At 39.6% G+C, this 144179-nt stretch overlaps 3 protein-coding genes across 5 annotated transcripts in view; all 3 read left to right on the plus strand.

Annotated features, from left to right (window-relative positions):
- The first annotated feature begins 13264 nt into the window (after window positions 1-13264).
- On the plus strand, window positions 13265-13831 carry LOC127622388 (transmembrane protein 250-like). Its single transcript, XM_052096488.1, has one exon. The coding sequence runs from the start codon at window positions 13411-13413 to the stop codon at window positions 13828-13830; it is 420 nt and encodes a 139-aa protein (XP_051952448.1). The 5' UTR covers window positions 13265-13410; the 3' UTR covers window position 13831.
- Window positions 13832-34236: 20405 nt separating this feature from the next.
- On the plus strand, window positions 34237-86224 carry LOC127622251 (nucleus accumbens-associated protein 2-like). Of its 2 annotated transcripts, none has more exons than XM_052096296.1 (6): window positions 34237-34375; window positions 75113-75982; window positions 81041-81208; window positions 82962-83067; window positions 84642-84739; window positions 85732-86224. In XM_052096296.1, the coding sequence occupies exons 2-6, from the start codon at window positions 75163-75165 to the stop codon at window positions 86217-86219; spliced, it is 1680 nt and encodes a 559-aa protein (XP_051952256.1). In that variant the 5' UTR covers window positions 34237-34375; window positions 75113-75162; the 3' UTR covers window positions 86220-86224. The 2 variants fall into 2 exon arrangements, with proteins under 2 accessions (XP_051952256.1, XP_051952249.1); XM_052096289.1 differs by lacking the exon at window positions 34237-34375 and adding an exon at window positions 70456-71787.
- An 8272-nt stretch (window positions 86225-94496) lies between these two features.
- Window positions 94497-144179, plus strand: part of LOC127622192 (nuclear pore complex protein Nup214-like) — a 73299-nt gene continuing 23616 nt past the window's right edge. The window contains exons 1-29 of one of the 2 annotated variants that reach the window (XM_052096195.1): window positions 94497-94674; window positions 95429-95624; window positions 95729-95880; window positions 96091-96289; window positions 100654-100724; window positions 100814-100877; window positions 100966-101069; window positions 101232-101338; window positions 101847-101913; window positions 102009-102135; window positions 102276-102434; window positions 103923-104523; window positions 104648-104799; window positions 107791-107867; window positions 107950-108030; window positions 108127-108276; window positions 110537-110695; window positions 113359-113465; window positions 113546-113731; window positions 115830-115915; window positions 116036-116119; window positions 116207-116473; window positions 123025-123186; window positions 125655-125757; window positions 138036-138102; window positions 139221-139287; window positions 139415-139490; window positions 142445-142503; window positions 142969-144179. The exon at window positions 142969-144179 is cut by the window's right edge and continues 370 nt beyond it. In XM_052096195.1, the coding sequence (XP_051952155.1) occupies window positions 94633-94674; window positions 95429-95624; window positions 95729-95880; window positions 96091-96289; window positions 100654-100724; window positions 100814-100877; window positions 100966-101069; window positions 101232-101338; window positions 101847-101913; window positions 102009-102135; window positions 102276-102434; window positions 103923-104523; window positions 104648-104799; window positions 107791-107867; window positions 107950-108030; window positions 108127-108276; window positions 110537-110695; window positions 113359-113465; window positions 113546-113731; window positions 115830-115915; window positions 116036-116119; window positions 116207-116473; window positions 123025-123186; window positions 125655-125757; window positions 138036-138102; window positions 139221-139287; window positions 139415-139490; window positions 142445-142503; window positions 142969-144179 (4983 nt within the window). In that variant the 5' untranslated portion in view covers window positions 94497-94632. The remainder of the gene's footprint in view (window positions 94675-95428; window positions 95625-95728; window positions 95881-96090; window positions 96290-100653; window positions 100725-100813; window positions 100878-100965; window positions 101070-101231; window positions 101339-101846; window positions 101914-102008; window positions 102136-102275; window positions 102435-103922; window positions 104524-104647; window positions 104800-107790; window positions 107868-107949; window positions 108031-108126; window positions 108277-110536; window positions 110696-113358; window positions 113466-113545; window positions 113732-115829; window positions 115916-116035; window positions 116120-116206; window positions 116474-123024; window positions 123187-125654; window positions 125758-138035; window positions 138103-139220; window positions 139288-139414; window positions 139491-142444; window positions 142504-142968) is intronic. The other variant, XM_052096204.1, reaches the window with a different exon arrangement.

Consider the following 144179-nt stretch of genomic DNA (forward strand, 5'->3'; position numbering starts at 1 on the left):
ATGTTAGTCAGAGGGGAACTGGCCCCCACAGTGAGTCTGGTTTCTCCCAAGGTTATTTTTCTCCATTAATCAACATCTTATGGAGTTTTGTGTTCCTTGCCACAGTCACTTTCAGCTTGCTCACTGGGGTTATTAATACAATTATTATTTAATTACTTATTTTTAAACACGATTGACAATCATATTTTATAAAACTACACAATGATGACTCTAAGACATTATAGATATTACAGTTTTATCTTCTGTTAATGCATGATCTTCTGTAAAGCTGCTTTTAAAGGATGTGTGTTGTGAAAGGTGTTATACAAATAAAGTATATTTCAGAAGAACAAAAATGAAGAATTTTAGAAGAGGATAGAGCTCTGTCAGGACACTTAAAATGGAATCACGTGGGTGCCATCACCAAATGTTGATTTAGCTTTTTTATGTTTACTGGTCTTTGTATGACATTAATTGATTAATGAAAACTATTTATGGCTTTATTTTTGAAGACATCCTCACCATGCAACATTTTATACAAGTGCCTAAAACTTTTGGCACCATAACATGTGGGGAATTTACAAGACAATTTTGAATAAAATATTACACATTTGAGTCTTGGAGATTCCTGTATTGTAGTACCCAAAATAGACTACAAAAAGTACAAAAATGAATGTTGCACTGATAACACCAGGGCTTATGCCAGGTCTTAATTTATGTGAAGCAATGTAGAAAGAACAATAAAACGCATTTGGGAGAGATATGCCTTGAGTATATGCATACATTTTATCTAATTTCTCTGTCAAAGTTTGTAAAGCTAGGAAAATGTATTGGAGTTAAATAATATTCTGATTACTATGATTATTTTTTTTTATTATTATTTTTTACAAAAATTATGCTTTGTAGCATAATGTATTTGTAACATAATTGACCAGGGCCAATCTTTAAGACTGTTTTGAGAGCAAAGCCAGCAGGTTTTCTGCCAGTCATGAACACAATTCACAACTGACAATCCAAGGACATCCATATTAAATGAACCTAATAAAACCATAGGGCTCCAAATACTATTAACACAAGCGACATCAGAGTCAAGGACAATGAGGACAATGAAAAAATAATCTTCAAAGTCTCTGAGAGAAATAACATTCAAAAAAGATTATCTATGTAATTTATTCATTATAATCATATCGTTGGTCAGAGATGAAAAAGATGAGCCTACGCCTTTAAGTTGTCCGGCTGTTGTCGTGGTAACCAGCCGGCAACTGTGTTTTGCGACAGACCGTGTTCCGCGCTGCAGTACATCACATCAATGTAGCTTTAACGTGCATGTGAGTCAAATATATTAAAATATAAAAGAATCATCAAACACACATTTACAGCGTGGCGTGTGTGTTGACAGGTGAGTGATCGTGTGTGTGTGTGTGTGTGTGTGTGTGTGTGTGTGTGTGTGTGTGTGTGTGTGTGTGTGTGTGTGTGTGTGTGTGTGTGTGTGTGTGTGTGTGTGTGTGTGTGTTTAAATGTGGCGTTGTGTTTCATAGAGCACTATATGAATATTTTTGTAAGTTTAAAATGATTTCTCTCACAGCAAATTCACTTCATTTAAGAAAATGGCTTATTCTTTAAACAACAAATACTAACAAAAGAGTACCATGGTATTGGTGGACATCTGTCATAGTAATTCCATGGCATACTTTGAAGTACCATGTAAGCGAAGTACCATACAGGATATGGAGATCATTCAGTATCAAAATATATATTTAAAGTATCATGGTATTACCATGTTTTTTGGACACTGTAGTATCGTTATTTTCTTTCAAGTACATTAGAGTACAAGGTAAATACCATAGTATTTGTTATGGTAATAGTTCAGTAACATAGGATTGGCTATATTAAAGTACCATGATTGTACCGTTTGATACTATCAGTGTACCAAGGTACTAGCACAGTACTTTTTGTAAATTATAAACTAAAATAATAATAATAATATTAAATGCATACTCTATCTGCTGGTAAATTGTGCATGTTTTTAACATCAGAATTTTTTGTTATTACATAATTGACTGAGTTATTAATCACTGATATAATATCTAAAGAGCACGGTGGACCATATAATGCTGATATGTGACCTGCTTCATGATTATAAGTCATTTTGACCTAGAAACGTATTTAAAGTATTATGCTCTAAAGTAAAAAAGAGAAATCTCTGCTTTCTTTTAAATTAAAAAAATCTATTATAAAATTAATATGTTTCTTTATAATAATTTAAATGTTGCCAACTATATTACATTTTTCTATGGTATATAAAAAGTATATAAAACTGAAAATGTGTTTCTGGGTCAAAGTGACTCAGATTGATGGAGCAGCAATAAATAAATACAGTACATTCAGAAAGTATTCAGACCCCTTCATATTTTTTTTCACATTTTGTTATTGGGCTGCACAATTAATCGAAAAACTAATCGTGATTATGTAATAGTAAAAACTAATGATTACAGCATTCAATTTAAGTCTACTCTTGTTGAGTCAGTGGTTTCTATTTACAACATGTTTTTGCAGCGGTTGCGTATTCTTACCAATCACTAGCATGTGCGTTGAGCAATGAAACAGCAAAAGCCAGTCAGAGCCTCTTAGATTATCCTCCGTCCTGTCTGTAAAGACAACTGATCCTAATGTGCAAGTTTTAAACCATCTGAATGCCCAGATGCTTGCTTTATGTTCTAGCCCTTTTCACGTGGCACACGAAAATGAATACTGAATCATCTGACACTTGAAAATAAACTGTAGATCAAGAGCGAAAAGCACTTTGGAATTATTTTGGATTCATTGCATATAGCATCGCTCACTTTGAACGTAAATGCTGAATACACTGTCAGTAGCTGGATTTTCAAGACACTGAACCCCAGGTTGCTCCCAATGGCAGGCTAGCACCTTGCATGTAGTTCTGCCATCATTGGTGTGTGACTGGTTGAATGAGTCACATTGTAAAGAGCTTTGAATACTGCTAAAAAAAAGCACTATATAAGTGCAGACCATTTACCATTACACTGCAAATTATCAACACGACAAAATAAAAAAAAACTCTCATTCTAATCAAGGCACAGACGCTGTGCAAATAAATGATTTATTATGCTGATTAGACATTAGACATTTGTCATTTTTTTTAATGAGACCATTCGCAAGAGTGCTGAACATTTGTATGGAGCGTCACTGCGCTCGTGTCGAAATGCTCATCTTAAACAGTGTAAACCTGCAGTGAGTGACAGCAGTCATTGTAATGGGAGAGTTTGTCGCATTGATTGATTTCTGTGTGCAGTTTATTAAAAATGTAATAAAAGTTGTGTTTTGTCATGTTAATAAGTAGGCCAATGTGAATTTGATTTGTACACACTAGCAATAAAGTAATTGAGCTGAACTGTTCTAAGTGTGTTTTGGAAGTGTAGTCAACATAAAGAATATGGCATGAATAGCATATTTCAGGAATCGCCGTCATTGTTATCGTGTCTGTTCTAGTAAGACCCATTTGCCACACAGCTGGTATTGGTAGATTTAACATTTTCACAAATCGCACAAACTGCGATAGAAAATTAATGTTTTTAATTTCCAAAGTGCAACAACTGAAGCCAAAAATTATCTAACGATGATCTTACATGAACAAGATCTCCATTGAAGATCTAACAGGATGAATGGTCCCCTGTCCCGCCACCAAAGGGCTTACTGAACAGAGTAACTTGGTCGATTTAAATCAGCTGTTAATAAGTTTGAATATTGAATATGCCATAATATTTACTGTACGTGGTCTAATAATTTAAGCAGTAATTTAGCAATAATGTAATTTATTCTATACCATAGACATCAATTTAAAATAATTTTTATTTGCCTTTTAAAAGTTTAAAAGAAACTGGAGCTCAGCTCGTATCCACCATTAAAATCTGCTACTCTGAACCACACGGTTGCTTACTTTGTGACATCATGGTTATTACATTTTTTAATCGACATTAATAAGCGCGATTATAATATCAAGGGCAAAAATCGACAATTGTGATTTGTTATAATCGTGCAGCCTTCTTTTGTTATGTTGCAAGCCTTACGCTTTAAATAATGTTTTTTCACATCAGTCTACACTTCATACCCCATAATGACAAAGCAAAAACCATATTTTTGATGACTTTCAAATTTATTAAAAAGAACAAACTGAATTATCACATTAACTTAAGTATTCAGACCCTTTGCTATGACACTCGAAATTTAGCTCAGGTGCATTCCATTTCTCTTGATCATCTTTGAGATGTTTCTACACTTAGATTGGACATGATTTGGAAAGGCACACACCTGTCTATATAAGGCCTCACAGCTGAAAATGCATATCAGAGCAAAAACCAAGCCATGAGGTCAAAGGAACTCCCTGCAGTGCTCAGAGACAGGATCGTCTCAAATCTGGGAAAGGATACAAAAACATTACGGCTGCACTGAAGTTTCCAAAGAGCACAGTGGCCTCCATCATTTTTAAATGAAAGAAGTTTGGAACAACCAGGACTCTTCCTAGAGCTGGCTACCCAGCCAAACTGAGCAATCAGGGAGAAGGTTCATGGTAAGAACCAAGAACTCAATGGTCACTCTGGTTGAGCTCCAGAGATCATGTGTGGTCATAGTAGAATCTTGCAAAAGGACAACCATCACTGCAACACTCCACCAATCTGGGCTTTATGGCAGAGTGGCCAGATGGAAGACTCTCCTCAGAACAAGACACATGAAAAAGCACCTAAAGGACTCTCAGACTGTGAGAAACATGGTATTTGGCCTAGTGCTGTCACGGTACAAAAATTTCAGTAGTCAGTACCAATACCATTGAAATGTCACGGTACTCTATACCATTTTCGGTACCAAAGCAAAAACAGGTTACTAAACAACACTCTTTTATTAACAAAGTTAACAAAACATTAGCAGCAGAACTAAGAACAGAAATATGCCATTGAGCAACACTTTAATTTAAATATATTATTTTTGAATTCTAACAATATAATGCTTTTGCAACTTTTACTTTAATTTTTACCAAGTACTAAAAAAAAAACGAAATAAACAAGCATAGCCTACAATAGAATGAATAAAAAACTATTTCCAAACTAATGTGCAAAGTGCTCTCATATTAATAAAGCTGCATTTTGCCATTTTTCTTCATGATAAGAAATGCATATGGACATATATATATATATATAGATAGATATTGTGATTAAATAATCTAATCTAGATGCATTAAGCGTTCGCGCTCGAGGGATGAGCGTCCCCGAGGCACAGTCTCTCTCAGCCGGGTGCAGTTTCAATCTCTCCCCCTTAGATCAGGACATTCGCGCAACTCATTGAAGAGGCGCTTACCACACAGAGAAATGCCAGTATCTGAGTTTAAAGTTATTAACGTGACCTGCTTCTGTATTATTTGAACTTTAATAAAGCTATAACACATTAAATATAACTGCATTTGTAACGCCGGGATGTTTACTTTAAAGAGCTCTGGCTCCGCTTGTTCCAAAATGAGACTGCTTCTGAATGTACTTTTTTTTTTTTTTAATTCCCTAATACTTTGGGATCTACATAAGAAGAAGCTGTGAATGTTTAGAGTGCATCTGGACTGTGATCTGTGTAATTATTCCTCTCCTCCGTCAAGCTGAGAGTTGAGACTCTCTATCATTGAGACTCCGCAGCAGCTTTGCTTGTCCCCATCTTTTGCTTGTTGTGAGCTTTCAAAAGTTCCCGACTCTGCATGGGTACCGGGTAGACCCGGTATTCGGTACTCCGGTACCTTCAGAAATTCCGGAGTACCGGTATTTTTGACAACACTAGTTTGGCCTCAATTCCAAGCATCATGTCTGGAGGAAACCAGGTACCGCTGCTCATCACCTGCACAATACCATCCCAACGGTGAAGCACGGTGGTGGTAACGTCATGGTGTGGGGGTGTTTTTCGGTGGCAGGGACTGGGGGACTGGTCAGGGTTGATGGAAAGCTGAACGCAGCAAAATGCAGAGATATCCTGGTCCAGAGCGCTCAGGACCTCAGACTGTGCTGAAGGTTCACCTTCCAACAGGACAATGACCATAAGCACAGAGCCAAGACAACTCAAGAGTTTCTTAGGGACAACTCTGTGAATGTCCTTCAGTGGCCCAGCCAGAGCCAGACTTGAACCCAAACGAACATCTGTGGAAAGAACTGAGAATGGCTGTCCACCAACAGTACCCATCTAACCTGACAGAGCTTAAGAGTATCTGCATAGAAGAATGACAAAAAAATATCCAAATCCTGGTGTGCAAAGCTTGTTACATCATACCCAAAAAGACTTGAGGCTGTAATCGCTGCCAAAGTTGCTTCAATGAGATAACATAATGAGATTTGCAAAGTTTTCACAAATCTGTTTTTTTTTTTGCTTTGTCCTTATGGAGTATGAAAACTATGTATGGAGTGTAGATTGATGTAAAAAAAATAAAGAATTTAAAGCATTTTAGAATAAGGCTGCACCATAACAAAATGTGAAAAAATTAAGGGGTCTGAATACGTTCTGAATGCACTGTAAATCTTATATTCATTCATATTTATGTATTTAAGAGACTATAATATAACAAACTAGAATTTTACTTATTTTCAATTACAATTTTGGCTTCCAACAATTATGAAAACAAGATAATCAAGATAATTGATTACAATGACTATTGTGCAACATTACGTTTCGCAATGAAACACCCCGGCGTTATATCTTGAAAGCATCCTTTTTTTTAAAGTTCAAATATTAAGGAAGCGGGTTATGAAAATAAACTCTGAAACTGGGATTTCTCTGAGCGTGATGTGTCCAGGGAAGAGATTGAATCTTCTCCCGGCTGATGCACACTCTGTCGTGGGGATGCTCATGCACGTTTGCTACAGCTAGATTATAACGTGATGACTCATGACGTAGTGAATCATAATATGTGTGTCATGTTCACTGTGTGTGTCTTATGAAGAAAATCGTCATTATGCAGCTTTATTAAGAAGAGAAAGTTTGTTTTTTGTGAGTTAAAGATGGATCAAAGTGAACATATTGGTGAGAGAGTGTAGTCTTTATACACTAGAACAAAATATGTTTTTGATCGGTCTTTTTTGTCTTGTTTTCCAAAATAATATCTAAAACTCCTTTAAAACAATGTACATTTATTTTAGGAGCTATACTGCATAAGTAAAAATTGTTATCGTAGAATGTTGAATACAATATTTAATCAGGGCTCGATATTATTGCTTGTCAGCTTGTCCGGGACAAGTGGATTTTTGAAGGGGCAAGCGAAAGAGATTTTTACTTGCCCGGTCGGTCAAGCAGACTGATTAAAATGTCAATAATAGAAAAATAACCGGCTATATTGATAGCCTAGGCATGTGTCACTTATTAGAATGTTTTTATTCTGCTGTTGAAAGAAATCTAGAGCATATTATTTTATGATTCACTAGAAATCTGTTAACAGCTGTGCTCTGTTTCATTGACAGGCGGCATATGTGTGTGCTGAACATTCGTGTGTGTGTTCAGAAAATACTTAAGCTAATGCGCACCTGAACGGTCAAATACATTTCAAAATTCCGGCAAAATGCCCGTCTTGGTGAGGTATTCATGTAAACACAGTGAGTGATGTCTAAAGTTAATGTAAACAGCGGAGAGAAAAGCGGATTTGTATTCAAATGTGGGACTTGTGAGTATAAATGTAAGCTAATAGACCTGCTGCTGTCTAGAGTGTCATTATAATAATCAAACAACCAGAACAAGAAAACACACACTGCTCTTGACTGAGTAACTTTAAAAAGTATTAAAGAGGCCCTATTATGCTTTTTGGGATTTTACCTTTCCCTTAGTGTGTAACATTGCTGTTTGTGCATGTAAACAAAAGCACAAAGTCCAGGCAAAAGGGAGTTATACTCTCCCTCAGACAACACTGCTCAAGAACTACAAGAAACGTCTGGATTGTAGTCAAGACATTTCTTCCTTTTAGTATCTATGTCACTATGTAATACATTTGCATAATGCCCGCCTAAGGGCTACTTTGGCCCACCCGGATGAGTTGGATTAGTGTTGTCGCCATGTTGTGAAGATGCTGTTTTCTTCACTGCGAAAGCAAAACCTATTTGTTTGTTCTTCCAAAGGCAGATGAATGGAAGAATCGTTAGTTAAAATGTATTTTAATTATTTAGCAGGACAACCACAACCAATGGCGGAATTTCAAGACGGTTGCTCCTGAAAGATTGTGCCGTTCCCAGTTTGTTGGGACAATCTGGCGCTTCAGGATCACAACCTGTAACTATGTTTGATTATTTGTGGATTTATCTGCTATGGAGATTTGAAATGCAGAGTTTTGTGTTGTAGCTTTGCACAGCTGTAGACTCACTTTGGGGGTCAGTTCCCCTCTGACTAACATCATGAATATAATGTAAATATTACTTATGTATAGAGCAAGTCATGGTTTAAAATGATTAAACTAAGTAAGTGTTAAGGGACAGTGTTGAAACAAAGATTTTATTTGAACTGTAAGATTAATGACTAATGTCTTTGAAGTCCATCCTGGATTAATTGTAGGAGTTCAAATACGTAGATGCATTGTCTTTGTTAATTTGGATCATTAAGTGTTTTGTTGGCAATTAAATGATAGTCGATGTATTCCATTTCAAGAGTGTAGTCCATTAGACCGAGGTGATGCTGGCAGATATCAGTTAGGTGCATCGCAATTCAACCTGGCCGGCAATTTCGGTGAGGTCTGTCCTAAGTCCAAGGTGCAGACAATGGCATATGAAGTATCCCATGTCTTATGGTTGGAGCTGGCATCAGTTCATCCTCTGAAGTCCATCATAATAGACTGAAGTGATGTTTGGCTGGCACCGGCTGCATTTAGTCATCATCACACAGCGACACGTAGCAGTGGAGTGAAGCAGGAATGGAGCTGCATCCAGCCGGTTCTGGTGACCTCAGAATAGGAGTCCTGAGTTTGAGACAGGGTAACAAATAAAATAATATAAGCATAGATGCCATTCAAGTTTTTGCAGAGTTATAGATCATGATCACTGTTTCTGGTTCCGGCAGACATAACTAAAGCAGCCTAATTGTGAGTTGATGGATAAATTAGTTGTATGTCTGGATAAATAGAGGAGTCTTTAGTCTAGACTTAAACTGAGGGAGTGTGTCTGAGTCCCGAACAGCGTTAGGGAGACCATTCCATAGTTTAGGGTTAGACAAATATGAAAAGGATCTACCTCCTTTTGTGGATTTTGATATTCTAGAAACTATTAACAGGTCAGAATTTTGCGATCGTAATGAACGTGATGGAATATAGCGTGACAGAAGATCACTTAAGTACTGCGGAGCTAGACCATTCAAAACTTTGTATGTAGTTAACAGAATTTTAAAATTAATATGAAATTTAACAGGTAGCCAATGTAACGATGATAAAATGGGGCTAATATGATCATATTTCTTGGTTCTCGTCAGCACTCTGGCTGCTGCATTTTGAACCAATTGATGTTCATTGATCTTGCTGGACATCCTCCCAGTAATGCATTACAATAATCTAGTCTTGAGGTCATGAATGCATGAATTAGTTTGCTAGAATGCTGTTCTACAAACATTGGTAATTTGATTTTCAAAGGACAGATTGAAGTTGCATGTGAGGAAAATTATTAGACACTGTTTTCTGAGGTGCTATGATTTTCTGAGATGATTACATAATTCCAATTTTATTTCTGATTATTTCAATTTTATCTGTTAAGAAATTCATGAAGTCATTACTCTTGTGCTGCGATGGAATATCTGGTTCTGTTGAGGCTTTATTCCTAACCAATTTAGCCACAGTACTGAATAAACACCTAGGATTGTTGTGGTTATTTTCTATGAGTTTACTAAAATATGCTGACCTGGCAGCTTTTAGTGCCTGTCTGTAGCTACAGACACTATCCTTCCATGCTCCACGAAAAACTTCTAATTTTGTATTTTTCCACATGCGCTCCATTTTCCGAGCTGCTCTCTTGAGAGCATGAGTGTGATCATTGTACTATGGTGCAGGGTTTATTTCTTTAATTTTCTTTAATTTCTATGTTATCAACATCAACTCCATATGACAGAATTAAATCTAGTGTATGATTATGGCGATGAGTTGGTCCTGTCACATTTTGTCTGACTCCCAAGAGAGTTGGGAATATCGATAAATGCTAATCCTAATGTGTCATTTTCATCATCTATGTGAATGTTGAAGTCACCAACAATTAAAGCTGTATCTACATTAACTGTAAGATCTGATAAAAAAAAAAATATGCGAATTCACCAAGGAAATCAGAATAAGGTCCTGGTGATCTATATACTGTAGCAAGTGTAAAGGACGACATCGTTTTTTATTTATATATATCTGACAGTGTCACATTAAGCATTATTAGTTCAAAAGACTTTTCCTATCATCTGAGTAACACCAAAAACTTCTTCTCGACCCTTCAGACGAGGCTCATGATTATAACAATAACCTGGGGGAGTAGATTTATTTAAACTAATATATTCATCCGGTTTAAGCCAGTTTCAGTCAAACAGAGCGCATCCAATCTATGATCTGTAATCATTTCATTTACAATTAGTGCTTTGGTAGAAAGAGATCTAATGTTTAGTAGCCTTATCTTTATATGATGTTTAACTTTAATTTGTTTGTTTTGTTCAAGTTTGACCTTAATCAAAAATTTTCTTAATGATGTAGTGAGGGTTTTGTTTTTGGTAGTTCGGGGAACAGACATATGATATCTGGGTGATACAGTCTTTATGTATTGTAGTTTATATGACCTGAGTGACATCTCAAGGCAGCTAGCAGACGAACGATTAACCAGTTTTTCTGCTTCTTGACCTGGGCCCCAGTTAGTCAAATACTATCATTATTAAGACTATGAGCTAAATTACTAGAGAGGAGGGTGGCACTTTCCTTGGAGGGATGGTCTAACCTAAAAACTCTTCCAATTGTCTATAAATCATATTCTATTCACCAGACACCACTCAGACATCCAGCCATCTCAGACATTTTTTTATTTGTATTTTCTGTTCTATTATTTTTAATATATTTCTACTATTCATTGCTGTTTTTTATTGTTATTTTATTACTGACTGTTTTTTTTCTCCCCAATTTGGAATGCCCAATTCCCAGTGTGCTCTAGGTCCTCCTGGTGGCATAGTGACTTGCCTCATTCCTGGTGGCGGAGGACAAATATCAGTTGCCTTCATGTCTGAGACAGTCAATCTTATCACTTGGCTTGTTGAGCGCATTACCACGGAGACCTAGCACATGTGGAGGCTCAAGCTATTCTCTGCGGCATCCACGTACATCTCACCACATGCCCCACCAAGATCGAACCACATTATAGTGACTACGAGGAGGTTACCCCATGTGACACTACCCTCCTTAGCAACTGGGCCAATTGGTTGCTTAGGAAGTCTGACTGGTGTCACTCAGCACGCCCTGGATTGGAACTTGCAACTCCAGGTGTGATAGTCAGCGTCTTTACTCGCTCAGCTACCCAGGCCCCAATAGTCTTGTATAATTACTTAAGAACTTGAAATCATTCTTCCATAATTAACATGCTAGTTAGTGTTATTATTTGTTTTGGTTTTGAAGCCGGAATTGAGAATCATAACATTTCATTACCGACTAATTAAATTTGGTATTGTGATTATGTATAGCCTTTATTGTACATGGTAGATCTTTTTGCAATAACATGATGAAAAATGTAATCTCATTATAGAAGTGTGAGCATCCCTGCTGTAAATGGTGGCAATTTGCATTATTTGACTACCATACGTAACATAATATACAATAGCCTCCTCCCCTACCCAGTGCAGTTTACATTTCAAGTTCAAGGAAATCCACTGCTAAAAAAAATTCAAAATAAATAAAAGTTCAATAAATGCATGATGTTTCCAAAGTCAATGTGTATTCGTGTTAAATAATCGTGATCTCAGTATTGACAAAAAAAATCGTGATTAAGATTTTTGCCATAATCGAGCAGAATTCTATCAAACAAACTCAATTTAAGAATATTGATACATGAATTTAGCTTTTATGCATATGAAATTTACTAAATAAAATCATAGCTTTTAAAATACAATTCACAGAGTCAAAATAAGCAACATCATATTTCTTCAACTCACAACTACAATATAACCAGAGGACTTTGAATAATAAAATTTCATTTTGATAAATATTTTGATGTGTATTAGTGCTGTCAGTCAAATCAAATTTTAATTGTGATTAATCACATAATTTTTTGTAGTTAATCACGATTAATCACAGATTGTGAAAGTGATGAAATTTGACACTATATATACTTCTTGTATTTATTTCCAACTTAGGAAGAAAAGAAAACAATATGTAGCAATATAATGGTTTATTAACATTTTCCAAACAAAGCCTTCCACGATATAAACATAGAAATGCTGTAAAATAGCACCAATTCAAGTCACATCAAATGTTTCCCAAAGTCTAAGTGGAAGTTTTACCTTATTGAAAGAACTAGTCCCAACATAGGTTTCATATTCATTGCAATGGGCATTACATCTCTTAAACTTCATCCTCCACTATATTAATCTGCCAGTAGACTGTGGCTATCCACTTTGTTACAGCAATCATGAAGCTGCATTGATGATTCGCGTCAAAGCCAGCATCGAGCCTCACTTTGAACTCACCATGCACCTTACACAGGCTGAACAATACTTGATTTCTAAAGTCCCATCTGGGCTTATTTTGTACTTCAAATAGCGCGTGGAGCTCCTTTCTCCATCATTTTATCACTGAGCTGTCAGAGATTCTTTTATTTAATTAGATAACAACCTCCACGGCTCTATCATAAGAGAGAGCATAACAGTCAACTTTAGTGTGTTAAGACAGTACTGTCCATAGAATGTCTGTGATACCACCACTTATGCTGTTTTATTCTAAGCTTGTAGGCTCTACTTGGTAGAAGGGCTCTGGCACTGTGGAGTGTGCATCAGTGTAATGACTCCGGGTGGACACATAACAAAGTTTCCACCCTTCACATCAGTGTTAATGCTGTATTAACGATAAATGCTTTAATCACATTTAAACACATTAAACATTTTTAATTAATCACACGTGTTAGCATGTTAATTCTGACAGCTAACATTTTTTGCAAAGGGAAAGTGTCAGCTTTCAAATGGTATAATCACAGATAAGTGGTTTATCGCTATGTTCGCTTTATATTTTTTTATGTTTCTTTCCCCAGAGTTGCACTGCTATATAGATGTCCACTGTGTGAGCGGCCATTCTCTGCTCTATAGGAACATCCCATTTGTGTCTGTCCACTTGTTAATTAACAGCAAGTGACCTTGCTATGCAACATGCTCCACCAGAGTTCCTGGAAGCTTCCAGCCAGCGGGCCTTCTTGAAGACCACCCATGCCCGTCATTCCCATCCCGCGGCGGGTCCGCTCCTTCCACGGCCCTCACACCACCTGTATGCATTCTGCCTGCGGGCCATTATGCACCGCTCAGCTCGTGCGCACCAAGTACAATAACTTGGACCTGTACCTGAAGTCCCGATGGATGTATAGTTTTGTCCGCTTCCTTCTCTACTTTGGCTGCAGTCTTTTCACCTCAGCCCTGTGGGTGGCGCTGTCCGCTGTCTTCTGCGTGCAGTATGTCAGTGTGCGCGTTTTCCTTCGCCTTGAGTACAAACTGTCCGTCATTCTCCTGCTGCTCGGCCACAGACAACTGGACTTTGGCATTGTCAATGATCTCTTCATATACAGCATGCACGTGACCATGTTTCTGATTGGTGGACTGGGCTGGTGTTTCATGGTCTTTGTAGATATGTAAAGTTCTGACTGGTTGAATGACAATTAACACTGTGCACACTCTATATGTTATCAAATGCCCTTTGATTTGCTGTATAAGGATGAAGATCTTGGCAGATCTTAATGATGGGCACATTTGTTGTGACACTCAATTTAAAGGTGCTGTGAGTGATATCAGCCATTTTGCAAACTTAACCACTGAATTAGACCACCTCCATTGCTCCAACTGCCCCATCCCCTCTCCAAAACCATGACCTTCAAAGAGATGTTAGCAAACCCCAACACATTAAATGCAAAGAGGCAGAAGCTATAATTGGAATGGTATAGTACTATGCTATTCTCCACATTCGTATGGTTTCTATCACGCACTCCCAGGATAACGCGCGAGCACCTGATCGTTTAACATACAAATCACAATGATGGTGAAAACTAAAAACAACATATCAAGTATAAAATGAGTTCTGATTAATCACAAAAAGACAAATAACTGAAAGTTACATCAACTAAAATAACAGCAGTGTATCTAAAACTGGCAAGAATAAAGCTAAGCAGTACACACTAATCTGCATAATTTATTCATAACACAAAGCATTGCTGGGAATTACAGTGCAGATAACAGTATTATTGGACACACATCTTGCTGAATAATGTGCACACCTGACAGAAACGCAGGAAATAAGTTATGAAAAATATTTATTTGAGTCTTTGAGGCTTATTTTGTGTAAAGGATAGCAGAAACAGCACTTGTCAAATCATTAGGGCTTTTCACGTTTTCTAAAGAATATTCTGCTGGGGAATTCAGACACTGTCGATATAAAGACGTAAAAAACTCACATAGAGTGAAAATATGAGCAATTAATCTGCAAAATAACCAAACCATCCTATCTGCAAAGATCTCTCTAAGAGGTATGTGTTTATTCTTTAAGTTTGTTTACAAAAATATATATTTCGAGGTGCTGTGATTATAGGCCCTATTTAAAATGTCATTTTATTTATAATTGTACATATACTAGTCAATTTTTAACATTACAAATGTTATAAGTTAACATTAGTTAATACAATACGAACTAACATGAACAAACAATAAACAATTGTATTTTTATACATTTACATTAATAAATGCCTCATGTTAATTCAGGCATTAGTTTATTTGTACTTCTAGAAAAAGGTATATTCAAAATAAGGCAATAAAATGGTGACTTGATACAGCATCTAAAATACACATATTCCCTTATGCACACATGTATATTTTAATTTAGGAAAAAAAGCTATTGGACATCTTATGCATCATCTACAGAGCTATACAGTATAGTGCTTCTTTTTTAGTGCTTTCTACTAAAAAGTCACGTTTGCTGAGGTTCTAGGATATTTTGCCTAGGGCCCTACAAACCCACGGGCCGACCCTGCTATTCTTATTATTAAGTGCAATACATCGATTGTATACTGTGTAGAGGTCAACCAATATTGGATTTTTCAGATAACAATAACTAAGGTGTTGGATTAAAGCCAATAACAGATCAATAAGTTGATTGTTTTTAAAAATGATATATTGAATATTTTTGTGTATCTGAAATACAAAGAATAACCAGAAGATAAGATTTGGTGCAGGACTTTTAAATATAAACAAGCCTGAAATACACAGAGGACTCTTATTTTGAAATGTTTTCATCAAAATGATCATGGATTTAAGATTCAATTAAGTATATAGAAATAAACGTTCAGTAATGTCTATGCTTTATATGTATCTTTTTAAACACACCCCTTATTAATAATTGTGTACATTTAGCTCACATAGCTTATTTATTCACCAGATTTTTGCTAGTAAAAGCAACTACCAGTGCCGATTAATTTGCAAAAATTATAAATTGATTGAACTCTCATACTGTGCAGAGAATACAAATGATATATATGCATTTAATTAACAGACAAACTTCTACATTTGCCAAAATGTACAGAATACAACCAGAACACACTAACTGCTGGATATACTGTGTAATATCTGCCACCATCTGTGTTTTGCTTACTTTTTTGGTTTGGTGTTACGACATGGTTTATACAAAATCATTTTTAAAATACATTTTATTTCCAGATGATAACTAGACACCACTCATATGTAATGTTGAGGACGAGGTCATATGCCAACTAAAGGTAGACAGATATATCTGAACCGATAGTTGCTTTTTGGAAGTATAGGTTATCTGCAAAAAATCTATGCCGATAGTTGCCGATAGCTTTTATTTTTTATTCTTCCAATATAACAGCAGCCTCTAGAAGTGAAATTAAAACGATTGCTGACACTTTTTGTGATTTGTTTTGTGATATCTAATCTTTCATCATTGATAATATTCATCCATATTTGTATCCTTGCTTCAATGCATATTTAGAAGTTATTTTGATTAGATAAATGCCAAAAAAAAAAAAGAGACTATATAGAAACAATACACCCGGTTATATATAAAATCCTCAATCTGGTGAATATAGTCTATAAAATCTTAATTTGGTAAATACTTACAGTGAGGAAAATAAGTATTTGAACACCCTGCTATTTTGCAAGTTCTCCCACTTGGAAATCATGGAGGGGTCTGAAATTGTCATCGTAGGTGCATGTCCACTGTGAGAGACATAATCTAAAAAAAAAAATCCAGAAATCACAATATATGATTTTTTTACTATTTATTTGTATGATACAGCTGCAAATAAGTATTTGAACACCTGTCTATCAGCTAGAATTCTGACCCTCAAAGACCTGTTAGTCTGCCTTTAAAATGTCCACCTCCACTCCATTTATTATCCTAAATTAGATGCACCTGTTTGAGGTCGTTAGCTGCATAAAGACACCTGTCCACCCCATACAATCAGTAAGAATCCAACTACTAACATGGCCAAGACCAAAGAGCTGTCCAAAGACACTAGAGACAAAATTGTACACCTCCACAAGGCTGGAAAGGGCTACGGGAAATTGCCAAGCAGCTTGGTGAAAAAAGGTCCACTGTTGGAGCAATCATTAGAAAATGGAAGAAGCAAAACATGACTGTCAATCTCCCTCGGAATGGGGCCCCATGCAAGATCTCACCTCGTGGGGTCTCAATGATCCTAAGAAAGGTGAGAAATCAGCCCAGAACTACACGGGAGGAGCTGGTCAATGACCTGAAAAGAGCTGGGACCACCGCTTCCAAGGTTACTGTTGGTAATACACTAAGACGCCATGGTTTGAAATCATGCATGGCACGGAAGGTTCCCCTGCTTAAACCAGCACATGTCAAGGCCCGTCTTAAGTTTGCCAATGACCATTTGGATGATCCAGAGGAGTCATGGGTGAAAGTCATGTGGTCAGATGAGACAAAAATAGAACTTTTTGGTCATAATTCCACTAACCGTGTTTGGAGGAAGAAGAATGATGAGTACCATCCCAAGAACACCATCCCTACTGTGAAGCATGGGGGTGGTAGCATCATGCTTTGGGGGTGTTTTTCTGCACATGGGACAGGGCTGACTGCACTGTATTAAGGAGAGGATGACCGGGGCCATGTATTGCGAGATTTTGGGGAACAACCTCCTTCCCTCAGTTAGAGCATTGTAGATGGGTCGAGGCTGGGTCTTCCAACATGACAATGACCCGAAGCACACAGCCAGGATAACCAAGGAGTGGCTCTGTAAGAAGCATATCAAGGTTCTGGCGTGGCCTAGCCAGTCTCCAGACCTAAACCCAATAGAGAATCTTTGGAGGGTGCTCAAACTCCGTGATTTCTCAGCGACAGCCCAGAAACCTGACTGATCTAGAGAAGATCTGTGTGGAGGAGTGGGCCAAAATCCCTCCTGCAGTGTGTGCAAACCTGGTGAAAAACTACAGGAAACGTTTGACCTCTGTAATTGCAAACAAAGGCTACTGTACCAAATATTAACACTGATCTTCTCAGGTGTTCAAATACTTATTTGCAGCTGTATCATACAAATAAATAGTTAAAAAATCATATATTGTGATTTCTGGATTTTGTTTTTTAGATTATGTCTCTCACAGTGGACATGCACCTACGATGACAATTTCAGACCCCTCCATGATTTCCAAGTGGGAGAACTTGCAAAATAGCAGGGTGTTCAAATACTTATTTTCCTCACTGTAAATATAGAGCATTCAACTCAAAACTTTCAAAATAAGAATCCTGAAATAAGTGTGTATTCCGGGCTTGTTTATAGTTAAAAGTCATTATTTTTTTCTGGCTATTATTGGGAGTTGGTTGCACAATAGACTGAATCTGGAATTTTGTTCAGTTTGGACTCTTGTAGCCTCTGTCTGTTTCCGTTATAGTATGGAAAGACAAAGATATTTTTTAACATTCTATAAATCCATTTGAAAAACTATAGACTGAATAATCGGTTATCGGCCTATTCGACCTCCTTAGTTATCGGTATCGGCAAAATCCACTGTCAGTCGACCTCAAAGGCCAACTATTGTTACGTCCACACTAATACGTTTTCGTTTGAAAACGAATCGGTTACTAACGTAACCTCGGTTCTCTCTAGATGAGGGAACAAGTATTGCGTAAGCTAGCTTACGCTACGGGAAAGATTCATCTTTTCTGAGATATTGAAGCCAAAAAATTATCCTTAATTTTGTATCCATTGTCAACGCAGTGCGGCAGCCGCAGACCTTGTGCGGGCTAGCTAGCGAGCTCATAGGTTGCTCTGCGGCAACTGCTGCAGCCTATAGACGAGCTTGGGCTAACTCGCGATCCAATGAGAGGCGTCCAGCGCTCACTGCATCAAAGCCCGCCAAAATGGGCGTGACTAGAGTGCATATAAGCGTAGTTCGTAGGCTGGAACCCTGGTTTTCATTGAATGAAGCGAAAAATCGCCGTGGCGGAAGCACGGCCGGTTACGCAATACTCATTCCCTCATCTAGAGAGAACCGAGGTTACGTTAGTAACCGATTCGTTCTCTTACGAGAGGTTCTCTCAGATATGCGTAAGCTAGCTTACGCTACGGGAACCCTTTGTCAACGCCGTGCGCGTCAAGCATCCACTGCATGAGCCCCAGGGAATTAAGGGGGACCCGGGGGAGCCCTTGTGAGTGGGGAATTAATATTTGGCCGGCAAGAGTGCGGGCCAGTGTGTGTAGTACATAAGCACATAGACAGAGCGGCGGTGCCGGTCTGTGTGGAATGTGTCCCATTAATGCAGCTCACCAGGGGAGCTGTAGCGTATTAAACCGCTAGCAATTTAGCCTGCAGAGCGGGTACTTCCAGATTGTAAAATCTGACAAAGGTGGAGGGGGAAGCCCAGCCCGCTGCCACACATATTTCGTGAATGGAAATCCCGCTGGACCATGCCCATGAGGAGGCCATGCCTCTAGTGAAGTGAGCCCTAATGCCTAGCGGGCATGGTATGTCTTTTGACGCGTACGCGGCAGCAATAGCGTCCACTATCCATCTGGACAGTGTCTGTTTCGAGGCGGCGAGACCTTTGGTGCGCCCCTCCAAACGAAACGAAAAGCTGCTCAGAGCATCTGAAAGATGCGGAGCGCGCAGTATACAGTCTCAGTGCTCTGACTGGGCAAAGGAGATTGCCGTTGCGTTCGCTATCAGATGCTGGTAGCGCCGACAAGGAAATGATCTGTGCTCTGAAAGGAGTACCGATCACCTTGGGGACATAGCCGTGTCTAGGCTTTAAAATGACCTTGGAGTCACTTGGTCCAAACTCAAGACACGCAGCGCTAACAGACAGCGCGTGAAGATCTCCCACCCGTTTAACTGATGATAGGGCAGTTAGAAAAACGGTTTTAAGTGAGAGGTGTTTCACATCCACGGATTGAAGCGGTTCGAAGGGAGGGGCTTTCACAGCTTCGAGAACTATAGAAAGATCCCAGATAGGAACCGATGGGGGGTGCGGAGGGTTCATCCTTCTAGCTCCCCTGAGGAAGCGGATGACCAGCTCGTTTTTACCCTGTGACTGGCCATGCAGGGGTTCAGCGAACGCCGCGACGGCCGCCACGTACACTTTGAGCGTGGATGGGGATCTGCCCTTATCCAGCAGCTCTTGTAAAAACACGAGCAGCGGCGATACCCCACATGTCCGTGAGTCCAGGTCTCTGTCGGTGCACCATTTTGAAAACACAGACCATTATGACGCATAGTCTTCTCGTGGAGGGGGCTCTAGCGTGTATGATGGTGTTTATTACTCCTTCTGGCAAAGCGACGGGTAGTCGTTGATCACCCACGCGTGTAGCGCCCAGCGCTCTGGGTGGGGATGCCAGATCGTGCCGCAAGCTTGCGAGAGGAGATCTGCTCTCACTGGGATGGGCCACGGGGCTGTCAGTGACAGCTGCGTAAGCTCCGGGAACCATGTTTGATTCTCCCAGCGTGGGGCTATGAGGAGCACCGAGTGGCACATTTCCCTGATCCTCTGCATTACCTGTGGCAATAGCGAGACGGGAGGGAAGGCGTAAAGCGGGCGGTTGGGCCAGTCCTGGGCCAGTGCGTCCTCGCTTTTCGAGAAAAATATTGGGCAGTGAGAGTTCTCTTCTGACGCAAAGAGGTCTATCTCTGCTCTGCCGAATTTGCGCCATAACGTCTGGACTGTTTGAGCGTGCAGGGACCATTCCCCTGGGGGAATATTGTCTCTGGACAGTCTGTCTGGGCCGTCGTTCAGGTGGCCTGGCACGTGCGTCGCCCTCAGGTGGCACTGGGACCAACTCAGTATGCGTTTTCGGCGAGATACAGCTCCCATCGTCACTCCCCGCTGGTACCATTCGGCCACTGTCCAGGGCTGCAGAGCTGAGATACAGGTCTGAGTCACTCTGATCGGCTGGCGGCCTGTGGCCCAAGCCCAGCGAGATGCACGCGGTGTTTAGCCAATGCTGATGCGGGCGCATGCACAGTAAACCCAGCTGAAGTACTGCTGCGGCTGAGGCCATGTAACCTAGCACTCTCTGAAATTTTTTCAGAGGCGTGAGGCTGTTCATCTGAAAGGACGCGTCTAGTCGCTGAACACGGCGCGCACGCTGTGTAGATAAGCGAGCCATCATGGCCACTGAGTCTAGTTCTATTCCAAGGAAGGAAATTGCCTGACTGGGCTGTAGTGAGCTCTTGGTCCAATTGACTGCAAGGCCCAAACTGTTCAGATGACTGAGGAGAACTGTCCTGTGAGACAGGAGCTCCGTATGTGATTGTGCCAAAATCAGCCAATCATCCAAATAGTTCAGAATTCGCAAACCCTGACTCCACAGGGGTGCGAGCGCCGCGTCCATGCACTTCGTATGGTCTTCGTATGGTACTCGAAAGTACGGGGTGCTAAGGACAGGCCGAACGGAAGGACGGTGTATTGATAAACCTGGCCGTCGAAGGCGAATCTCAAGAATGGCCTGTGACAGGGATTTATCTGAATCTGAAAGTATGCATCTTTCAGATCGAGAGAAATAAACCAGTCCCCCTGGCGCACATGCGCGAGGAGTTTGCTGGTTGTAAGCATTTTGAACGGTCTTTTTGCAAGCGCTTTGTTCAAAACCCTGAGATCTAATATTGGTCTGAGGCCGCCGTCTTTCTTGGGGACAAGAAAATAACGGCTGTAAAACCCCGACTCGCTCAGAGGCGGTGGCACTCTCTCTATGGCCCTTTTGCACAGAAGGTTTGCTATTTCTGAACGAAGCATGCATGCTGCTTCCGTGTTCACAGTAGTTTCGAGCCACGCTCTGAAGCGAGGAGGACGGCGATCGAACTGTAGCAAATAGCCCTGTTTTATTGTGCTTAACACCCATTCGGATATCCCTGGAATATCTTCCCACGCTTTGAAGCGTAATGTTAGAGGGTGAATGGCCAAATCGCCCTGATTGCCGCGACAGCAGCTGAACAGAATGTGTGAGCGTGCTTAGTGTGTTTATGCATGACTGCTCGCAGACAGCAGAGACAGGCTGTTCTGTGAGTGACTTCCCGATTGGGGTAAATGGGGAAAGAGTCACATCTGATAAGTGATGTGCGAGCATAGTCACAGGCACGGGACTTACATGCGGAGAGGTGTTTGCTGGCCGTGTGACAGAGCGGGCAGAGGAGGGACGCGCGACGGGCTCGTGGGCGCGTTATTAACTCTAACACTCGAGCGGTTCGTAACCGCTTTATGTGAGTGTGCTCTGATAGGGACACGGGATGTGTAATGCTTGTGTGTAGGGGCGAACACTGGGTTGTGGGCACATTTTCTACACATAGGTCATGTTTGCTCTTTACAAGATTTCTTTGGGTCGCCGTGAAAACAGCGTTTGAGCGCAGGCAAGCGGGTGTTAACACCAGCTTGTTGGCTGCTGAATCTACCACTGTAGTAGCCTGAGAGAAGGGGAATGACAGGGGGCGAAGCTTTGACGGTGGTCCGGCCGCGGCGGGACTGATCCGTCGTTTTGTCAACAAAGCTAGGAGGACTTCGGTTGTTCAGGTTTCAGCGCGATTCTAGGCCGAGGCCCGTGGGGCGGCTGTCTGAGCGCAATCGAGGGCGGCCGCCCTGTCGACGCTGAGAAGTCTGGCTTTGCTGAGCTGGGCGTTGTGAAGAGGCTCGTGCAGGAGGCTCACGTGGGCGGCCTGCAGAGGAGTTAGCGCGACGAGGCAGAAAGAGATTCATGGCTTGTGTGGCTTTTTGGACCTCTGAAAACCGGTCAATGATACCACTCACCGCGGAGCCGAAGAGACCAGATGGAGAGAGCGGTGCGTTGAGGAACATAGAGCGCTCTGCTTCTCCCATGTCGGCTAGCGTTAGCCACAGATGTCTCTTGGTCACAGTCAGCGCAGCCATGCACTTCCCTATAGCTTGGGCTGCAGCTTTGGTAGCGCGGAGGGCGAGGTCCGTCGCACATGTCTGCAACCGCCTCTGGATGCCTGCTTTCCTCATCCCACTCCCGTAGAAGGTCCGCTTGGAGGATCTGTAAAACGGCCATAGAGTGCAGAGCAGATGCAGCTTGGCCGGCGGCGGAATAAGCGCGGCCAACACAGGCGGAAGTTGTTCTGCAGGCCTTAGACGGGAGCACTGGTTTAGACCGCCATCTCGCGGAGGGCGGGCAAAGGTGTGCTGCTACCGCATCCTCGACCGGAGGGATGGAAGCGTAGCCCTTCTCGGTGGCGCCGTCCACCGAAGCAAGAGAGGTGGAGACGTGGGATCGGACCCTGGCCGAGAAAGGCGCGTTCCAAGATTTTGAAAGCTCGGCGTGGAGTTCCGGCAGGAAGGGAGCGGCCCGGGTAGCGGGTGCTGCACGGCGGCGGCTCTGAAGAAAGCAGCCGTCGAGTCTGTTGGGTGCCTGCTAAGGGGGCGGTGACCACTCGAGCCCGAGGCGGTCGACGGCCTGTGTGAGGAGGCGTGTTAGTTCCCCTTCGACTCCGGCGCGGGTCCTGCTGGATTCCTGGGCCGAGGAGGAGGCGTGTGAGCCTGACCACTCCTCGTTATCTGAAGCCATGATGGAACACGCTTCTTCGTCCGAGATGGCAGCAGAGCAGCCGCTCAGCGGCAACTGCGTGTCCCGGGTGGGCGGGGAGGGTGAAGGCGATGCTCGAGGGATGGGCTCCGGCGAGGCAATCGCTTCTACCACTGGTTCCACAGCCTTTGAGAGCGCCGCTTTTTTCTGCGCGGCTGAATAGAAGGCGGCGCGGCGGCTTCGGTCCTGAGCGCTTTCGAGTCGAGCCCGCAGGGTCGACATCGGCAGCTCCTCGCAGAGATCGCATCCGCCTTCAGCGAGGGCGAGCTCTGCATGCCCCAGTCCCAGGCAGAGAGCGCAGATGATGTGGCGGTCTCCGGTGCTGAGAGGGGCGCGGCATGAGGCGCAAGTGGAGCGAGGCATCTTTAAAAAGACGCTTGTACTCTTTTGTGAAGTTCTTAAGAACTAGCTTGCTTTAAAAAGGATACGTCGCCGGATGGCGTAGCTCGCAGGACGGCTGAAGGTGGCGAAGACGGCCGGCTTCTTCGAGCACTGTCCACGCTTGCTTGATGCTCCTCGAACGGTGACGCGGCTTCTGGTTCAGAGATGCGAAGAGCTTCGCTGAAGAGATGAAAATCAGGGTTCCAGCCTACGAACTACGCTTATATGCACTCTAGTCACGCCCATTTTGGCGGGCTTTGATGCAGTGAGCGCGCGGACGCCTCTCATTGGATGCGAGTTCGCCCAAGCTCGTTATAGGCTGCAGCAGTTGCCGCAGAGCAACCTATGAGCTCGCTAGCTAGCCCGCTCAAGGTCTGCGGCTGTCGCACTGCGTTGACAATGGATACAAAATTAAGGATAATTTTTTGGCTTCAATATCTCAGAAAAGATGAATCTTTCCCGTAGCGTAAGCTAGCTTACGCAATACGAGAGAACCTCTCGTAAGAGAACTCATGTTTTTCTCGACTTTTTGGCCTTCCGTCTACATTGAGACAGCGTTTCTGACAGCGAGAGCTGAGATATCTGAAAACGATGATGTATTTGTTGTCAGGTGACACAGACATGTGATCCATTCAACCCAAAACAATCAAGCTGGCGGCCCTTGTTTTAGCGGTCTGATAATCACTTTGATAGCGTTGTTAAAGATTAATGTTACTGTTACGATCCCTTGTTGTCTGTCCCGTGTTTTCCGTTTCACTTATCACGTTCCATGTCACCATCCCTTGTTGTCTGTCCCGTGTTTTCTGTTTCACTCATCACCGCCGTCTCTGTGTTATTGTCCGCACCTGTTTGTTATTTTGTTATCACCATGTCTGTCTATTTAAACCCGCTTGTTTTCCCTTTCCTTTGTCGTTCAGTGACGTTACATGTTCTCTGCTAACCTCTCTCCCTGCTGTTCACAGTTTATGTTCGCTGTCTGCGTGTTCGTCCGAGGATTTCCCTGCTGTTCGTGTTTCCCGCTGTTAACCCGTTCGAGGATCTCCCTGCCTTTCGTGGTTGTTTCGTTACCTGCACCCCGTCTGTGTTTAGTCTAGTATTTTGGTTTCCTTTTCCCATCGTGGACCTTTTATTTGCTCCTGTGTTTGTAATATTATCATTTGCTTGTGAATAAAGACGCGCATTTGGATCCTTGGTCTGTCTTCTCCTGACTCCCCACATCATAACAGTTACTTTGTACAACTTTCACATTACATTCCTTCAGGAAATTTACTCAGAATTGCGGTCAACATGAGAACAAGTATGTTTCAGACCGTACATGGAATGGCGTTTTTTTGCATGCGCAGTCAGGGGATTTAAGAGTTTTCATATGTTTCATTGTGGATGAGAAACTTTTGGGAAACACTTGAAAACTGCAGTGTGGACAGAGAGCATTTAGAAAATGAAAACACCATTTTCAGATGTATCCGGATTAATGTGGATGTAGCCTATGTAGCATTGAAACTAGGGCTGTCAATCAATTAGTGTTTAATTGAATTAATTACATGTCGATCAATTAAATTATTCGTAATTATTCACATATATCAATATTTGCATTATTGTGGCAGATGAGTAAAACATTAATTAGACAACACAAAAAAGTGGCTTTGGAAGTCGATATTTTGATTTTGTTCCTATATAATTGAACCAGTCTAGTCGATAGCGTTCGTCGATCTGTCCTCTTTTCACAGGATGCATTCAAAGTCCCTTTCAAGGCAAGTCAGTCCATTCGACAGCCATCTTGGGAATGCTCACGGGCAGCTATTTTCTATTGATTCAATGGACATAACAGTACAGCTCCTATCTACTTGAATTAGTAAAGACAAAAATCTCAAGATTGCGATCAAACAACATATTTCAAATCAGCAGTAAAATCTGATAACAGTCGTATCATAAATTGTGCTTCTTTAGCTTAGATTGTGTTAAAAACGATATTATTCAGGCTGGTCCAGCTAATGCACATTCTCGAGTGAACTGGCAGGTGATGTCTGTATCTAATGCGATTGGCTCTTTGACCTGTAAGGCGGGACTTTATTTGCTACACCCACCATATTGGGTGTTCCGATGTCTCCCATTCATTTTAATAATAAGTGGTTTGTCTCGGGCTAAATAGTCTCTAACACGTTTTTGCATTATGTCTGCGCTATTTTTAATCATATTAAGTATACATATTTAGTCTGTCTATGTACATATGATGGATGCTTTTGGAGCATCTCACTAATTTTCAGCATCTTAAATGTTGTGTTTTGGGACACTTTGTCAAGTTAAAAGTAATTGAGTCCCGAGATCCTTGCATTCTGTTCTGATTCGTCCAGTTATCAAAAATGCATCCTGTGTGTGCGGCTGCACTGATTGTGTGGTTTGTTGAGGCACACTGACTGCCCCCTGATGACACAGCTCGTAAAAAATATAATTACATGTATTTTAAATTTGAATTGCTCTGATGGTAGGACAATGCATTACATCGGCAACACTAATTGAAGTGTTTTTTTGTGGAATAATACCTACTGTTTCACTTTCTAATTGTTAAAAAACGAGTTTGGATTGTATTCCTTTCCTGAACACCATCTGACTGGCTATGTTTTCTAATTGGCTTAAAATGTCACAGAGACAGGTGTGATTTCTCATGTCATGTATTTCACTGATATTTGACAGGTGGCAGTGGCATTTTACGCATGCCATTCCAAAAAAGAAATGCTTGGAGCACCTTTCAAAAGAGCTGAAAGGCATCTTGCATTTTGCATATTTTAGATGAATAAAATGTGTTGTGTTGTATTAACACTGGACAGTATGATTTACTTTAGTTTTTTTTATGTCAGTACACTGTTTCATACTTGTATTTTGTATCTGCACGTCTTCTAGATTAAACACTCATGTTTGGATTTCAGAAGGTAATTTAATCATGCTTTCTCTTCCTTCCATTTTCATACAAAAATATCCTTCACTAATGGCCTGTTTCAGCATACTTGCGGCAATCACATGAGATTATTTGTGTGGTGCCAATCAGAGCATGAGTCTGATGCCGCATGTTGCATTAGTGTGGTGGTATTGGCGCCAGGCTGGCATGAAACACAAGTGAGTTAGTACAATCTGCTATTGTTTGAGGATCAAGACATCATATGCCTCATACTTGGCCAAGCACGCTCTTTTGTTCTGAAACTGAAGGGACACCAGTGACATTTGGGACAAGCCATTGTACAGCTCAAGCCAGCGGGTCAGTGCACTGATGAACTGACATGTACAAGTGCCCAATGAAAATACACATCTACTACTGCACACGTTAAAACGGTTTATGTGGCCTAACACAGTTCAATAACCTCTCAGGAACAGCTTCTTAACCCAATGAATAAAAAAACTATGTAAGTCTCACTGGTGTGTGCAATTATTGTGCAATAGAATTGTCTTAATTTGTGTACTTGGACATATCATATTCTTTAGTTAGATGAGAAGTTTGCAAAATGGCATCAGACTTAAATATTGATGTCCAATCAAAGACCCAAAGTTTCAGTTCACCGAGTGAAAGAGTGCATCTGTTTTCTCCATTGATGTTTTTTACATTTTCCGATCAGTGATGACTAGAATTGTAGTTTAACTTTTTCATGGTGGTCGCTCATGAAATGCCAAATGAGTCCAAGGCCACTTGAGAACAGGTAGTGATTCCAAAAGATCTGCTGGTCTCTGTGAAATGTTATCTTGTGAATTTTACACCTGAAGGGCATTGTTAGGCATCCTTTTTTCAACTGTTAAAAATGTCTCTCCAGACACCCGTGTTCTGCTCTATTTGTTGAGCTGTCTAATTTTTTTAGGTCACATTAAGTGTAAACGGCTCATTTGTCTGTCTTCAATCCAGCATCTTTTGGGGATTGTGTACAGATGTTACATCCAGAGGCAGATGAGGCAATGTCTATCAACACAGAATCGGATTGGCCATAGGGATGGGTGGGAATTGTGCCGGTGGGCCGCTAGCAGTCCGATGCACATTACGACATTAAACATATTTAGAAAAATTGATTAAAAATAGCCAATTAAATGAATAATTCCCCTTTAAAATATCATATTATTATATCATATTATCATACTATTGTACAGTATATTTAATTTTGAAAATAAAACATGGCCCCTGTAATGCTTCATTCCTGATTGTTTCACACCAAACTTTGTCATCTCTTAAAGATGTTGGATTGAAGATATGAATGAATGTTGCATTCATATAGCGCTTTTCAGACTCTACACTTAAAGTGCTTTACACAGTGAACAGGGGACACTCCTCAACCACCACCAGTGTGCAGCATCCACCTGAATGATGTGACGTAGAGTTATAGAGACAATATATGGATGGGTATTATTTGGAGGCAATGATTGATAAGGCCAATAGGGGGGAATATAGCCAGAACACTGGGGTTACATCCCTACTCTTTATTAGAAGTGCTCCAGGATTTTTTTTTTGGTGACCACAGAGAGTCAGGACCTCGGTCTCATCAGAAGGACGGCACCTTTTACAGTATAGTGTCCATCACTATATTGGGGCATTAGGACCTACACAGTCCACAGGGTGAGCACCCCCTGCTGGACTCCCTAATACCTCTTCCAGCAGCAACCTTATTTTTTCCCCAGGAGGTCTCCCATCCAGGTACTATGGAAGAAAAATCCTTTATGATTAAGATGATACTAATATTGACATATATCGTTCATTTATTAAATATATCTCTTGTATTTTCTTTCATGTCTTAAATGTGTTAATGTTGAAGTGTATGTTCAAACAAGGTCACCTCAAGTGAAAAGTTGCTGATGTGTGTGAAAGAGTCTCTTGCACTGATGTTTTTAATTTGACGTGTGCTTACCATGAACTAGGACATGTGTCCAGAATGTGTGAAGTCACCAGCTGTATGTTTGATGTATGTTCTTTCATGTATGATGTATGTTTTTTAAAAATAGAGAGATGGGGAATTTTCCAACAATATTTACCTAAAAAGAGAACTAAAACATATTGGTGGCGAGGGAAAGGGACAAGGGTAAATATCCCATTGGACAGAGATAACAGGTAAAAGGAGGATAGAGGCAGGACAGACAGCTGGCTGAACTCATGTTTGTTGGTCTTCAATAAACTACAACTTTGCCATCTGGAACTCAAGACTCTGAGAGTTTTCTTCAACTTAGAGAGATTCACCGCGATATTCCACGACAGTACTCACCAGGCTCAACCCTGTTTAGCTTCAGTGGGCAACCGGTCTTGAGTTACAGGGTGATGTGGCTGCTGGATAAAGATAGAAAAATGGACTTTTTACACTGAATGTGTCCTTGCACTAAAAAATCTAGATGCAGTACCATGAAAAGAGCAGAACACCGTTGTCTCAAGGTGCATTTTTAACAGTTGAAAAAAGGGTCAACTTTTGAATGGTACATTTACGTGAAAAGTCTGTAGCACGCAATTTGAATACAACAGAGTAACAAACATCACGTGAGAGTTAGGTCATTTCACACAGTTTCCTAGCTCTGGCAAGAAGTAACGATTTATAGTTTAAAATAAATTTACACAAACCTATCGATTTGCTTCTGAAGACATTCAATGATCCATTGGAGTCGTATGGATTACTTTTATGCTGCCTAAATGTGCCTTTTGGACCGTCAAACAGCAATGGCACACATACACTTTCATTGTATGGACAAACAGAGGTGAAATGTGCTTATAAATATCTACATTTCGGTTCTGCTGAAGAAGGAAAGACATACACATCTGGGATGGCTTAAAGGTGAGTCAATCATGATAGGATTTTCATTTTTGGGTGAACTAATCCTTTAAGCCCATGTTCACCATCTCCATTACTTTGTGGTCCAGTGTCGTGGCCACACACGTGCTCAACATATGAATTCAGATTTTAGTCGTTTATTAGGACTGCGTGCACTACAAGATTTCCTCTGTAGTCCAAGATATCAAATATTTTTATATCCTCCAACTAAATGGAATCAAACATTTTTGACTCCAGATTAACTGAATCATCTCATTATATGTCAGCACATTCTAACCTTGTACGTGCTTAAACTCTAATCTTAAACTCTGTTTACACATTGCATTCTCATTCAGGGAAATAGCCAGTGCAAAATGTATCTGAAAATGTAAAATGATATTTTCAAACGGGGCATGTTCACATATGACCACAAACAATTGCAAGTCATTTTCTGGAAAAGGTGGTATGTGTGAAAGCTACTATTTATGTGGCCATTTGTAAATTGAATTTTATTTAATTTACATTGAATTATGTTATCTTGTTATTTGATGTCAGATTTACCTGGATAGTGATTGCAACCCTGATAAAACCATCTTTCTCCTTTAACAATCATTCAAAAGTTGCCATGTATTCTGACTAAATTAATAGATGCTGCAAAGAGTTATATCAGTATCAGTATATCAGTAACATGGAATTTATAAAAAAAATTCCAGAAACGTTTCCGCAGTCAAGTCTGAAGTCTTTAACGCTAGAGTCCGAGTCATGTCTGAAGTCTTTAATGCTGGAGTCTGAGTCAAGTCTGAAGTCTTTAACGCTAGAGTCCGAGTCATGTCTGAAGTCTTTAAGGCTGAAGTCCGAGTCAAGTCTGAAGTCTTTAAGGCTGGAGTCCGAGTCAAGTCTGAAGTCTTTAAGGCTGGAGTCCGAGTCAAGTCTGAAGTCTTTAAGGCTGGAGTCCGAGTCAAGTCTGAAGTCTTTAATGTTGGAGTCTGAGTCAAGTCTGAAGTCTTTAAGGCTGGAGTCCGAGTCAAGTCTGAAGTCTTTAAGGCTGGAGTCCGAGTCAAGTCTGAAGTCTTTAAGGCTGGAGTCCGAGTCAAGTCTGAAGTCTTTAAGGCTGGAGTCCGAGTCAAGTCTGAAGTCTTTAAGGCTGGAGTCCGAGTCAAGTCTGAAGTCTTTAATGTTGGAGTCTGAGTCAAGTCTGAAGTCTTTAAGGCTGGAGTCCGAGTCAAGTCTGAAGTCTTTAAGGCTGGAGTCCGAGTCAAGTCTGAAGTCTTTAATGTTGGAGTCTGAGTCAAGTCTGAAGTCTTTAACGCTAGAGTCCGAGTCAAGTCTGAAATCTTTAACGCTAGAGTCCGAGTCAAGTCTGAAGTCTTTAAGGCTGGAGTCCGAGTCAAGTCTGAAGTCTTTAATGTTGGAGTCTGAGTCAAGTCTCGAGTCTTTTGTCATGAGTTGAGGCTCAAGTCACCAAACATTACCTCTTCAATAAATAAAATGCTCTACTTAAAGATTATATTTACAAAATTACATTATATAGTCAAAATGTATGATCTTTGGAAATTATCTTCTGGGATACTAATAGGAATCTACCTGAACTTTTATTTATAAAAAAAAAAATTTCACAGACTTAATTAACTTAACCTGTACTGTTTTTTTATTTTTAATTAAGGTGCTACAGTTTTTCTCATGGTCAATTCAACAAGGCTCAGAATGAGCACACAAGCAATGCAATATGTCATATGCAATGCAATGTAATGCCATATCATTAGGTATAATTTTGACAAACATTTGCCAGCTGTTTTACGTCTACAAAAGAAGATGCTAAAATATGGGACAAATTTATGTGTTAAAATCTCTCTCTCTTTCTGACACACACACACATACAGAGAGAGAGAGAAAGAGAAAGAGATGCAGCTTATATACTCTGTATGTTAAGTAATGCGACTAACCTTTTCAGAAATTTCTGCTTCTGATGATGACACTACGTTGATAAAAACAAATGTGAGAACATATGGCACGGCAGGTGCCGCTATGTTTCACAGGACTCTTATAAAATGTTGAGGTTTATGTGGAAATACATCATTGAATTCTGTTTTAAGGGTCAGTTCGATCATGACACATGGGAAAATATGTGATGCAGATGTAGAGCTTGACATTAACTTTTTGGCTCACTAGCCACTGTGGCTAGTGGTATAGTGAAATCACAAGCCACTCAGCATTTTTACCAGCCAAAATCCCCTACCCAACAAAAAGTGATAAAGGTGACTGGAGAATGTAACTACAGGCATTTGTTTGGACATTTTTGTTATTTCAGTTCAGTTTTTTTTTCAGTTCAGCAGGACTCAGGCCTAAATGATTACAATCACCTTTAGAATATCTGAAGGCAAATATGACCAGTTAGAACAGGAGTGTAACAGAACAAAATGGACAGAAATTGAATAATGTGTCCCTGAACAAAGGGGGGATCAAAATCAAAAGTAACAGTCAGTATCTGGTGTGGCACCAGCTGCATTAAGTTCTGCAGAGCATCTCCTCCTCATGGACTGCACCAGGTTTACCAGTTCTTCCTCAAAGCCACTTGCAATTTCCTAGACATTTCTGGGGGGAATGGCCCTAGCCCTCACCCTCTGATCCAACAGGTCTCAGACGTGCTCAATGGGATTGAGATCCGGGCTCTTCTCTGGCCAGACGCTGACATTCTTGTCTTGCAGGAAATCACACACAGAACGAGCAGTATGGCTGGTGGCATTGTCATGCTGGAGGGTCATGTCAGGATGAGACTGAAGGAAGAGTACCACATGAGGGAGGAGGACGTCTTTCCTGTAATGCACAGTGTTGAGATGGTCTGCAATGACAACAGGCTCAGTCCGATGATGCTGTGACACACCATGATGGACCCTCCACATCCAAATCCATCCCGCTCCAGAGTACAGGCCTCAGTGTAATGCTCACTCCTTCGATGATAAACGCGAGTCTGACCATCAGCCCTGGGGAGACAAAACCGTGACTTGTCAGTGAAGAGCAGTTTTTGCCAGTCCTGTCTGGTCCAGCGAAGGTGGGTGTGTGCCCATAGGTGACATTGTTGCAGGTGATGTCTGTTAAGGACCTGCCTTAAAACAGGCGTACAAGCCCTCAGTCCAGCCTCTCTCAACCTTTTACAGACAGTCTGAGCACTGATTGTGCATTCCTGGTGTAACTCGGGCAGTTGTTGTTGCCATCCTGTACCTGTCCTGCAGGTGTGATATTCGGATGTAAAGATCTTGTGCAGGTGTTGTTACGAATGGTCTGTCACTGTGAGGACGATCAGCGGTCCTTCCTGTCTCCCTGTATCGCTATCTCAGGCGTCTCACAGTACAGACATTGCAATTTATTGCCCTGGCCACATCTGCAGTCCTCATGCCTCCCATGCAGCATTCCTAAGACACGTTCACGCAGATGAGCAGGACCCTGGGCATCTTTCTTTTGGTGTTTTTCAGTAGAGTCAGTAGAAAGGTCTCTTTAGTGTCCTAAGTTTTTATAACTGTGACATTAATTGCCTCCCGTCTGTAAGCTGTTACTGTCTTAACAACCGTTCCACAGGTGCATGTTCATTAATTGTTTATGGTTCATTGAACAAGCATGGAAAACTTTGTTTAAACCCTTTAAAATAAAGATCTGCAAAGTTATTTGGATTTTTACAAAATTATCTTTAAATACATTGTCCTGAAAAAGAGACATTTCTTTGTTTTGTTTTTTTTTGCTGTGTTTCGTATGTACAAATCTGTTATATACAGTGGAATGTAATGCAGAAGAGGTAGGATGTGTTAAATAATATAATTGACTAGGCTGTGTATTGCATGTAATTATAGTATAGTTTTTAACATTGCTCAATGAAGCAATTTCAACTGTTCATGAGATGGATAGCCTGAGGGAAAAAAACTGTTCCTGTGTCTGATGGTTCTGGTGCTCAGAGCTCTGAAGCGTCGGCCAGAAGGCAACAGTTCAAAAAGTTTGTGGGCAGGGTGAGTGGGGTCTAGAGTGATTTTACCAGTACCTGTACAGCCCTTGAAGGGAGGGCAGGGGGCAACCAGTAATCCACTCAGCAGTCCAAACTGTCCTTTGTATTCTTCTGAAACCAGACAGTTATTGAAGTGCAGAGGACAGACTCAATGACGGCTGAGTAGAACTAGATTAGCAGTTAATTTAGCAGATCATTTAACCATTCTAAATTGTACTTGACTTGGGGCTGGGCGTTCTTTTCCGATTTATTCGAATTGGTGTTTTGACGCGGTTTTTATAATTTTTTTAAACTGTGAAATCGAGATTATTTCATATTGCTGTGGTGCTGTGACTGTGGCAGTTTACGCAAAAGCACGATTCATTCGCCCCGCACAGATGCATGTGTAAGTTATGAGAGTCATATTTAGTGCTTATAAGGTGCTGAATGCGAAATGAAGATTTTGTAAGTCAAGTCAAGTCTGAAGTAATTTCAGGTTGAGTCCGATTCACTAACTTGAGGGTCTCTGGATGTCAGTGTAAGTCCAGACAACGTCAACAAAAACGTTATTAGTGCACCTTTAAAATTTTCTTAAACTTAAAATATTTTCTAGTAAGTTTAGAATCTATTCTATTTAAGTTGCATGTACTTTTTAAATCATATAAAGTAGCAACATTCCATTGTATTCCTAAACTTTAGAGAAATACGTGTTTAAACGGCTTGCCACAATGCATTCATCACCATTCGATCTATATGGGGAGTCTGCATAGGCCATTCGATAGGAACTGTACGGGACGGTCCGACTGTGTCTTTAAAAAACTCCTGAAAGCGTTTGAGAATGATGTCAGACTGAACGCAAAATCACTTCCTGAACAGAGAGAGAGAGAGAGAGCGCGCGCTGGCGTTCTAGCTCGAGATCAGTCGAGGTGAAGGGGGTCTGTGTGAATCAAGACCCTTGAAACTTTCATCCATAAAGAAGCGTCGCTCACTTATATGGAGGAGACACTCAGCGGGTAAATATATCCCACGCATTATCACTGAGTGTGTATGGCATGACTGAATGACGCATATGGGGCCATGTTTTATTTCCTACTTCATTTATTTACATTAATAGTGTACAGAAGCATTGATGGAGGTGCGCAGAGATCGGATTTCAGTGCAGCGGTTAATGTCAAATCGGGGGGAAACTTACAGTTTGTTTTCATTTTGAGATCATGTCTAAAGTTAAAAAATAAATAAAATAAAAACCACATAGAAATACGGCAGTGAAGGAATGCAGGTTGATTCTTTGGAATGTTTTATTGGGAGCAGAAAGAGAGCATATTAAGTGTGTGTGTGTGTGTGTGTGTGTGTGTGTGTGTTCATGATTGTCTAAATGTTGTTTTAATGCAGAATAATGACCATCAAATTACAATAGTAAGAACCCTGTAATATTTTATGTCAATATAATAACTCATTTAATGGAGCACAGTTATCATGAACGCTTACAAAAGTGTGCCTATAAGTACAATGGTAGTATAGGCTTGGTATTACCATAGTAGTGCTTTGATATTCTTTCAAGTACCGTGGAGCACTTTATTAAAAGGTTTAAGTTATTGAGGCCAGAAAAACGAAAAAGACTTTTAACTGACCACGTAGAATACAGTATATCGATAGTAAATCCACTAGTTGGCCAACAGTTTTGGATGTAATCTGAAGTAATTAGTTACTGTAATCAAATTACTTGTAGTGAAATTATAACCATTTAAATTCTTGTTATGCAAGTACATAGCCCAAAGTATATTTTGTTTTTGACGCCAACACTAAGCGTCTGCTGAATGCGAGCCTTTTAAATTATACTTCATTTGAATGTGCGAACATACAAGGCGATTGATGCGTGATACGACTACTATGAGAAAGCAGATTATTTCTCTTCTGGAGTTTTGACCCAAATGTTGTTGTCCTTCAGACTGGAGTTATGCAAATCCAGGTATCTCCTGAACTGAATTTGTGCAAATAATTTCAGCTGCATGCGCATACTGCTCATTCAGTGGTTAGAAAAATAAAGCTGTACGCATTTAATGCTCGCGCACTCTACTGATGACGGAATTTAGAAAACGTAGCGTTCATGTCTAACCGAAGTATACTTTTTATAATTAAGTTTATTACTTTTGCGTACATTACTTGAGTTACACATATTTTAATAATTATACAATATATTTAAAACATGAAGTATGTTTATGTACTCAGTAATATTTTCAATATGTAATTTTGGACTTCCACTGACACCTAGTGCACTTGATGCATCATCATGCAAAAGCTATGGTTTTTAGTTACAGATGCATTGTAGAAATTCACTATTCACACTCAGCCAGGATGATATTTAATTCCTGAATAGTCGCGATCATTAAATAACCGTCTGATTGTAGTTAATTGATATAACCGTGATTATTGTGCACTTTAAATTCCAATCACATTTTAATGCCCAAATGAGGACATTTTAAGTGAATATTAATTATAAATGTCATGAACAGCACGGCGCGTTTGTGTGTCATTTTTTCCTCCCCAATTTGGAATGGCCAATTCCCAATGTGCTGTAAGTCCTTGTGGTGGCGTAGTGACTCGCCTCAATCCGGGTGGCGGAGGACAAACCTCAGTTGAGACCGTCAATCTGCACATCTTATCACGTGGCTTTTTGAGCATGTTACCGCGGAAACGTGGAGGCTTGGAGGCTTCACACTATTCACGCTATTCTCCATGGAGGCTTCGCGCTATTCTCCGTGGCATCAACGCACAACTCACCACACTCCCCACTGAGAGCCCGAGGAGGTTACCCCATGTGACTCTACCCTCCCTAGCAACCGGGCCAATTTGGATGAATAGGAGACCTGACTGGAGTCACTCACCACACCCTGGATTCAAACTTGTGACTCCAGGAGTGGTAGTCAGCATCAATACTCGCTGAGATACCCAGACCCCTGCGTTTATGTGTCACTGAGCTGCACCACGGATGTCAACCGAAAGAGCAGCTCATGTCTGGAAGAGTACGTGAAACTTTCAGCATTCTGAAGCGCACGCCATCTGCAGAGGCTCGTGCCAAACTCCTACGAAAGTATAACAGACCAATATAAACTTTGATAGTTAATGCAAAGTGCTCCGGTTTCACTTTAATTTAACAATTGTGTGATGGAACATGTTCCTGGACATATAGGCACAAAGTGTGCATGTTCATTCACAAATATCATAATCCACGCATATAGACATGCCATATAAGGAAAGCTTCAGACTCACTAGTAAACGAGAATAGGAAGCTTTTAACATCTATGCGAATAGCAATAAAAGTTATTTATACATTTTTTTCAAATGGAATGCATTCACATTGTAAAATATTGATTTAGAAAACACTCGCATGTTCGTTTTAAAAAGAAAGTGAGGAACTTGCAGTCATCGCATAGTTTTGCCATCATCGGAGGTACTTTTGGCAATACAAATTGTTTGAAATGAAGCCCATTATTTATCAATTTAGCATTATTAAACCATTGACCATACGTTATCAACCGAACGTGATTTACCGATGCTGAGCTCATATCAAATATTACAAAATAACCAGTCACATTAGAGGGCACGAATGTAGTTTTTCCGAGAAAATCAAACATAAAAATGCGTCTTTCCATGAACGTCCAGAACTTGTGCTGGGAAAACGATGAAAATATAAAAACAAGCAGCAAAGAAACATTTCTAAATGAAAGTTTTTTTATTTCATGTTATTTTTTAAGGTTAATTTCACTAATGTAATTATTAGTTATTCTTTCATTACTTATTTCATTTTAGTTCTATCAAAATGTAGTCATGGCAATATGTCTGAAAGAACACAACACGTACGGCTGTCTTACACACGATTTACACGTGGTCGGGAACAGGTGTAAAATTTCAGATTTGAAAAACTTTTATGAATTCGAAAATGTAAATCACAGCGGCTTTAATAATGATTTACATAAAAATGTATTGTGCTCGTGTTTCATGAATGAGGCCCATTGTTAATGACACAGAGTGACAGAGGAGGTGACGCACGCTTACTCTCTATCTGTGAAGTGATAAAATGATGAAACAAAGTCTCAAAGGTTTTGCTTCATGAGAAATAAAGCATTAAAGAGCATTCAAATAATGTGTGAAAATGAAGAAGTTAGGAGAGAAATAGTTTTCTATTGCATTTACATTTATGCATTTGGCAGACGCTTTTATCCAAAGCGAGTTACAGTGCAATTATTACAGGGACAATCCCCCTGGAGCAACCTGGAGTTAAGTGCCTTGCTCAAGGACACAATGTTGGCGGCCGTGGGGTTCAAACCAGCAACCTTCTAATTACCAGTTTACCAGTTATGTGGTTTAGACCACTACACCACCACCACTCCATTGCATATGTATTTGGATGAAATAATCTATTTTATTTTTTGATTTATATATTTGAAGTTAAATATGTAAAAATTACTTCTTAAGAAATATGACTATTTAAATGGCAATTAACCGTGAAAGCCCTAAAACAGACAATTAATCGTCAACCAAATTTCATAATCGTGACAGCCCTATCCCTGAGTAAAAGCATCCAATTACAGGGCACTTGTTGAGATTAAGCGAGTAGTATTCGGCTGGTCATGTGATCATAACATGGTGCACCCATGAGTGGACCTTCTACATGTAGATTAAAACACCGTTTATGTAAGGTTACTGATATGACTGGATTCTTCATCTCATGTGATTGCTGATGATTTTATACATGTGTTTCAAAATGACTATTCATTTATTGTGTGCAGTTTTTTCATATTTGGTTTCCACCAAACCTGAATGTGTGGTTACAGCCTTGGTAAAATCATGAATTTCATTATTCCTTTGCTTTTACATACACTTTAATTATTTAGTGTAATTTACTTTTTAAAGTTTTCCAAGTGTTATATTAAATCACTTCAAATAATTCGATTCTGTAACAGCATATATTTATGATCAGCAGTTCAATGTAGCGTGAATCCTCAGTTTGATTTGTTCATTGAAACCGGATGACATTTATAACTCTAAATACCACAAAACAACCACACACTCGCTCAGACCAACTAAATATTGGTTTGAGACGTATTGAATCAGATATGATCGGGTCCTGCAGTTTCTTGAGTTCATATGTCTTCAAACAGGTCCAGCTCTCTGCCACTGAACTTTAGTTTGGTCTCATCGGGTGTTTGTTGCTTTAAGATTATTGAAACGATGACTAAATTGGAGAAAGGAAGTTTGGTCAGAGGAGAAAGTATATTGCTGCATAGAGCGTGCGCGTGTGTGTGTGTGTGTGTGTGTGATGACTGTTGCATGCTGCTCTCTGGTTTCCAAGACATGTGACTGTGCACAATGCCCTCTTTCCTATGCAACTAAAATGTGCTCCATGGTATTTCCTGCACATGCTCCCCGTCCCTCTCTCTCTCTCTCTCTCTCTCTCTCTCTCTCTCTCTCTCTCTCTCTCTCTCTCTCTCTCTCTCTCTCTCTCTCTCTCTCACACTCTCTCTCTCTCTCTCTCTCTCTCTCTCACACTCTCTCTCTCTCTCTCTCTCTCTCTCTCTCTCACACTCTCACTCTCTCTCTAAATTGATAAATCATATAGTTGATGTGTGCAGTGAGTTAACAGACCAGTGTGCAATTACCCCTTAGTAGTTTTATATTTATTTAAAGTCAAGCATTGTTGCCATACCACATGTACCAGTACTTTTGTTATGGTTCTTGGTCAGGACAACGCTTGAGGTAGTTTCTCCACTTCTGTGGTCTGATACAGGTCTTTAAAGTCACAGGACTTCATTTCACGGGTACACTGCTCTAAAATACACACCAGCTGTTACTGCGAACAACCACAATATGAATCATCAAAGTTTCTGTGCACATATGGTGTTTGTAATGACTGATTCTTAAACTATTATCTCCAATTTAAAGTACATATTTACAGCGTTACCAAAGTTACTTCAACTGCATCATTGTAAGTTTGGAATTCAGTCAGTTTCTAGCTTTGCTGCAGATTTTACATTAATCATCAAGTGGCAAATTAACTATGTTTGCCAAAGTTGTTCAATATATTGTACAATAGTTAACAAAATTTCCTAAAATGTAAACACTAAATTATATTAATACTGTGTTACGTATATAGGCCCAAAATTTACAACATGGGCGGATAGGAAAATTGGCAGTTCTGGTTTCTAAATGAGGGTTTCTAGAATCTTAATGGTTCCATGCTCTCAATAGCCAATCATTTACTGCACAAAACACATGGTGATTGACTCAAGCTATATTTATTCTTGTTGTAGGTGGACCCATAATCGATGTAGTCTGGGTTGTATTTTCTTTGACCTTGTGTAGATTTGTTGATGGTTTATGAGGATGAGGGCATGTCACACAACCTGTCCATGTTGACCTCTTATTTGGCTAGATTCTACCGTGAGACAGATGAATTTGCACAAAAATACAGTAGAGTTTGATTGGTTGCATCAATGACAATATATATGGGAAGTGTTTTCCCCTCCCTTTTAAAAGTTAATGTGCCAATTTATTTAGCTATTTAGGTTTTATGGTTAGTTGCATTTTGTTTTGTTTTTCCCTGCTGTCCGTGACTCTGTCAGAATAGGCCTGCAACCCACCACTAGAGGTGGGGAAAACAATCTTTCAGTGATGCATCTCGTTTCATACTCATTTATTCGTGAAAACATGCCAACAAACAACATGAAAGATGAGCTCACACCCATTATTGCACTGATTTGCACACAACGGGGGAAAACACGGAAGAATATAACGATGAGGCAGCGGTTCGGGAGATGTTGGCGAAGTTTTCATTTAACCTTTACTCTTGCGTGCTCTCCATTTCATTGGCTTTTGCTATTGCCGGTCACTCGTTTGTCAGGACAGTGCGCACACCTGATGATAAAGGTTTCAAATCCATCGTAGCTTTTGCGACAGGGTCGCGCAGTCTTCTACTCGCAGAACAAACAGATAGTACAGTGCATACAGGACGCTTCATACATTTCTGAAGCAACAACTGCGCTATTTAAAGCGTTTTACTATCACCTGTGCTGGTGAGAATCTGACAGCTGCACTCTCATTGAAGCAGATATATCTCTCATCCTTAAGAGAATTTTTATAAGGTAAAAAACTGAGATACTCTTTTATATATATATACTCTATTTATTCAATCTTGTGGATGTTCCATGTTTTGTTCACAGCTCATACTGAATGTAAAAGGCCAGTTTATATAATGTGACTCGTTCTGATTTTTAAAACAGCTGTTAAATAAAAAGCTGAAAGGGAAAAAATAGAAAGGAAAAATAAATATTTTGAAGAAACTGAAAAAAGAAAGATTTTGAAGGACAAGATGCATCGTTTAATAATCGAATCGTTACCCTTTGAATCGTAATGGAATCATTAGGCCAGTGAAGATTCACACCTCTACCCTGCACTGTTGTATGGTATTTCATGCTTGAAGTTATATGATTATACATGCAATGTGATGTGAAACGGTTATAAAAGGGAGTAAATTAGGTCATGAGGCAGATTGACTCCTTTCTGCAGCGATCGCTTCATCGGTGCAGCGTGCATTCTTACACAATATGCAAGGCCATGTGTTTGAGCCTCAATACATGCCTGTAACAGTGTTGTTTTTGGTTTGGCCAGTCGCCACGTCTCTGATGACACGCAACAGCTGTATTTTTGCACCGTGTCCTGAGTTGGCTTCCCGAGGCCTCGCTCTACCAAACATTCCACATGGGGCTGAGGGGCACTCGGGGTTTGTTTGGTTTGCCTGACACTCTCTGCCCCTTGCTGGGCTGAACCCTTGACAGGCCCCTGAATTAAACAAGCTTGCACATCAGTAATTACATCTCAGGGACTCTACTGTACTATAATGATTCTATAGTTTGTTCACTGATTTCAGTGTGTGATGTGTCCTCTCATTATACATTTTCTCATTTAACTGAGACTTTTATCCAAAGCAGCTTGCAATGGAAAATAATACAAGCCCAAGTCATTCTAATTCACGGGAGAACACAAGAAGCATTGCTGTCATACCAAATTGTAATGGAGGACCAAAATCTTCAGTGTTTCTCTTTCATTTTTTTATAATGTTTCTGATGTTTTGATGAAGATTGAGTTCATTCTATCACAGAGGGAATGATATCGATAATAGACAGACATTGTTGTGTAGATTACTTCTGGAAGCAAGTACAGATTATAAATTAACAGGTTACTCAAAAGTAATTCACTACAAATGACTAATGAATTCTCTACAATTGTTATCAGATAACTGTCTTTGCGGATTTTTTGTTGAAAAAGTAATCACATTACTCAATACTTTTAAGTTACTTAAAAAACTATTTCAAAATGTCTAAATTTCCTCCTTATTCATTGACCCATAGGGGGCGCACACCTCTCAGCTCTCACAAACACAAACAGATGTACTTATTAACAAAACTCATGTTTCAAATTTATCCTGCATATATATAATACTATTTATTAAAAACACGTGTAACTCAAGAAAATAATTAAAAGTTAAGAACTTATTTTAAATCCACTGTTACTGTAATCTGATTACAAGAACTGAAAATGTAATGTGCAGCACTACTTTTTGTACTAAAATGTAATTAGATTACAATAATTCATTTGAAATTAATTACTATAGATTAAATAGATTAACTATAACTGTTATCAGCACCATCATATTTTAAATGACGTATTTTAGGTAATCCAATCTGATTACTTTTGGATTACTTATTGATTGCTTTTTGCATGTTACACTAAAAAAAGTATTTTTCTGCTCGTTCAATATACTTAAAGTTAACTTAAGTAACAATTCTAAAAACATTTTTGCATTCTCTCGATTTAAATGTATAAAGTGGAAATTGACTTAACCCATTTGAGTTGGGTCTACATGAATACTTTTTGTGGTGTTAATGTAGCATTGATAAAAGTGGGCAGGGGATTTCCATTTCACAGCTTGCTTTGCATGGGACTCAATTGTGTTATAAGTGAGAGATAATATTTGTATGATTAAATATATTTAAAATTTGTTTTTTGTAAAACATTAATATGACAGTAATTTAAGTGCCACCTCTATAAAAAAATATAAAGCCAGACGTAAATTTGTAAAACTGCATGCTAGCATTCACTTTCACTAGTTAGTACATAATGAGAGATTTATTTGAGTTTCATTGATTAAACTAGGTTCTTTCGACACAGTGTTTTTGTTGAGATTACATAGTCATTTTATGAAAACTAATTTCAATCACATGGAAACGCTGTCCACGATTAAATCAAGTTCGGCTAAAGAGATGAAAAATCGAATCATCAATAGATGTATTAAATAAACATTAGTTAACATGAAATCAAACTATTTGTCAGTCGCTGAGTAAAACCAAGGTTCTTAAAGGGCCTTGAAAAACTAACACTATGTTACTCAAGATGGAAGACAATGATAATATTTCAGACCTCTTTTCATTTTGGAGCATAATCAGTTAATTCTGGGGGGCGTTCCATGATGACTCCTTGATTGCACGCGTTTTGATGAGCTCTGCATTCCCAAATACTTCAATCGACTTAACGTTGTTGCAAAGAAGACTTTGAAAGATAGCTTACTCTATTAACACAGTGATTCGTTGAAGACAGCGATGGGTAGATCTGAAAAAAGGAAAAGTGCTGGAAAGATGGCTGGAAATTCCAACCAAAGAATAAATGTTAACACTGCTAGCAAAACTAGCAGCAACACGCAGGCGGCTGAAACTTTTATTATAGTCCCTTCCATTGATCTGATTACAGACAACTTGCATGACTATCTCAAACAAGACGCTGATCTGAACGCATTTATGCTGGCGGAGAAAGAACTTCCATCTCTCCATGAAACTCTGTGTAAGTCTTCAGCCCCCAAGCAACATAGAACTGTAGATAGAGACACAACACACCGGTCATCCTCTCACAGATCTCAGAACTTTCTCGGCTGGTGCAGAACAGATCAGATGCACTAGAGAAGCTGGTGGAATGAAACTCGAGCATAAATAATGAAATTAAAGAGGAAGTCAATGCAAACACGAAACGCCGGACTAAAGGAAACAATTGAGTTTATTTGCACAGACATCAGTGCCTTGAAAGATAAAGTTACTCACGCCGAATCTCAACTGAAACAAGCTGACAGGTGTGTTAAGGAGCAAGAGAGACGTCTAACCTTGTTGGAAGGCTATTCGCACAGATGGAATTTGAGAATTCATGGGCTTCAAGAGAAAGAGGAGAGGATGTTCGTCACGAGGTCATCAAAGTTTGCCAATGTCTTCTACCGCAATATAAAGACAAACTACCTGATATCGTGGACGTGGCGCACCGACTTGATCGTAATAATTCAGGAACAACACACCTAGAGGAATAATCTTCCAGTTCACTTCACAATTCTAAAGGGATGCTGTCTGGCGAGCTGCCAAAGATGCGGATTTTTGGAAGAACATCCACCTGAGGATCACTGAGGATGTCTCTGGCTGACAGAGAGAGAAGGTTGAAATTGTGGCCCGCTGTTGAAAAAGCACATAAAGAATATAAGAGAGCTTTTTTATCGGTGGTCGTGCTTTTGTAGACGGTGTTGAGATCTCGCCATGCACTTAAGATGTGATGGATTCTTTCACCTTCGGTGACTGGAGCTGGTGACGGATGCTCATGTACTACAGTCTTGTTCCATGCAGAGCTATTTGTTTTTGTTGTTTGAATTAAGGACTTAAGGATCTTGTTTTAGGAGAAGCTAAAATGTTTCTTGATTGTTACATGTGTATAAAAGAAACAATACCATTTTAGGCAAAACGTCCGTCTTATTATCTAAAAAAATAGAGGAAATGTCAGAATTGGACATAGCAGAGCTTATTTGAATTAGAGGCAATTTACAATAGAAAGGCTGAAGGAGCCTTAATAACATAAGAAGAAAATGGCTTGAAGAGTAATGCCTATTTTATTAGACTTGAGAGACAACAAGCAAAAAATAATTATATTGAACAATTCAACATTAATGGTGATATTGCAGAGGATGGCAAAATAATTGCACATTTTTGTTCTGAGTTTTATAGTAATCTAGACACCTCTATTTTGCCAACAATCTACTACTGCTTTTTTGAGTCCTTGCCCAACCTAAAGCAGCTTAGCATCGATGATTCTAATGTATGCAAAGCCCCTCTTAGATTACAAGAATTTGATGATGCCATAAATTATTTGAAAAATAATAAGTCTCCAGGAACGGATGGTTTAACTACTGAATTTTATAAAGCATTTAGTAAGACCTTAGCTCCTATTAGCTTTTTATGGAGTGTCTTGAAAAAGCTTTGCTTCCTCCAACCCTGTGTCAAGGACTTATCACCCTAATTTCAAAACCAAATAAAGATCCCCTTTTAATCGATAGTTGGCGGCCAATTACATTGCTAAATAATGATTATAAAATAATTTGGTTTTATCGAAAAGACTGAAATGTGTTTTAAACCATCTGATTGATGAATGTCAATCTGGCTTTTTACAAAAAAGGAACATCTTCAATAATATACGTTTGGTTCTGGATATTTTAGATTACTCCGACTTTATCTGTAATGATTGTTTTATCCTCTTCTTGGACTATTATAAAGCTTTCGATTCCTTAGAACATGAGCTTTTATTTCAGACCCTTCGTAAAATGGGATTTGGTGAGTTTTTTTGAAGATCTATCAAAATGCTTTACACCAATGGCAACAGCTCTATTATATTCATCAGCGGCACCTCTCCTAGATCTGCTCTGAATCGCGGAGTCAGACAGGGATGCCAAAATATCTCTGTATTTGTTCCTGATAGTTACAGAGCTTCTAAATTTACACAATAGAGAAAGCCCTTTAAAAGGAATCACCATTAATTATACTGAAGTGATAATAAGTCAGTTAGCCGACGACACCGCCTTGTTTCTAAATGATGTGTCTCAAGTAGCTGTAGCATTAGAAACTCTTCAGCCCTTCTCCAAAGCCTCAGGTGTTTATCTTAATATCAATAAATGTGAGCTGCTTCCAGCTGGCAACTGCGTGGAGTCCTCAATTTGTAACATTCCTATAAGAGATAGCGTCACCTATTTGGGGGTTAATATAAAGATAATAAGACGAGGTGCCCCTCCAATTTTGCCCCAATTATTGAAAAGACACTTATTGGATGACTTTAGGGGCAGCTGTGGCTCAGTTGTTAAAGCGGGTTGGCCACTAATCGCAGGGTTGGCGGTTTGATTCCCGGCCCACATGACTCCACATGCTGAAGTGTCCTTGGGTAAGACACTGAACCCCAAGTTGCTCCCAATGTTAGGCTAGTGCCTTGCATGCAGCTCTGCCGTCATTGGTGTATGAATGTGTGTGCGAATTGGTGAATGTGTCGTAGTGTAAAGCGCTTTGAATACCGCTAAGGTTAAAAAGGCGCTATATAAGTGCAGACCATTTACCATTTACTTTATCTCAAAATACAAAATATCTATTACATTAACAGAATTCAGTGTGGTTAAAAAGGCTATACTGCTGGGGTGGGGATGCTTTTTAGAAATGGTGTTTATATGTCTGTCCTCCCAGACCTGAAAATACCCCAGTTGGTTCAATTTGCTTTTCTATGTTAAAGTCTTAGAATGATAAAATTAGATCCTTATTTCTGAAAGAGAATATCTCTACTCATCCTATTTTCTCTTTAATAATGTAAACTGGACTCAAGTTGGGTCGTTGCCCCAAAAATTCCTCCTTACACATAAGGTTAAGGAAATCTCTTACAAAATAATTCAGAGAGTCTATCCTACAAATCATTTTTTACAAAAATGTAAATAAGTGATATTGAAATAAAATGCTCTCTCTGCAAAACTTCTACTGAAACTATTTTTCGTATGTTCTGGTCCTGCCAAGATACACAGAGTTTCTGGAAAGATGTTGAGAGATTCATTGCTGATAATATTTTAAAAACTTTTCTCTTATCTTAGAAGTATGTGATATTAGGTTATTATATTAATGACCATTACTCCAAGGATGCTGGTTTCATTATACATTTTATTTTATTTTTATGTAATTTTCAGAAATGTAATTCACAAATGGCAAACCCAACAGTGCTTAAGAAGGAGATCAAAATGTCAAAATCGAATTGCAATTAAAACAACTGCGCATGAGAAAGCCCAATCGGCGGGAATTAACTTATAAGCTGTCACGATTCCCTTGTTGTCTGCCCTGGTTTCACTTGTCTTTGTCCGAACTACATTTCCCACAATCCACCTGCCGTCATCTCTGCCATTTTGTGTAATTTTTCACACCTGTTTATCATTTGTATTATCCTGTCCTTGTGTATTTAAGCCCTGTTTCTTGTTCACTCCTTGTCGATCGTTGTATGTTGTAGCCTGGTATGTGTCCTCCTGCCCTATTGTTTTAGTTTATGTTTTGTTTCCCCATTGTGGGCTTTCCTTTGTGTTTTGCCTGTATTCTAGTCAATAAAGATAACTGCATTTAGATCCTCTCTCCTCGCTGCCTCATTCGTAACAGAACGATCGACCTCCATGGATCTAGCGGTTCTACGAGCCAACTGCCAGCTGCTCAGCCTCATTCAGGGGGACCGTCCTGTGGAAGACCACATCCGTGATTTCCTCGAGCTGGCGAGCATCACGGACTTCCCAGACTCCTCCCTGGTGGGCTTCTTCCGGGCCAACCTAAACAGTGTGCTCAAGGAGCGGTTGCCACCGGCGACGCGCGGCTGGACGCTCCGCGCGTACATTGAGGAGACTCTGCTGGCCTCGCCGTTCACTGTGGGCATCGTCGAGGAGAACCCTGCCTCTTCTCCCACAGTGGTAACCCTCCATTCGCCCGTGGTTCATCCCTTCACGCCTGCCAGCGAGCCAACCTCCATGCCTGCCTTGGTCAAAGAGCCAGTGCTGCCAGCTTCGCCCGCCCGGAGGAGGAGGAGAAGAAAGGCTTCCGCTCCCCAGTGCACACTTGCTACGGTCAGCGAGCCTGCGCCTGCCCCCTCAGCCGTCCCTGAGCCAGCGCCTGTAGCCTCGACCGTCCCTGAGCCAGCGCCTGTAGCCTCCGTCGTCAGCGAGCCAGCGCCTGTAGCCTCCGTCGTCAGCGAGCCAGTGCCTGTAGCCTCCGTCGTCAGCGAGCCAGTGCCTGTAGCCTCCGTCGTCAGCGAGCCAGTGCCTGTAGCCTCCGTCGTCAGCGAGCCAGTGCCTGTAGCCTCCGTCGTCAGCGAGCCAGTGCCTGTAGCCTCCGTCGTCAGCGAGCCAGTGCCTGTAGCCTCAGACGTCAGCGAGCCAGTGCCTGTAGCCTCAGACGTCAGCGAGCCAGCGCCTGTAGCCTCAGACGTCAGCGAGCCAGCGCCTGTAGCCTCGACCGACCCAGAGCCAGCACCTGTAGCATTGACCATCCCAGAGCCAGCGCATCTCGAGCCTCCCAGGGCTCCGCCCCTCAAGTCTCTCGAGCCACCCAGGGCTCCGCCTTCCAGGGCTCCGCCTCCCGAGCCTTCCAGGGCTCCGCCTCCCGAGCCTTCCAGGGCTCCACCTCCCGAGCCTCCTAGGGCTCCGCCTCTCGAGCCTTCCAGGGCTTTGCCTCTCAAGCCTCTCGAGCCTACCAGGACTCCACCCCTCAAGCCTCTCGAGCCTCCCAAGGCTCCGCCCCTCAAGTCTCTCGAGCCTCCCAAGGCTCCGCCCCTCAAGTCTCTCGAGCCTCCCAGGGCTCCACCCCTCAAGTCTCTCGAGCCTTCCAGGGCTCCGCCCCTCGGGCCTCCCGAGCCTCCCATGGCTCTGCCCCCAGAGCCGCCTTCCTCGGCTCCGCCTCCTGAGCCTTCCAGGGCTCCGCATCTAGAGCCTCCTACGGCGCCACCTTCCTCGGCTCCGCCCCAAGAGCCTTCCAGGCCTCCGCCTCTAGAGCCTCCTACGGCGCCACCTCCATTGGCTCCACCTCCTGAGCCTTCCAGGCCTCCGCCTCTAGAGCCTCCTACGGCGCCACCTCCCTCGGCTCCACCTCCTGAGCCTTCCAGGGCTCCGCCTCTAGAGCCTCCTACGGCGCCACCTCCCTCGGCTCCGCCTCCGGAGCCTCCCAGGCCTCCTGAACCTGTCCTTACCCTGTGGCCAGCTCCCAGGCCTCCTGAACCTGTCCTTGATCTGTGGCCAGCTCCCAGGCCTCCTGAACCTGTCCCTGCCCCTTGGACTGCCTGCCTACCCTCTGTGCCTCCTTGGACTGCCTGTCTGCCCCTTGTGCTCCCTTGGACTGCCTGTCTGCCCCTTGTGCTCCCTTGGTCTGTCTGTCTGCCCCTTGTGCTCCCTTGGTCTGTCTGTCTGCCCCTTGTGCTCCCTTGGTCTGTCTGTTTGCCCCTTGTACTCCCTTGGTCTGTCTGTTTGCCCCTTGTGCTCTCTTGGTCTGTCTGTTTGCTTCCCCACACTTCTTGGTTGTTTCTGAGGAGCGTCTGGAAGCCGCTCCTTTGAGGGGGGGTTATGTCACGATTCCCTTGTTGTCTGCCCTGGTTTCACTTGTCTTTGTCCGAACTACATTTCCCACAATCCACCTGCCGTCATCTCTGCCATTTTGTGTAATTTTTCACACCTGTTTATCATTTGTATTATCCTGTCCTTGTGTATTTAAGCCCTGTTTCTTGTTCACTCCTTGTCGATCGTTGTATGTTGTAGCCTGGTATGTGTCCTCCTGCCCTATTGTTTTAGTTTATGTTTTGTTTCCCCATTGTGGGCTTTCCTTTGTGTTTTGCCTGTATTCTAGTCAATAAAGATAACTGCATTTAGATCCTCTCTCCTCGCTGCCTCATTCGTAACATAAGCACACATAGAAATGTTTTATTTAACATTTTTATATAGAAAATATGTATTAATGCTTATTCAACAATATATAGATATGTACCATCTCTATCTGTTTGTTTTTGTTATTTTTTTTCTTTTACTTTATTTCTATTATATTGTGAAGCATGTGATATGTTCCTTTGTTGCAATATGGTAATTCAAATTGTACATGCTATTTGTTGATAATAAAGCATAAAAAAAATAAAAATAATCAGTAAATTCTGCATCCGGCGTAAAACCTGTGCCAAGTCAAATATGCGGATCATGAATGGTCCGCTGTGGCAACCCCTAACCGGAGCCAAAAGAAGAAGAAGAATCAGTTAATTCTGCACCAGTTATTGTCATTGGCTGATAGGTCATGTAGGCTAATCAATAGGCCTATGTAATCATGTAATCCATAAACAGTAACTGTGATCTGATTACACAAATTTTAAAAGGTACTGTAATCCAATTTCAGGTACATCAGTTTGTAATCTGACAACCTAATCCAGATTCATGTGATCTGTTAATTCCCACCTCTGTAGACAGAGTTTGGCAATTGTGTTACTAAGTGTTAGTAGAGTCATTCTCTACTGTTTGTGCTCGATCTTTAAATAAAGAACATTTTATTTGAAAAGGTTGCTGCTGAATTTTCAATAAATCATATTTTCTCACCTCAGGCCCAAAAAAACAGGGCTGTAACTGCTGTAGACCGTGACATTGAGGGACCACCCTAAAGCCCCTTTCAGACATGCGAGCAATTTGAGACAAGATGTCATTGTTTTTCAATGAGAGCTGGCGACTTCCGGTGACATGAGTGACCATTGACTACAATATGTGCGTGTGTCCAGCGACTTCAGAAACTTAAAACCTATAAGCAGGAATTTTTATATTCCTGTTTATAATTTAAAAACATTTCACATTTCAGTTTTTCTCAATTTCAGTGTGCCTCGTAGTAAAGTGTCAATAACGTAAAAAATAATATATGAATAACTATCAACCCCATCACAAGAAGTTTGGCATTTATATAGGCCTACAGTACTTATATGTTGACTAGATAATTTAGCACATTCTGGCAGCATTACTCAGTTTCGGTATGCCTCGTAATAAATCATTCATAAAAACAACATTATTTCAACCCTGTCACATTTTGAGGATAACAGCTTTAGCTAGCAAATATCATTGTGCTACCACATTATTTACAGTCAGTGTTCCTATCATTTGTGTACATCTTTGATTTTATCTTTTTTCTCTCTGTTAGTACTCTGAAATAATACAAGTGTAACAACTGCCCAGCACAATCAAATATTGATAAAGACCCATGATGTTTCTCTTTCATAACGAAATGCTTTGGGGTTAAACGTTACAAGGTTAAAGATTGGTGCAAATATTGTAGATAGGAAATCTAGACAGTTTTTGGAATCCGGGATTAAGATTCATGTAATATGTAGCCCATGTTGTTTACAGTAAGTAAACGCCCTCTGATCTTGGCATTTATTAATAGTAACGACTCATCTGTCACTCTTTCTGCCATGCAAATGAGATACTGCTTTAACTGGTCTTACTGTATGTATTAAGAATGACTGGATCAAACCCAGCTTTATCAGAGAGTATGACATGTTGAGTTAGGAATGAAATGTGGGTGGAATGACCTTTATGTCTTGTTGTGTAAACAGTGTGTTGTCAGTCGATATACTGTTCATGGAAAGCTGTTCACACTTAATTGTGTTTCGGTGTACTTCGATCAGCAGGAAAATATGGGATGAAAGAGATCAGGGTCATCATATAGAGATAGACGGAGAGGTAGGTGTGTTACAATAAACACGTTTTGATGGAACAGTGAACACATAATCTGTATGTGACTGTTGCTTGAAGACACTGGATTTATGATTTACTGTAGATCTTGGACTGGAGGTTTAATAGTTCATTCAATTAAAGGCCCTTTCTTCTTTCTGGCCCTTCCCCCTCTTTCTCTTTGTGAGATTTCTGGTAAGTGACATGGCTGGCCTTTGGCATAATGCCTGGCATGATCACATGGTATGGATGCCACGCTAGCTTATATGTGTGTGTGTGTGAGTCTGTGAATGATTCCTAATGAATGGTTATGTGTGTATAATGTATAATTCCAGCGGGGCAGATCTCACTGTGACTGTAAACACTATAAAGCTCTGATGATTTTACTCTTAAGCAGCATTGTGTTGTGTGTTCTTTCAGAAGAAATGGCCGCTATAGTATGTTGTGCCAACTGCTGTATTTGATTCACATGTTAAAACTCGCACACGATGTGCAGGTGAAGCCGCCAGTTGCCTCAACAAGCAGACTAACATGCTTTTGTTTTATCACTGTCCAACTTTTCTTGTTAATTTAGGCAAATGTATTGCTTGACAAAGTTCATAAGGTTTTTAACTTTATATATGAGGAATTTGCAACAGCAAAGGCATGTTGTCCAAATGAATAGTCCTCAATACTTTTACATGAATCCAAAATTCTAGTGTGGCTGTTTCATGTACAGGATGTGTTTTATATTTTCTGATACATTTGACCCTTCTTCTTAATTATTAACTAGTGGTTTTACTTTTAATTTGATTACGGCATTCTTGTCCTGTGTAGTATTTCTTTTTGTCCAGTTCTGTATGAGCTCTGTGTGCTGTGATCCAGATATTCTGGTTCTGATCCAGCAGAATGTGTGGAAACTCTCTGGAATCCGAGGAACACACGGAGCAGCACAAAGTACCCAGTAAACCGCTCAATGTGCCGTTCCTTTAACTCAAAGTCTTGTATAATGTTCTTTATGTACTGGTAATGATAAATCAGGGAAGAGTTACATGATGAGAAATTCTAAGAACTAACAAACATTCATGTCCAGTGTACAGCGTTCTGTGAAAACTGATTTTTTAGAATTTGTAAGGTCAGTTTGTCAACCATACATTAAAAATGATGGACTGAGAATTCTTAGGAAACTACAAGATGAAAGTCAATGTTTGTTTGCAGCTCCCTGGAGTAATTCAGTCTAGAAACTTTCATTTGACCAGTTTTGGGGGAGTTCCCTTGTATTTCACTAGCACTACTAGTAGTATGGCATGTTAGGGGTGTAATTCAGGCGTTTCATCACGATACGTTCTTGAAATTATTCTCTCGCAATCTGATATTTGTCTGCCGCGATACGATTCGATTCAGCCCTCAAATGCAACCAAAAAATCATTCATTTTATTCAGCTCTCTCTAAACACATTGGGACATCCACAACAAAATAAGGTACTAAAAATGTTGAAAAACATTATAAAGATAATATTATAAAAAATAAAGTCACACATATGTGATCATCACTCATTACAGCTCATTTTTCAGGTTAATCGAATTCAAAATACTTACATATCCTTGACTTGTTTCCAACTATTCGTGCTATCCGCGTTTTCTTGGCTACAACTTCCAGAGTTGTAATGAAGAATTCAGTTACAGTTAACGGGGATAAATGTTAGTAAGGGTGTTGATGTGTAGATTGTTAAGTCTTATAACTGATGCTGGAGCTGAGCAGGTGTTTCTCTTGCCCTCATTAGTGCGGTTCAGAATGTCGCCGTTGTCAAGATGTTTCACATGGTTGAACTTCTCCATGGTACTTTAAATAGCAAATTCTCATGTCAAATTCAAATGGGTCACATGCGCAACGATATCGACGGACACCCGAATGAATCGTGCATGTGAGCCGCTCTGCGTTTGTCACAAGAGCTCAAATTTTAAGGAGCGCGCGGTTGATGCGTGCACTGGTCTGGAGTTTACGTTTCGCAGGAATCCCGGTTGATGACCCCGCGCATATCCATGTCCCACATGAAAAGCATATTTAGCACTCATAAAGTCGAATTAATGTAATAAGTTTGCTTCATTGCCTGAAGGAAATGTGGACATGGCTGACATGAGATCTTAAAAAATGTCAACATTGATATTTATGTGTTATATCGATAACATTGGATCGTTGATCCAATGTTACACCCCTTTGGCACGTGTGCCGGCATTGGCGTGCAGAGGGGTACCAGAACCGGCGAGAGCGGAGTAGACTATTTTATTTATATAAGTTCCACATCTGCATCCCAATCTACATCTTGATGTAATCCTTCCTCATGATCACGCAGCGTGTTTTCATGAGCTGAATGGGAGGCTATACCAAAAGTGAAAATGTGATGAGACTGCAGTACACCCAACAGACACATGCAGCACATGCAAGCCATTCCCGCATCACAAGCCGCAGCACTTCACTATCGGTTAATCGCTCGTGTGAACGCTCTCGCTTTGCTTCGGTCAGGCTGTGCGGATGACGGCCTACATTCTGTTTCATTTGTTACTCGAGTCTATTAAAAATATAAATTAAACTTGGAAATAAAGTTTTGGGATTTTGTAGGTGCGATTCACCTAAAAGCGCTGAATATTTGATCGGCTTGTGATGCGTGAATGGCTTGCATGCACAGCGTGAGTCTCGTCACTCTCCCATTCAGCTGATGAAAACACGCTGCATGATCATGAGAAAGGATTACATCAAGATCAACATGGAACGCAGGGGTGAAAAAGTTCATAAATATATCAAATAGACTGCGTCTCTCTCTCTCTCTGTTGATTGTGTGTTAGTAATTATCCCTCTGCGTGATTTAGAAAAATGTATACGGCATAATATAAGAAAATGTAAGATTGCACACAGGTGATCAGAAATCAAATAAGCAAATGTGTGACATCAACTGTGTTAACTCACTGTGTACAAAAGGACAAGTTTTCTTTCATTAAAGCACATTAACATGATGCTCTGTGAAAATTCTCATGCAGGATCATAATTCTAACATTATCAAGTTTTGCAAAAATAATTATCTCAAACTGTTATGCTGATAATATAATGTTTTATGAAAAATAAACTATTAAGTGAAAGAAATGCAAAATATAAAATATTATCACAAGTGGACTCAAACATTCACAATATATATACACTGCGTGACAATTATTAAGCAAGTGAGTATTCTGATTTCCATGCACATTTTCCAACTCCAAACCATAGAAACTTGGATGCTTATTGGATTCAATCATTTTCAGGTGGTGTGTATTTGTGTAATGAGGGAGGGTGTGGAGAAGGTGACTAAGACATTATATTAAGGTGTGCATCATTAATAGGCAGCTTCATTAACTCAGGTAAAATGGGCCAAAAATATTTTTTTATTTACCTGACACTGAAAAGTCAAAGCCTTTCTGAAGGATGCAACACTCTTGAAATAGCTAAACTTTTGAGTCATGAACACCGGACATTCAAACGTTCTGTTGCGAATAGCCAACTGGGGTGCAAAAAATGAATGGAGAAGAAATGTGCAAATTAACTTCAAAAGACTTTTGAAGAATTAAACGTGAAGCTACCAGGAACCCATTATCCTCCAGTGCCACCGTACTCCAGAACTGCAACCTAGCTGGAGTGTCCAGACAACACATTCTCACACCCCAACTCGTCACATGGTCCAGAAGTACAAGGTGTCAAGTGCTCAGAGACATGGGCAAGTTCAAGAAGGCTGAAACGTGACCTGCACTGAATATATTCACAAGTTGAAGCGTCACGATTGGGCAAAGAAATACATGAAAACAGATTTTTCAAAGGTTTCACGGACGGATGAAATGAGAGTGACTCTTGATGGACCAGATGGACGGACCCGTTGCTGGATCACTAATGGGTACAGGGCACCACTTCGAGTCAGGTGCCAGCAAGGTGAAGGAGTGGTACTGGTATGGGCTGCTATCATTAAGGATGATGTAGTTGGACTTTTTCAAGTTGAAGATGGACTGAAACTCAACTCTCAATCCTACTGCCAGTTTCTGGAAAAAACTTTCTTCAAGCAGCGTTACAGGAAGAAGTCCTCAGCATTCAAGAAGGCCATGATCTTAATGCAGGACAATGCTCCTTCACATGCATCCAAGTACTCCACTGCTAGGCTAGCCAGCAAAGGCCTCAAAGATGCCCAAATAATGACTTGGCCCCCTTCCTCACCTGACTTAAATCCTATTGAGAACTTGTGGGCCCTTCTCAAACATGAGATTTACAGTGAGGGAAGACAAATACACCTCTTTGAACAGCATTTGGGAGGCTGTGGTTGCTGCTTCAGCGAAAGTTGATCGTGAACAGATCAAGCAACGGATGGACGGCTCATGGCAGGTATTGAAAAGAAGGGTGGCTATATTGGTCACTGAATATTTTTGAAATGCCAAACATTTTATTTAATTGTCATGTTGTTACTTATTTGTTGCACCTAATCAAAAAAATGAGAATAAACAATTGAGTTGGGAGAAATTATTTTTGTAGTTTAGTTGCCTAATAATTGTGGACACTTGTCTATTCCCCTGAGAAAGACAAAACTCACTTTTTCTTTGTTAAACATTCAGGTTTGAGGTTCAATAACATTCGATTGACTGAGAGTACTGCGTTTGTTCAACAATAACATTGTTTTTTACTTTTAGGAATACAATTTGCCTAATCATTGCGCACACAGTGTATATATATAGAGATATTTTAGTTTTTGTTTTTGAGGGCGGGGAGCGTCGGCACAGTCAATGACCAGGAAAATTAAAAATGGTACTCCATGTCAAAAAGGTTGCGACCCCTGATCTATAGCCACAATATTGAGCCATTATTCTTTGTGGTTTTGGCTGCGCTTATATTGGGGAGTAATGGAATACATATGACAGGATTCAGTTTTTAAAATACAAATATTAGTAAATGTATTCCATTACAGTTACAATTTCAATTGTTGATAATCGGAATGCAGTTTAAAAAGTATTTTGATTACTGAAGAGATTGCTTTGCATTTTATTGTCATTTGTGTCATTTTATATTTAGTCTATTCAGTTGGAAAACATTTAGACTTCCTGTCTTTTTTCCGTACTAGCGATGGCAGGAAGCTTTATTAGCACCAAGGCAACAATATGAAGAGCAAAGCCACACATTAGGTAATAAATGCTTTATCTATCTGTTGTATCATTCTAGTGCAGCCGAATATAATGATGGGAAATGTAGTTTTGTGGCATGTCATATGTTGTCATATTTTCTGGCAAGTTTTATCATTATTCTTAATTAACAGTACAAAAAATGCATACATTTACATTACATTTACATTTATTCATTTGGCAGACGCTTTTATCCAAAGCGACTTACAAAAGAGGAAGAACATCAGCGAATCATCTTAGGGAGACAGTGGTACAAAAAGTGCCATATTACAAAGTTTTACTATCATCATAATAGTATACAAAACAGATTTAAGTGCAACAAGAAATGTAAATATATATATATTTTTTTTTTTTTTTTTTTTATTATTATTGACCGGTTAAGTGCTTTTGGAAAAGATGTGTTTTTAGCCGCTTTTTGAAGATAGAGAGTGAGTTAGCTTCCGGATTGAGTTGGAAAGGTCATTCCACCACCGTGGTATGATGAAACTGAAAGTCCGGAAAGTGTTTTGGTGCCTCTTTGTTTTGGTACGACAAGGCGACGTTCCTTAGCCGATCGCAGGCTTCTGGTGGGAACGTAGCTCTGCATAAATGTTTTTAGGTATGCTGGAGCAGACCCAGTGACTGTTTTATATGCCAGCATCAGGGCCTTGAATTTAATACGTGCATGAACCGGCAGCCAGTGGAGAGAGACAAAGAGTGGTGTAACATGTGCTCTCTTAGGTTCATTAAAGACCAGACGTGCTGCTGCATTCTGGATCATTTGGAGAGGTCTAATAGCACATGCAGGAAGGCCTGCAATGAGAGCATTACAGTAGTCCAGTCTAGTTATGACAAGGGACTGAACGAGCAGTTGTGTGGCATGTACAGAGAGGAAGGGTCTTATCTTCCTGATATTGTAGAGTGTAAATCTACAAGATCTTGCAGTTTTTGAAATGTGGTTCATGAAATTTAGCTCATCATCAATGGTTACCCCTAGATTTCTGACCGCTTTGGAAGGCTGAAACTGTAGTTGGACCCAGCTGCACGGTGATGTTGTGTTCAACAGCAGGGTTGGCTGGAAAGACAAGGAGTTCTGTCTTGGCAGGGTTGAGTTGAAGGTGGTGTTCCTTCATCCAGGCCGAGATGTCTGCCAGACAGGCAGCTGATTCGAACGGTCACTGTGGTGTCGCTGGGCTGGAAAGACAAGTAGAGTTGCGTGTCATCAGCGTAGCAGTGGTAAGAGAAACCATGTGACTGGATGATGGGTCCCAGTGATGTTGTGTATATGGAGAAGAGAAGTGGCCCAAGCACTGATCCCTGAGGTACCCCAGTAAGTAACTGGTGTGGCTTGGATACTTCCCCTCTCCATGCTACCTCAAAGGACCTTTCTGAGAGATAAGAGTTGAACCAGTCAAGCACAGTTCCAGTGATACCCAGTTTAGAGAGGGTGGAGAGTAGGATCTGATGGTTGACTGTGTCAAAGGCAGCAGAAAGGTCCAGCAAAATCAGAACGGATGCAAAATAAAAATCCTCAAGTGATACTTAAGTATTAACAATAACAATTAGTTTCCGCCATGATTCTTAAATCGAAAATAATGTCTCAAAAATCCAGAATTTCCCACTCTTAATTACGACTTTGTGGTGGCAGGTGCATGTACAGATGATGATTCTCTGTCATGTTGGAATGACAGAGTCATCATCTGTACATGCACCTGCCACTGACTGTACTAAATGAGTATCAAAAAGCGGTCATAGTGCGTATTTGCTCACGATTAAAAAAGTATACTCTGAAAGGCAATGTGGTCAACCGGGCGGATCTGAAAGGCAGAAAAACATACCTAGGTCTTAATCCTAAACCTAACCTAACGCAAATTTGGCACTGAGAATTTTCACATGCAAATGAGCTTTGTGGCAAATTTTGTGGCAAATTGTCCATTGTTGTCAAAGGTTTGCTGCAGGTTCACCACTACCGGCGAAGACCTGCAAACTTCTAGCAAACATTTGCAGCAATTCAAAAGCTCCTTTGCATGTGAAAATAACGAGCAGCATAAAAAAATATGTATATGTATCTCTCTCTCTCTCTCTCTCTCTCTCTCTCTCTCTCTCTCTCTCTCTCTATCATATATATATATTTTGTGAGGATAACCAAAACTGAACCTCAACCTCAGTAGCAATAAATGTGTATCTTGTCAGAATTTTGTTGAACAACATGTAGTTACACAATAAGTACAATGTATTTTTTGTATTTTAATGTCAGTACACAGTAGTTAAAGATACCTAATATAAAGTGGAACCAATTTTTGTATCTTGTTTTAGAAGCAACACTGCATAAGATATTTAGGCTTTTTAGAGAGTATGCATTTTACATTTCAAGGACTATTCATCGGTTTAAAGAAATGAACATTTCTTGAACATTTCCAGTTAGTTGTCACACTCATTCAAAACAACAGCGAGAGGCGCTTCATTCATATTGACTTTGAGTAATGTTAGTAACGCAAACACGATTGCCATAAAATGTCATAAATATCATACATTGTATCATTTGGACCTTGTTGTTCGCTGGCTGTATGCTTCCTGGATGCCTGGAACTAATGGAAATTAAAGATTGAGAAAAAGCAAACAGAAATGGATGCATGAACCACAGCATTGAAGTGAGACGGCTAGATGAATTAGTTACATTTCTTCAGCTGGGCTTTAAATAACCTTTCTAATGCATGAAGCTGTGCAAATCATGCACTTGCTGCGTTAACAGCTTTATTGATTATAATGGGTGTGATACAATATTCCCAACTTTGTCGCTGAGAAAATAATATTGAGCATTTAAACTACAACACTCAGCTAAGTCTGGATAAGTTCCTTCAGGTAAACGTTTGATGTTCTCTAAGACTTAATTAAAGGGTTTGGTAATGACACCTCATTGTTTATTTTGTGTACGCATTAGTCATTTTGCTTTGACATTTCTGGGTTTTAAAAATGTTGGTACTGGAAATGCTTCAGGACCAGACATGCGCTGTAGCACTCAAATTCCTTGGTTATTGTTTACATCTTTGAAATGGTCTACATAAATATATTTTGTCATATTATAATATATTTTTTTATACCTGTGACTGATTTTTGGAGGGTTCTTATATAAGCACTTTTGCCTGTCTGCTGCCTTTTATATCACAACTCAGGACAGTCGCTAGTGAAGGGTTTTACAGGGTTTTAAAGTGAGTTCTTGTGATGTCATCAGCAAATCAGTGTTGTCAGGATGTCATTTTCCTGTCATTAGTCACATGACAGTTACGTTTCAGGTGATTGGCTCCAAAAACTCTGTGGTATCCATAAGAACAAATGCAGATGTGCTGTTAGAGAACTCCAGGTATATAAGAAGTCCCTGTTTAAATCCACTGCATAAAAACTTGTGCTCAGCTAATGAATATTAATTATCATGCAGCTCACAGTTAAAAACACTTCATCATCACTCGCTGGTTTGTGGCTTGTTAGTCAATCCGCAGGGTAGTTTATACAGTTCTGATGTAAACACTGCTTACAGGCTCTCATATGTCACTGAGAGACACAGTTACAGTGTTTCTTTGCTGTTGTTGGAGTTGTCAGTCACTGACTCATAGATGTAGTCACACAGATCTTCACCCAAACATTCCACATCACTGTTTAAACATACAGTGAGCTGGTGACCTGGTTAAATATCAGCATGATGATTCATCTATGCATGCATTGCTGCTATGTGTGTTTGTAAGTATTTACAGACTTCAGTATTGCAGTATTGTGTTGTACCAACACAGAGGCACCAAATCACTTTCCCAGACTTTCAGTTTCATCATATCATGTTGGTGGAATGACCTTCCCAACTCCATCCATGATGCAGACTCATTCTCTGTCTTCAAAAAACAACTTAAAACACATCTGTTCCAAGAGCACTTAACTAAAAAAAAAATATATATTCTTGCATTATAATCTGTTTTAAATGCTATTCTGATGCTAGTGAAACTTTGTAATATGGCACCTTTCATACCACTGTCTCCTTAAGATGATTCACTTATGTTTTCCTCTTTAGTAAGTTGCTTTGGATAAAAGCGTCTGCCAAATGAATAAATGTAATGTAAATGTATTCTGTTTACAGTACAACACTGATTTTATGCTGTACGGACAACATGACTTTTCTAGAGCAAATGAAGAAATTGTTTTTGAGACTTTCCAGGCAGAGATCTCTTCCCACGTGGGTCTGTTGTGCTCTTTAGCCAATCAGATGCAAGCTTAACCAATCATATCATAAGCCACTGATTCTGCACACCTTTTGCACAATATGGATTAATTAAGCCTTTACATCAGTAATCCAGCATGGCGAACGAAAAACTATTGTTAAGTGCTAAGTGAAGTAAAATGTTTTTGGACAATAATGTATTGTGACTGAAAACATAATGAGGACAGTATTGATACTTTTATTAAATAAATAAAATTTATTCAATAAATTTACTAATTTATAATAGCTAATACTTTTTATTAATTTACTAATAGCAACTTACTAATACTGAGAAAAAAATCTGAATATGTATGTGTGACTCTAATAATAAAAACAACAACAACAATAATAATAATAATAGCAGCACAAAAATAAATTACTTCCCGTTCTTCGTTATTAATGAGATTGATTTGGCTCCATAGCTACGCGATTGAGTTTTTCATGGTTAAAGGACCACTCGTATCATCTTCAGACAATGTAAACAAATCTAGTTTTCTTTCACTATACATTTAAAGTTGTGTGTGGAGTTGGGCTAGCTGCTGTTGGATCTGTCACTATTTGTTTGTTTATAATGTGTGCCAGCTTGTGTCCATTAGTGTGTTCACTGACTCACCCTCGGGCAGTCCTGAGATTCTGATGAGACCAAAACTGTGGCTGAAGTACACTTTACACACACACTAGAAAGATAAATCTCAAATTAAATCTCTTTAATAGCTCACTCGTTCCTTCTAGACAGTAATGACATTAAACATGGATCAAACAGAAACGTCATGTCTGACGTTCTCACGTGTCTCCTCTAATGTTTCTGAAGAGATTTCAACATGCCTCAAGCTGTGCTCAGATTTGCCATTCTGCCATCAAGTCTGTGATCAAAAATATGAATGTGAAATCTAACATTTCTCATCAAAGTCATTCCAAGACGAAATTACCTGAGCTTTGTTATAGACATTAATTTTAAATATCTATAATCTTACTGTATGTAAACAATTGATTTCATATCTATTTTTATTTCTCCTAATGTGAGAAGCAAAGTTCACACTGAAGAGGTCTGAAAGAGCAACGTCTGAGCAATAACATACTGTATTCCTCTGGGCCATCAAATAGCAGAGAGCCAATAAACAGGAACCAGGAAACAGTGTCCCAGCTCAAAATAAGGACCGCTTACTAAAGTTTTCTTAATCCATGAAACTGAACAGGGGGACTCGTGGGGGATCGTATGTCGTATGTGCTGCGTGTCATAAAGCTTGTGGCATTAGAGCACATGCTATAATGATATTACTGTGTATGTCACCCCATATAACCCCAGCGCATCTCCATCTATATTAAGACCCATGGTGATCTTTACTAGTTACTGTCACTCAGGCCACTTGAGTGATGGAAATCATTTGATTATGGTAAATCTGCATTCAAATGCAATGCGTTTGCATACGATACATATGATACCTGCGAGACACTCAATTCTACTCTTAAGCAAAAGTGGGACACACAGATGCACGGTGTTGTTTTCCAGGATATATATCTAAACTTTCTTAAAGAAAGATCAATTTTGTTGACAAGCAAATTTGCTTTAAGAATGAAATTAATCAGAATCAGTATGCTCACACACACACACAAGGAAGTTTTCATGGTGACAGAAGCTTCCTGTGCAAAGAGAATGCAACCATATATACAGTACATACATACAGACATGTAAACATGTATAGTCATTACAGCACACATCATCTTCATAATATGCACTCTGCTGCATAGACGTCATGCATGTATAGAAGTGGAAAAATGAATAATAATTCTCTATAGCAGCTTTATATATCCCCTAATTCAAATAGAAAGAATTGAGCCTCTCAGCATGTGTGAAAGCAGTGTTTTGGAGTTTTTTGAAGGACTGCTGAGACAGTGTTTTTTCTGGTGCTAAGATTTCTCATCTTCTGTACATCCCAGAATGCTCCTTAAATGCACCGCTCCGATTGGCATGTCTGTTACCAGGGTGCATTGCCTTCTCAGCGTGGACTGAATGTGTTGTGTCTGTGCACTTACACATGAAAACGCAGCAGTGTTTGAATATTTATGAAGCAGATTGTTCATATAAATGCACAGACAGACATCCGCTAGTAAATACACAGAAACACATGCCAAATACATGCACAGACAATCATGTGGTGGGTAATAAATGCACAGAGAGACAATCGCCAATACATGTGCAAACAGAAATGCACCGATAAATGCACAGACAAACCTGCACTGAACAGACATGCACCGATAAATGCAAAGACAGACATGTGCAAATATACGCACTGATAAATGTGCTAATATATGCACTGGCAAGAATGCACCGCTAAATGCGCAAACAGATATGCAACAATAAATGCAGAGATAGACATGCGCTGATGAATGCACAAACCAAACTGACATGCTAATGTACAGACAGACACGTGCCAACAAATGCACAGACAAATATTCGCCGATGAATGCAATGACAGACATATTCCGATTAATGCGCAGGATGACTTGCACAGAAAGACCTGTGCCAAGTACTGCATGGACAGACATTCACCTATATATACAGACAGACATTTGATGATAAATGCGCAGACAGACCGTGACAGGGCGGAGGGCAGGGCCGGGTCGTGATTCTACACACCCGGTCCCTTATCAGGCTAATCAAGCCTCCGAGAGGGATAAAGGCCGACTGCGAAGGTGGTGCGACAGAGAGAGAGAATGTTTACGGGCAGCTGTCCGTCCTATGTGTGTGTTTGTGTCTTTTGGTTTATTTCTTCATTAAACTATTATTTATATTGTCAAGCCGGTTCTCATCCTTTGCATTGAACTGCTTTACACTGGTACTGACAACTCGGGAAGGAGGAGTGATACGCCGTAGTAGAGTTCTCGCCGCTTCCATCCACCCAAACGGAGAAGCCGTGGCCATCTTCGGGACAGAGGAGGAGGACAGAGGAGCCTGGCCGCCTGGAAGCAGAGGAACGGCCGCCAACTGCAAGGGGTGGTCAGGGCCGCTGCCAGGGGCGGAAGAGTCCCCTACCAGCTTCTGAAACAGGGAGGGGCTCACTGCTGGAGGACTGCCCAGGGAGGCGCGGCTGTCATCCGTTAGAGGGTGGAGGAGTGGCCGAGGACCAAGATACGGCATATCGGAGAACCAGCGAGAAAGTGTTTTTTTTCTCTCTCTCTCCTCTCTCTCTCCCACTGCCACGCCATGTTGGCCTTTTCCCTCTCTTTTAAATGTTACTGTTTTTATGTTGGGGGATTCTGCACTGTTACAGGGAGTACCCCCCTATTTTTTATTATTGTTTCCCTCCCCCTGTCCCCTCCCAGATTCAGGAAGGCGGGGATGACCTGCCGGGGGCTCCCCGGCCTGAGAGAACGAGGGAGGAATTTGACAGGGTGGAGGGCGGGGCCAGGTCATGATTTTCCACACCCAGTCCCTTATCAGGCTAATTAAGCCACTGAGAGGCAGACTGCGAACAGTGGTGCGACAGAGAGAGAACGTTTACGGACTGTCTAAATGCACAGACAGGCATGCGCCGATAAATTCACAGACAGACATTTGACGATAAATGCGCAGACAGACATGCACCAATAAATGTGCACAGACAGACATGCACCAATAATTGTGTGCAGACAGACATGCACCAATAAATGTGCAGACAGACATGCGCCAATAAATGTGCAGACAGACATGCACCGACAAGTGCACAGACAGACATGCGCTGAAATATTCACAGACAGACATTCAGTGATAGATGCGCAGACAAATATGCGACGATAAATGTGCAGACAGACATGCGCCAATAAATACACAAGCAGTTATTTGCCAATAAATGTGCAGACAGATATGTGCTTGATAAATGCACAGGTGGACGTGCCAATATTTCTCCTTTGAAGATCGCTGTGGCTTTATAAAGTTTATGTCTGCATGTTCCTTAGTAAAGATGTACAAAGTCTATATTTAATGTGTGTGTGTGTGCATGCACACCTACATTAAGATTATTCCTGCAAGTACATAGGTGTCTATGTGTGTGTTAACTGGCAGCAAGAACATGAGGGGTGTTTATGCATTCGGTGGGCACAGATACACACTATTCACATAAACTGATGCTGCGGCTTCTTGGGTGTAGGGTCGGCGGTTCATAGTTCATATTTCATGTGACAAACATGTAAACTCCGCTATGATATAATTTTCAGTTTTATATTGCCATTATTGACCATTGTCCTCCATGCTATATAGATGTCGGTGACACATTGTTCATTTATAAACCCTTATCGGTCAACCACTACTACTGTAGAAATATTCCAGCAGGCAGTGCTCTGTACAACGCTTTGGATAAAATGGCCATTTCTACATTTTTAAAGTCTGACTTTTGCTGTAGTGAATCTCTGCTAGTGTAGCTCTCAACTGTGGAAATCAATGCAAATGTTTGAAGCGAGACTGACTTGTGTTTTCATGTTGTTTTCTGGTCTTCATTTGCATTTACCGACATGACATGTCATCTTTGATTGCATTTTTTCCCCTGAAATCAACCTGAGGCATATAAACCTCAAAAAAGGTCATATTTCACCTCATTAAATCAAATGAAATAAATTATAATTTGCGTGAAGAAAATGAATACAGTTTTCAGGGCCATTAAGGTGTTTTTTTGTTTTTTTGCATTGTGACATTATTTGTATAACAATGAATCACCCCTAACTCTTCTTGAGATGTTTGGCAGTGTTGATAGCTAGATTCTTTCTGAGTGAAAAGGTTCATGTAGCCTTCAAAACTCATAGACCATTTAAAACAAAAGATGAGAAAAGCTCACGCACAGAATGCCACTGTCTGGTAAGTTGTTTGTCTTGTGTTACTGTGGTCTGTCAGAGTGTGTTGATAACTTTACCTGTGACTCTGAAACTATATGATATATTACTGAAGCAGATGTGGACCGTCAGTATCTGTGCCAGAGACAAATACCAGCCGAACAAAAGCACTGTGTTCTTAAAAACTGAAATCTTCTGTGTTGATGTAGTTAGAAAATGATGTGTAGATGTGACATGAATAAAATATTTATTTATTAATTTAATTCATCACAATTAATCACATATAGACATTTTCACTGAAAAAAGGCCCCAAATAAAAATTATACAATATATAATAAGCGGCAGACAGGCACTTTTGATGTGTCTTTCTGTGGTTGCATCGTATTTCACTGGTTTTCAGCATCTCTAGCCATAAACGCCATACTTTTAGGATACAATGTCAAGTTAAATGTAGTTTGAAACTTTAAAAACCACAGCTCGAGATCACTCCATTGTCTTTGACCAGCTGTTGGTTTGTTGCTTGTACAGCTAGAGCTGCGTTTAGTGCCCCATGCTGACTTACACTCACAACAAGTTATGCTTGAATTGCTACCTCCATGTTTTTGTAAGGAAAATTATATATATATATAAACTCAGCAAAAAAAAAAAAATGTCTCTTTTTCAGGACACTGTATTTTAAAGATAATTTTGTAAAAATCCAAATAACTTTGCAGATCTTTATTTTAAAGGGTTTAAACAAAGTTTTCCATGCTTGTTCAATGAACCATAAACAATTAATGAACATGCACCTGTGGAACGGTTGTTAAGACAGTAACAGCTTACAGACGGGAGGCAATTAATGTCACAGTTATAAAAACTTAGGACACTAAAGAGACCTTTCTACTGACTCTACTGAAAAACACCAAAAGAAAGATGCCCAGGGTCCTGCTCATCTGCAGAAATGTGCCTTAGGAATGCTGCATGGAGGCAGATGTGGCCAGGGCAATAAACTGCAATGTCCGTACTCTGCGACGCCTGAGACAACGCTACAGGGAGACAGGAAGGACAGCTGATCGTCCTCGCAGTGACAGACCACGTGTAACAACACCTGCACAGGATCGGTACATCCAAAAATCACACCTGCAGGACAGGTACAGGATGGCGACAATAACTGCCCGAGTTACACCAGGAATGCCCAATCTCTCCATCAGTGCTCAGACTGTCCGCAAAAGGTTGAGAGAGGCTGGACTGAGGGCTTGACGGCCTGTTGTAAGGCAGGTCCTTAACAGACATCACCGGCAACAACGTCGCCTATGGGCACAAATCCACCTTTGCTGGACCAGACAGGACTGGCAAAAATTGCTCTTCACTGACAAGTCTCACCAGGGGTGATGGTTGGACTCGTGTTTATCGTCAAAGGAGTGAGCGTTACACCGAGGCCTGTACTCTGGAGCAGGATCGATTCGGATGTGGAGGGTCCGTCAGGGTCTGTGGCGGTGTGTCACAGCATCATCGGACTGAGCTTGTCATTGCAGACCATCTCAATACTGTGTGTTACAGGGAAGACATCCTCCTCCCTCATGTGGTACTCTTCCTTCAGTCTCATCCTGACATGACCCTCCAGCATGACAATGCCGCCAGCCATACTGCTCGTTCTGTGTGTGATTTCCTGCAAGACAAGAATGTCAGTGTTTGGCCAGAGAAGAGCCCGGATCTCAATCCCATTGAGCACGTCTGAGACCTGTTGGATCGGAGGGTGAGGGCAAGGGCCATTCCCCCCAGAAATGTCTAGGAACTTGCAAGTGTCTTGGTGGAAGAGTGGGGTAACATCTCACAGCAAGAACTGGTAAATCTGGTGCAGTCCATGAGGAGATGCTCTGCAGAACTTAATGCAGCTGGTGCCACACCAGATACTGACTGTTATTTTTGATTTTGACATTATTCCATTTCTGTTAGTCACATGTCTGTGAAACTTGTTCAGTTTATGTCTTAGTTGTTGAATCTTTTTATGTTCATACCAATATTTACACATGTTAAATTTACTGAAAATAAACGTAAAATAAACATTTCTTTTTTTGCTGAGTTTATATATATATATATATATATATATATATATATATACAGGTATATACACACATTTATTTTAAGAATGTGAAATGTCAGGATAATTGTTCTTTCATCACATCCCCAGTGGTCAGACATTTTCATACAGTTTGTTAGTATTTGGTAGCATTGCCTTTAAATTGTTTAACTTGGGTCAAATGTTTTGGGGATCCTTCCACAAGCTTCTCTCAATAAGTTGCTGTAATTTTGTCCCATTCCTCCAGACAGAACTGGTGTAACTGAGTCAGGTTTGTAGGCCTCCTTGCTCACACACTCTTTTTCAGTTCTGACCACAAATTTTCTATCAGATTGAGGTCAGGGCTTTGTGATGGCCACTCCAATACCTTGATTTTGTTGTCCTTTTGCCACAACTTTGGAGGTATGCTTGGGGTCATTGTCCATTTGGAAGACCCATTTGTGACCAAGCTTTAACTTCATGGCTGATGTCTTGAGATGTTGCTTCAGTATATCCACATAATTTTCCTTCCTCATGATGCCATCTAGTTTGTGAAGTGCACCAGTCTCACCTGCAGCAAAGTACCTCACATGATGCTGCACCCTCATGCTTCACCGTTGGGATGGTGTTCTTCAGCTTGCAAGCCTCACCCATTTTACTCCAAACATAACAATGGTCATTATGGCCAAACAGTTTTTGTTTCATTAGACCAGAGGACATCTATCCAAGTAGTAAGATATTTGTCCACCGTGTGCACATGCAAACTGTTGTCTGGCTTTTTTATGGCAGTTTTGGAGCAGTGGCTTCTTCCTTGCTGAGCAGTCTTTCAGGTTATGCCGATATAGGACTCATTTTAATGTGGATATAGATACTCGTCTACCTGTTTCCTCCAGCATCTTCACAAGGTCCTTTGATGTTGTTCTGGGATTGATTTGGACTTTTTGCACCAAACTACATTAATCTACATTAATCACTAAGAGACAGAATGCATCTCCTTCCTGACTGGTGTGATGGCTACATGGTCCCATGGTGTTTATACTTGTGTACTATTTTTTGTACAGATGAACTTGCTACCTTCAGGCATGTGGAAATTGCTCCCAAGTATGAACCAGACACATTTTCTGAGGTCTTGGCTGATTTCTTTTGATTTTCCCATGATGTCAAGCAAAGAGTCAATGAGTTTGAAGGTAGGCCTTAAAATATACCCACATCCTCTAATTCAGTACACCTTCAATCAGAAGCTAATTGTCTAAAGGCTTGACATCATTTTCTGGAATTTTTCAAGCTGCTTAAAGGCACAGTTAATTTACTGTATGTAAATTCTGACCCACTGGAATTGTGATATAGTCAACTAAAGTGAAACAATCTGTCTGTAAACAATTGTTGGAAAAATTACTCATCATGCAAAACTATAGTTTACTTATAGTTTTGTGGAGTGGTAAAAAAATTAGTTTTAATGACATTAACCTAAGTGTATGTAATCGACAATAATTATAATGATGTAATAATTATACATAGTTATCTTTAAATATTAAAAAATGTGTGTATATGTATATATATATATATATATATATATATATATATATATATATATATATATATATATATATATATATATATATATATAAAAATATTCAGATAATTAAAAAGCATTACATTCTTGTGGCAAAAGAGTTCATCATTGATAAGACAACACAAAAAGCAGCTTTAGAATTCAATGTATTGTTTACTACCATATTATTGATCCTAAGTCAATCATTGACATACAGTTCACAGCAATCCATTTCTCAAGTGCATCAGTTGGAGATTTATTATGAGGGCTTGTTTAAGAGCCCGTCAATCTACACCTGCAACAGACGTGCTTGTGTAGCGTCTCGGGTGTGTTGTGTCATATACATACATTTTTAGGTCACTGTGTCAAGATAAATATAGTTTAATACTCAATCTTTAAACACATCTTGAGATCCCTTAGTTCGAATTTCCACTCCATCAAGTATTTTGAACGCAAGAATGTAACAAATGTTTGTGTTATGGATGGTTGTTTTCTTCACTGTATAAACTGTGTGTTGCCCCACAGCTGACATTTCAATTACTGCCCTCTGGAGTAAACAGATGGTACTACAAGCTTGCATTTCTCAGGAATCTACCTTATTACGGTCCGGGGGCTTTGCGATTAATTGCATAATTTTTTTTAAAGCATTATATTTTATAAAATGAATCGCATGGAATTAACACGTAAATAGACAGCCATAATATATAAATATATATATATATATATATATTGCATAAAGTAAATTAATCCTATATAAGCACCATTAGATCTTTTTACATTGTGACTTTATTTTCATGACAATTAAGCATATTTTCATTCTCATTATTGTTATGTGTTTTACTTCTACATTTTTTGTTCTCATTCTATAAGGTGATTCTTATTAGACTCTCAATACTGTAGTACAATTCACAATTTTTTTAAATGGCATACAAAAAATACTACCGATGGATAAATACTGAGATGTATGATATATTCCTAAAAAATGAATTAGTGTCTTGAGAATAATGTCACAATGCAAAGAGTCTTAATGGTCCTAAAAATATATATTTTTTCATTCTTTTTGATTTTGAGGTGAACCTTATGACCTGGGCATATTCTTGACAGGTTTCATGAGATGTGTGTGTGTGTGTGTGTATGTGTATGTGAGAGTGTGTGTGTGTGTGTGTGTGTGTGTGTGTGTGTGTGTGTGTGTGTGATGAAGTTGTCATGCTGCAGTTGCTTTTTCTGGTGTCCTTAAATGACTTTCCCCTGTCTCACACCCCTCCCCCATCTCTCTCTGTCTGTAACTGTAGCTCGTGTCTCTGCGACCTATAGATGCAGCATTGATCTAACACACACACAAGCTTTCTGCCTGCAACACTCACTCTGACACAGCTGCACTCACTCATTTACACCAGAAAGACACACTAGAGTTTTACTCAGTACATTTTGTATTATATATATATATATATATATATATATTTTTTTTTTTAAATATGGTTAGTTGATCTGAATTTGTTGTTTTGTCATTTGTATTTAACAATTCAGTTGTTTGTCATGCCAATAAAGTACAGTACAACTGAAAACTGAAATGTAGAGACACTGACAGAAAGATAAAGATTTAACCATCTTTATTGAGAAAACAATTTCAGACAAATACAGAAGAAAAAGAGAAGAAAATGAACTCTTGTTACTTTGTAGGTTTTTCTGATTCACAAAAATGTTTGCATGTATCATCTAGTCATCGATGAGTTTGAAAAAGTTGTATTTTTTGTGAAACTTTTATAGATGGAAATTACATCTGAGATATGTTTTGTTTCGATTGACTCAGTGATGAGAAACAGTTGTAAATGCCACCTAGGGCTGCATGGAGGTGTTTGTTTGCACCTAAAAACTGGGGTTATTTTTGGACCATCCTGCCAAATTTTGTGTCTCTAGGTTTTACGGTTAACTTATGGTTTTTGGTAAATGGTCTGCACTTATATAGCGCCTTTTTAACCTTACGGTATTCAAAGCGCTTTACACTGCGACACATTCACCCATTCATACACACACATTCATACACCAATGACGGCAGAGCTGCCATACAAGGTGCTAACCTGCCATTGGGAGCAACTTGGGGTTCAGTGTCTTACCCAAGGACACTTCGTCATGTGGAGTCATGTGGGCTGGGAATCTAACCGCCAACCCTGCGATTAGTGGCCGACCCGCTCTACCAACTGAGCCAGTTGCTGCCCCCTGCCTAGACACTTTAAGGGCAGAAGTAGAAGAATAAAATCAGTACAAATACAACCTTTTGGTCTTGGACCCCTAAAAATAATCTAAAATATGCAATATTACACTCAAAGTCATGCTGTTGTACTGAATATAAACGGGTAATCATAGCCGTACTGATTTTCAGTACAACAGAACGATTGTGAGTGTGAAATAGGTTCTACGACTGAGAAGTTCATATCGAGGAACTGTCATTTTAGACACAATATTCTGCTTACAATATACTGTAGTTCCAAACAAAGCCAAAGTATATTTTTATCAAATAAAATGTTCTTATCTATAACACATATTTGGTCTGCTGCCTCACTGTCCACTTGTCTTCTATGTCAGCAACATGAAAAGGATCCTTATAAGAGAGTGATTTGGAACCCTCTTCATAGGTAGCAACTCTACGCAACATTCAAGTAGCATTACTCATGTGCAGCATATTTGAAACTCGTCTTCAACTAATTTCAATACAGTTGAAGCAAGAGAAAACGCCTGATCTATTCCAAATCTCTCTCCAATCCATAATGAGCAAATTCAGTTCTTAATCTTCCACAATCAGACCAGCTTGCGTGTGTGTGTGTGTGTGTGTGTGTGTGTGTGTGTGTGTGTGTGTGTGTGTGTGTGTGTGTGTGTGTGTGTGAGTGAGTGAGAGACACAGACAGACAGACAGAGGGAGTGAGGAGTGAAGGAGGCGGCTGTATTTCAGTTGATGTTCCTGGAAATGGACTGAAGCGTTTCTCAACAGTGGAACTTCTCCATGTGTTCATGTGTGGAGCAAGTGTGAACAGTGTGACTCATGAAGGTTTGTGTAATGAGTGTGTTTTTATCTGATGAACGGTCTAAGCTCAAATGTGTTTGTCAGTCTTCAGTATTTCTTTACTAGTGGTTAACCTATTGGGGTTTTTCAATAGCCGATGCAGATACAGATAATACTTATTTATCATTACTAACCCTAAACTTAACCCAAGTTGGCATATAAATACCAAACTTACTGCAAGAAAAAGCAGTAAGTTTGGTATTTATATGCTTATAATTTGAATAGATAACTGAGGTCGTTCCGGTAGTAAATAAAAAATGATTATTATAATTATTATTAACCTCGTTACATTTCAAATGTTTTGGGGTGGAGTGTTACAGATTGAAGGTCATTGCTATAGCAAATATCATTGGTCTACACCACGTTATTATTTGTCAGTGCATTTATTACAAGGACAATCCCCCCGGAGCAACCTGGAGTTAAGTGTCTTGCTCAAGGACACAATGGTGGTGTCTGTGGGGATCGAACCAGTGACCTTCTGATTAACGGTTATGTGCTTTAGCCCACTACACCACCACCATCCTGCAAAATTTGGTGTCTCTGCACTTATATAGTGCCATTTTAACCTTCCAAAACGCTTTACACTGTGACACATTCACCCATTCCTGTGATAGGACAATATTTTCCTGTAATAAACTAATCTTTATGTATTAACACAGTTGAACATTACATTTACATTACATTTATTCATTTGGCAGACACTTTTATCCAAAGTGACTTACAAAAGAGGAAAACATAAGCGAATCATCTTAAGGACGCCTTAAGAATAGTATTCAAAGCAGATTAAAGTCATCGGAAGAGGGTGCAGTGGCCCTTTTGGAGTTGGCCATCGGACAATGATGAGCTGCCTGGAACAACATTTCCCAATGGCTTGTAGGTTCTAACAACTGTATTGTATCTTCTTTTGTCTGAGTCTCATGTGTCACTCAATACATCTGATAGTTTATAATTGAGAAATACAGATATGTGAGGGCCAAGTCTTGCTCTTAAAAGAGCACCTTGAAGCGCTGTTGCTGCTCTGCCCACAGATCCATGAGGGCCTGGTGTTGAGCCTGGTGGATGGTGGCAAGAGATCAGAACACTTCCTCCAGTAACAAAGACGACTCCATAGCCGCGTACCTTCCTCCTTATCTCGGGTTTTGGCACCAGTGTAGCAGAAGTTCGTATTTGGGTCAAAAGGAGGAAGCAGAACATGGCGATTAAACTCAGGAATGTCACTTTTTGTATTAACAGAAAATAAACACATCCACTTAAAGCGCAATGGTGAAGCTTCAATTCTAACACAGAAACAGATTCTCAGCCAGGCTCTCTCTACCTTTCGGTGAACTGGGATCTTCTTTTATTTCCCCTGACTCACACTGTGAACATGGAAATTAGTTACAAGTCATCTCAGGTGTATGTCCTTATCGCTCTCCCTCTCCCCAGATGGGCGCTTGACTATGCCCTCACCTCCACATACTGCTCTTTAGAATCTACATTTACATAAAGTATAGTATGCATGTAGTAGTGTGATGTCTAATTGTGTATCAATGAATGTTTGTACTTTGTGTAATAGTTGTGTACAGGTCCCACGATTGTCAAATGAATGTCAAAAGTGTGATCTCATATATATATATATATTTACTAAAAATTTAGTATATAATATATATATTGCCCTGCTGTTAAGCCAATCGTCAAATGTTTTTAGTAAATTTTTACCCACACTATTTTAAGGAGCCTGTGAAATACACAAACCTGATGCAGAAATAGTGAAAAGGTGTATTTTCATCTGTTTCCCTGCCAAACCCCTGTTCAATTCCTCTAACTAGCTTGGTTACGTGCCCGCATGCTTGAATTTTTACATTTCCAACAAGGAGGAATAACGGCTAATTCGCTTTTGTGTTCAAGGCATTTTACGCATGAATACTTCCATCTAATTTATCAGTTGGATGTGGAGAAAATACCTGGAGTTTATTCATTTTCATTAATGCAGACATTTTTCAAAGATATCTTGGGATGTACAGCACGAATGAGTGCTCTTTTTTTATTTATTTTTATTGTATTGTGATCTTTTATTCACTTGTTTCTCATACATCTGTATTGGACTTGCACAACGGCTTCAGCCTGGTTGTAAGCAAAGACCGTTTTTGGGCTGGTTATGTCTTAATTTGTCAGATAGATCATCGTTCGGTTCTCAAGTCAGTGGAAAAGTGGGTCAGCATTGAGAACGGTTCTCAGTTTCCCCAGTATCTGGCACTGACATGAGCAGCATGTGTGTATATTAGCATGAATATGTGTGTGTGGCTGTAAACTAAAGCCGATTGGCTATTTCTGTAAAATGGGATGAGCTGTTCAACAGTTCCTACCCCCACTTCCTGTTTCAGAAGGAAATAAGTCAAAACACCAAATAGAACTGCACTCGTCAAGGCACTTCACTGCGACTTTAAGGGTTAAAATGCTATGCGTTTCTCTCTTGAGAATTAAAGGCTGTTGAATAATTTATGCTAAAAATACAAAATATCAGTACATGACCTTTAAACAACCAGTTGCTTCCTGCTGAACACAGTGGTATAATGGTGTTCTTTAGAGACCCAACAAATCGCACCATCACAATAAACCCAATATTAAAGAACCTATGGCTGATTATCGGTTACTATGTGTGAGTACGAAAACTCTGAAAAAAGTTTAGTTTTGTGGATTTTAGCATTTTTATTTGTTACAGTATATACACTAACCAGCCACTTTATAAGGTACACCTGTACATGTACGTATTCATCCGACTATCTAATCAGCCAATCATGTGGGAGCAGTGTAGTGTATAAAATCATGCATATATGGGTCAGGAGTTTCAGTTAAAGTTCACATCAACCATTAGAATGGGGAAAAAAATTTGATCTCAGTAATTTAGACCATGGCATGATTGTTGGTGCCAGATGGGCTGGTTTGAGTATTTCTGTAACTGCTGATCTCCTGGGTTGGGATGGTTGATGTCAATTGAAGCTTCCGACCCATATCTGCATGTTTTTATACATAACACTTCTGCCACAAGATTGGCCGATTAGATAATCGCATGAATAAGTAGATTTACAGGTGTACCTAATAATGTGGCCGGTGAGTGTATATATTAAGTAATAACAGATTTGTATTGAAAGAGTTGCAACAGATGATTTTGTATTGTGTAAGAAATAGCTGATGTGAATCTATGGAGGGAATCTTGAAATGTTGTGGATGACTCTCTCTAGTCTGAACTGAATTTCACTTTAGATTGACTGATTTGCTAATGATCATCACCAATCACCAGCTGTCATATTTTGTTTTCAATCTCTCTCAGATGACCACTCGCTGGCTCAGTTGACGGTGTGTTTGTGAAAGCAGGCCACTATGTCCCAGATGCTTCAAGTGGAGATCCCAAACTTCGGCAGCACGGTGCTGAGCTCGCTGAATGAGCAGCGCATACTGGGGCAGTACTGTGACGTCTCCATCCTGGTCAAAGGTCAAGCCTTCAAAGCTCATCGCGCAGTACTGGCAGCGAGCAGCCTATATTTCCGTGACTTATTCAGCAGCAGCACTAAAGCGCAGTTCGAACTGCCCTCGTCTGTGACGCCGGCATGTTTCCAGCAGATCCTCAGCTTCTGCTACACGGGCAAGCTTACCATGGCGGCCAGCGAGCAGCTTGTGTTGATGTACACTGCTGGTTACCTGCAGATCCAGCACATCGTGGAGCGCGGCATGGACCTGATGTTCAAAGCCAACTCGCCGCACTGCGACTCGGCCACTGCCGCCATGGATGATCTAGGCTCGGAGCCGCAGAGTCCCAGTAACAACTCGGGCTCGGTGTTGGGACCACAGGGCTGGTCGCCCTTGCTGCAAGGCCAGACACGCAGAATAAAGCTGGAGGTATCCGATCCGCTGCTTAGCCTCCAGAACATCAGTGGTGGTAAAAAACCCTCAAACGGCGAAAGTGGCCGTTCAACACGGGGCGGCTCGCTGTTCTATGCCGGATCCGTGGGGGTATTTCAACCTGGGGCCGTGCTTTATCCTGTGGCCCCTGGAGAGCGCTCCAGTCCGGGAGCATCCAGCCTGCCGACCACCGACAGTCCGACGTCATACCAGAACGAGGATGAGGAGCTTGAGGAGGAGCCCTTCGACACTGATGACGCCTACAGTCAGCTGTGTGGCCGCTCCTCTAACCCTTACGCAAGTAAATTCGAGTTTATATTAATTTTAAGGGAAAACTCGCCAAAAAAAGTTGTATTCTGTCAGTGTTTCCTCAACCTGAAACCAATTATAGCAATATATGAAATAAAAATTCCTGATATCAACAATTGAATTACAAATAACATTTACATGTTAGATTCATGTTAGAATGGATTTCAGAGATCAATAAATTGGAGGAGAGTTACATATATTAAAGGTAATTTAAAAGGCTTCTTCTTACACGTTACAATCTCATTATAGATATCTGAAATCAACATTGCAATTAGTGAAAACCAAATAATTGATATAAAAAAATTTCATTTTTTACACGTTTCAATTGTTGATATCAGGAATGGACATTTGTACTAGTAATGTTATAAGAAATTCTACATTTTATATATATAATTTGAAAGTGCAAATCCAAATTTGGGGTCACAAGACACGGTTTTCTTTTTTAAAAAAAAAATATTTTATCCCCTTTTCTCCCAATTTGGAATGCTAAATTCCCTCTACTTAGTAGGTCCTCGTGGTTGTGCAGTTACTCACCTCAATCCGGGTGGTGGTGGACTCTTGGCTGCCTTCGCTTCTAAAGCCATTTTTTGTATTGTCTTATCAAGGCTTACTTAACTCCTCAATAATGTCATGCATTTTAATTATCTGAATATTATTTTTTTTAGAATATATTTATATATATATGGAATGGTGGTGGCATAGTGGACTAAAAAGCACTAAACTGTTAAGCAGAAGGTCACTGGTTTGATCCCCACAGCCACCACCATTGTGTCCTTGAGTAAGACACTTAACTCCAGGTTGCTCCGGGGGGATTGTCCCTGTAATAAGTGCACTGTAAGTCACTTCTGATAAAAGCGTCTGCCAAATGCAGAAATGTATATATATATATATTATTTGTAATTATTTAAATATAACTATTTATAATTTTTATTATCATTATATATTGAATTATTTTTATTTGAGGGGCTTTCACAGCAAATATTAATATATGTAATTAATTGTGATTAATTTGATTAATTAATTGGCACACCATGTAATTAATTTGTTTACAAATTTTAAAAGATCGACAGCCCTAAAATATTTTTATATATTTGCATTTTAAGCAGCAGTGAATGACTAGTGAAATTCTTCTTGTGATAATGCAGTTACAGATATCAATACCAATCTTTCTACTAGTTGAAATTCCATTTTTGATATCAAGAATACAGTATGTATTTCTGAGCGCAATGGCATAATAGTTTGTATCAAGAATTAACATTTTTACAACACGCAGCATAGTTGTAGCGGGAAGACTCACAGCTGTACATTATCGCACCATTAGCTATGTTACTCCTAGCCACTCATGCGTCAGCCATCGCTTTATAAGCCTGCTCACAATCTATCACATTGCTGTTTCAGTGTGCCAACACGACACGCCCCCTGCCTCCTATCTCAGGCAGGATATGACGATTCCAAGGACAACTTCTTTGGACCAGCAGATGGGGCTTACACCAAAGAGAGACATTACATTTCTGTTTTTTATATTCATCAAATAAATTGTCATATTTTACTCAAGCCTTCGAGTCTTCCTGATAGAAATGTAATTACTGATATTAAAAATGAGCACTTTAGAGAATCACTAGTAGTAATTCCGTTCCCATTATCAAGAATTAGCAGTTTGGGTCAGTGAGTATTGACGCTGACTATCACCCCTGGAGTCGTGACTTTGAATCCTAGAGTCACATGGGGTAACCTCCTCATGCTTGCTATTAGTGGTTCTCGCTCTCAATGGGTTGTGTGGATCGTAACTGAGACTTGTACTCCGCCACCCGGATTTAGGGGAGTCACTATGCCACAACGAGAACCTACTAAGTAGTGGGAATTGGGCATTCCAAATCATAATAATTTAGCAGTGTAACTAGTAAAAATGTAATTATTGAAAAACCTAAAGAAGAAAAAAAAGTGATATGGTTTGGAAAGACATGAGGGTGAATACATGACTACAGAATTCTCATTCTCATCCCTTTAACTTTTCTATTTGCTCTGTTGTTCTGTCGCGTGTCTTTGATGTGACATTTGAAATATCTTGAATGACAAGCAAATGATTGTGAGATTATTTGTGTTTATACTGTACAGCGTGTATGTACGAGTGACTGGGAGAATCATTCATGAGCCAGAGAGCTGTCATAAGCACAAGCTGTTAGTACTTGTAATAATTAGTTTATGATACATAATTGAAGACAGCAAAGAAGTGTTCATTAGGGTTTAGGGGTTGTGTTGGGTTTAGGGGTTGTGTTGGGTTTAGGGGTTGTGTTGGGTTTAGAGGTTGTGTTGGGTTTAGGGGTTGTGTTGGATTTAGGGGTTGTGTTGGGTTTAGGGGTTGTGTTGGGTTTAGGGGATGTGTTGGGTTTAGGGAATGTGTTGGGTTTAGGGAATGTGTTGGGTTTAGGGGTTGTGTTGGGTTTAGGGGTTGTGTTGGGTTTAGGGGATGTGTTGGGTTTAGGGAATGTGTTGGGTTTAGGGAATGTGTTGGGTTTATGGGTTGTGTTGGGTTTAGGGGTTGTGTTGGGTTTAGGGGTTGTGTTGGGTTTAGGGGTTGTGTGAGGTTTAGGGGTTGTGTTGGGTTTAGGGGTTGTGTTGGGTTTAGGGGTTGTGTTGGGTTTAGGGGTTGTGTGAGGTTTAGGGGTTGTGTTGGGTTTAGGGGATGTGTTAGGTTTAGGGGTTGTGTTGGGTTTAGAGGTTGTGTTGGTTTAGGGGATGTGTTGGGTTTAGGGGTTGTGTTGGATTTAGGGGTTGTGTGGGGTTTAGGGGTTGTGTTGGGTTTAGAGGTTGTGTTGGGTTTAGGGGTTGTGTTGGGTTTAGAGGTTGTGTGGGGTTTAGGGGTTGTGTTGTGTTTAGGGGTTGTGTTGTGTTGGGTTTAGAGGTTGTGTTGTGTTTAGGGGTTGTGTTGTGTTGGGTTTAGGGGTTGTGTTGTGTTTAGGGGTTGTGTTGGGTTTAGGGGTTGTGTTGGGTTGGGTTTAGGGGTTGTGTGAGGTTTAGAGGTTGTGTTGGGTTTAGAGGTTGTGTTGGGTTTAGGGGCTGTGTGCGGTTTAGGGGTTGTGTGCGGTTTAGGGGTTGTGTTGGGTTTAGGGGTTGTGTGAGGTTTAGGGGTTGTGTTGGGTTTAGGGGCTGTGTGCGGTTTAGGGGTTGTGTTGGGTTTAGGGGTTGTGTTGGGTTTAGGGCTTGTGTTAGGTTTAGGGGTTGTGTTGGGTTTAGGGGTTGTGTTGGGTTTAGAGGTTGTGTTGGGTTTAGGGGTTGTGTGAGGTTTAGGGTTTGTGTTGGGTTTAGGGGATGTGTTGGGTTTAGGGGCTGTGTGTGGTTTAGGGGTTGTGTTGGGTTTAGGGGTTGTGTGAGGTTTAGGGGTTGTGTTGGGTTTAGAGGTTGTGTGGGGTTTAGGGGTTGTGTTGGGTTTAGGGGTTGTGATGGGTTTAGGGCTTGTGTTAGGTTTAGGGGTTGTGTTGGGTTTAGGGGATGTGTTCGGTTTAGGGGATGTGTGAGATTTAGGGGTTGGGTTTAGGGGTTGTGTTGGGTTTAGGGGTTGTGTTGGGTTTAGGGGGTGTGTTGAGTTTCGGGGATATGTGAGATTTAGGGGTTGGGTTTAGGGGGTGTGTTGGGTTTAGGGGTTGTGTTGGGTTTAGGGGATGTGTTGGGTTTAGGGGATGTGTGAGATTTAGGGGTTGGGTTTAGGGGTTGTGTTGGGTTTAGGGGGTGTGTTGGGTTTAGAGGGTGTGTTGGGTTTAGAGGTTGTGTTGGGTTTAGGGTTTGTGTTAGGTTTAGAGGTTGTGTTAGGTTTAGGGGTTGTGTTGGGTTTAGGGGGGTGTGTTGGGTTTAGGGGGTGTGTTGTGTTAGGTTTAGGGGTTGTGTTGGGTTTAGGGGGGTGTGTTGGGTTTAGGGGGTGTGTTGGGTTTAGCGGGGTGTTGGGTTTAGGGGTTGTGTTGGGTTTAGGGGGTGTTGGGTTTAGGGGGTGTGTTGGGTTTAGGGGGTGTGTTGTGTTAGGTTTAGGGGTTGTGTTGGGTTTAGGGGGGTGTGTTGGGTTTAGGGGGTGTGTTGGGTTTAGCGGGGGGTGTTGGGTTTAGGGGGTGTGTTGGGTTTACAGAACTATACGTGCGTGCGTGTGTTTGTGTGTGTGTGCAATTTAAGTACTGAAGGACAAATAGAAGCAGAAGTTTTATATCAGTCATGTCACTGCAGTATTTATTGAATTGTGTACATTTAGATGCAGCTACTATAAACTGAAGTAAGTGTTTGTGCAGCTATTCTCTTCTTCAATACAAATGTGCCATTTAAAAAAAAAACACACACACACAAAAAACACACACACACAAATAAAAACACAATCAACACATTAGGAACCATGATGCATGTGACTATTGAAGGGGTCTCATCATAATTGTATTTAATCGTTTCACCAAAGTCCTCTTTTAATGTTAACCAAAGTGTCATGCATGCATAATTTTATTATTTAGGTGTTTATGATTATTCTCCACCTTCTCGCTCCCTACAATTATACAGGTTGTTTTGCAACTGTAACTTTAAGACTTCTATAAGTAAATGACATCTGCTGTGATTGGCTGGCCTCTTCATAAGTCAAATGCTTTGCTGTGGTCACACACGAGCTGCAGGTTTGAGTTCAATATCATCCTTCAGTAGCAGCCAGTTTGAGCAGCTGCATTACATTGAGACAGATTCGTAAAGCAATCTGTGCTGAAATGATATAGAATAGTAATAATACGATCTGTCTTCGTCCTTATTACCTCATTGAGACTGGATGGGAAAAGTTTCTAATCACTGAATAAGGCATCATTGATATATAAATGTGGGTGATCGTGTGTTGATGACGTCAGAAAGTTGTAGAAGTTCAGAGCAAGTCGTTTTTGCAGTTTAGTTTGAAGAAATGTTTTTTTTTCACTGGACAATACTTTTGAAGTTCTGAAAGTTACAGTATGCAATACAATAACTATACAGTATCAGACAGAACAGGCTAGTCCTCGTTCACTGTAGATGTTATGAAAATATCTCTCTCTATTCACAGTCACTGAGAAGCCCGAGATGCCGCTGGCGCTGGAGAACCGTTCCTGTGTTCTGATTCGTCGGGATCTGGTGGCGCTGCCTGCCAGCCTAATCAGTCAGATCGGTTATCGATGCCACCCAAAACTCTACACGGAGGGAGATCCGGGGGAGAAACTAGAACTAGTAGGAGGTATATGAAGCTGACTAGTACAAGTCATAATCATTTTTACAACAAGAGATCTTTGTCACCCCTTCAATTATTAAAAATGATACATCATCTTTAAAAGGATATTTTAGGTAAAATACAACATTTGCTCGAGTTTAAAAAGCAAAACTTCATTTTGTATCTATGTGGTGGAGCATTCGCACTTCAAATGAATAAATTATGGGGAGTCACGTGACGCAATGCAGGTTGGATGTGTGAACGTGCGAGCTCTGCGCACTTTGCTAGTTTTAACTGTATTAATGACATAAACCAATGGGACTCGATACACTCTGTTCCATAACTGTTCTAAGAAGATAATATGTCAAAGAATTCAAAAACCTCGGGATCTGGAGACTTTAAAAGATACTCAATCTGACACCTCCGAGAAGGCCTCGTACCAGGGAGTCGATTTGTTCAGAGAAATTAGGGAAATTCTGCGAGAAATGTTGAAGATGTCAGCAATACTGATGAAAGTTGTTGTTGACTTGGATGATCTTGCTGTAATACGTCGATCGATCACTGCCATGGAGACAGAATTTTCTGAGGTGGTTACAATAGTAGGGGATGTCAAGAAACAGATTGATTATCTGGAGTCATTGGAAAGGGAATTATCTGCTATCCCGCTAGCAACCAATATCGATTTGGAGCATGTCTGGAAGAAATTGGAGGACATGGAGAACAGTAGCCAGTGGAATAATGTCCGAATCGTCAGAATTCCTGAAGCTGAAGAGGGTCAGGATATGGTGAAATTCCTGGACGTGCTCTTTCCGAATCAGCTCGACATAACTGGCCATAAGTTGGAAATTGCACAAGCTCACAGGGTTCCGGCTCGTCGGTCCACTGAGGGAGACAGGCCCCGATCAATTCTGGCCAAATTTCTGAGATCATCCAATAAAGATCTTTTGTTACACAAGGCGACGAATAAAGGAAGTCTTTCTTGAAGAACCACAGCATTTTCTTGTTCCCAGACTTTGTGAATTCAGCAAGAGCGAGACGTGATCGATTCAAGGAATGCAAGAAACTTTTACATCAACGGAAGGTCGCTTTTGTACTGATGTAGTGCAAGATGGAGACACAACCCATATTTATTTGGTGGCTTGTTAAGATCCAAGAATTTTGGTTTAAGGTTCAGAGTTTCATGTGTGACGTATTGGACACTCAAATTTCATTTTGCCCCAGAATCTGTATTGTAGGCGATGAGGCGGTCATCAATAAAGGAAATAAACACATAAAAAATTGGGTCCTAACCAGTGTTATGATCGCCAGACAAATAGTTTTAAGGGGAAGTCAGCTGGAGTGCCCCCATTTCAGGAGTAGTGCACGGAGATGGGGAGGGTGGCGGCTTTAAAGGAAGTATCATCTAGATGGCTGGGGAACTTAGAACTTAGCCAACTATTTGACGTTCTTGGAGGGCTGTTGGCGAGGGGCAGTGGAGATAGAGGTTTAGTTATAATTGTGTGTGATTATTATATTGGGGGGCATATACTCATATGTGACCACAAGAATGTTTGTTGAGGGTCAGGGTGGGATTGGGGATTGACAGGGTGGGAGGTAATAGTGGGGGTTAAATGTTGATTCTGTGTATATATGTTTTGCTTTTTTGAAAGTGTATGAATCAATCAAAAATGTTAATCACAAAATCAATGAATAAATCAGTGGAGTCTTAAACTCTCTGGCTATAAACACAGATGAGGTGGTGATAGTTGTATTTGAAGAGTATTTTGTGTGTTTTTGTTAGGTACAGGTGTGTTAATGACCCGAGGTCAGCTGATGAACTGTCACCTGTGTGCTGGTATCAAACACAAGGTGCTGCTCAGGAGACTGTTAGCTACCTTCTTCGACAGGTTTGTCACATTTAAACAAACAAATTGCCCTTTTTAGGAAGCCCCGCCTTAAAAACCATACTGAGCTGTCATTTATTTATGATTCAGGTCATAGTATTGGTGATAGCAACTAAAGACGTCACAGTACCAAACTAAGTAACAGTTGTTCACTAATGACTAATGTAATAACAATCACATGAGGCTTCTCTCCTTTCAGTGACTATGATACTGTAAATGTTTCTCTCCATTCTTATTCACAGTGTCCACAATTTGTAATCACATATAACGTCCATTACATTTTACCACTCTGTTTAGCAGAAAATTACACTGTTCATGGAAATATCCAATTATTTCCTATGCAACTTCCTGTAAAGTCTGTCTAGGTAATTCTCATGAAACCTGTCAAGAAAATGTCCTCATATTTAACCCTAAATCAATGCATATATAATAAATAAATACATTCTATTTTAAAGAAATAAAGTAAATGAAACCTACATTCAGGACCAGTAAGATTCCATTGTGGCATTATTTTCAGGACATTTAAGCACATTTTATGAAGACATATAACTTTTACTATTGCCGTTATTTTAAATGAGGATTCTCATTACCGTAAGACATCATGAAGTTTTGCTTTTACTATTCCCATTGTTTTAAATGAGCATGCTCATTACCGTAAGACATCCAAACACTATATTTGTACTATTCTAATTGTTTTAAACAATGATTCTTATTACCGTTTCTTGTTCGGACACTTTACTTTTACTATTCTCATTGTTTTAAATGAGGATTCTCATTACCGTTACACATCCAGATGTTTTACTTTTACTATTCCCATTGTTTTAAATGAGGATTCTCATTACCTTAACTGATCCCAACGTTTTACTTGAACTATTCCCAGTGTTTAAAACAAGGATCATCTTTACCGTAATGCATCCTGACATTTTACTTGTATTATTCTATTGTTTTAAATGAGGATTCCCATTACTGCTACACATTCGATCACTTTACTTTTAGTATTCCCTTTGTTTAAAATGAGGATTAAGCATCCAGATACTTTACTTTTGCTATTCCATACTTTTATGATGAGTGTCATTAACAGTATTTTTTTACACTGTTAAAGTAAAAAAGAGGCTGTTGTTCAATTCTATTTTTATTCAAATCAGCAAAAATAAAAGGCAGAACCAAGGGAGTGCTACAATTATAGATCAAATCTTTTTAAGTATTACAATGTAACTTTTTTCACATTGCATTAATAAGGACATCATAATGACCATCTTTTATTAATTGTGTTAATGACATTTAACGTGTAAAATGTGCGTAACTGTAAATGTAAAAATCATAATGACCTTAAAAATAGACTATGCCTTTCTCTCTTTTTTTGGAGTAAAATAGGACCATTTACTTGACAGGTTTCATGAGAATCACTTATCTGACACTTATCTGAAGGGTCAGTTCACCATTTAACAGCTGTCTGTGTAACTCCTGCTGATTGATCATGTTATCTGAAGTTCTTTTGATATTGAATATCAGTAGATATGTTTCTGATGGCTTTGGTCTCCACTGTGCCGTCTGCTGGCTGTTTGTTGAATCTGCAGGAACACATTAGCTAACAGCTGTGGGACGGGCATTCGATCTTCAACCAGTGACCCGAGCCGAAAACCACTGGACAGTCGAGTCCTGAATGCTGTCAAACGTATGTAATGCTTTATATATGATGTGAATAATGTTAGAAATGGACACTCATTATAATCAATCAGTGTATGTGAAGCACTTCAAAGTAAACATTCAATTAACATGAACTATTGTTCATGTTCATAACGGTGTTATTGTGAATGATTAATCGTGTGTATTTCTGTGCAAACTGTATAACCTACGCCATGCGGGCTATTGGATTGTGTGAATCAGTAGTCAACTTTCTATTACGTTGTAGTTTTAAGATACTGTTGAAAAATGCAGCTTGTCTAAAATCAAAGACTACATTTTTTTCTGTTCAAAAATTCAAACATATGACACATTATGGAAGTAAATGCCATGTCATGTCTTTAAAGCAACCGTTCACCCCAAATTGAAAATGCTTTAATTATTTCCTCACCCTACATCAAGTTCATTCTAACTAGATACGTCAAGCTCAAATATGGACAAAAACACCATCAAATTATTATTATAGTGTCATAAAAGTAGTCCATATGACTTTTGTGCATACAGTAGTCATACAATAATTTTGTGTGAGGAACATACACAAATTGAAGTTGTTATTAACTGAAAATCTTCTCCGCCTCAACTATCAAATAAAACGACATTGACGTCAAACCTGATGCGACACATTTGATTTGAGATATCAGCGGAGGGGAAGATAAGTAGTTAATAAAGACTTGAATTTCAGTCTGTTTCTCATAAAAAACTATTGAACGACTTCTAAAGACTCGAAATATAGCGCACAGGTCACATGGGCCACTTTTATGATACTTTTCTTGTCTTTTCTTTTTGAAATGTCTCCTTTTGTGTTTCACAGAAGAAGAAAACATAATAGCATACAAGTTTGACACAATATGAGGGTGATTAAACGACTATCCTGGGTGAACTGTCCCTTTAAATTTGGATTTGCCAGGAATATTTGTCATGGAAATAGCACTGCTTCACTTTTCAGCTTTTAAAACTGTTTAATGAGTCTCTTTGTCTGTTCAGTCTACTGTCAGAACTTCGCACCTAATTTTAAGGAAAGTGAGATGAACGTCATCGCAGCTGACATGTGCACGAATGCGCGCCGCGTACGCAAACGCTGGCTGCCCAAAATCAAGTCCATGTTGCCTGATGGTATGGAGGTGCATCAGGGCTCTTCTGTGCCCGCGGGTGTGGGTCTAGGCATGAGCGGGGTCCCACTGGGCATTCCCCTGCCCTTTGACAACCTGCTGCCCGCTGGTCTGACCCTGGAACAGCGGCTATACGCCGAGCGCAAAGAAACAATGAGAACTTGCGTACCGCTGGACGAAGGTGACCCGGAGCCCCTACACGAAGAGGAGCCTGATGAGGAGGAGGAAACTCAGACTGACAGCCCCGATGGGACATCAGGGACGGCTCCTGTCATTCCCAAAACCAAGGGCGGGGTCAGTGTGACCACGCATACTGATAGGCAGCAGAAGGAGGAGTTTGAGGAGGGCCTAAACGGGCAGTAATTGGTTAGCTCCGCTCTCTAGACTCAAGACACGCCCCTTCAGTTCACATAACCATGTGTATACACACTGAAGAGAGTGCGGATTACTGGAACGGCAAACACACACAGGCATCTCGCATGAAAATCTTTTGTTTCAGTTAACTGCTCCAAACCAGTGACATTAACATGTTTAGTGAATCAAATCATTCGAGCAGTGACGCAAACGTTGGCCACATGCTCGAGAACGGCGGTCATGTGGTGTTGTGATGAAATGATGCCAGTGGCACACACAGCGGGTGACCTTCCTTGTGAAACTCAATCTAACACTTTTGCATGTTCTGTTCTTCAGAGCACTTTGGCACAAATTTAGCACTAGAGTGAATCTCAACAAAACCTGCCTAGGGTCACATTTCACCCCAAAATCAAGAGAGAAAAGACCAACTGTATTGCATTGTGCCATTATTTTACATTTCAATTGTAAGGAATATGTCTTGAGGGTGGGGGGTGTTTAATTGTCTGGCAAATAATAGCACAATGCAAAAATCCAAACAAATGTTTATTTCTGTCTTTTGATTTTGGGTTCAAATATAGCATGTTCTTGAGAAATGTTCTGAGAAATAACCTAAGGCATATGAAAAAGAATTCAATAAAAATCAAAGTGAAATGATACATTTCACAAACGTTAACTGACATATTTCTTACTCAAGTGATTGCTTTTATTACAGTTGATTTGATCAATTGTTTTGAATGTTATCTTCTTTTGTCTTGTTTACAAAGTTTGACTGTATATTTCATATATTCCCTTCTCAAATCATAATGCCTGTGTGTGTTTGAGTATCTAAACACTGACACACACATACACATGTGACTTTACCTGTAAACACATTTATGAGGTGATGAACACCTGCTGAAGCAATGAGCGCTCACTTAAACCGCTTGCATGCAAATTCAGAATCAGCATCCCCCAAATTAAAACTGCTACTTTAACTGTAAGATTGTTTGACGTACACCGAGTGAGTTTTTCACTATATTTCTGAACTGTAAATTGTCTCATAATGAAACTGGTATGAAATACTTTGCTGGCTTTATACATTTGCACTTAATGACTTAAAGGAGCGGCTCAGATCGACTGTACAAACTGACTGGAGAACTGTGCTGTGTCCTTCCCTCTGATTGGCCGATGGTTCTGGTGAAGACTGTTGTTTTGAGAGTGTTGCAAAGTTGCACAGCGACACGAGAGCGATGTCGTCCTTCTGTTGGTGTTTCTTTTCACAATTCATGCCACGATTGTGTTGTTTTCTTTGCCGTGTGCTTCTGTGCCCTGAATGTTGTTACATCACTTATGATGCACTAGATAGTGTACACTAACAGAGCAAAGCCTCCCAAAGTCTTATTGTGTATTTTGTGACAAGTCTTAAAGGTGAGAAAAGATGTGGCATGATTGCACACTTCGGTGGTTGAGAAACATGTTGTGTGTTCCAGAACACAGTTTCACTACTATGTAATTGCACTATTGGGTGAATCTCACAAAACACCGTCACGGGTCACGTGTCATCATAAAAACTAAAGAAATGCATTCAAATTATATTCTGCATAAAGTAAATGATGCCTTCTTGCAGGACAACCCACTAAAACCTCATTACTATAATGTGACAGGATGATTTCTTTTCAATAGTGATCCGCATTCGATTCGCATTACTGTAATAATAATAATAATAAAGTCTTTTTTACTGAATTACATTTAAAAAATATTGTAATGTGCTACAGAACAAATGATGTAAAACATGATTTATAAATACTTTAACATTTAAATCATATTTCATTGTATATCGTAATGAGTCATTGAATTATTTTTCTGCATTACACTTTTCAAAAACAAATCATAAAGTTACTAAAAAGGTCTCTTCTGAAGCAAAATACTGTATTTGATTTTATTCTGGGGTGAAATATGATGTTCTTGACAGGCAATTATTTTTTGCATTACATAAAAAAAAATACAAAATGATACAAATCTAAATGATTCTAAAATAGGCTTCATTTTCTTTAAACAAAGCATTTCATTTATATTTAACTTAATTTTTTTGTGACCTGGACATGTTCTTGACAGATTTCATGAGATTTTATGACACACACACACACACACACAAAAAAACTCAAATAAAATGTTATTTTCAATGAAAGTGGGAATAGTAAGAATATATTTACAGTCATGCAGCACATACACAATACTGTAAGTGTCAGAATCTTCAGGTGTGACACGCTGTCACAGTTGTTGTAGAAGATCTGGAAATTTAAATGATTTAATTGTGTAAAGAATTACATCCAGTTCCACTAATTTGGCCCTAATGTATTTTAAGAGTGTTTTGTGGGTTAAATTGCCTAATTAATGCCATGTACATTTGGTTCTAGTGACATTTGTTCATGTTGATGTCTAATATTAACATGAAAGAACACTTGATTGGTGCTGTTTTAAGAACATCTGGAAGGTTTTAACGGCTCAATATTGAACACCGGTCTAATTGTATTAATTGGAGCATCATTATTTAATTGAACTTTGATATGAGGCCTAATCAAAAATCTTTTCAGTCTAATAATGATGGCAAAAATATAATTGCAGTTTATGGGGAGAAATCGCCTGTTTTGATTCATGATGATTATGGTAATGTTTGATTTGGTGATTTTTTTTGTGTGTTATTGAGTTTAAAGAACTTGTGCCTTACTGTAACTACTGATCTCATGTACCACAACTGTACAAAAATATTGAAATTTGTATGCAATTGCTTGTTGTTTATCACAAATTTAGTTTGAACTTTCTTTTTTAATAACTTCAACACGCCTGACGATTCTGACAATAACTGACAAATGTGCTGTTGAGCACGACTCGTTAAACTCGTTGTTTTGACAATACTCATATATTTATTGTTTATGCAGTTTGTGATTTTGAGGGATTGCGATACATTTCTAAAGGTAGAAACTGTTGCCCAACATTCAGATGTGCAAATATATACTGATGAACTAATATCAGCAAGGCCAGTTCTCACACTCGTATTTCAAGCACATCTTTTATATCTTTGCTTATGTACACATAACTCCACACAGACATTTTTACAGATGTGCACGTGTCCAACCTTCTATTTTGTTTATTTTTGAATCTAGGTGGATCTGAATTTATGCAGAATGAGGAAGCTGTGTGTTGTATAGTAATATTGATGTCCAAATGTATTGAACATGCACATTTATTCTGTGTTCTGTTTCAATTGTAGAAGCTTCTTTAATCAGGCCAAATATCAGCTCTAATATATAATGGAAATGTTTTTACACAAGTGTCGTGTGTGTGTGTGTGTGTGTGTGTGTGTGTGTGTGTGTGTGTGTGTGAGTGTAAGAGTGAGTGAGTAATTAATTGTGTGTGAGTGTGTGCAGTTTGTGTGTTTATGTGTGTGTGTGTGTATGCAGTTTGTGTGTGTGAGAGTGAGTGAGTAATTGAGTGTGTGTGTGAGCGTGCAGTTTGTGTGTTTATGTGTGTGTGTGTGTGTGTGTATGTGTGTGTGAAAGTGAGTAATCGAGTGTGTGTGAGTGCGTGCAGTTGTGTGTGTGTGTGTGTGTGCAGTTTGTGTGTGTGAGAGTGAGTAATTGAGTGTGTGTGAGTGCATGCAGTTGTGTGTTTGTGTGTGTGTGTGTGTGTGTGTGCAGTTTGTGTGAGTGTGTGCAGTTTGTGTGAGTGTGTGTGTGTGTGTGTGCAGTTTGTGAGTGTGTGTGTGTGTGCAGTTTGTGTGAGTGTGTGTGTGTGTGTGTGTGTGTGCAGTTTGTGTGTGTGTGTGTGCAGTTTGTGTGAGTGTGTGTGTGCAGTTTGTGTGTTTGTGCAGTTTGTGTGAGTGTGAGAGTGAGTGAGTAATTGAGTGTGTGTGAGTGTGTGTGTGTGTGTGTGTGCAGTTTGTGTGAGAGTGAGTGAGTAATTGAGTGTGTGTGAGTGTGTGCAGTTTGTGTGAGAGTGAGTAATTGAGTGTGTGTGACTGTGTGTGTGTGTGTGTGTGTGTGTGCAGTTTGCGTGAGAGTGAGTGAGTAATTGAGTGTGTGTGAGTGCGTGCAGTTTGTGTGTTTATGTATGTATGTGTGTGTGTGTGTGTGTGTGTGTGTGCAGTTTGTTTTTGTGCGTGTGTAGTTTGTGTGTCTGTGTAGATTGTGTGTGTGCGCATGTGTTTGAGTGTAGATTGTGTGGGTTTGTGTGAGTGTAGTTTGTGTGTGTTTGTGTGTGTGTACATGCATTTTGTGTGTGTGTTGATTGTGTGAGTTTGTGTGAGTGTAGTTTGTGTGTGTGTACATGCAGTTTGTGTGTGTGTGTTTGTGTGAGTGTAGTGTGTATGTGCATTTTGTGTGTGTGTGAGTGTAGTTTGTGTGTGTGTGTGTGAGTGTAGTGTGTGTGTGTGTGTGTGTGTGTGTGTGTGTGTGTGTGAGGGGCACTGTGCATGTAATGTTGAGAATGATTGAACAGCTCTGACCCAAATTCTGTATCTGAATATGAAATGCAAATTTGAAACTCTGATCATTTTTTTAGTAAATGATTTAGTAATTTAGGAGTTAGTAATTTTGAAGTTTATTTTGTGTTTATTTTGCTGGTGCCCAAACTGCAAATATCACAGTAACGATCAGTGAATTTCAATAAAACCCAACTGTGCTCTTGAGGTGAATCCAGGTCAATATTTTACCACAAAAAAAATTAATTAAATGTAATTGCATTTAGAAAATGAAGCGTATTGTAGGCCCTTTAATGTTTTTTTTTTTTTTGCATTGTCAAAGTATGTCATCACAAATGCAAATAATTTATTTGGCCACCCTTGATAATTAAATTATACTTAAACTTGTACTTTACAAATGAACTTTATAATTGAAATAAAATTCTAATTTTCCACATTACAGTGATGAGAATGACATTTTTTATTTTATATAATTTATTACAGTTAACCTCCTGAGAATGTATGTTAAATGGTCATGAAAATAATGTCCTTTTAAAAAAATAGGCTTCATTTCCTTTATGTAAAATAATGATATTATAAATATATATTTATTTTGGGGTGAAATATGACCCATCATGAGATGCACCCTTTTAGCACAGTATCTATAACATATTGGCATTATAGTGTAATGTATTTGCATATTCCTCAGTCGTGATGATGTGTAATCACTTTATGGAAATATTCAGATTAGTATCGGCATTAATTAACTGCCTAAAACGACATGCTGTTTCCCCATAGACCCTCACCACAAAACGATTCAATGAGCAATTATTATGGGACTCTGCATTTGTGTGTGTGTTTCCTCGTAAATAATGGCAACACTTTAACGCCTCACTGTTTGTGTGCAGATTGGTGAAATGAATTGTGGGTCTTTAAAGCCATGAACTCCGAGCGCAGACAATCAGAGGGAGATTGTGTATCAGTTCATTTGAGATCCTGCAAATGCTCACCGTACTTCAGCTTAGCTGCATCTCTGTACACCTGAACTATTAAACTTCATATCTGACTAAATATATACAGGCCACAACTCTCACTTTTGAATGGAGTGCTAATGTTTGCTAATCTTTACCCAGTGTGGCATTAAATGTGTACCGCACTGCTTTGCTTTAAAAGCAAGCCTAATGGTTTCCTTAAAGAATAGTAATAAGTGACTAAACTGTTTATCTGCTTTTTATTGAAAAGAAAACAATTATGTCTACTGCTAAATGTTACTGTCATTGTTACAAATAAAATCTTTAATTCCCAGGTATATTGGACTCCTGCACCTCTATAATAGTTACATTGTTAAAATCATTTCTTCATAAATTTCATACTGAAAGGTCTGCTTTTGAATAAAATACCATATTTCACAAAACAATTATTTTACTCACTTTATATGAACAGTTATTAGGGATTCTCTTGTGGTTAAAGCCATCATTTATCAAGCTAATTAAACATGATTGTGAATATAAATATACTGTAACACACAACATATTTATTGCTTGTAGACAACCTGCAACATTAATTATTACTGCTCATCTAAAACATATGATCAGTAAAATGACTTTATGACCTGTTATGTCATGAATGGGAAGCAAATGTTGTCCCTTCCATATAGATGACAGTAAAGAAGAAATGGGCTTTGACATTTAATCCGATACACTTGAATGATTCAAGCGACCTTTACGTGTCTTCAGATGCACTTTTCTTCTTCTGATTGTGAACATTTGAAATACTTGCATTCTGTGTATTTAAATAATACAGCAATATGGTGTTATGATCTACAGTGCTTGAAAAAGGTCCTCCAATGACTGTCCCCTGTTCAACCCTAAACTCTGCAGGGCTGTGGCCCTCCATGAACTGAGTTTGACAGCCCTGGGAGCATTTATTTTAACATAAATGTAGAATTTAAGAAATATGTCCAAGTTCACGCTCAAACTAACGTATTCAATGTAGTAAGAGACGCAAGAGCAGATAAAAAGTTAAAAGGATTTATTAACAATAAATTGCAACTTCAACTGGGCTGGCAAAGAGTGAAGAACCCGGCACCAGCTGCAGTAAGCAGGAGATAGACTTTCGTTAATGGAGGTGTTAAGCGGTACAGAAAAAAGGCACACGGATGCATCTTTCCGTCCAAGGAAGAGCGCTGTGACAGGACCGGACCTCTGACACATCCACCTCCATCACAAACTGATATGCAGGGTCGGGAGTTACTAGGATACGCAAAGTAGAAAACTGCTTCTTTAATTTAGAAAACGTGGCCTCAGCCCTCGGGGACCAACAAAAATCTGTGCAAGTTGAGGTGAGATCTATCAGAAGCATGGCAAATAGGATGTAATTCCGAATAAACCTATGACAGAAATTTGCAAGAATCTGGGGTTGGCCAATTGGAGATGGCTCTAGCAGTCGCTGAACATGGTCTTGGATATATCTATACAGGGTCTAAGCGAGCCACCCTTCTTCTCCATGAAGAAGGACCCCGCCCCTGCCGGTGATGAAGAAGGGCCTCCCACTTGGGAGCCGAGAGCAAATACAGCCGCCCCTGAGGATACGAAGTGCCAGGAAGCAATTCAACAGCACAGTCGTATAGGCGATGAGGAGGAAGGGTCGCGGTGCAGGACCAGCTGAACATCACCCTCAAGTCATGGTATGTCAACGGTCCTGCATATAAATCTGCCAGTTCATCCTGCAACAAAACACAAGACTAGACAGGGGAGACAGCAGAGTTAAGACAGTGCAACAAACAGTAAGGACTCCAAGCAAGAACAGTGTTGTTTGACCAGTTTATATGTGGGTTGTGCATTACCAACCAAGGTTGCCCCAACACTATCGGTGCCACTGGAGATTGGATCAGGTTGCTACACAGTCCACCATAGCAGAGACTGTGTGACTGGTTGATCCATTCTGCAGCTGAGCCGGGAGAAATGTGTGTAATCCAACACAATCCAAGGGTGTTGCACTCGCCAGTAACTCCCTGCCAACTGATGAGAAGTGTCTTTTACTGGACAGGAAGCAGAGAAATGACCAGACCGGGCACAATGAAAGCATAATCCTTGCATGAGGCGTCGCTGTTTCTCCTTATGAGAGATCCAAGTTCTCCCGACCTGCATGGGCTCTGTGTCAGGCGGTGATTCTGGTGACCTGGCAAAAGCTGTGGACTGGGTAGGATGGCCTGCCGCCCGGGTAGGTGGGGAGCGGCGGCGACGACATAGGGCCGTTGATCCACTCGGATGACCAGGTAAACCAAATCGACGAAGCATGGAGGGAGATCCGAGGAATGGATTTCATCCTGGATGTCGTTGGAAAACCCAAGCAGAAACTTGTCCCACACGGCAGGATCCTTCCACCCACAAGAAGCAGCCAGGGTGCGGAACTCGATAGCATAATCTACGACTCACCCTGATTCTTAAGGTCTCCAGTTGATGAGAACTTGTTCATTATTGCCCTGATGGTGGAAATGGGTATTTTCAATGCTTTAGCTATTTTCTTATAGCCACTTCTCATTTTGTGAAGCTCAACAACCTTTTGCTGCATATCAGACTTCTTTAGTCTAACCCACTGTGATTGATGATTAAGGGAATTTGGACTGTGTGTTACCTCATATTTATCCCCTGTGAAACAGGAAGTCATGTCTAGTGCACAAAAGATGCACAACATTTTTTTTTTTTTTAAATATGAATGGGAATATACTTCAGATATTTTACTCATAAGGATTCTAGGGATGCCAATAATCGTGGCCAACGTGTTTAGGGCTGATATCACGATGACTTATTTCCTCTTTCCCAACATGCGTCATTTCCGCCCTGAGTTCAGCGCGCGTTCTTGCTAACGTGAAGAGAGCTTAACATTACCAGAGTAAATTCCTTAAATCATCATTCTTCTCTTTGTTAAGTACATATTTACTTGTTATTGGACTTTAAGACCCTCGAGGGAAGGTTTGTAACGATGGGCGATGATCCAGACTCCATTCCGGAGAGAGAGATGAAGGTGAGCGAACTTCAACAGCGACACTTTCATTAATATTATTATCATAATCATTATCATCATCAATATTTATTATTGTTATTGTTGGTGTTGTTCTTAGTGTTACTTTATGCGGTACAATCTAGTAGTTTATGTAGTGTTATTATGTGTGTTTGAGCACGTGACGCGTGTGTTTAATGTTTCTTTATAATAATTTTATAAGAGAAAATAATAATTAATATATGTGATAATTTAATTATAAGCTCACATCTGTCCCAAATTCACTGAAGCTCTAGATGATTTTAAACACCCTGCTGTTGATGTTGAGCATGACTCGACAAGTAAACACGATCATCTGAACTCAATAGAAACACGATTTAAAAACATGTTTCTAAAATCCTCCATTAATAAATGGTTCTGTTTGAGGTATTTCAATAGATCGTTTTCACATGCACGCACTGTAGCAGTACATTACTGACAGATTGTATTGTTAATAATAGCATCTGCTTACCAGGATTTGATGAATTTCAGGTTAATTTTAGGCCCTAAAGAAACAGTATCTATTCACTTCGAACATAATATGATGAGAGTTAATAGCAGTAGGATTTCTTTCATTGGATAGTTTTAGTTTCACTTGTGCTTTGAGAGGAATCTGTCAGCTGTAAGAGTTTGACAGGTTTGGTGATCTGTCTCTATTCAGTTATTTTTGTGTGGTGTACAGTATATAAACACATCAGCTTTCATTTAAATTTTGTCATCTGATGTTTTTGCTCTTCAGGATTTCCAGTTTCGTCAGATGAAGAAGGTTCGAGTGTTTGAGTCACCTCATGAGCTGCCTAAAGAACGCTCCAGTCTGCTTGTGATCTCTAATAAATACGGCCTGACATTCGCTGCTCGAGACAAAACACTAAAAGTTTTCCTGACTAAAGACATCGTCTCGGTGGCACGTGTAGAAGGAAACCCCAATGAGATAGGTTAGAAACACACTGACACATAAAGACCCATCATACACTCATTAATGAGATATTTGTGCCAGATCGTTTGTGTTATCGTATTAATGTGTCTCGTGTCTCATCAGTGGAGAATGTGAGCGCTGTGACAGTGACAGTAGATGTGTGGATTCATCACGTGGCTCTGAGCAGTGATGAGCTCACGCTGTCTGTGTGTGGCGTGTCTGATGGCGCTGATCTGACGCTAGACTTCTATGATGTCCGCACCTTCTTCAACAAGGTCATTTCACTCTTATAAAACTATTTAAACATACCTTTTAGTCTAGTTTTTAGTTCAAATAGCTCTTTGTATTTAGAGTTTTATGTGGATTGGTGCTTCAATTAAAATAAGATTTATTGTTCTTATAGATAGTAATTGAATGACGCTGTGTGTATATGTTAATAATGCTCAGTATGTGCTCTGGCTGATGCGAAGTGTTGATATTAACAGGTCAGACAAGACAAACAGCCCTTCACATCCTTCAGACCGGCAGCCTCATCGGGTGTTCTTGTCCAGGATCTGAAGTGGAGTCCAGTGGAGGCGTCTCGTCTCGCCACGTGTCTGTCTGATGGCAGTATGATGGTGCTGGATGTGCAGGACTCCGTGAATGTGGTCGCACAGCTGCCTGCGTCTGTGGGAATCACCTGTGGTCAGTATTTAATTCTTTAAGCTAGGATGGGCATGCAAGAAAAAAATGATCAAAATAGTAACTCTACTTTCCAATGCATGCAGACATTATAACCAAAACTGAACAAGTGCTTTGGAATTTTCAGACAAATCAGAAGTGTTCCCTTTTGATAATTTATATAAAAATGTGTACTGCACATATCATTGTAATCGGTAAAAACATCAAACTCATCAAATAGCCATGAGTCATATGTTGTTGGAAAGCTCTCAAAGAGTTGAATACAACAAGCCTTTTTCTTTACCCATACATGTCTTTGACATACATGTTACATGTAAACAGGTGTTGCTTATTTGCCGCTCTTTTACTTATAACTTCACGAAATATAACCAGAACACAAAATGTGAAATATAATTACTTGGAGGACGTGATTACCTTTACAACGAGCCCACACACAGCATAATCGGATGCAGGCCCGCCGACAGGGGGGGACAAACGGGTCTGTTGTCCCGGGCCCAGGGTAGGAGGGGGGGCCCAGAACTGGGCCCTCATTAAATTATGGAATAATTGTTAAAAAATAAATAAAATAGGCATATTTGTGGAAAAAATATCTAATATTTGAGTTACATGAAAGCTTTTTATTTGTTTTCTTCCTAATTGTCCTTGAAATAGTGGTCAAGAACCCCGCCCACCCCCAAAACAAAAAATGGTTTGGCCACTGATCAAAATTTGATGTTGTCATTTGATTTGAAGTTCAGTAGGCTAACGTTACGATCAAAATGTCCGGTCAGCACAAGTCTGGTGCTCAGAAAAGAAAAGAAAAGAGAAGAAGGGAAGAAGAAAATAGAGGCCTTCGAGATGTCCTAAACAAATATTTTAAAAAAGGTGGTGACGGAGAAGCTGGAACTAACGTTAGTAAAGTCAACGTAGAGCAAGGTAAGAAACAGCGCAGCCAACGTTTATGAGTGTTGTCAAAGACCCGGTACCAAGTCGGTACTAATTTTGTTTTAAACGTCACGCCACGGTACCAGGTTTTCTCAAACCCGGTACTTGATGCGCGTGCATGCCCGAAGCGCGTGCAGTTGCGTCCTCTTCATAAAAGTGCTGAGACATTGCGACCGGCGGTGCTGCTGATGTGGTGGCTGTAAATCCACTTGTTGATAAGAAAGGAGGAAAGAGACACATATGGAAATATTTTGGATATTAGCTCATAATAGCGACGCGGCGCGCTCGTTTTACAGGCGCGCAAGTTCATTGTTGCATAGCAACGACAGACGCCACGGGAGAGCACGCGCTTGTGGAAAGGAGAAAGCGGTGCGAACTGCGCTCTCCATGATGACGAGGAAGTATTAGCAAAGAATTCATTGATTTCTAGCCCTTGCATTAGCTTTACTACTAGATATATTTATGGAGATGAGAAATAAAAAGCCGGCTGAAATGCGTCACTGTTGGCATCGGTGAACAGATAATGGGCCAGATCCGAGTCTATTTTTGCTGCGCTGCTCATGCTTAATTAAAAGTGAAAGCACACTTTTGATGGACAAAAAATAAATATGATTTCACACAAAAAGTGCCCAAAATGCACAGATTTTGCATGTCTAGTATGTTTTAACAAGAACTGCAGTAGGCTATGTCAGAAAAAAAAAATGAAAACATTTATAGAAAATGTACCCATTTAAACGTGTTTTTATTATTCAGTTTGGGTAAAAGTATATGGTTTTTTATAAAATAAAAAAAAATGGAAGTCTGCTGTAAAGTGGTTAGAACAACGGAATCGGCTAAAATCAGAATTGGCCTAGAAAATTGTAATTGGTGCATCTCTAGTATAAGAGCCTGACACAACACGTTATCTTTGACAGAAACAGTTGAGTTTGGTAGCTCCGTCAGAGAGGATGAGACAGAGAGGAGAGAGATCCAGCTGCAGTCAGGTGACAGAGAGAGTGATGCGTTATCTTTGACAGAAACAGTTGAGTTTGGTAGCTCTGTCAGAGAGGAAGAACAGAGGAGGGGAGAGGAACAGGAGAGGAATAGCAGAGGAGGGGAACAGGAGAGGAAGAGCAGAGGAGGGGAACAGGAGAGGAAGAGCAGAGGAGGGAGAAGAACAAGAGAGGAAGAGCAGAGGAGGGGAACAGGAGAGGAAGAGCAGAGGAGGGAACAGGAGAGGAAGAGCAGAGGAGGGGAGAAGAACAAGAGAGGAAGAGCAGAGGAGGGGAACAGGAGAGGAAGAGCAGAGGAGGGGAACAGGAGAGGAAGAGCAGAGGAGGGGAGAAGAACAAGAGAGGAAGAGCAGAGGAGGGGAACAGGAGAGGAAGAGCAGAGGAGGAGAACAGGAGAGGAAGAGCAGAGGAGGGGAGAAGAACAAGAGAGGAAGAGCAGAGGAGGGGAACAGGAGAGGAAGAGCAGAGGTGGGGAACAGGAGAGGAAGAGCAGAGGAGGGGAGAAGAACAAGAGAGGAAGAGGAGAGGAGGGGAACAGGAGAGGAAGAGCAGAGGAGGGGAACAGGAGAGGAAGAGCAGAGGAGAGGAACAGGAGAGGAAGAGCAGAGGAGGGGAACAGGAGAGGAAGAGCAGAGGAGGGGAGAAGAACAAGAGAGGAAGGGAACAGGAGAGGAAGAGCAGAGGAGGGGAACAGGAGAGGAAGAGGAGAGGAACAGGAGAGGAAGAGCAGAGGAGGGGAACAGGAGAGGAAGAGCAGAGGAGAGGAACAGGAGAGGAAGAGCAGAGGAGGGGAACAGGAGAGGAAGAGCAGAGGAGGGGAAGAGCAGAGGAGAGGAGGAGAGGAAGAGCAGAGGAGGGGAACAGGAGAGGAAGAGCAGAGGAGGGGAAGAGCAGAGGAGGGGAACAGGAGAGGAAGAGCAGAGGAGGGGAAGAGCAGAGGAGGGGAACAGGAGAGGAAGAGCAGAGGAGGGGAACAGGAGAGGAAGAGCAGAGGAGAGGAACAGGAGAGGAAGAGCGGAGGAGGGGAACAGGAGAGGAAGAGCAAGGGAAAAGGAGAGATCTGGGCATGGAGGGGCCCATCTAAGATTATCTTGTCCCGGGCCCAGGCAAGACTGTCAGCTGGCCTGATCGGATGCATAGATCATTAGATGATCCACACGAAGCGCAATGTACACACAGCACATAATGTGCTCTCTGGTTAGAAACACGTTAGCGTTCCTGGATCAGATGACTTTATCGGAAATTATGTAAAACATGTCCAGCGTCATGGAGCGCTAAACCAAACGTATTAGGATTCAGATCATTGCAACCAGATGTGGAAGGGCCAAATAAGGGCAGAAAGGATCGTTCACTCTAATTACATATGGCCACCAGCAGATGGCGCCAAAAACATGACACAGGCTAAATGATGACTCAAATGACACAGAATGAAACTGAATGGTATCTCATTACTCATGCCTGCATGCTTTGAAGAGAGAGTATACCTTAAGTCATTGTTGTATTTGGATTGTTTGTAATGTTTATGTTTTATCTGTTTGGAGACAGATATGTTTGTGGACAGTAGGATAAATTATTTTTGTAATGCTATATTTTTTGATTGCTTTGTTGTATCAACAAAAAATTGATACTCACTACAAGTGACATGCTTGGGAACAAAATAAAAGCAGTTTCTCAGAGCCACCTTATTTACACCCAGAGATATATAATGTCAAATCAGAAAAGTAATAAGAAACATTTTTGGGCCTTTCATTTTGGGTATGGAACTGAAACAGGAAATCTTCAAAAACACCTTCAGAGCTTAAATGCTTAATGTCTCACAGATAATGACATATGAAGTCATAAGACTCTCTGAAGGTCAAATGTATACAGTTAATGTTTTTTGGAATTTTACATTTCTAGGCTCCTAACATCATGGCCTGCATTTTCATCATATGTAATAAAATGCATCTGGCACCTTAATAATAATAATAATAATATTAAGTAATATCACATGAAGAATAGTATCGGAGCCATAGCCTAGCGGGCTGTGCTCATGACATTATGGGGCTGATGCATTTTAGGTGAATTGAGTTCGAGTTCCGGCTCATTTCCTGTCACCTCTCTTGTTTCCCTATCCCATTAAAGCCAAAAAGCCATACAAATAATCTTTAAAATAAAAACAATAAAATAAAGACTGTGAAGGTCTGTTATGCAGTGCTTTATTTGACAAAAACATTCTGCAACATTTTGGTAAAAATACATAATTTTTTCTTTTGGTTAAAAATGAATTAATTCCATTAATTTGTGATTAAGCTTCATTTAAAATGAAAAACACGGATGATCGTAAAAATGAAAATACATTTAGAAAAATGTCTAATGGATTTCATAGGGCCCTGTACTGTATATTTAAGTATTATTGATTCATTTAATATTTAAGTATTTTGATTTGTTTCCCCCTCTCTTTATTTGTAGTGTGCTGGAGTCCTAAAGGCAAACAAGTGTCTGCTGGGAAACAGGACGCTACAGTAGTTCAGTTCACTCCTGTAAGTCCATATATAAGAGTGTTTATGACTTACAGATCTTCACTCATTATTATTTAGTTCTTTGCACTGTGTGTGTGTTTGTTTGATAGACGTTACAGGCGAAGAAGGTGATTCCCTGTCCCAGCTTCTACAATCAGGACAACCCTGTGAAAGGTGTCAGAACTCACACAACTGCTCACAGCATCTCCATGTGACATCAGCAGTAATGAAACCTTTAACATGTGTGTCTCTCTCTCTTCAGTGCTGGATGTGTTGTGGTTGAGCACGTATAACTTTGCGGTGGCATACGCGGCAGCTGACGGATCGCCAGAGACACCACCTGAGCTGGTAGTCGTGTCACTTCCTGTGAGTTCAGAACACAAATCACACAAAATACACATGATTTCAGACTTCCATATACAGAGATCACTAACAGATTTTGTGTGTGTGTGTGTGTGTGTGTGTGTGTGTGTGTGTGTGTGTGTGTGTGTGTGTGTGTGTGTGTGTGTGTGTGTGTGTGTGTGTCAGAAAAAGGATGAGAAGAGAGATGAGCGCTATCTAAACTTTAATGACCTGGTGTACGGTACCTGCACAGAGAGACAGCATCACTTCTTCCTGTGTCATATAGAGGACTGGTAAGACTGGTACACTTCCTGTCCATGTGATTTAAAGGTGGGCAGGACAAACAAAATCTTACCACTGTATGAGTTAACAGCCTAGTCATTTTAGCTGGGATGAAAGAATGTTTACATGTTAAATAACTATGTGGTAATTCATTTTCTTTGATGATCCAGAAAGGTACTTCATTTGATTAGTTTCCCTTTTTTCTAAACTTGATTAACCAAAAGATCAGAATATTTATCACAAACTTTACATTATAAAACACTTGAGTTCAAAACAAAAGACTCAAAACAGAAACTAATATTATAAAACGGACAGATTTGACTCTAAATGCTGATCAGATGAACATAACTGATATGCACGGATCCGTGATGGCACACTACATTACATTAATGCGACAAGTAGTACTGGGAAATTAATAACATTAGACCATTTTACCCACCATTCTCTTTTGTCACCTGTGTTTTGGTGCTGTTTCCATGTACCATGAATCAATAAATCAAATGCATGTCTCCTGTACAGGGATCTGGTGTTGGCTGCTTCAGCTGCTGCCATTGAGGTCAGCATCATCGCCAAACAAGAGAACAAGGTAACCATAACACACACACTGCACAAACCAGATCAGGTTTCTCTTGGAAATACAGTAGAGTCTGATGTTTAGTGTGTGTGTGTGTGCGCGCGCAGGTGAACTGGGAGCTGTGGTTGCTAGAAGATGCCAGTAGAGCAGAGCTGCCTGTCACAGAGAACAGTGAGGACACACTTCCTGTGGGTGTGGCTATAGATTACACCAGTCAGGATGAGATTCAGCTGTGTAAGTTGTGAAGAAAGTGATGCTGAAGTGGTTGAATTCAGAATCTGCCAGATGTTTTTCTTTCTTTTTTTAATAGAGTGATCATAAAGAAATATTATCTGGCTGTTAGTTTGTGAAGTAATTGCTGTGTTGATCTTCAGCTGATGAGAAGAGCTGTCCTCCTGCACCGACACTGATGCTGCTGTCTACAGATGGTCTTCTGTGTCCGTTCTCTTTACTCAACCTGAACCGTGGGGTTAAACAGCTGACTGTGAGCCCCAGTGATCTTCGTGTGGAGAAAGAGAGACCACCGGCAGCCAGTAAGACAGCAGCAATATCATTCAATGTCTCAAGAGTCAAACCGACACGCTGTTTGCGCACTTAGTTTAATTGCTGGGCCTGAACTTGAATTTGATTCCATGTTTGCATCATCACTGTGAGTGCAATAGGATCCCCAGGGAACAAAGTATTTATTTTTTTGTTTAATTGATCCTGATATCGATTCTTAATCACAAGATAGATGTTTTTCTCTATGCCAGGAGTACTCATTACGACGATGGCACAACAACCACTGACTGGTTGATCTCATTAACAGGCAAAAAAGTAAAAGAAAGTTGAGAAAACCCCCCCACAAATAATGTGAAGCTTAAAGATCACCTTTTATTTCCTCGTTACGGTTCTCGTGTGCTGTGTGACTGACTGACATGCAGCTCTGATGAGAGCACTCGTGGAGTTGCAGTAATGCAGATATGAACCTAATACGAAAAGCATTTCAAATCGCCCGTCTTGGTGAAGTGCTGATGTAAACGCAGCTATTGATGTCTAAATTAAAGGAAAACTGCGAGACTAAAAAAGTGGATTTGTTTCAAAATATCAGACTCAAAACAATTAGAAAATAATAATCGTACATAAGAACTAGTTACACATGCAAACACATCAATGCCTAAAGGTTTGCATAGTAAGCAGACATGATTTTATTAATGAGATTTCACAGAATGAGTGTCGTTTGACTCCATTTGTCTGCATCATGTGTCGTACTTTGCACCATATCCTGGTGGTCATATGTAACATTGTGCTTCATGTGGATTATCTAATGATCTATACATCTAGTTATCTTGTGTGTTGGCTTGTTTGAAAGATAATCATCTCCTCTAAGTAATTATATGTGATATTGTTTGTTCCATTTATTTTTCTTGTAGTTTTAAGCAACACCAGCATGATTATCAATAACATATACTATATAGCTATTACTCTGTATAGACTGGTTGTATTCAACTCTTTGAGAGCATTCTAACAACATATGACACATGGCTATTTGATGAGTTAGATGTTTTTACCGATTACAATAATGTTTACAGTGCAATTATGTATATAAATTATCAAAAGGGAACGCTTCTCAATGCCCTCTGACGTGTACATCAATTCTGTAATAAAAGTGTGGATTTTGAGCCTCAAGCGGAAAGAGAGATATTATGTATGTTAGATGGTTGTAGAGGTGATGTTAGATGTGCTGTTTTTATGAGCCACGTGAATGGGTGGCCACAAGCCACGCAGCCACAGAATGAGAATCACTCTTTGAGGAAGCACAACAGAATACAGGAATCTTGAGATGTTGTTTTCAAAGTTTCTACTACTTTTAACTCGTAAATGTAGTATTTATGACACTGCATAGCAGTGCGACGCTCCAAACGTGTCTGTCTGAGGCTCGCACATGTAAATGATTACGATTAAAAATAGAGCAGGTGGAACGCAAAAGGAACCCAATGCAAAACAGCACTTGTACTGATCAAATGATTTTTGTGTTTCAGAGTCCACCTCCATTGTTCCTGCTGTACCTGGAGCTGCATCCATCTTCTCACCTTTCCCAGCATCCTCAATCACAGCTCCGCCCCCATACACCTTATCCTCCACAGCTCTGCCCACCTCCACCTTAAGTTTAACAGCTCCGACATCATCCAACTTATCCTCAGCAGCTCCGACCCCAGCCACCTTATTCTTCACAGCTCCGCCCTCGTCCACCTTATCCTCTGCAGCTCCACCCCCATCCACCTTTTCCTTCACAGGCCCATCTCCAGCTGTCACCTCTGTGATCCCACCCCCTTCAGCAGCAGCTCCGACCCCAGCCTCATCCTCCACAGGATTCTCCTTCTCTCTGCCTTCTCTGGGCTCCTCGGCTCCTTCAGCCTTCTCCCTGAACTCCACAGCAGCCGGTTTTTCCTTCAATGCTCCCAAACCCCCCTCAGATGCTCCAGGAGCTTCGGCCTTCTCCTTCAGTTCCTCCTCGCTAAAAGAGGTGAGCGCTCCCATCTCCACTCCACAGCGTCTGGCCACAGCGTCTCCCATCATCAGCAGCTCCAAAACCCTCACAGAGCCTGCCACACCCCCCATCAGAATGAACCTCACGGACAGGTGCGGTCACAAACCTTCCATGTGTCAGTTAGATGCTCATTATTAGGGATGGTTCACCCAAAAACTTGTGGAACACAAAAGAAGGTTTGTTATTCCTTTTATATTTGTATGCGTGTGTTTGCAGGTTTTTGTCAGTGGAGACTCCAGCATCGGTCTCATCTGTTGCTCAGCCGTTTTCTCTAACTTCCACACCCAAACCACCATTATCATCATCATCAGAGCCCAGCAGTCAGACAGCAGCACTGATCAACATCAACAAACCAGCTGCTCCTGCAGGTACACACCTCACATACTGACTGATGTTCACATTTACACAAATATGTCCTAACCAGAGATGATGCAGTACGAGTCCAGCAACAAGCAATCCGTCTGTTCTGCTGCACAACGTGACACAATCACAGCCATTCGGAACGTATTTGATGTGTAATGTACAGCTAAGTGATATTTCGGACCAATGGGAGTTGGTAAACGAGAAATAAGAAACCAAGCGAAATGTCCAAAATTACACTGTCACGGCTTGATATGATATATCGCACTAATTAACATGCACGGTTATGTTATCATGGCCGCTTTAAAATACCATGAAAAATAATCGATATAACCTCTTAGCCAAGTTTTTTCAAATGTACTGAATGCACTGTAGATTCAAGATTCACAACTGGGGACCAAAATGAACACTTACCAAGTGCCAGATGCAAGCAATTATTTGCTTAGTCTAGTAAATAATACAAGTACTCATCATTGATTGTTACAGTTTGAGTTTGTTATAAAATTACCAACGACAGTCAGACCCTCGCTAATGTGTTCGTGAGCTGTTCAAATCAAAGACATATAAACCTTATAAAGTTACCAGGGAATTCATAAGGGACAGCAACATAATAGATGGTTTTAAGTTCATTAGTACGATTGATATACTGTTGATGATGACTCTCACTGATAGAATAAAAGAAAGACATTCAAACCGTCTTCTAACAGCTTACCTCATTGAACATTTATCATCAGAAGGTTTTCTCCAGAGCTCCATGTGGCAACACATTCGCTGTTTTAAGGACATTTTTTTTTTATATAATGCAAAATACAGTTTCATGGCTGGTAAGAATTATTTATGGATGGTATATTTTATTATAATTTCTAATTATTGAGATTCAGTATGTAAATAAGAAACCAACATGGATGAGATGCATGATGAAAAAGGAAAACTTCTGACCCTTTATCCCTCTACTAAAAGAGTCTGCAGTGTGGAAATATTTTAAAGGGGTCATGACATGAGAAACCAAATTTGCCTTGATCTTTTGGTATATAAGAGGTCTTTGTATCATTAAAACATCCTGCAAGTTTAATATTTTAAGACGTCCTCCCCATTCTAAACGAATCATTTATTTAATCAAGCTTAAAATACAGCTGGTTCTGGATTCATGGTTAGAAGTGACGTGTCGGTTAGAAGTGACGTAACAGCGTTTGCATATGACCGCCTCCAGCACAACATAACTACGCTATAAGCGCAAGACAACTACGCTCATTTCGTATCGCCGTGCGCCTCACAAGTGTTCAGTTGATGGACAGCGAGCTCTGACAGAGACTACTTGTGCACAGGAAAATTACGATGCCACACAGATGTGCTGTTCCTGGCTGTGGTCAAACAAAACCTCTGAATAAGCTGCCGAAAGATCCAGACGTCAGGGAAAAATGGATGCAGTTTATTTTTTGCGGACGTCTCAGTCACGGCAGTGTTAACTTAAGCGTTTGTTCTGTACATTTTAAGGATGACTGTTTTGAGAACAAATCTCAATATGATGCTGGCTTTGCCAGAAAACTGTTGCTCAAAGATAAGTCCGTGCCGACTATTCTGGGAACAACGACGACGCAAACTGTAAGTAATCTATTTTAAACTTTAAACTACTTTTTAAAGCGCAATTTCATTCATTATGAATAATCACAGTGTTTTTACTTAGTTTACTTGCATATTGTTCTGGCTGGAGGCGTCAATAATTGATACATAGGCACTGACGTTAGCCAATCATAACAGTGGGCGTTAACACTGAAGTCTTAAATGGAAAACGCCCCCAAAACAGACTGTTTGAATCAGAGGATGAGAAACAGGGTGGGAAAAGGTCATAAATCAGTAGATTTTAAAAGTTTTTCTTAAAAAAAAATATATTAATACTATAATTGCACCTAAGCGAACATAATAATACAATAAAAAAACCCATGTCATGACCCCTTTAAGACATATTTATTATGATATTAGTTGATAGTCATTTATTTATTTGTATAAAATTGGATTCATTTTAACAGTTCATTTTGTTTAGCACATTTGTTCAGATATTGTTCAGTTATTTATATATAATACATATTATATATTTATGCAGTGGATTCAGAAAGTATTCAGTCCCACATTTTTTACATTTTGTTATGTTTTTGCCTTATGCTAAAATGTTTTAAAAAGAAATTCACATCAATCTACACTGATGAAGCAAAACCCAGATTTGTGATAGCATTTTCAGACCATTAACTCAGTACTTAGTTGAAGCACCTTTGGCAGCAATTACAGCCTCAAGTCTTTTGGGTATGATGCGACAAGCTTTGCACACCTGGATTTGGGTTTTTTATGCCATTCTGATTTGAGGCTGTAATTGCTGCCAAAGTACTGAGTTAAGGGTCTGAATAATTATTTCAATGTGATAATTCAGTTTTTTGTTTTTAATAAATTTGCAAAGTTATCAAAAATCTGTTTTTTTTTCTTTGACATTTTTAAAAAGCATTTAGCATAAAGCTGCAAACTTAGATAATATTAAAAAATAAAGGGGTCTGAATAGTTTCTGAATGCACTGTAGATACACGTGCTTACATAATCTATTTTTCCTTTATTTAAAGTATTCTAATTATATTCCTTTTATATATATATATATATATATATATATATGCTTTAAATACTCTTCTCTTTGTTAACACGCCCATGTGTAAGTGTGTGTGACTAATAATGTGCAGACATTTTGTCTTTGAAAAAGCACTTGTCATTAACAACATGTTTGTTGATCTCTAAACATATTTCGTACAATACCGCGCGCAGTAAAAGTTTCAGCAATTAACAATGATGCATGTCTAGTTATGATGAAAAGCTCACAATAACATTGCAGAGATGGCTGGTATTGCTCGTGATTTCACTGCATTGCAGCTGGTTAAGACACAGTGTAATCCTCCAACTTCTTTCAGTTTATAGAGTTTTCAGAGATGCAGGGTTGAGTGTCAATTGTTGTGTTTTTGTAGTGATGTCGCGGCCGGCTCAGATCAGTGTGCCTCCACCAGCAATCGCCCCGCATCCATCCAGCACTGCATCTGAACAGGTACATCACTGTTTCACTAACGTGTTTCCAAAGCTGTGGTCTTCTCTCTTACTGATCTGAAGGGTGTGTTTGTGTGTCTCAGGCTGTGTCTGCGAAAGCTCTGGAGAAACATCTACAGCAAAAGAAAGTCTCTGATCCTGTAATGACTGGAATTCTGGAGGAGGTACTGTCTGATATTAACAGCATTCTCCCTTATGCTAACACTGTCTTGATTATTCTGGTGTACAGATGTTTTGTGACAGTGCTACTGTCTGTTCAGATCGGACACTTCCAGAAAGAGCTGGATGAGCTGAAGTCTCGCTGTAAAAATGCTGATTTCAGGGTGGGCAACACGGATGAGATGAGAGATCTGAGGAAAGACTCTGAGAGCCTACACGACTTTACACTGGAGATCAAAGACACTACTGAGGTACAACTCTACAAAGCCTCTTAGAGGCAGAGAGGGGATTTATTTTCTGAAATAGTTAATTTTACCATAGTAATTCCATGACTGCATTGTGGTACATGTAACATGGATTTTAAAACCATGGTTCTTACTGCAGTTTTACTATAGTGAATCTAGTGTTGTCAAAAAGTACCGGTACATCTGTACCAAGTCGGTATTAAAATGAAAAAGACATAACGATACCAGTGATTCGACAGTACTGAGCACAAGTACCCGCACACTTACTGACACACGACTGCTTTCAAATGCTCTCATGCTTTTTTGAGCTTGTTCTCTGTTACTGCTTTTACACTGAAATGCACAACTAATCAAATTTAAATCGTGATATGTCCTAGTGTGATTATTAAACCGCAAAATGCTTCAGTCTTGTTCTGTATGAACTGCATGAGCTTTATATGAATCTGTGAAGCAGACCGCTCATACACTGGAAACTCCACAGACTATGAGAGATGACCGAGCAGAGCACTAATCCACTCTGAAGAGTTATTTTTATATAATTGATCTATTCCCTGGGCCATGTAGCGAACCGTTTATCTGGAGAAGTTAAACTTCCATCAAAAATACATGTCAAAATAAAATCTCGATTCATAATACAAACTAAACTGAAATTGAAGAAATTGCAAAAGAAATGTAATCCTCACTATAGAACAAATAAATATTATAATAATCATGTATAATGTTTGTAATAATAATATAAAGTTAAGCAATATATCACAAGCAAGAGTGATTTTGTATTGAATAAGATTGAAGTTTTTTAAAAATGCAATGTTATGTTGATGAGAAATGTGTCTATTTTTTTGTTAAAAGTTTACAGATTTGTTTTCATCAGACACCATTTTGAAAATGAAATTGTATTAAACTTTAAAACAAGGAATGCTGAAAAAATCAAGTGTTTGAAACACTTGAAGGAAACATGCATATCTTTGAATGTATTATTTACATTGAAATGTAACTTTAAATTGGCTAAAGGAGTGTTTTCAGTAGCACATTATCAATTTAGAATTTATTTTCTGTGGTATTGAAATTGGTATCGAGAACAGTGAAATTTCATTGGTATCAGTTCCGACTACTGAAGTTTTGGTACTGTGACAACACTAAGTGAAACAATGGTTAATTGCAATTTTGGTTGAAACCAAAGTTTTAAAAACAATACTATGCAGTAGTAAAACAGTAGTAACCATGTCTTTATTTTCAATTTTTTGGCAGAATGACCATGATTTTTATTACCATAGTTTTGGTTTTCCTGTATTATTACTATTGTTTTAGCACAAATACCATAGTTAAATTATGGTTACTGTAGTAAAACAATGGTTAATTATGGTAAAGGATAGATAAAGGTATTGAGAGGGAACCCAAAATGTATTGCTACGGGAATGCAAAACTATTGCGAGGGAACGCAAAATGATTTCAGAAAATAAATGACCTGCCTGTGCTCTTAAGGGCTCTGTACAACACGCACTAACCACAAAAGTACCCTAGTATAACCATAATTTTTGTATATGTACCATCATCATGCCATTGTTTTTGGACATGTAACATGGTTTTATTGTATATTACCATTGTATATTAACTCTTTCCCCGCCAAACACAGAATTTTCCGGGTTTTATGAAAAAAACGCTTCCCCGCCAAACACGGAATTTTCCGGGTATCCGTGTTTTAGGTGGTATACGGTAAGGAAGACCCGCACGCATGTTTTGAAAGCGTACGCAACTCTTTGATCAAAGAAACAGACTGCGATTGTCTCAAACATGAAGAAGTGGAGTATTGAGAAGCTCAAAATATCAGACATAAACATGCCTTTTTCTCAGCTTTTTGTCCGAAATGTTGTTTTTGACAAAACCTACCTCTGTTCAAGTGGCAATAAAAAAAGAACAAATGAAGATAAAATAAAATCATTTTTGCCTAAAAGCAGAGGCTCAGATCTTTATTTTGATATACAGCATCTTCATATATTCATGGAAGAAAATATTCTGCGGGCCATTAAAGTTTAGCGAAAATCGTCAAAAACCCTGGCGGTGGCTGGCAACTTTTTTTTAAAAACGCTGGCGGGGAAAGAGTTATCACCACATTCTTTATTTTTTTTAATTATAATAATAATAAGACTTTATTTCATTCAATTTCAATCTGTCATAAACTGATAAAGTGAGGTTCTGTAAATGTTGTTCAAGATCTCCGTTGTGCAGTATGAGGTGTAACGGTCATTATTTAATTCTTTGCCTGCAGTCTCTGCATGGAGACATCAGCATGCTGAAGACCAGTCTGCTGGAGGGTTTTGCTGGAGAAGAAGAAGCCAGAGCTCAGAATGAGCTCAACAGAGATAAAGATTACCTTCAACTGCTCTACAAGAAACCGCTGGACCCTCGCAGAGAGGAACAACTTAAGGTTCAGTCTCATCACACTCATTAACTGCACTAAAGACTGGAAACACTCTGAACAACTCTGTAAAACTACAATATTCCAGGTTGTTTACAAATTACTTAGAGACCCTTTATAAAGAGGTGGCACTACTTTTCTAGGTAGATTAACTTATGTGTTACTGAAGTAATTTAGGCATATACTATATATGTACACGGATGAGCCAAAACATTATGACCACCTGCCTAATATGCTGTTGGCCCTCCGCGTGCCGGAAAAACAGCACTTACCTGCTGAGGCATGGACTCTACAAGACCTCTGAAGTTGTCCTGTGGTATCTGGTGCCAAGACATTAGCAACAGATATTTCATGTCCTTTAAGTTGCAAGTTGGAGCCGCCATGGACCAGACTTCTTGGTCCAGCACATCTGACAGATGCTCAATCGGCTTGAGATCTGAACTGAACTGCAACACCTTGAACTGTTCATCATGTTCCTCAAACCGTTCCCCAACATTGTGTGCAGTGTGGCAGGGCCCAATTTCCTGCTGAAAGAGGCCACTGCCATCAGGGGATACCATTGCCATGAAGGGGTGTACCTGGGCTGCAACAATGTTTAAGTATAGTTGGTACGTGTAAAATTGACGTCCACATGAATGGCCGGAACCAGAGTTTCCCAGCAGAACATTGCTCAGAGCATCACACTCCCTCCACTGGCTTGCCGTCTTCTCACAGTTCATTTCCCCAGGTAAATGGCACACACGTACACGGCCGTCCACGTGATGTAAAAGCAAACGGGATTCATCGGACCAGGCGACCTTCTTCCACTGCTCCAAGGTCCAGTTACGATGCTTGCTTACCTATTGTAGGTGCTTTCGATGGTGGACAGGAGTCATTATGGGCACTCTGACCGGTCAGTGTCTAGCAGCCCCATATGCAACTGGGTGTGATGGCCTGTGTGTTGTAACGCATTCCTCCCGGTAAACATCATTCAAATTTTCCGTGACTTGTGCCACAGTAGACCTTCTGTCGGTTCAGACCAGACGGGATAGCCTTCATTGCCCTCGTGCATTGATGAGCCTTGTGTACCCAACACCCTGTTGCCAGTTTGTGGTTTGTCCCTCCTTGGACCACTGTCAGTAGGTATTCACCACTGCTGTCCGGGAGCACCCCACAAGTCTTGTCGTTTCATAGATGCTCTGACCCAGTCATCTGACCACAACAATTTGACCCTTGTCAAAGTTGATCAGGTCTTTACTCCTGCCCTCAACATGTTGCCTACAAGAACTGATTGTTCCCTAACCATCTAATCTACCCAGACTTTGACATGTGGCCTTGTCAGGAGATGTTATTTGCTTCACCTGTGAGTGGTCATAATGCTTTGGCTCATTGGTGTATATGTATTTATAAAATGTGTAAAAATTTCCTTACAGTGACGTGCAGCCCAGAAACAGAGGCTACAAAAGTCCAGATTTAATTAAACCCCAGATGCAGTTTATTGTGCTACCAAAATCCCAATTATAATCAAAGTGAACGTTCATAGTGAACATTTTTATGTAACAAAATGAGCAGTAATTCCTCAACAGTAGAGATTTCAGTACTGATTTTAAGTCTAAAAAAATCTAAAGTACATGTCACAGTGCCGGTTCTTTGTTCAAGTGGGACAACTGATAAATGAGGGCGTGGTTGTGACAACTGGCTCGCTGTATGATTAGCTGAGAAAGTGACACGGATTCAAACTGCTAACCTGAGCTGCTGAGTTCAACCTGTTTTGTGAATCTTTTTAGCTGATTCATTAAAAAGGCCCTGTTCAAAAGAATAATTTGCCTGCATGGAACACCTCTCAACAGAAAGGGTAATGATTATGTGTCACAATTACTCACAATTATTTATTTATTTATTTATTTTTAAACAGTAATGGTTAAACATTTTAAAGCTTTATTCACCATGCTGCTCAGTAGCCTCAGAGTTTTTAGTTTATACACACTTTTTTTTGGCTTGGGATCTTCACACATCGATTATCGGAAGATTTCTCGATGATAATCGATATTTATATATATACACAACTTAAAATGTGAGCAGCAGGGTGTCGCACACCAGACGTGTATGGCGGATGACATGCGCATTCTAAAATTCAGAATTTTCAAAAGAACTTTTCTTCAATGCTTGGCTTTAATATTCTGAAGTGTCATGGAGCACAAGTTGCATAGTTTTCCATTAAATTTGACCCAAATAATTATCAAAGGACAAAGATTACTAACCTGCAAACTCATCAATGTCACTTTGTTCATTCTTCGTAACTTTGGACTGCCATCTGCTGCTCCGCTCCAGCTCATACTGTGTTTAGTTTTGTGTGTTTGTGATTGTAACTGACTGCAGTGAATGGTATATCACCCTCTTGTGGTCTCACAACGCTATAACACCAGAATGTTAAACAGAGGCCAACTGAGTGAATTGGAAAGCACTCCAGTCGGGCTTCTATTTAAAATTGTGGCTAATTTTTATATATCAATGCTTCCAAAATATATCGATAATATAACGTGCCGATCAATAATTGATATATAGATATTTTAGGACATCCCTAAAAGGTATCATTCCAGATGAGTCAAATGTATTGTTTTTAGTAACTGACTGCATGTGACTGATGAGGTAAATGATGTTACTAGAATCTGGAAGTGTGTTTTCATAAACAGGAGATCCGGCGGTTGTACCAGTATGTTAAGTTTGCTATGGAGGACGTGAATGATGTTTTAGATCTTGAGTGGGAGAAACATCTGGAGAAGAAGAAGAAGAATCAGAGGTGAACGCCTGGAATTCTGTCTAAATTCAGTTCTGTTTCACACTCTGTGATCTGAATGTGACTGTTTGTCTTTGTTTTAGCAGACATATGATCGTCCCTGAGAGAGAAGCGCTGTTCACCGCACTCGCTAATAATCTGGACATCATTAACCAGCAGAAACAGCGTTTAGATCAGCTGACCAGCAACCTGCACAAACTTCGACTGTACAGACACACATCAGTGTGGAGTTACCCCAGCCAGACCCCCTCAACACCCTCAGAACAAAGGTGAGACTGCTAAAATTCACCAGTCTTACTTGAGCTGTCATTGTATCTAGATACACACAGGATCGGCCTGTCTTTCATGTTGTTTTGATTTTTGTGCCGACATCACCCGCATAATGATGTGCCATGAAATTGGTCAAGTCTGGCAAGCATTGTTTGCTCTTTGAAATGGAAGCAGAAAACAGGCTCAAGGTCGCACTCGAGTCATGTGAAACTCAAACAAGAGACAGTGAATGTCTTTCAAAGATTCATGAACATCACAAACATTGTCCAATCCAGTGACTAGTTCTTCCTCAGAAGTGTGAACAACTTGTAAGCATGACTTTGTTTCTGGGTTGACCGATATAAATCTGTGCACACTTATTCCTGGAAATTATGTTGATTCAGAATAGAGTTTACTGGGTTATTCTGTATCAAATTCATCCAGATTTAAGAAACGTGCATTCTAGAATGCACCAACACATTTAGGGCAGACAAAGAATAAGAACATTCTGATTTTTTGATGTTTGGACTCCTAATTATGCATTCCAGATCTTTGCAGAAGTATGTTTCTGAAATCCAAAACCTAGAAAATGGTAGTGCACTAACTGAAAGGATGGATGGTTGAGACGTCATTTCAAACAAAATCTGATAAATCAAGGTGTATTTGAGTTTGTATCATCTTGCTAACACAAAGTTTCAGGAAGACTTTGTACCAGCTACTAAACACCTCACTGCCATTGGTCCACATCATCGGTGGGTGTGTCCTGGAGGTCCACCCACTTTGATGCCGACATTTGCTCAAGATCAGTCAGTGTGAACACACAGGTGTGTAGAGTTTCCGAGCTGGTCAAAAATCAACTGTTTATATTATCATCATTCGCTTAGAGACATTATTCAAGAGCATGCCATCTGATTTTTATCTTGTTTTTCTTATTAGTCTACAAAAGGAATACAATCTACTCATATACTCTTAAATGCCTTTTGTTTTATTATATATATATATATGCTGCTTCACTGATGTGCCATCTGCTGCCAAAAGCCATTCACACATGTGTCCTTAGTGAGATATGCCTCTAATCTTGATTCTTTTGTCTGTTCTGACTATATACATTATTTTATACACTCATCTTTGCAGTAGTATCAGTGTCTTCATAAATCACAATAACAGAATGCAAGCGCTGCATATTATAGCCGCCTATAGCATGTTAGCGCATTAACGCCATGAATTCAGAATGTGAACAAAACATATTACGCATTATCTACTGCATATGTATTGCTTTAAATCAACATAGAGAGGTTTAAACAAATTTAACTGCCCTCATGTGAATTCTACTCGTAGAATGAAGCATATAGTCATTGATAACACATTTTAATGTCACATTAGTTGATGTTTTACATGTAGTCTTGTGCATCTTCCTAAATGCTTCTCTAAACGCTCCCACAGTGGCGTGGCTGGTGTCTGAATGTTTGCAAACAGTATGTCTTCGCTCCATTGTTGCCAACTTCTTTTTTTGCTCTGTGTGAATAATGAAAAAGAACGTGGCTGTGAGTTTACCAGGGCCTTTATTTTGAATAATAGTGTATTTTTGGAATAGTGTGTCTTTGAAGGTACATTTAGTTTCAGGTTTTTTTTTTTTTTGTTCTTCAGACAAGAAGAATCAGCTTCATATCATGTGACCCAAATTGGGTAATGGCTATTGAAAATGGGTAAAATGTAACCATTAAGGGATGGAGCCACATTGAGTGCCCCATATCTCTGGGATTTAACTATATAGAAAGTTTGTTCTGAACCAGAATCTAAAAGGATATTAATATATCTTTAATACTTCTGGAGTTAAAGTCACTCCAACTTTGAAAAAACAACAACAAAAAGTTTTTACCATGTTTGGACGCACACCATTGGCATATAATGCAACAAGAGACGCTGGATTCAATTGATTTTAGTAATAGACATATGCATCTCTGTGTAAAAATATAATAATGATGCTGACACCTTTCTAAGGTTATTTCTTTACCTGTAGTTTTGCTCCAAAATATGTGGTAAAAATGTTTGTTCTGATCTTTCTCTACAAAGTAACGGATTACTCCATAAAAATGTATAATTCTTGTTGTTTTGTAGTCTGGACGGTGAGCTGGAGAGTTTGAAAGATGCTCTTCTCAAGGCCAGTCTGGATACAGCACCCAAAGCTCCTGCCAAATCTCCATGTGAGATTTATTTACACTCTTTCAATCAGTAATATCTACCGAGACTAATACTATGCAACAGAAACTCTTATGTGACTCTGATCTTGTGTGTCATCCTCTGATGTCATTGTTTGTGTGCAGCTAAGATGACTCCAGCCAAACAGTCTCAACTGAGGAACTTCCTGTCGAAGAGACAGACTCCACCGGTGCGATCAACAGCTCCTGGTACAGAATCTCAGTTTTGTGTTTATCAAAACGTCTCCCATGTGTGATCACACATCATTAACCCCCGTCGCTCTCTATCTCTGCCAGTGAATCTGTCTCGCTCAGCGTTCCTGTCCCCTCAGTTCTGTGAAGATCTGGATGACGTGAGCTCCAGCTCATCTCTCTCTCAGCCTTTGGAGCCCGACGACACCCTGGCGCTGGCTGAGAAAGAGGAGGAGCCAGGACCCATCCCAGTGCTGTCTGTCTTGCGACATCCCGCGGTGGTCCGCACGCCCTCCATACAGCCGGGATTTAGTATGCAGTCCACTCCATTTAGCAGAATCCAGACCGGCCCCATACCAGTCATCAGCCCTGGTGAGAGACACATGTTCAATTAAAATTTTGCTTTCCAACAACACATTTTTATTAAATGGTTTAGTTGAATCTGAATAATTTTGCTCCCTTTCTCTGCAAATATTTTGATTGATGTGGATGTGCACGTTAGACTTGCCACGATATCATCATTTTCACACTGGTGCGGTGTTCAGGTTCAAACCATCTAACACTGTTATTTCCACTGGTTGGACGCAGTGGTATTATGGGGTAATTTTCTTTAAGCAATAGCCTTCACAGTAACGTAAGGCAGCTCGTTTTCAAACTTTTAACTTTATTTTATATTTTATTTTAACTAAAATTGGAGGGGAAAAAATGAAGTGCAATTCAAATATGTGTTGTTCAACAATATCCAATTACATCGTCAACCCCACCAAAGGGATCTGCGAATATATTCCTGCTTTAGTGATTTTGCATTGAAAATTAAATACATTTATTTAAAAATAAAAAAATAAAACCAAATGGCACAGCTATTGACCAGGAAATAAAAGGTGGCTGACCGCTGTCATAGATGATGCTATTTTTACAAAACATTTTCAGAAGTCTGAAACAAAGAAAGAGTGAGAACCCTTTACAAACGCGTATTCCATGAGACTGCACGCCTCTGTTTCAGCATGTCAGACATGTGAATAGATGGCTTTTCTGTCATCTGTTAAAAATAGAGTTATAATATGTAATTTGTAGGACTGACAACATGAAAGAAGTTTGTTTGAAATCTTTGCAAATTTATTAAAAATAAAAAACGAAAAAAATCACATGCACATAAGTATTCACAGCCTTTGCATGACACTCTAAATTGAGCTCAGGTGCATCCTGTTTCTACTGATCATCCTTGAGATGACAACTTGATTGGAGTCCACCTGTGGTAAATTCAGTTGATTGGACATGATTTAGAAAGGCACACACTTGTCTAAGTATGGTCTCACAGTTAACAGTGCATGTCAGAGCACAAACCAATCCATGAAGTCCAAGGAATTGTCTGTAGACCTCCAAGACAGGATTGTATCGAGGCTCAGATCTGGGGAAGGGTACAGAAAAATATCTGCAGCATTGAATGTCCCAATGAGCACAGTGACCTCCATCATCCGTAAATGGAAGAAGTTTGGAACCACCAGGACTCTTCCTAGAGTTGGCCACATGGCCAAACTTAGCGATGGGGGGAGAAGGGACTTATTCAGGGAGGTGTCCAAGAACCTGATGATCACTCTGACAGAGCTCCAGTGTTTCTCTGTGGAGAGAGGAGAACCTTCCAGAAGAACAACCATCTCTGCAGCACTCCACCAATCAGGCCTGTATGGTAGAGTGGCCAGATTGAAGCCACTCCTCAGTAAAAGGCACATGTCAGCCTGCCTGGATTTTGCCAAAAGGTACCTGAAGGACTCTCTGGTCTGATGAAACAAAGATTGAACTCTTTGGCCAGGAATGGCAAGCGTCATGTGTGGAGGAAACCTCATCACCTGGCCAATACCATCCCTACAGTGAAGCATGGTGGTGGCAGCATCATGCTGTGGGGATGTTTTTCAGCAGCAGGAACTGGGAGACTAGTCAGGATCGAGGGAAAGATGAATGGAGCCATGTACAGAGACATCCTTGATGAAAACCTGCTCCAGAGCGCTCTGGACCTCAGACTGGGGCGAAGGTTCATCTTCCAACAGTATAACGACCCCAAGCACACAGCCAAGATAACAAAGGAGTGGCTACAGGACAACTCTGTGAATGTCCTTGAGTGGCCCAGCTAGAGCCCAGAGTTGAACCTGATTGAACATCTCTGGAGAGATCTGAAAATGGCTGTGCACTGATGCTCCCCATCCAACCTGATGGAGCTTGAGAGGTCCTGCTAAGAAGAATGGGAGAAACTGCCCAGAAATAGGTGTGTAAAGCTTGTAGTATCATACTCAAAAAGACTTGAGGCTGTAAGTGCTTCAACAAAGTATTGAGCAAATGCTGTGAATACTTATGTACATGTGACAGGCTGTAACATAACAAACTGTGGAAAAAGTGAAGCGCTGTGAATACTTTCCGGATGCACTGTATGTAGGGGGCATCATAAAATGGTTTGAGTTCCAGGGCTGAGAAAGAAGTAACTTTGCTAAACTCTTCTACATTACAGAGGAATAATAAAACCATAATAATGATATTATTAATAATATGTATTATTATTATTATTATTAAGCTTTTAATATTACAAATTATTTGCCCCGCGGCACACACAGACACATGCTTGAAGAAACACTTTATTATTTTATTAAGAACAGATGACAGAAAAGCCGTCTATGCACATCTATGACGCACTGATACGGATGCGTGCAGTCTCGTGGAACATGTGCATCTAAAAGGTTCTCACTCTTTGTTTCAGCTCAGGAGGTGCTTTGAGTTCAGTTCACTTTATTTCCGCAGAGCAGTTTATTGTGAATGCAACTCTGCAGCCTGTAAAATAATACAATCTATATAAAATAATACAAAAACATGCTCACCTCGAACCGTGCGCGCACGAGAGCATCACCTGTTGCCACACCCAATCAGAGATGCTTACAGCTTTCTGAAGGTCACCTTTCTCAGTGGATTATAGACATTCAAGTGGGGTATTCCTCTCTATTTCGGGGTAACGGTGCGCAAATTTCATTCACTATAGAAACAGCGATGCCCTCCGCCAGTTTAAACAGTATGTTTCCAATGTGGAAACTCACAGAGTGCTGTTCTATGTAAACAATGACCTACGGATTCACTTTACATCACCAACTGGCTCATATTAAACACAAAAATGATCTTTTGCCACCACCTGCTGGCTAACATATGTAATTTCAAAAATAAAGACTCCTAACACATCTGCACTACATTTACACTTTAGTTTAGAACAGCAGGAACACAAGCGGAGTGACACACACAGTGAAGCGTCTGAGTGCTGGTGCTGTCACACCATCAGTGCTCATGGAACGTCTCTCGTCCAATCAGATTCGAGGACCGGAACTAACTATAATTTTGTATTTTTTTTTTTTATCTCTTCATTATTTTAATTGCGGTTTCATTTGGAGTGCAGTTTGAATTTAGAAATGTATTTGATTTGAATATTTTCATTTTTTTTTTAAATTAATTTAATTTTCAATGCAGAATCACGTAATCAGAAATATTCACCAATCCCTCAGCTGGGGGTTGTCGATGTAAATGGATATTGCGAGATAGATAGATAGAGAGAGATATATATATATATATATATATATATTAGGGCTGTCAATCTATTAAAATTTTCACTATTAATCGCATTTATCGCGTATACAAATATTTGATGAGAGAGCCCCTCATATAACAATAATTCAATATATATAATGATGAATTAATTATACAGTTATCTTTAAAAATATATATATATAATCTATATATCAAATGACTTTATTGTCACACTACCATATACACAAGTGCAACAGTAGGTGAAAGTCTTGTGTGCAATTTCCGAGCAACATAGCAGTCATGACAGTGACGAGACATATACCAATTACAATAAACAACATATTTACACAACACAATTTACATATCAGATGTACACATACTTACACAACACAATAATTATATACAATGTACAGTAGACAATACACACAATATAGAATATGCATACAATAAAAATAAAAAATAAGAGTACATTTAAAAAAAAAATATATATATATATATCAGTAGATGTATTGTGGAGAATATAATTATGACGGTCCAGTGTGAGATTATAGATTAATAAAGTGCAGTGCTGATTATTGATCGTGAGATATCAAGTGTTCAGAAGTCCGATTGCTTGGGGGAAGAAGCTGTCATGTAGTCGGCTGGTGCGGGTCCTGATGCTGCAATACCGCCTGCCTGATGGTAGCCGTGAGAGCAGCCCATGACTCGGGTGGCTGGAGTCTCTGATGATCCTCCGAGCTTTTTTCACACACCACCTGTTATAGATGTCCGATGATGTGTCTGACAGTTTGCACCACCCTTTGCAGGGCTTTGCGATTGTGGGCGGTGCTATTGCCGTACCACGCGGTGATACAGCCAGTCAGGATGCTCTCTACAGTACTGGTGTAGAACCGTGTGAGGAAGCCGTCCTCAGCCGTTTCAGGAAGAAAAGGCGCTAGTGAGCCTTCTTCACAATGGCCTCAGTGTGTACAGATATATATATATATATAATATATATATATATATATATATATATATATATATATATATATATATATATATATATATATATATATATATATATATATATATATATATATATATATATATATATATATATATAAAATATTCAGATAATTAAAAGCATTACATTCTTGTGGCAAAAGAGTTCATCATTGATAAGACAACACAAAAAGCGGCTTTAGAATTCAATGTATTGTTTACTACCATATTATTGATCATAAGTCAATCATTGTCATACAGTTCACAGCAATCCGTTTCTCAAGTGCATCAGTTGGAGATTTATTATGAGGGCTTGTTTAAGAGCCCGTCAATCTACACCTGCGACAGACGCGCTTGTGTAGCGTCTCGGGTGCGTTGCATCATACAAATAAAATGTTTAGGTCACTGTGTCAAGATAAATATAGTTTAATACTTAGAACACATCTTGAGATTCATTAGTTTGAATTTGCACTCCTTCAAGTGTTTTGAACGCAAGAACGTAACGCACGTTTGTGTTGTGTGTCTGTTGAAGTGTTTTCTTCACTGTATAAACTGTGCGTTGCTCATAGAGCTGAAGTTTCACATACTGCTCTCTGGAGTAAACAGATGGTACTACAAGCTTTCATTTCTCTGGTATCTTCCTTATTACGGGGGCATTGCGATATAATTGCGTTAATTTAACACATTATTTTTAATACAATTAATCGCACTGAAATGACGTGTTAAATCGAAAGCCATAACATTTATTTATATATATATATATATATATATATATACATACATATATACATACATACATACATACATACAATACACGGTCAAAAGTTTTGAAACACTTACACATTCTTTATTTTATTTTTATATATATATATATATATATATTTTTTTTTCATATTTTAGAATAATTGAAAGTCATCAAACTATGGATATATATATATATATATATATATATATATATAAAAATGAATAAATAGTGAAGAAGGGAACAAAACAAATGTATTCACACACATGATGTTTTTTCATGCACAGATGAAGTAGATTGGTTTCCAGAGAGATGTTGCCCTTCACAACTGTTGTAAAACCATCTTTCAAAAAGTTGAAGTCATTTGAATTTTTTGTTAAAATAAAGTTTGAAATGAAGGTGTCTTGCTTTATTGTAAAAGCTTAACCCTAACCCTGCTTAATGAAAAATACCCCATAGTCCAACCAGTGCTAATGCCGGTGTTCGTGGTCTATCTTCTGCAGTATAGCTGCTAAAGTAAATGTTTTAAAAGACTTTATATTTATAATATTTATATTGGAAAACAAGCCAAAACAAAAACAAATCAAAAACGTATTTTTTTTTGCATTGTATAACGGTGTTAAGATCTCACCTTTCAGTTCACTTCAATCCATCTTTAACTCACAAAAAAATTCTGAGAAATGCCAGTTTCAGAGCTTGTAGTTATTTACATGATCTTCTGTATTATTTGAACTTTAAATGCATTAAATATATCTGCATTTAAGATGTAACGCCGGGGTGTTTCCTTTAAAGAGCTCCGGCTCCACTTATTCCACAACAAGAGTGCTTCTGTATTATTTGGTATTTTTGTATAATTCCCTCATACTTTGTGATCTCCATCACCTGAAGCTGTTTGGAAAGTTTAGAGTGCATCTGTGATCTGTGTAATTCTTCCTCAGTCAGACTCAGGCGTGAACTGCAGTGCTGCTCTCATCATTACAGTTTAATGTGATCTCATGTTACCTTAAATGTTGAATATTGACGTTGTCAATAAAGTCAACTAAACGTTTCAGCTCTAATAATCAAGCACAATAGACAGCACATGGGGGGTTATTTGTCATGAAAATAATGTCAGTGTAAAAAATCTTGATGGTCTTGAAAATAGGTATGAAAGTGTAATTTCTTATTTGTTTAGGGGTGAAAAATGTTCTTGAGAGGTTTCGTGAAATTCACCTTTCTTTGTTGTCTTTAAAGTCTTATTACAATATGCTCTGGAATGCTGAATTCCGATTGGTCCGTTTCTGTGGTCAAACATGTTTGCATAATGACTGCAACAATTTATGTCAGTTACATTTATAGTAATTGCATAACATACGTATTCTCAATGTTTTCCTCATTCAGCCAAGTTAGGGTGCTTTATAACTCAAGTTGAGATATGGAAATAAAAACTAAAGAATTAATTAATAATGATAAACACATTTATAAAAAGAAACCCACTGCAACAGTAAATACAGTAATCGGGTGTGATCAGCTGATGTCCAATAATGCAGAATTGATTTTATTTGCCGAAAGATCAATGCATTATTTTATTTTGGTCTTTTTAAGTGATTGCCATAAAACAAGCCTTTTCCTGGTGAATATTTAATGTGTGTTGAATGTGTTGCAGCTCCTAAGATAAACATGGACAGCGCGGACAGCACAGCACTGGCCACAAAAACTGTGAAACATGGAGCCCCACCCTCAGAGAGGACCACGCCCACCACTATTCCCGCCCCTCAGGCTGCAGGAAGAGCTGCCCTCAATAGGCACATGACCAGCCAGATACCAGGTATAAACACACTCACTCATACAGTATATATTATACTGCGATTTCAGAGCATCTCTATATTGTGTGCACTCCTCAGGGTGATACTGCATGTGGGTTATCTTTTCAGTATACACTCACTAAGCACATTTTTAGGAACAGTATGGTCATGAGGCGGATGGGCTACAACAGCATACTTTTGCATTCTGAGATGATATTCTTCTCACCACAATTGTACAGAGCGGTTATCTGAGTTACCATAGACTTTGTCAAGTCAAACCAGTCTGACCATTCTCTGTCAACCTCTCTCATCAACAAGATTTTCCATCCACAGAACTGCCCCTCACTGGATGTTTTTTGTTTTTGGCATCATTCTGAGTAAATTCTAGAGACTGTTGTGTGTGAAAATCCCAGAAATACTCAAACCAGCCCAACAATCATGCCACAGTCTTTTTTCTAGAGTAAACTTTTTTTTTTCCCCCATTCTGATGGTTGATGTGAACATTAATTGAAGCTCCTGACCCGTATATATGCATGATTTTATATACTACACTGCTGCCACACAATTGGCTGATTTGATAATCATTAATTATTGGCTTTACTCTTAAAAGGATGGTTCACTCAAAAATGACAATGTTTGTTTCAAACCTGTATGACTTTCTTCATTGTAACTCAAAAGGAGATGTTAGGCAGAATGTTTGTGTAAAGCAGTCAATGGAAAGGAGGCGGCGGGAACTGGCTTGGCGATGTAAATAATATTTTAATGAGAAACTTAAAAGACAACAACACACACGACGGACATGTCCGTAAACTATCTCTCTCTCGCGCGCAATCCTCCGCAGTCGGCCTTTATCCCTCTCGGAGCCTTGATTAGCCTGATAAGGGACCGGATGTGTATGATCACGTCACGAATCGGCCCCGCCGATCAAAATGTACCATTTATTACAACAATTATGTAGTCCTGCACGGGTCCTGTTTTGTAAACCCGTCCCCACCCTGCACCCGCAGTACTTAACAGAACACCCAACCCATTATTTGATGGCAGCACAAACCATGATCTGAACCGCACCTGCATTGAAATAAATCAGATAGACAAACATTACGTCACACAAGCAATCAAACTAACATTAGGCACTCTGAGATGGAGCATTTAAGAATAATAGACAGTTAGCCTAACATTATTTGACATTTAAAAAAATAGCCTTTGCTATTTGACCCGCAGTTCGGCCCGTGCCTGTTGAGTCCTCACCCGCACTGCAAATGACAATATAAATATTTTTCCACCTGTTACATCAGATGTTACCCATGGGTTCCCACCATGTTCAGGACTCTGATTTAGTGGCCTTTATCAGTACATTTTTATGTGCGATTGTGATTATTCATGTTATTAAATACATTTAAAATGTTATGAATTGACATCCGTATTGTGTTGTGGATAGGACAATGCACGGGTATCGCAGACTGGACGTGTCAATGCCGTGCAGGTAGCAATCCAGAGTTGTAAATCTAGTCACCATACAGATGTTATGAAGGTTTTTGTAATTTTCACTTAATAGTTTTGAACAAAGTTAATCTGCAGGTATGAAACGTGTGCAACTGCGCAAACAGAACGGTTAGAAATAGCGACTTTAATTAACATGGTCATTGAATTTAAACTGGCTGTTTGAAACCAACATGCAAGACAAAACACACGTTTGTGTAATTGACTCAAAATATTATAGTCTCTGATATACAGCCTTTATGACAACTAGCCCCGGTCTTCCCTAACCAGAACTTTATCCACCTAGAACAGTAAAAAGTGTTTGAATGCGTCTAAATCTATCTGGGTTTATAACTTTCCTCTAAACTTCAGTTTGGGTGTAGTACTTTGAAAGTAGATGAGGACGAAACCTTGATAGGAACAGGCCCACCTCCTGTGGCTGGCACACATTTACACAAACAGATTTAAAGAAATATATTTCCTTCAGAAAATGTAAATTGAGTTTGTGTGTAGGTCTGTGAAGGGTGCAGTGCATCATCTGTCCTCAAGGGGGCTTGATTTTTTTTTTTTTTTTTTTTTTTTTTGTAAACCTGTTGAAGGTGCTCACAGAACCGTTTACTCAAGAAGATTGAACAGATGAAATATTTAATGTGCTCACAATATGATCAGAGTTTTAACAGTTCTCTGGCATGCATGTGCTGTATATATTTAATCAAAATGACCCTTTAGACTGATAAGTCATTCTGCTGTGTGTAGCCAAACAACATCTTTTTAGCAGTAACTGCAATCACAAAACAACATGACATGTGGCTTATTACTTTTATAAAACATTTACTACATTATTACAATATTAGGGACATCATTTTTCATCTCGCTTTTTTTTTTAGGTTCATTCATGACATGCAATCTAATGGGTGCTGCGCTGTGATATACTCTAGGTATCACTCTATTAGCTATATTGAGCAATCATTTATAGGCATTAACACCATCATATGTGTTTGTTGTTCATCAGGAGCGGCTGTGACAGAGTCCACACTGAAGATGGTTCCTCAGGTGGTGACCATTCAGGAAGGGGATTATAAAGGTCCTCCCATCCCTGTGTCCACTTTCATCAGGTAAAAACCCCTCTGCTTGTCTGTTTTGTGAAAATGAAAGGAATTAAACATTGGAGACAAGTGCAGAACGCATCAGTTAAATTAATTTGTTCTGTTGCTGATAGAGAGATTTGTAGGTGAATTAAACCTTTTTTTTTGTGTAATATTCATTATTCAAATTAAATTCTTAATTATTGTATTATTCAAACAAAACAAAAAAACGGTAATAGTGATTTTTATTATTATTTATATTATTCAATTCTTATATACACACACACACACACACACACACTCTGGTAGCCAAAAGTTTGGAATAATGTACAGATTTTTTTCTTATGGAAATAAATTGGTACTTTTATTCACCAATGTGGCATTCAACTGATCTCAATATATATTCAGGACTTTAATAATGTGAAAAATTACTATTACAATTTGAAAAAAAAATTCAGAACTTTTTAAACAACTAGAAAGAGTTTTCATAAAAAAATCCTGCACATGCAGCAATGACAGCTTTGCAGATCCTTGTTATTCTAGCGGTCAGTTTGTCCAGATACTCTGTGATATTTCACCCCACACTTCCTGTAGCACTTGACATAGATGTGACTGTGGTGTCGGACACTTCTCACACACCTTACAGTCTAACTGATCCCACAAAAGCTCAATGGGGTTCAGATCCATTACACTCTTTTCCAATTATCTGTTGTCCAATGTCTGTGTTTCTTTGCCCACTCGAACCTTTTCTTTTTGTTTTTCTGTTTCAAAAGTGTCTTTTTCTTTATAATTCTTCCCATAAGACCTCCTGAGTCTTCTCTTTACTGTTGTACATGAAACTGGTGTTGAGCGGGTAGAATTCAATGAAGCTGTCAGCGGAGGACATGTGAGGCGTCTATTTCTCAAACTAGAGACTCTGATGTACTTATCCTCTTGTTTAGTTGTACAAGTGATTTTCTAGTATCAAATGATTAAATAAGCATGATTACTCAAGGATAAGGTGTTGGACTGATGCTGCTGTCCAAATCTGATAAAAAATGACTTTTTTCAAATAGTGATGATGTTTTTTACATCAGTAATGTTCTGACTATACTTTGTGATCAGTTGAATGCTGCTTTGGTGAATAAAAGTACCAATTTCATTCCGAAACAGCAAAATCTGTACATTATTCCAAACATTTGACCGCCAGTGTGGGTGTGTGTGTGTGTGTGTGTGTGTGTGTATGTATGTATATACAGTGCATCCGTAAAGTATTCACAGCGCTTCACTTTTTCCACATTTTGTTATGTTACAGCCTTATTCCAAAATGGATTAAATTAATTATTTTCCTCAAAATACATAATTATTCACCGCCTTTGCCATGACACTCAAAATTGAGCTCAGGTGCATCCTGTTTCCACTGATCATCCTTGAGATGACAACTTGATTGGAGTCCACCTGTGGTAAATTCAGTTGATTGGACATGATTTAGAAAGGCACACACTTGTCTAAGTAAGGTCTCACAGTTAACAGTGCATGTCAGAGCACAAACCAATCCATGAAGTCCAAGGAATTGTCTGTAGACCTCAGGCAGGATTGTATCGAGGCACAGATCTGGGGAAGGGTACAGAAAAATGTCTGCAGCATTGAAGGTCCCAATGAGCACAGTGACCTCCATCATCCGTAAATTGAAGAAGTTTGGAACCACCAGGACTCTTCCTAGAGTTGGCCACATGGCCAAACTTAGCGATGGGGGGAGAAGGGCCTTATTCAGGGAGGTGTCCAAGAACCTGATGATCACTCTGACAGAGCTCCAGTGTTTCTCTGTGGAGAGAGGAGAACCTTCCAGAAGAACAACCATCTCTGCAGCACTCCACCAATCAGGCCTGTATGGTAGAGTGGCCAGATTGAAGCCACTCCTCAGTAAAAGGCACATGTCAGCCTGCCTGGATTTTGCCAAAAGGCACCTGAAGGACTCTCTGGTCTGATGAAACAAAGATTGAACTCTTTGGCCAGGAATGGCAAGCGTCATGTGTGGAGGAAACCTCATCACCTGGCCAATACCATCCCTACAGTGAAGCATGGTGGTGGCAGCATCATGCTGTGGGGATGTTTTTCAGCAGCAGGAACTGGGAGACTAGTCAGGATCGAGGGAAAGATGAATGGAGCAATGTACAGAGACATCCTTGATGAAAACCTGCTCCAGAGCGCTCTGGACCTCAGACTGGGGCGAAGGTTCATCTTCCAACAGTACAACGACCCCAAGCACACAGCCAAGATAACAAAGGAGTGGCTACAGGACAACTCTGTGAATGTCCTTGAGTGGCCCAGCTAGAGCCCAGAGTTGAACCTGATTGAACATCTCTGGAGAGATCTGAAAATGGCTGTGCACCGACAGTTTTCTTTTTTTTTCTTTTTTCTTTTCAATAAATTTGCAGATTTTGCAGAAAGATTTCAAACAAACTTCATGTTGTCATTATGGGGTATTGTTTGTAGAATATTGAGGAAAATAATGAATTTGATCCATTTTGGAATAAGACTAACATAACAAAATGTGGAAAAAGTGAAGCTTTGTGAATACTTTCCAGATGCACTGTATGTATACATTTTTAATATTAGATTATATTTTATTTTGTATACAAAAATTCAATTGTTTTATATATATTACAATGATGTATGAATACTTAAAAATGTAAATAAATCTTTTTTTTTATCACATTATGGTAATGAGAATTTGGGGAAATGTGTTTAATTGTCATGAAAGTAATCTTACAATACAAAATATCACATTGGTCCTAAACATAAGCTTAATTTTCCTGAAGCAAAATATTATTTCTTTCCTTTGATTATGGGGTAAAGTATGCTCTGGACATGTTCTGCAGTACAGTTGACACACTGTGGCAGTGACCTCACAGCAGAAATTACATGCTCCCATTATAGACCTTTTTCCTGAACGTTGACGTTTTTTTTTTCATTTCCGGTGTCCAGTGGTTTAACTCACATCAGCATATGTTCTTTGTGGATAATGTGATGGTTAGAGTATTAGATTTGTAAACATTGTCAAAAAAGCACATGGCTCCATAGTGCTAATACTATAGAGTGTTGCAATGAGCATCTTTTGAGCTCGTCTCACCTGTGTGTGTAGATGACATGAAGCAATGAACCGAGTTTAGTTACATTGATATCATGAACTACTTTTGAGTAGTTAAACGACTGCATAAGTTCAGCCTGAACTAATTTTTACTCAAACTAACACTTAAAATGGTTGTTGTTCTCATCTGAATCGCTTGTATTGGTAGTTTGTAATGGCACATGTCCAGACTTGTCTCAGAATATCTCACGTCTGTCTATGTTTGAGCTCTGAGTTATTTAGTGTGTGTTTGTGTGTGTGTGTGAGTGTGTTATGAAGCTACTCTAAATTGATTCATGGCCAGAGAAATCTTTCTCTGCGGCTGAATTGAGGTCAAACTCTCATGAGGTCGTCTACAGGGTCAGATTATAGTCTGATGGGAGGATTGTGTGTGTGTGTGTGTGTGTGTGTGTGTGTTTACAGTGAGCATCTCATCATGATGATGCCCTTCACATGAGCTGATCTGAGGTGTGTTTATACCCAATTCCCTCTACTTAGTAGGTCCTCGTGGTGGCACGGTTACTCGCCTCAATCGGGGTGGTGGAGGACAAATCTCAGTTGCTTCTGAGACAGTCAATCCATGCATCTTATCACGTGACTCGTTGTGTATGACACCGTGGAGACTCGCAGCATGTGGAGGGTCATGCTACTCTCCACGATCCACACACAACTCACCACACGCCCCATTGAGAGTGAGAACCACTAATCACCACCACGAGGAGGTTACCCCATGTGACTCTACCCTCCCTAGCAAACGGGCCAATTTGGTTGCTAAGGAGACCTGGCTGGAGTCACTCAGCACACCCTGGATTCAAACTCACGACTCCAGGGGTGATAGTCAGCGTCAATACACAATGAGATGCCCAGGACCCCCAGGGCTGGGTATTGATATAGATTTCGATCCTGGTTCAAAAGCTCTCTATCCAATTTTTATTAAATATCTATTCATATGGGTGTATTTCTATTTTTTATTTATTTATTTTTTTCCATATGAAAGGAATTCTCTCTCATCTAATGCTGTTAATTATGCAGGGACCTAGTTTTTTTTTTATAATTTTAGTCACATTTTAGCTTTTTTTTAATTTACAAATCCATGTAATCCTTCAATAAATGAGTGAATGAATTTGGATTCTGACATATACACTGTGTTGGAGAGAACACTGCTGGAGCTGACACAGTGACAACTTCATCACATATTTTAATCTTACATGTAGGAAAATAATAATCATAACAACAATAATATTTTTTTGCTTGATAAATTGAATATTACTACAATAAATCATTTTTATATTTATGTTCATAATGATTTAATGAAAACTATATGCATTTAATAAAAAATTCATAATGCGTACATCAATCAATTGATTAATGTTTTTTTGTATCTTTAAACTCAGAAATAGTTTAAAGATAGCGTTTCTGGTTGCAGTGATGAGACAACCATGGGTGGACCGCACCCTCATCCGACCATAAAACAGCACTAAAGTTATTATAACCTACATGTGATAACTGAATCCTCCACAAAATGTTCATTTCCACTGTGTGCAGTCTCCGGAGTGATCACTGACACTGCTTAAATAGTTCAAATGTTTGATGTCGTAAACTAGGGTTGTGCCGATGGACGATATCATCGTCCATCGTGATGGCTGACCAACATCACGATGTAGAGCCACCATCGTGATGCCACGCCCCCTTTTGCAAGTCTTGCTAGTGTGACTCACTAATCCTAGTCTCTTCGATAGTTAACCTAAAAACTTTGCAGGGATTGCTCTGTAAATTAAATTGAGAATATAACTAATGCATATATGCTATTTTAAATACTGTAGTATATGCCAGAGACGTGACGTGTTAGTCTGTGAAAATACCGTGTCAGGCAGGCTGCACAAATATTGATCTTGTTAGCTTCTTGTCTTTTTTTTACATGTCTTACACTGTACATTTAGATTAAAATATTTTATGTTGTAGGCTACAAGAAAATAGCCTTTATTAATGAATTATTAGTAGTTGTAGTGTCTCAGAAAATCTTGCTCATTGTCACATAGCTCTTGTATACACTGAAGCGGCAGTTTAAGATAAACCCAGACCAGCGAACGTCAAATAACTTTTGTCTGGTTAATACTTTTAAAGAAAACTTTCCTTGGCCATAAATCCATAATGTCAAATCAAATGAAAGAAACAAGGTGAATATGAATAACACATTTATTAAAACATAGAAGAACAACAAATAAAGAACAAGAAAACGGGAACAACACTCAGACCGAAACTCGGCATTAACATTTCACTTATAATTAGCAGCACAATTAACTTCAGCACAGGCTACAAAATAAATTATGTTATTGAAATATTGTAAAGTGGTCATATGAACTACACAAATGAACGTTTAAAAAATAATATGCAAAATCGAATAGCTCACGTAACGGATGGCGAAAAATGCGTAAAGAAGTCTAATATCTTTCACCATAGACCATGTTTAAATTTCGATGTTTCTGGCCAGAAATTCCAACATATTCACTTTATCTGGTTTTAATAAGCTGCGGATTGGAGTAACTACACTACCCGCTGTGCTGAAGACCCGCTCTGATGGAGTACTGGTAGCACATATGCACAGATATTTCCGTGCTAATCTTGCCATGAACGGAAACCTTTTGTCGTTCGTTTTCCACCAAGTCAGCGGGTCCTCTTCCCCATCAATGGCCATTTCCTGCAGGTACATGGTCATTTCTGCCTCGACCTTTTGCTCATCAGTGAGTAAAATAATGAAATTATAGTTTTTAAGTGGAAAATAGTATTTATGTAAAGAGAGATATTAAAATAAATAGTACACAACACTTCTTAAGTGAAAGCTAAAAAAAAAAAAAGTGTTGTGCAACCTACTGATAAAGCGCCGACGAGTCATTAGTTGGGTTAGTAAAATAACGAAATTATAATTTTTCATATAATTTTTGAAAATGATTACAATGGAAGTCAATGGGGTTTAATCTGTAAATGTTAAAATACTCACCTTTTCAAAAGTATAGACACAAGACATAAACAATACAGTGAGGGAAAAAAGTATTTGATCCCCTGCTGATTTTGTAGGTTTGCCCACTGACAAAGAAATGATCAGTCTATAATTTGAATGGTAGGTTAATTTGAACAGTGAGAGACAGAATAACAACAACAAAAAAAATCGAGAAAGATGCATTTAAAAAATGTTATAAATTGAATTGCATTTTAATGAGGGAAATAAGTATTTGACCCCCTCTCAATCAGAGATTTCTGGCTCCCAGGTGACACTCTTAAAGGGAGTGCTCCTAATCGCCGCTTGTTACCTGTATAAAAGACACCTGTTCACAGAAGCAATCAATCAATCAGCTTCCAAACTCCTCACCATCGCCAAGACCAAAGAGCTGTCCAAGGATGTCAAGGACAAGATTGTAGATCTACACAAGGCTGGAATGGGCTACAAGACCATCGCCAAGCAGCTTGGTGAGAAGGTGACAACAGTTGGTGCAATTATTCACAAATGGAAGAAACACAGAAGAACTGTCAATCTCCCTCGGTCTGGGGCTTCATGCAAAATCTCACCACGTGGAGTTGCGATGATCATGAGAATGGTGAGGAATCGGCTCAGAACTACATGGGAGGATCTTGTCAATGATCTCAAGGCAGCTGGGACCATAGTCACCAATAAAACAATTGGTAACACACTATGCTGTGAAGGACTGAAAACCTGCAGCACCCGCAAGGTCCCCCTGCTCAAGAAAGCACAAGTACAGGTCCATCTGAAGTTTGCCAATGAACATCTGAATGATTCAGAGGAGAACTGGCTGAAAGTGTTGTGGTCAGATGAGACCAAAATCAAGCACTTTGGCATCAACTCAACTCGCCGTGTTTGAAGGAAGATGAATGCTGCCAATGACCCCAAGAACACCATCCCCACCGTCAAACATGGAGGTGGAAACATGCTTTGGGGTGTTTTTCTGCTAAGGGGACAGGACAACTTCACGCATCAAAGGGATGGACGGGGCCATGTACCGTCAAATCTTGGGTGAGAACCACCTTCCCTCAGTCAAGGCATTGAAAATGGGTCATGGATGGGTATTCCAGCATGACAATGACCCAAAACACACGGCAACAAACGAGTGGCTCAAGAAGCACATTAAGGTCCTGGAGTGGCCTAGCCAGTCACCAGACCTTAATCCCATAGAAAATCTGTGGAGGGAGCTGAAGGTTCGAGTTGCTAAACGTCAGCCTCGAAACTTTAATGACTTGGAGAAGATCTGCAAAGAGGAGTGGGACAAAATCCCTCCTGAGATGTGTGCAAACCCGGTGGCCAACTACAAGAAACGTCTGACCTCTTGATTGCCAACAAGGGTTTTGCCACCAAGTACTAAGTCATGTTTTGCAGAGGGGTCAATTACTTATTTCCCTCATTAAAATGCAATTCAATTTATAACATTTTTGACATGTGTTTTCTGGATCTTTTTGTTGTTATTCTGTCTCTCACTGTTCAAATGAACATGCCATTAAAATTATAGTCTGATCATTTCTTTGTCAGTGGGCAAACCTACAAAATCAGCAGGGGATCAAATACTTTTTTCCCCTCACTGTATGTGTGTTAACCTGTACTAAAAAAAAACTGTACCCTTATTTTGTTCATCTGATCATTTTCTACCCATATTGAAAACCAATCAAAATGCATAGGTTCTTGATTACTGTACAATGAACTGAAGACACTAATGATTTATTGTGATCCCAAAGTGTATAATAAGGGAAAAAATGTTACGTGAAAATCGTGAATAAATATGTTTACGTGAAAATGAATACCATGTGGTGCTGTGTAATTGTGTTCAGTGTAGTGCAGTGATTGTGTGTTATACGTGTGAGTTTTGAGAATCATTTCTTACGGAGTCTGTTTGGTGTTGTCAGATGTGTAGTTAAAGTGTATATGATGCCTCTTGTATGTGTGTTTTTGTGTTGTGTTGCATGTAAGCAGTGTGACTCATATGTGTGAATGCACAAGACAGTGTGTCGTATGTAACTTTAACCCAGATTCATGCGTTATTAACTGTCCAGAGCTCCGCCTAAGGAAACACACACAGCACATGCATTTGTTTCTTTTTATATTAGAGTTTTAATGATGTCATATTTGATCTTTCTTTTTTTTTTTTTTTTTTTTTTTTACATATTTTTGATTATCTTTTTTATGGTGGTGCTTTTATCAGCATGTTGTGTTTTAGCTGTTAGACAGTTTGCATGGAAAACATTCATCCTCTGTATAGGGAAAATTCATGTTTTTAATTGAACTAGTCTATAATTTAAATTATATTATTTAAGAAATATGTTTTACATAATAATGCACTTTAAAAGTGATTAACTTTGTAAATCAGGAATTGTAATCTGATTACATTAATTTAAAATATTATGGCAGCACTACTTGTATTAAAGTAATTAGATTAATGTAATTAATTACATTGTAATTACAATACTCACAACACTGGTGGAAGACTATTCTTCAGTGCATTACTCTTGACTTGACCTTCTGGGCAAGACATTTTTACACAAAATTGTATGAATATCGCAAGATATTTCAGCAATATCACAAGCAAGAGTACTGTTGTTCTGAATATCATCATCATGGCTGTGATTTAGGCCACATTCAGGGCTTTTGTGAAATAGCCGATATATGCTCATCTTTTACCTCACATCAGTTGAATTCTATATTAAAATGACAATTTGCAACATTGCTTGGCAACTGTAAACAACCTACAGTTACAATGTGTCTGCATCATATGTGAACGGCACATAAAAACTAAATTATAATCTAATGTAGATAATTCTTCATAATTACTAAAGCTGCCTACACTGGAAGTGCTTATCTTTGACATGGTTTGCCGAGTAGACAGGAGAAGTTTTCTACCAGGTGTCAGACATTTTTAAATAGTGGATATACTGTGGCAGGGTCCCCGCGGGTCCTTAAAAAGTCTTGAAACGTCTTCAATAAAATTTTTGATTTGTAAGGTCTGAAAATGTCTTGAATTCTGGAATTTTCCATAAGGAGGTCTTAAATTTCATGTGGGATGTTAAATTTCATGTCCGTCTCGTCATTTTTATTTATTTTTCAACCGCAATTTGACCAGCGCAACATTTGGGGGCAGCACTTCGTGGGTGCAACCTGCATCATTCCATAGGTGACATACGAGTAAGTGATTGATGAATGCGTTCCGTTGATGGTTCGCCACCACGGCATTTTGCGAAATCGCAAGCATGGGCAAATGTTTGTTTAATGACAATTGGTTGGAGGACAAAAAGTATCGGGGGTGGCTGAAGAAAACAGCCAGTAATCATGAAGCGAGGTGTGCTTTATGTAAAAAGACGATACAGTTGGGGTCAATGGGCCACATAGCGCTCGATTCACACATGAAAGCATAGAAGTATGTGTCGTCGCAGGCAAGTAGTTTGCCCATAATGTTCTCATCGAGCACTTCGACCTTTCAGCCTTCCACAAGGCCGTCCACTTCAAGCAATGCCTTCGGCAGCTTTGCGAATGTAGCTACACTTAAAGCCGAAATACTGTGCCACCACTCGTACACCTCAAATGAGGACATCCACCTAGTTTTTCAAGCAATGTTCCCTGACTCAGAGTGTGCGAGTACGTTCACGTGTGGAAGGGACAAAACCGCATATTTAGCACGATTTGGTGTTGCCCCATACCTAAAGAAGGAACTAATTTCACGGGCAAACAAGGACGCTTTCATCATAATGTTCGATGAGTCCATGAACACAACAACGAAAACTAAACCGTTGGACTTGCACGTCAGACATTGGTCAACCGACGAGATCGGCACCCCGATTGTCATGTCTCGCTATCTTGGTTCTCAGTTTTTGGGCCACTCAACGGCAGAAGACTTGCTGGAGCATTTTAAGGTAAGACTATCAAAGTAACATTTAAAATGCTTTGAAATGTTATTTCCTAATGAATATTTGGGACAATATATCGATTCATTGCGATTCTTGGATTGATTTCAATTTTTTCCTAATGCTTTGCGAATTGATTCTGAGCTTAGTTTTTGCAGATGGCGCTCTACGCTAGTTTTTAACCGCACACTCATGCTCACGAAGGAGAACGTTTGTGCGTTCGGCTGAGTCTGAGAATGTACTTGATATAATGCTTTTATGACGCGAGATTATTGTAAACAGCCCACTGCAAACACTTGCAGTGGGCTGTACTGCTTGTACATCGCTTCAACCTTTTCGAACTTTATGAATTATTGTTTTGTGGTGGGGTGGTGATGGCGCAATGGATAAGACACATGTCTTTGGTGTGAGAGACCCGGGTTTGAATCCACTGTGAGACACCAATGTGTCCCTGAGCAAGACATTTAACCCCTAGTTGATCCAGAGGCGTGCGACCTCTGACATATATATAGCAACTGTAAGTCGCATTGGATAAAAGCTTTATAGGGAAGTCCGAAGGTGTTTCACTATTTGTCATCCCATGTAAGCATGACTGTTTTCATGCTATTCTGTTTGTATACTGTTATATATGTATATCTTTGGATTGCCAGATTGGCATTAATCCCATTATTGACCATATTGGAAGTACTGAAAGTAGTTGCTGAACAAAGCACTTTTAAATAAATTTCTGATCCTGATCTTTCCTACAGTTGTCTGACTGGATCTTCATTCATTAGGTCTATGCATAGATTATTGAATGTGCTTGCATTTATCTGTGTCTGAAATGACATGGAAAACACTATCAGACCCTGAATAACATTTTCTTGGGGGAGAACCCCCAAACCCAGCTCAAGGCTATTTGGCAGCCACATTTACCCATAATTTAGATCAAGTATGACGAATACTTTAACTTTTGTGTATTTGTGGGCTTCTGTAATGTCCTGGGGCTGTCTTCCATGTCTTTTTCAAACTGCCATGAGGGGCCAGAATTTAGAAATTACCTGAAGTACCTTAAAAGCTGATAGTTTATACATAGTCAACCATGTCAGGGTTGTAAGGTGAATCAGCACTTGGTATAAAAGTTTTCGCGTCCCTTTGACCTGTCTTGAGCGTGGCTCTGGTGAGTTGTACCACAACACATCATTCTGTGTTGTTGCGCTGAACATTTTCCTGTTTTTTTTTTTGTTGAGGTAAAGTCTTAAATTTTCCTTTTAGAGGACTTAAAAAGGTCTTAAAAGTTATTAAATTTGCTGTTAAAAAATGTGCAGATACCCTGTGTGGTGTAAACAGTACAGCAGAATTTCTACTGTCACACAATATATGCAGCACACACACACACTTCTGTGATGTAAGAGGTTTGGTTTGTTGTGTTTTGGTCAAGTGACTGACTTAATGAGGTCACAGGGATTGGTCCGCTTGAGTTGTTTATCATCTCTCCTCCTTTTCCTCTGCTCCAGTTACTGCTCTTCATAATCACATGACTGTCGGTTGTTTGTGTGTTTGCGCGTGCGTGCGTGCGTCTCCGCAGCACACTTTCACATGAACATCATGCTCTCATATCACTTACTGTCTCTGATCTGTGTGATGAACAGGCAGAATTCACCACAAAACATCAGATATTGATTCATATACACACACACTTGAGTCTCATCAATTTGGTATAGTATACATCTCTGAGTAATAGCCATTTATCTGAGCGGTCCCAGCATCCCTCATGCATTAATATTTAATAAATTACAGAAATGAATTCTTCAGTCTGTTTAGAGTCATTGGGAATTGTTGCTCTTTGTGATACTGAAAGCAGTGTTGTGATGTATGTGAATCATTTGAATTCTTGTGCCATGAGCCAAAGTAATGTTGTTCATGGCTGGACATAAAAAGCTTGTTAATTTAAGAGCAGATCTTATATGCTGCGGTTTCTTACATTCTTTGAGATAAACAAATAGATATTTATATACTGTCAAATCCTGGAAAACCTGGAATTTTGTAATGCTCATTTAAAATAGAAATAGTAATGCCTAAATATCCTGGTAAATAATTAGTAGTTCTTGAAAATAAAATTAAAAACTATAAGACTATAAACTAAATTCTTGCAAGGTGTTCATAAGATTTAGAAATCATGGCACTGGGCAGGGGTTTGTGTGGTGTACCTAACATTATCATAGACATCATGAAACTGAAGATGCAGTTCTGCTGTATAAATGCATATCATGGTATCAGTGATATTATATGTATTAAGATGAGTTTATGTGTGTTTCTGTAGCTCATCTGTTCCAGCACCAGCAGCTCAAGTTGTTCAGCAGGTTCTGGCTACTGCGGAGGCCACTAAAGTAAGGAACATGTGAACCGATCCAGTCACGACACCTACTTGAAAATGATAACAAACTCCAATCTGCAACATCTTCTGTAACACGATAAGAACAGACACCAATCGCAACATCTACTGGAACATGACACCAAACACCAATACCAACAATTAGTGCAGTGGATCCCTTTTGGGGGATGCCAGAGTTCACAAGGGGGCACTGAGCCTCATATGCTTTGAGGTGGCCAAAGATGCATAAAATGCGCTATACCAGTAAGACAGCATGTCAGTGTCTTCGTCTAACTCAATGTGACCTTGACACCATGGCTCTACCAACCAGAGCATCTTTGCACAACTGTATGAGAATGAAGCGCACAAAGTGATTTTAATAAAAAATAATTATTTCTTAGATCTTAAAAATGTATAGAATTTCTGAAACTGCAAACTTCGTTGACATGTTAACATTTAATAATGAGACCATCAAGCGGCTGCTGGCCTCTGCATAGATAATCACCAACATGATAAACCAGGACCAGCAGATATGTGTCCACTGCGGTTATGCAAAATCCCGCCTCATGGCAAGGAATGCGTGTTCTAAACATAGTTGAAATGATTTTATCACTTGTTATACTTCATTATTTTTGCATTTCTCACAGCTTTGGATAATAGTGCTTTATAAGACCTATAAGAGAGATGACCAATTCCCTTAGTTACTGTTGCTGATGCCATCAAGCTTTTCTATCGGCATATGTTTTGCCGTATATGTGTTGTTTCAAGGAAAAATGTGGGAACTACTGATCTGTAACATGACAAAAAAACACCAGTCTCAACACATCTATTAGAACATAACAAACACCTAAAACATCTCCTTGAACATGAGAACACCCCATCACTTTAACTAGAACATGACGTGATCTCCAATCTCAACATATACTAAAACAACCAATTGCAACATCTAGAACCAGAGATGTGAAATACTAAATAACCATCTTAAGTTCCATCAGCTGAATGAAACCTGCTTTTCAATGGAATTCCATGTTTGGAAGGTTGAAAATCTCCTAGACTGAGTGTTGTGTCTCAGCTCCTCTTTTAGATATCTGTTGTTTGTATAATCACTGTTTTCACTTGCAAAATTCTTTTCAGGGAGCATTAAAGGTTTCAGCGCCACTGGCAGGGGTGGCTCAAACCTCTGCAGCGAGTTTTGTGTTTGGTGAGTCTTCAGGTTTTTTATAGACTTTAAAATGTCATTTACTAAATCATAAGCAAGAATGTTTAATGTTTCACAGTCTGATATCTACATATGTTCAATACATGGTTTGTGTTTTGTTCTGTTACAGGTGGAGCAGGTAAACCTGACGCAGGTGGTGCTTCATCTGTCAACGAGAAAAATTCAAAGGCTTTCTCATTCTCTTCGTGAGTTAAACATATAATCAACACCTCTGGGATTTATCTTTTTTTTTTTATCAATTGTTTCATAGTGACACCAGTTTCTTCGGTAATCTTCATGTTTTTTAATATTATATTATATAATATAGGCACCATTAAGCGTATTTTAAACATAATAATCATAATAATAAAAAAATCAAGAACTCAAGGGATAGCAAACATCCTGCAGAGTAGCTCTTTCTATTGTAAGTAGGACTGAAACTATTTTTTGATAATAAAAAATTGTCCAAATGTTTGTTGTTGAATAGTCGTTTGATCTAATTTAAGGTAACATGAGATCACATTAAACTGTAATGATGAGAGCAGCACTGCAGTTCACGACTGACTGATGAGAGGAAGAATTACACAGATCACAGATGCACTCTAAAGTCTTGTTGTGGAATAAGTGGAGCTGGAGCTCTTTAAAGGAAACACCCCGTCGTTACATCTTAAAAGCAGATATATTTCATGCATTACAGCTTTATTAAAGTTCAAATAATACAGAAGATCATGTAAATAACTACAAACTCTGAAACTGGCATTTCTCAGTGCGGTCAGCACCTCTTCTATGAGTTGTGTGAATGTCCCGATCTAAGGGGGAGAGATTATGGGACGCTCATCCCTCGAGCACACACGCTTAATGCTGCTAGATTATAATGTGTTGACTCGCGACTTATTGAATCATAATATATGTGTCACTGTGTGTTTCTTATCATGAAGAACATTGGCAATACACAGCTTTCTTAACCTGTTGATACAAACTCCCCCCGCACTTAGTGCTGACATCACTCTGCTTACATTTAATATATAATTTACCGTCTATAAATGTAATTAATGTTAACAAATGATACATCTTGTCAAAGGTCAAAGGGTTCAACATTGATATTCGATCTCGGTTTCACGATAGCAATCCTCCAGAAACAGCAATTGAGTTATTTGTGCAGGAGTACAAATGAAAACATGCAACATCAAAACGGGACTTCAAACCTTTATTATGAAAACACGATCGCCAGATGAATCCAGTTCAACACACTTTGGTCAATGGTCATGACAAGCGTTCAATGACAAACATCCAATAGCACTTTTTGTCAATAAAATGATAAACGTGAGAAATATTGTTTACACGAGATCTCGCCTTCATCATCGTTCTTCAACAAACTGCAATCTGAGCAGCATTCATGTTGTAAAACTGTATATGATCTGATATATTAGAGTCTCATAAACAAAACCAGCCCGTCTCCAAAGTCTTTAGTTTTATTCATAATAGTCGAGCAGTGCCGTCAGATTTTGTGCCGTCTTGAAAGGCGGAGACTTAATTTTACTCTGTACACCGCCAGTGATTTTACAGAGAAAAAAGCTGCAGGAACCTCATTTATTGAGATCATCTTCAAATTTGAAACATAACTTCTTTAGACTTGTGGATTTGAGAACATTGTTTTTCTGGGTTGTCTTTTTAGATTATAAAAACATGTTCAGCACAAAATATTTCCATTACTATAAACTTCAGCTTCTCTAACTTAAAAAAAAATAACAACATTAATTCTGAAAAGAAAGCCCAAAGTGTTTTCTTTCAAAAGATACTACAACTGTGTCCATACTCCAAAGGGTCCCGTAAATACAACCATTTAAGTTCAGGGATGTCATTTTCATGCTTTGTGCTCAAAAAGGGGGCGTTCATCAACAGGTTAAAGATGCATTCTTTAAAAAAGATGCATTCACCTGAGAAGAATCATATCAGATATTTAGACTTGCTTTTAGAGAATAGATCTTGAATATAATTATATTTTGTCTTTACTGCACTCACAGAAGTTTAACCAAGTGTAAAAATACACTTATATACCAAATATACTTCTATTCAAGACACATTCTCAAGTCTAAATAGCTTATATGTTGCTTCTAAAGTAAATGTTTCTTGTTTTAAGTATTTTTAGACTATTTTAAATGGAAAACAAGACAAAAACACTTGATAACCAACTTAATAAAGTAGTTTTTCACTTTAATTCAGTGAATATCATTTAGAGGTATTTTAAAAAAAGATATTTTGTCCTCTATTGTTAGTAAGCACATTTAATACAAACTTTTAAGTCGGGCACAAGCTCTAACATGGTTAGATTAATTTATTATCAAAGTAATTGTTATTTGCAGCCCTAACTGGCAGTGAGGCATGGGTAAAAACATGACTTAATTTTGGTCAAAAGGAATAATTTTCTAGTTTGTATTTTACATCAATTGTAAATCAATAGAGCTGTTGTTTAATGTAATCGTACTTTATTTGAGGGCTGAACGATTAACCGAAGTTAAATTGAAATTGCGATTTGACCCAGTGCGATTATAAAACCGCAAAGGCTGTGATTTATTTAAATAAATGATTAGTCTTCACGACAATGTTAATTTTTACAAAGGAGACAGATGCAATGCGATCGTGATGTTTTCCCTCCCTCTGTTTCGCTGCTTTATTTATTTACTTTGGTTTGTTTTAGAAGACTCAAAAATGAACACCCTTTTTAGAAAGGTGTTTGCAGTAAAGCACGGGAAAAACATGGTTTAATTTTGGTTGAAAGAAATTACACTTTTTTTGTTGTTGTATGTTTATCATATCACAGTAATATAATGTCAAATGTAACTTTTTTTTTTTTTTTTTTTTTTTTTTTTTAGATAATCAATTTTTGTACAAATCGTTCACTCCTACATTCTGTTTTTTTATTTTAATATTTGAGGAAATTTTTTCTTCAAATGGGACAGCCCTCATTCAAGAAAAAAAAATGTTTTCTTGAATGACAGATTAATAATCATGATTATCATTTCATTATTATCATGCAGCCCTAATATAGTATAATACTGGACTGTTGAAATGAGATTTCAAACATGCCTATTTCTGTTTATGCATGAATAAGAACAACAGTATGTGGTTAATGCATTTAACTGAAGCTTTTCTTTCTCAGATCATCAGGGTTCAGTTTCATGAGTAGTTCTCAATCACTGGATGCTAGTAACACTCAAGGTATTGTCTATATCTCCATGTGTCTTATCTAATTTAGAGATTTTACTAACTTTATATTATTATTGAACTCTAGGTCCGCTAATGGGTAGTTGATGCATTACTTGTCCATGGACCATATATATATATATATATATATATATATATATATATATATATATATATATAAACATCAAGTTTTTAGGTTCAACTTCATATGAATGTATAAGGGTAATTCTATGTTTTGGATCCTGTGTCTGATCACTATTACTTTTAATCACCTTTTTGCCTTCACTAAATGATCCTGTGGTGTGACATTTTAAGATGCACAAATATTCCATTATTTGCTTAGTTAAAATAAGGTCATAAAAACTGCTTTAATAATAATTATAAAAGAATTAACAAAACTCTAGAAGTGCCATACCAATGGCCAATTGGTCATACCATTATTTTTAAGTTTCTTGCTTTTTGTTCTCTGTTTGCAAATAGCCAAGAGTTCTGGCTTACCAGGCAAGTTCTCGTTTGCCGGCAGTACAGGATCAAAGATACCGTTTGGATCAGCAGGATCTGAAGAGCTTTTTTCCTTTACTCCCAAGTTGGCATCTCCTGCACAGACCGCTAACTCCTCCACACCTCCTCCTAGTGTGACTGAGCCTCCTAAACTCCATCAGGCTCCTAAAGCCCAGGGCAATGCTGGAGAGACTCTTGGCTCTTTCTCTGGTTTACGAGTGGGCCAAAGTGATGAAGTAAAGGAAGCGTCCAAACCCACCTTAAGTTTCAGCTTTGCACCACCTGGCAATGGATCTACTGGATTCATGTTTCATTCTGCTCAAATGAACCCTGGAGAAAGTGCAGGTTCATCTGAACCTGCAGGTGCCCCAGTAGAGGTTCCAAAGACAACTACGCCACAAGGGTCTGCATTCGTGTTTAAATCACAGGAGGGAACAGCTCCATCAACCAAACCAGCTTTCTCAATTCCGCAGACATCTTCCTTTCCATCAGCCGCCCCCTCGTTTGATAGTCTTCTCCGAGCACCCCTTCCAGAAACTACAATAACTGTTCCACCAAAGTCTCTACTACTAGAGGCTACTTCATCAATTGAGCCTGTTCCCTCCTCTGAGGCTGAAGCTAAGGCACCTCCTGCAGGACCAAGTCCTGAACACCCAGTTGTAGGCACCCCATCAATTGTGTCTGCAAATGAAGGTGCCATTCCCTTCCAACCCGCCAGTACCGAGAACAATGTAGCACCTTCAAACAAGTCCCCAACTCCTCCCATACTGGCCCCTGAAGTCTCGCCTCCACCTTCAGTTACCCCACTAGCCAGGCCGCTGCCTGTCACCGAACCCCCTGCAGTGGAACCTGTCTCTGATCCTGCACCTGAAGGAACCACCACTCTCACACCCATCCTTGCACCCCAAGAGTCCCCAGCAACCACCCCATTTTCAGCTCCAACTTCAGACACACCAGGTTCAATCTTTGCCCCACCATCGGGCGCTACAGACAGTTTAACGCTGGGAGCCATCAGTCTTACACCAGTCACCAGTACAGTGGCTTCCTCCACTACGTCTACCCCAACAGCATCCAGTACCACCAGCACAGCTCCTACACCAGTGTTCAGCCAGCCCACTTCCGCTGCTCCAACAACAGGATTTGGATCTACTGCCTTTGTGGCCAATTCTACCACATCTGGCTTTGGCAAA

The sequence above is a fragment of the Xyrauchen texanus genome, chromosome 3 (assembly GCF_025860055.1).
Source record: "Xyrauchen texanus isolate HMW12.3.18 chromosome 3, RBS_HiC_50CHRs, whole genome shotgun sequence".
NCBI lineage: Eukaryota > Metazoa > Chordata > Actinopteri > Cypriniformes > Catostomidae > Xyrauchen > Xyrauchen texanus.

Coding starts and splice junctions, on each gene's coding strand:
- LOC127622388 (XM_052096488.1), top strand. CDS start 13,411: ATGCCCGTCATTCCCATCCCGCGGCGGGTCCGCTCCTTCCACGGCCCT.
- LOC127622251 (XM_052096296.1), top strand. CDS start 75,163: ATGTCCCAGATGCTTCAAGTGGAGATCCCAAACTTCGGCAGCACGGTG. Junction 81,209..82,961: donor GAAACTAGAACTAGTAGGAG/GTATATGAAGCT, acceptor TGTTTTTGTTAG/GTACAGGTGTGTTAATGACC. Junction 84,740..85,731: donor AGTCCTGAATGCTGTCAAAC/GTATGTAATGCT, acceptor TTGTCTGTTCAG/TCTACTGTCAGAACTTCGCA.